The sequence below is a fragment of the Xenopus tropicalis genome, chromosome 5, assembly GCF_000004195.4.
Source record: "Xenopus tropicalis strain Nigerian chromosome 5, UCB_Xtro_10.0, whole genome shotgun sequence".
Classification (NCBI taxonomy): Eukaryota; Metazoa; Chordata; class Amphibia; order Anura; family Pipidae; genus Xenopus; species Xenopus tropicalis.
In genome coordinates, this window is record NC_030681.2 from 153,082,554 (window position 1) to 153,190,536 (window position 107,983).

At 47.0% G+C, this 107,983-nt stretch overlaps 1 protein-coding gene across 2 annotated transcripts; it reads left to right on the forward strand.

Moving 5' to 3' along the window:
• Positions 1-756: 756 nt before the first annotated feature.
• Positions 757-107,400, forward strand: efr3b (EFR3 homolog B). Of its 2 annotated transcripts, XR_004222861.1 has the most exons (24): positions 757-1,076; positions 57,199-57,275; positions 59,857-59,984; positions 69,026-69,176; positions 79,821-79,942; positions 80,382-80,531; positions 81,049-81,183; positions 82,115-82,193; positions 82,347-82,482; positions 83,261-83,422; positions 84,563-84,674; positions 84,866-84,917; positions 85,876-86,048; positions 86,394-86,469; positions 86,674-86,835; positions 86,939-87,070; positions 88,410-88,477; positions 90,136-90,263; positions 90,559-90,650; positions 91,394-91,442; positions 100,545-100,651; positions 100,816-100,865; positions 101,978-106,315; positions 106,746-107,400. XR_004222861.1 is itself a non-coding variant. In XM_031903101.1 (23 exons), exons 1-23 carry the CDS (start codon positions 31,344-31,346, stop codon positions 102,081-102,083), a joined length of 2,454 nt encoding a protein of 817 aa, XP_031758961.1. In that variant the 5' UTR covers positions 31,187-31,343; the 3' UTR covers positions 102,084-103,409. The 2 variants fall into 2 exon arrangements, 1 of the variants encoding a protein (XP_031758961.1); XM_031903101.1 differs by lacking the exons at positions 757-1,076; positions 106,746-107,400 and adding an exon at positions 31,187-31,350 and having other exon boundaries at positions 101,978-103,409.
• The last annotated feature ends 583 nt before the right edge of the window (positions 107,401-107,983 follow it).

Consider the following 107,983-nt stretch of genomic DNA (forward strand, 5'->3'; position numbering starts at 1 on the left):
TGATGTAGACAGTGCTATTCTGAGACAGTTTGCAGTTGGTCTTTATTTTTTTATTATTTGTGTTTTTTGAATTATTTAGCTTTTAGTTCAGCAGCTCCAGTTTAGTATTTTGAAAACTATCTGGTTGCTAGGGTCTAATTTATCCTAGCAACCAGGCAGGGGTTAGAAAGAGAGATTGGAATATGAGTAGAGGAGAGGCCTAAATAGCAGCATAAATAATAAAAAGTAACAATAACAATAAAACTGGAGCCTCACAGAGCAATAGTTATTGGCTGCCGGGGTCAGTGACCCCCATTTGAAAACTGGAAAGAGAAGAGGAAGGCAAATAATTCAAAAACTATAAAAAAAATGATGATTACATTGAGAAAGATAAAATTATGAGTGAAAGAATGGTTTATGCTTTGGATAGAATGACTTGAATAAGTGGGATAGGATAATGAGACATTCCTTGGCTATGTCTGTGAGACATGGGATAGTAATAGTTGTAGTTCAAGGCAGTAGGCGGGCAGACCAGGTTGTAGTGTTATTTTTACGTTGCTTGGGGCAGAACGTTTCCATTTGCCCCATTAGGGCAAATTGCCCCTAGTCAGTTCCTGTGTATTCCTGGTTTTAGCCTTGCACCTGCCCATTTGTGCATGTAAATGCCGCTGCCCGTGGCCCTTTAATAGCAGAAATGTAATGTATTCCGAGAGCATTGACATGGAAAGTTCATCCCACACGTCCCTACTCCGGATTCCTTCTGCCCTTGGGAAAGGACTGGGGGAAGGGAACGGATTGGGAGAAAGGTAGAGCGGAAGGGAATCATTCTGTAGGATCCATCCTAGTGGGTACCAACGGAATTATCCGGATGAGGGAAAGACAATTTCATGGAACAGCAATAAGACTTTCACGAGTCAGAACAAGCACAGGAGGGGATAATGACTGAGCCACCAGTGATACAGGATTACAGTGAGTCCGAGGGGGGACTAGGGATGGGCCGCAGGGCATTCCATTCTCTCTTCTGAAGGGGACAAGATACCGATCGACTGACCTGGAGATGGACTGCAGGGGTCTCCTTGATCACCATGTGTGCAATGGTAACGTATGACTATTCCCATAATAACCTGCTGACTCCAAGGCGGGCTCCCATTGGCTCGTAGAATTTAGCTACTTTGCTGACTCCTTAGAAAATGAGGAGAGAAATGGGGATTGTTTTTCCCTGTGAGCCAACAGATGGAGCAAATGGAGTATTATTAACCCCTGCAGCTAATGAAGCAACAAGATATATATATATATATATACAGTATAAAGAGCCTAATTGCATTTCCTTGTTATAGAGAAAATTTCCCAAATCACATATTTGTTGTCTTTATTTTATAACCAAGCCAGCTAAGGATGCTGGGAGTTGCTGTCTCCTTGATCACCTTGTCATAGGATGATAGGACTCATTTACTAGCATTGCCAGTAGCAACCAATCAGGCTTTTGCTTTTATTTTCTAATTTGTAGTAGGCTTGAATCTATACCAGTCACAGTGGCCAATCAGGCGCCATTTACCCTGAGCTCCTTACTGTACGTGCTATAGGGAGCACTTGTGGTTCTGTTCACTATTAATGGTGGTACCATGGTACCGTGGCGGCAGCCCAGCGAAATACTAGTGTTCTGTCCGAACTGCATGGAATATTCCACCTTTTTTAAGTCTCAGTTCTTGGCAGATAGGGACTGTAAATGGTCATTAAGCCACATACACTCCTACTGTTCCCCAGTATAACCATTTATCCACATCAAAGTCAAGGCCTTCTGGGTGCTGTAAACTACAGCCACTGAGCATTCTGGGAATGAAGGGTAACTGCTTTAGTACATTCAGTTTTGCACCAATTGTTGGTTTCTGTGCCTTAGAATAGAGCCTTCTTGTGGGCCTGGCCCCATTTCAGATTTGGGGGGGGACTGGTTTATGCCAGGAATAACATTCTTCCATTATAGTCCCCTATTCAGGCAGGTATTCAAAGACATTCAAGGACGGACAAAGGTGCAGAGATAGGCAAGCAAATTAATTAAGGGAATCGGTGAAGAGATTTGATGATATTAGACATGTGCGGGGGACAATAGGCAGTTTACAGAAAACGTGCTGTGGTGCATAGGAGCTCACACTCCATATCTATTAGATACACATTGACTCTCTGCTTCAGGCAAAGCCAAGACTGATGGTTCCATGGAGGAGACAGAGGCATTGGGTATAAATAGCAGCGACTGCATTGAGTTCTTTAAGTGGGACTCTCTTAATTGTGAAGGGGAATCTATTAGCAGTTATCTAATTACACTGCACTGACGAGCTGTAACCGAGGCAGTCTCAGGGGGCAACCGTTAGTATGCACTGCCCGGCCTCACTGCCCTTGGGTCACTAATGAGTAAGTGTGAGAGGGCCCTTTATATACCGACTGTGTTCCCTTATGTGAGCGTGAAAGCCCCGCTCCTTCCGCCCGCACCAACCCCACTTCAAGGGAAACTAACACTAAAGAACAAATTGCCCTTGTATAGTCCCACTGCCGTGTTTCCTATGCCCTGGCATTGCTGGTTTATTAGGATACTTGATGCAGACTGCACTGGCGCAGAAACCCTATGTAACCCTTTGTTAGCCAGGAATACAATGCATCCTGGCACTTACCTGCTGGAGATCCAGGGTTGGACTGGGCCAGCAGGGACTTGGGAAAAAACCTGGAAGGTTCCGGCCCTCGTGGGTCCCGGACACCCCAGTCCGACCCAGGCAGATTTGGAAAAATCTAGAACTGAATTTTACGTTTTTGCTGCTTATCTTATCTGTTTGGGCCTTTCCTATTTATGTTTCATTCTGACTGGTTGCTAGAGTAAGGAAGCCCTAGCAACCCAGATAGCAATCTTGACAACTGCATGGAAAACAAAATGTAAATATTAGAAATATAGAAAGCCACAAGATCCAATGCAAACTGTCCCAGCACACAGGTGTCCACAGCATATCATACAGGACATTTAGGGCAAACTTTGCCTTTAAAGTTAACAGTCCCAATAACGACTAGCGATGGGCAAAAATTAAAGGCAAAGTTCATTACACAAGAGTTGTTTTAAAGTCTCAGGTAGTTATACCTTGCCCAATGTTTTGCTCCTGCATTTGCACTAAATATATTGTGATAAATACACACTCCTTACACTCATTGGTTCCATCTTTGTGGTGCTGGAACTCTAAACACCAGTGTTGGCCACCTGTTGGGCACCTTGCATCTCTTGGGGGTCAATGCTTTAGGTCCCCCCTGTAGTTTCTCCACTTTCCTATGGATCAGCTAGAGGTTAGGTGGCTTTTACTTTATACAGAAAGGTTGAACTTGGTGGCTTTGTGTCTTTTTTCAGCCGCAACGACTATACTATGTATAAACTCCTTTCTTCCTGCATCTCTGGACAGACTCTGGGCAAAATGGAGCTGGGGCCATTTATAATTTGGTTTGGTGCTTGCATCTGCGGCACCTACTTGGGTGTCAAATCAAGTCTTCTCCTGGGTCCTCCTCTTCTCCCAGCTCTGTTTCTGGGCTGGAGGATGGCTCCATGGGGAGGGATAAATATGGGTGAGTGCTCTGGGCTGTTGCACTTGGTGGGATCATGCAGAGAAGGGCCATTGTCAGAAGCAGTAGGGCAAGATGGTAGCACGTAGAATGGCAACTGTGGGGCATAGGGCACAGAATAGGGCAAAAAAAATGTAGACGGTGCCTAAGCTCTGGTACAGATAATAAATAGTTAAGTCTTTTACAGTAATGTTTGATAGACGGTACTGTTTGCACTGAACCCCCAGTCTACGCATTTCATGCCTTATGGGGCACTTACTCATAGGCCTATGGCCATTTATATTTATTGTATTTATTTATTATAACACTTGTCCTCCCTGTGTGTAATTTTGTATTTTGTAAGATTGTACAGCGCTGCGTATCCTTTATAAATAAAGTTATAAATACATACATACGGCACGAAACGCGTTAGGCTGTTCTTTCTGTCCAAATAAATTACTTTTTAATGTTATTTCACCACTGCTGCTTTAATTATTGATTTGTTTTGCATTTAGGCTGTTCTATTCAAGAACACAAGTTCCCAGCGTTCCTATAGAGCATTGGGGTCCCACAGAGTATTTCCCCCCAGTCTGGCAATGGCTAACGACAGCCCTGACGATAGAGAGCTGTCAGGATCCCGATAGCAATATTCATTGTGGCAGAGGAATACTATCAGTATCATTTAAGTATAGTGTGCCAGCCTGCCAGTCTGTAGAGTTGATGGGATGCCAATCAGTGTATAATTATCTCTGTGACTGACACCGTGTGATGGGGGCGGGATCCTTGGGAGGGGAGTTATGGGGCTAAATGGTGTAGCATTGTATGGTAGGGACACAAGGGCTTATTGTATTGTGTTCATTTTGTATTCAGGAATTCCACTGCTAGCCTCTGTGGGCCGCAGGACAGGGAGAATCTCAGCCATAAAGCAGGGCAGGACTGCTGCTTACAATGGGGGGATCAGATAGGATCTGTGCCACTGTGACAGAATGCTCTGTTATACAGATAGCTAGAATCTCAGCCATAAAGCAGGGCAGGACTGCTGCTTACAATGGGGGGGGATCAGATAGGATCTGTACCACTGTGACAGAATGCTCTGTTATACAGATAGCTAGAGTCTCAGCCATAAAGCAGGGCAGGACTGCTGCTTACAATGGGGGGGGATCAGATAGGATCTGTGCCACTGTGACAGAATGCTCTGTTATACAGATAGCTAGAATCTCAGCCATAAAGCAGGGCAGGACTGCTGCTTACAATGGGGGGGATCAGATAGGATCTGTGCCACTGTGACAGAATGCTCTGTTATACAGATAGCTAGAATCTCAGCCATAAAGCAGGGCATGACTGCTGCTTACAATGGGGGGGATCAGATAGGATCTGTGCCACTGTGACAGAATGCTCTGTTATACAGATAGCTAGAATCTCAGCCATAAAGCAGGGCAGGACTGCTGCTTACAATGGGGGGGATCAGATAGGATCTGTGCCACTGTGACAGAATGCTCTGTTATACAGATAGCTAGAATCTCAGCCATAAAGCAGGGCAGGGCTGCTGCTTACAATGGGGGGATCAGATAGGATCTGTGCCACTGTGACAGAATGCTCTGTTATACAGATAGCTAGAATCTCAGCCATAAAGCAGGGCAGGACTGCTGCTTACAATGGGGGGGGGGGGGGGGATTAGATAGGATCACATTATGCACAAAGACAGAAAGCCATAGAGGTGCAGTGAGTGGAAATATAAATATGACAGAAGGCCATAGAAGTGACAGATGAGATCTCGGCTTGGGCTGTCACTATTATGGAGCTGTGAGGCATTTCTCTGGGGCAGAACAAAATGTTCTTTAGTCGCTGATAAAAGAGAGAGTGGCAGTTTGGGTTACACAGACTTCAGGTTCCTTTGGGAAGTGACGAGAAACCATCTCAGCAAGTTCCAGGCTGTAACACATTATATATTCAGCACATGATTCCCAATAGGGAAAGTACATCAGCGCAATGTGGTCCCTTTAGCAGACACATCGAACCATCTTATTAAAGGGCATATAAAGACTTACATTTTCCTGCTGAATTGTGCTTAGTACAGGGGAATCCCTATGTGCCATAGTTTTATGGTATCTCTCTGTACAGGCTATGAGCAAACTTAGGGGGCTGTTCCTGCTGAATTGTGCTTAGTACAGGGGAATCCCTATGTGCCATAGTTTTATGGTATCTCTCTGTACAGGCCATGAGCAAACTTAGGGGGCTGTTCCTGCTGAATTGTGCTTAGTACAGGGGAATCCCTATGTACCATAGTTTTATGGTATCTCTCTGTACAGGCTATGAGCAAACTTAGGGGGCTGTTCCTGCTGAATTGTGCTTAGTACAGGGGAATCCCTATGTGCCATAGTTTTATGGTATCTCTCTGTACAGGCTATGAGCAAACTTAGGGGGCTGTTCCTGCTGAATTGTGCTTAGTACAGGGGAATCCCTATGTGCCATAGTTTTATGGTATCTCTCTGTACAGGCTATGAGCAAACTTAGGGGGCTGTTCCTGCTGAATTGTGCTTAGTACAGGGGAATCCCTATGTGCCATAGTTTTATGGTATCTCTCTGTACAGGCTATGAGCAAACTTAGGGGGCTGTTCCTGCTGAATTGTGCTTAGTACAGGGGAATCCCTATGTGCCATAGTTTTATGGTATCATCTCTCTGTACAGGCTATGAGCAAACTTAGGGGGCTGTTCCTGCTGAATTGTGCTTAGTACAGGGGAATCCCTATGTGCCATAGTTTTATGGTATCTCTCTGTACAGGCTATGAGCAAACTTAGGGGGCTGTTCCTGCTGAATTGTGCTTAGTACAGGGGAATCCCTATGTGCCATAGTTTTATGGTATCTCTCTGTACAGGCTATGAGCAAACTTAGGGGGCTGTTCCTGCTGAATTGTGCTTAGTACAGGGGAATCCCTATGTGCCATAGTTTTATGGTATCTCTCTGTACAGGCTATGAGCAAACTTAGGGGGCTGTTCCTGCTGAATTGTGCTTAGTACAGGGGAATCCCTATGTGCCATAGTTTTATGGTATCTCTCTGTACAGGCTATGAGCAAACTTAGGGGGCTGTTCCTGCTGAATTGTGCTTAGTACAGGGGAATCCCTATGTGCCATAGTTTTATGGTATCATCTCTCTGTACAGGCTATGAGCAAACTTAGGGGGCTGTTCCTGCTGAATTGTGCTTAGTACAGGGGAATCCCTATGTGCCATAGTTTTATGGTATCTCTGTACAGGCTATGAGCAAACTTAGGGGGCTGTTCCTGCTGAATTGTGCTTAGTACAGGGGAATCCCTATGTGCCATAGTTTTATGGTATCTCTCTGTACAGGCTATGAACAAACTTAGGGGGCTGTTCCTGCTGAATTGTGCTTAGTACAGGGGAATCCCTATGTGCCATAGTTTTATGGTATCTCTCTGTACAGGCTATGAGCAAACTTAGGGGGCTGTTCCTGCTGAATTGTGCTTAGTACAGGGGAATCCCTATGTGCCATAGTTTTATGGTATCTCTCTGTACAGGCTATGAACAAACTTAGGGGGCTGTTCCTGCTGAATTGTGCTTAGTACAGGGGAATCCTTATGCTGCCCCCGTTGGCCAGTCAAGTGAGGAGGGGGGCTGTTGAGATAGGGATGCGAGAAGGGGATTTAGGGTTAAGGTAGGGAGAATTAGGAATATTTATATATTGTAGATCCCTAACTAAAAAATCCTTTGTACTTCTCATCTACTTACTACCCCTAAGGGGCTCCTGTCATACTTGGGGGCTCCCGGGGCTCATGGGAAATGTGCTCTCTGCTGGGAAAGGGAGGCCGCACAGAGGGAGCCCGGGGGGATCTCTCTGCTTTCATGTTGGGAGGGAAACACTTTGCTTTAATGCATAATTAATTCATATCAATTACACCAGTCACTGGCGTCCCAGAAACATGTCCCTTCCCCCAGTCCCTATTCACGGGAATTCTGCTCCATGTTTGCCTACATCTGCGTGGCCTATCGAGTGTAGCAGATAGACGAATGTAAAGAATATAGAGCCATCTGCTGTTGGAAGCTGGTACTGCAGCAGGGGGGGAGTCATTCATTTCTGAGCCCAGTCAGTCAGTGGGCAATAATATGGGAAATGGGAATTTCAGCCCAGTTGGGATTAGTAATGGCAAAGGCTTCATCCTGTGGGGGGCGGGGATATTTCCTGCTGCTGACAGCAAGATCATTGGCCATTGATTACTGTAAGGGATATTGCTTATTGACCCCCCCCCCCCACTAAGCGCTGATATATTACTAGTCATTTCCGTGTAACCTTATCGCCATGAACATATTGTACAACTAATTATACTCCATTGCTCGCCCCGTTACACACACACTGCCTTATGGCTCCCTGGGAAAAGAAGCTGACACTTTTTCTTTCTTAAACACGCAAAATCTCAACTGACCAGAAGGTGGCGCCGCACAAGTACTTAAAGGGGTAGTTCAGCTTTAAGTTAACCAAAGGCCACAATTTTATTGTTATAGTTACATTTTATTATTTTTGTATTCAAGTTCTCTTCTATTCATATTCCAGTTTCTTATTAAAACCACTCCCTGGTTGCTAAGGTAATTCAGACCCTAGCAACCAGATAGCTGCTGAAATTCCAAACCGGAGAGCTGCGAAACAAAAAGTGAAATCATTAAAAAACTACAAGTAATAAAAAGTGAAGACCCCCCCCCCCACCATGTGATATGATGGTAAATGAAAAGGAAGCCCCCCAACACTGCCAAGGCAATAACCTCCCTGTGAATGTATCACACAGACACAAGGCCCCAAGTCTGGGGCTCCCTACTTATTAATCCCACGCCCACTTTTTGGCCAAACCCACTTTGTGAACACACCCCCTGAATCCCACTCCCATTTTACAAAATTTGTCAGGTTATGTAAAGTTTGAACACATTTCTGTAGGTTTTGTTGCTTGGTGTTATTACAGTTTTGCTAATGAAGGTGAAGTTGCCCTTTAAGCTGCAAGTCTCAGTTCCCCCAAGAGACCTGTTTAGCTTATTAGTTACAATTGTATCTCAGGGTAGGTGTGAGTATTCTGGGCTCTGCCAAAAGCTACTTATTTAATTAAGTTTGAGAAACATTGTATCTTTTTTAGCCTGTTGGCTGAGCTGTCAAAAGAGGGACTGTCGGCAGAGCTGGGGGGTATGTAACCCCATCAGCAAGACCTCTGTAAAGGTCTAGTAACCCATAGCAACCAATCAGCAGTTAGCATTTACTATCCAACTGTTAAAAATACAAACATCCTAGATGAAATATAATTACTATCTTTTTTTTTATAGCAAGAGAACTACAATAATAAATGATAATATCCCTTTAAAACTGCATCTCTGCCGCTGTTGTTGAACTACAAGTTCCAGAATGCCACAGGCAGCGCAGGTAACAACTCCAATAGCTTGAGGGGCGCAGGGGGTATCCATTGTACATATTGTACCTATTCCAGCCACACCGATTCTCCTATTCATATATCAGTCTTTCATTCAAACCACTCCCTGGTTGCTAAGGTAATTTGAACCCTAGCAACCAGATAACAGCTGAAGTTCCAGGCTGCTAAACAAAAATAAAGTAATAAAAAAAACTACAAATAATAAAAAAATAAAGACCAATTGCAATTTGTCTCAGAATATCGCTCTCTACATCATACTAAAAGTTAACTCAAAGGTGAACTTCCCCTTTAATCAGCCATCAAGGTTACCCTTACGCCTCACAGCCTTATGGGTAATTATTAATGTAGGCATATTTCTCAGCTAATGGCATAGTGTTATAGTTCTATGGCATCTGAGGCTTCCGGCAACCACTGGGCGCCCCAAGGGATAATGTTATTGGCTAATGAGATTGGATCGGTGTGTGGGTTGGAGATAGGACTCGGTATCTGCACTGTTTGCGCCGCGAGAGCAATGGCTGCTCAAGGTCATACAGGTCCCTTGCTACCCACAATCCCTAGTTTCAGGTTAAAGAACCACTATACCTTCATTGTGTTATGGGTTTATTTGATAGAGAGTAAGTATAAATAATTTCAGTTGCATTAATCTCTCCATGTTTAGCCATATGTAACAGGAACAGCTACCTAGGCTTTCTTACAAGCTGAGCGAGATTCAGCAGGAACAGCCCCCTAAGTTTGCTCATAGCCTGTACAGAGAGATACCATAAAACTATGGCACATAGGGATTCCCCTGTACTAAGCACAATTCAGCAGGAACAGCCCCCTAAGTTTGCTCATAGCCTGTACAGAGAGATACCATAAAACTATGGCACATAGGGATTCCCCTGTACTAAGCACAATTCAGCAGGAACAGCCCCCTAAGTTTGCTCATAGCCTGTACAGAGAGATACCATAAAACTATGGCACATAGGGATTCCCCTGTACTAAGCACAAGTCAGCAGGAACAGCCCCTAGGTTTGCTAGGATGGATATAAAATGACCCGAAGGCTGCCATTTGGCTAAGACAAGTCGCTTCTTTATCCAGAATAATCCGCCACGCTGCCAAGCTCTCCCTCACTGTAGTTAATAATATGGTACTGACCCACCGACCCAATCTGTTTCTGCTACAATTCACCCCCCATTCCGGCTGCCAGTGCCCCAGGCCCCAGTAACCTTTCCTAGTAGGACAAAGTGCCTGTGAAGTTCTCTGTGTGTTTGCAGGGAATGGGCCGATCCTGCTGGATGCCGAGCCTCACTGCGCTGGATTAATTACCCAGTCCTGCATCAGAGCCCGGGGGGGGGGCAGGACGCCATGTTCCGCTGGGTGATTCCCCTCATTGCTGCCATGTTGCCATTGTCACTGCTGCAGCCCTAATGCCGGCCCAGACCGGGGGCTCCATACCACTCTGAGATGTGTTTATTATTGCCCAGTCATTAGGCAGAGAGAGTGTCATTAGACTAATGTTCCTACATAAAGGAGCTCAGTGCCTGCCATCTTGCTTGTGATCTGAAGCCCACCCACAAACAGTGATGCTACTAATGAAGCAACTCCAGGCAAGGTTCAAATACATCAACCAGGGGCTGAAAATCCTCCCTCTCCTGCCCCCCCCCCAACCAAAAACATCCCCTGCTGCCCCAGACAGACAGACAGATCTATTTTATTTCTTTGTGATTGAAACGCAGAGTTGTAAAGGGCTCATTTGTTTGGGGTATTTGCATGACGTGGGGGAGGTACAGGGTATTTGCCTATTATTCATCCCTGGAAATCTATCTCTCCTCTCAGGGTGAGCTCCCCTGGGCCGTACCATTATTAGTGGGCCGTACCATTATTAGTGGGACCCTTCTACCATAGGTGCTATCCAGGGTGCTGAACATTCCTCCTCTTCACATAACGGCCACAGGGGGCAGTATAAACCCCAGTAACTGGGGAAACTCACGTCTCTAGTTCAGATGAATGGCCTTTTGGCTTGAGAGTCATTTAAAGGACAAGTAAAGAGCACAATCCCCTGTGCAGGCCAAGGGGGCAAGGAACAGGTTAGATATATGAGTCAGGCCTAGGACTAAACTACATAAAGCACAGCAACTCTAGGCTACAAGAGTGATGACCCCCAAATACAGACATAGGGTATTAGTAGAAAATATTGAGGTGAACCCCAAGCCTCTGATTGGGCACCTGATATTCTGATAACTGTTAGGGGATCACTGCTAACCCCCCCTGCTGGGGCACCCCGGCCCGTGCTCCCTGCACCCCCACTAAGTCATTTTTCCGATACACGTCCTGCACCCCAACCCAGGCAGGGCTGGTTGCAATATTACTGTTGTTACTGACTGTTAACTCATTGGTTGTTAATTCACCCTTAGATCTCTTCATTGGGTAGAAGGGCATCGCACACAATACAAAGAGGAGTGTCCCCCACTAGCCCCGCCCATTTGTTCCACTTCCTGCTGCCTCCTATCACAGGCTGTGCAGGGGGGCACTCAGGAACCAATCAGCAGCTAGGCTGACCTGATAGGGAACTGAAGCCTGTCTTTGCTTGTCTGACTACAGGGCTGCAATTGGCTATGCCCCTCCTACTGTGGGCAGGGACTGTTAGGACACGCCCACCCCTCATTTGAAACACAGACAGGGACCTGAGAGGATCTATAGGGAGCCCCAATAAGGGGGCCATTGTTACAGATAGGGTTAATGTTTAGCCCAAAGTGAAACCAGCACCGTATATTATTTACAACTGCCTACAGGATTAGAAAATTAAGCATGAAACCCAAATTCTTTGTAGAGTGTAAGCTCTTTTGGGCAGGGCTCTCTTCCCCTCTTGTATCGGTTACTGATTGCTTTATATGTTACTCCTTGTAGATTGTAAGCTCTTTTGGGCAGGGCTCTCTTCCCCTCTTGTATCGGTTACTGATTGCTTTATATGTTACTCCTTGTAGAGTGTAAGCTCTTTTGGGCAGGGCTCCCTTCCCCTCCTGTATCGGTTATTGGTTGCTTTATATGTTACTCCTTGTAGATTGTAAGCTCTTTTGGGCAGGGCTCTCTTCCCCTCTTGTATCGGTTACTGATTGCTTTATATGTTACTCCTTGTAGAGTGTAAGCTCTTTTGGGCAGGGCTCCCTTCCCTCCTGTATCGGTTATTGGTTGCTTTATATGTTACTCCTTGTAGATTGTAAGCTCTTTTGGGCAGGGCTCTCTTCCCCTCTTGTATCGGTTACTGATTGCTTTATATGTTACTCCTTGTAGAGTGTAAGCTCTTTTGGGCAGGGCTCCCTTCCCCTCCTGTATCGGTTATTGGTTGCTTTATATGTTACTCCTTGTAGATTGTAAGCTCTTTTGGGCAGGGCTCTCTTCCCCTCTTGTATCGGTTACTGATTGCTTTATATGTTACTCCTTGTAGAGTGTAAGCTCTTTTGGGCAGGGCTCTCTTCCCCTCTTGTATCGGTTACTGATTGCTTTATATGTTACTCCTTGTAGAGTGTAAGCTCTTTTGGGCAGGGCCCTCTTCCCCTCTTGTATCGGTTATTGGTTGCTTTATATGTTACTCCTTGTAGAGTGTAAGCTCTTTTGGGCAGGGCTCCCTTCCCCTCCTGTATCGGTTATTGGTTGCTTTATATGTTACTCCTTGTAGAGTGTAAGCTCTTTTGGGCAGGGCTCCCTTCCCCTCCTGTATCGGTTATTGGTTGCTTTATATGTTACTCCTTGTAGATTGTAAGCTCTTTTGGGCAGGGCTCTCTTCCCCTCCTGTATCGGTTACTGATTGCTTTATATGTTACTCCTTGTAGAGTGTAAGCTCTTTTGGGCAGGGCTCTCTTCCCCTCTTGTATCGGTTATTGGTTGCTTTATATGTTACTCTGTATGCCCAATGTATGAAACCCACTTATTGTACAGCGCTGCGGGATATGTTGGCGCTTTATAAATAAATGTTAATAATAATAATTATTTTTTTTAATTAAATCATCTATACCTGTTATAAATGTATTTAAAAATCTGAGCTGTCAATCATATATTGCCTGCCCCGCCTCTATGCCGAAGGCATAGAGGCGGGGCAGGCAATATATGATTGACAGCTCAGATTTTTAATAACAATTACTTTACTTTTTTCCACGTTTTCTGCATCAGCTCGGGAATGAAATGCACGAGCGAAGGGGGGACTTGATGGACATGCTATTCTCTAGCGCCCCTGCCCCTTCCCAGGCCCCGGGGGACGTGGGGGGATAAAACTGCCAGAAGCTGCCATGTCTGATGCTTTAGGTGAACAATGAAGGCAGTCAGTGCACTTATTAACCTCTGGCCTTTCCCAAAGATCAATAAGCAATCTATACGGCGCCCCGGCACATAGGTCTCTGTTGATTACACGCCGCCGTGTTCGCCTTGTCGGAGCGCGTGGGGCTAATGCACTTTGCATGTAGGGATCTGCCATTAGCAATGTGCTATGAAATATATAAAAGGGAGGAGGCGGAATGGGAACACGGCGGCGGCTGCTTGGGAACATGAAATGAGAAAAATGTTCCAAAATAAACTCATCTCTATAATTGTTATTCTTACCCCAAAAAAGGGAACATTGTAATAGGAGTCATTGTGGGATTTTGTTGTGGTTGGGCCATAGTTTCCTATACGTGAGCACATTGTTTCAATACAAAACCCATATTTTCCGAGGTTTTGTGTTAATATAAAGCATTGTTTTGCTTTGACTGCTGCCTTTGCTGAAATGAAGCTGAAATTTGCTGAGTTGAGCCAGCAAACGAGCTCTGTATAAACAACCCCATTCCTTTACCTTCTGTTGTCTGCTTTGGTCTACACAGATATGCAGAAATCAATTATTCTGGAGGTTTATCAGTGCGCTGGTAATCATCACTAGGAAGAACCAGGAAGTAGTTTCCATTTTCCTGTGTGCCCCTCTTACCTTAGCAAAACCCATAGAGTTTTCATGATTAAAACAATAGGCAAAAATATTCAGCCCCATTCTGTGTGCTTATGTAGAATTAGGGGGTATTGTGCCCCTATCAATAACCTTTTATATATATATATATATATATATATATATCCAGGTATGGGATCGCTTATATGGAAACCCGTTATCCAGAAAGCTCCGAATTACGGAAAGCCTGTCTCCCACAGACTCCATTTTAATCAAATAATACAGAATTTTAAAACTGATTTCCTTTTTTTCTGTAGTAATAAAACAGTAACTTGATAAATTAATCCATATTGGATGATAAACAGCCCTATTGGGTTTAATTAATGTTTTATTGATTTTTATACGGTATGGAGATCCAAATTACGGAAAGACCCCTTATCCGGAATACCCTTGGTCCCAAGCATTCTGGATAATGGGTCCTATACCTGTATATATATATATGTGTGTGTGTAAATATATATTTATATTATTATTATATTTATATAAAAGACTATTTCCAAACTGATCTTCATTTTTTTAAGCGGGGGTTAAATTATTTACATGTATTAAACTGCAGCTATTTGGTTGCTAGGGTTTAATTACCCTAGCAACCAGGCAGGTGTAAGAAGACTGGAATGTGAGGTAAATAGCTGAGACCCCCCCATATATGCAGGGCCAGTGACCCTGTATGAACCAGTTCAGACTCTTTGCAGCAGAGCAATTGAATTAACCCCATAAGTGCATGCCTATAGAAGCGATAGATAATGGCATTGTTTCTGCCACATTGGCCCCAGGGGCCCCTCCTATCCAGTAGCAGGTGTGCGCCAGTCATGTTGCTCCCCGGAGCTGTAGTTGTTACGGAGAAGGACAACAAAACATCCTATGTTACCGACGTGACTTGGTACTCGGGGCCCAGTACGGAGCCGGATCCCATACCCTACGTTACTGGGAGACAGGGCTGGGGATATGGGGCAGGAAGGGAAAGAAAGATTATTCTGATACTTAAGGGGGAACTCTACCCATAAGGAAAGAAAATTAAATAAGAAAAGAAAATGGAATCCTAAGCAACTTTCCCTTTACATTTTATTTCCTTATGCAAAGAATAGTGTTTGGGTGAAGTTCCCCTTTAATCACTAATTCTCAGCCTTGGGATGAGTCTGGGGCGACACAGAGAATGAGAAAAGAATGGAGCTGTGAATGGAGAACGCTCTCGGCTCAGATTCCCATTGAGAATCACTGGACGTGTCTTGCAACATCCGGCGGCCTCGCTGTGCTCAAGCCTATTTATTATTCCAGTCACAGGGCGCAGAGCGGTTGGGATAGGGCAGCGCTGAATGCGGAGCTTCTCAGTAACCCGAGCGAGCCAATGGCATCTGCGCCTGGTGTCTCTTCTGATTTCCCTGGCACGTAATCTGCACAGAGCTGTCTGTATGGTGCCCAAACTGGCCTGACGGCTGGGGGAACATTGCATCAGTTTGCATGGGGATAGCTGGGAATGGTGTAGGGTGAGACAGTAGGGCAAGATAAACGTTCCAGGACTCAATAGAGACAGTAGGGCAAGATGGAGACAGTAGGGCAAGATGGAGACAGTAGGGCAAGATGGAGACAGTAGGGCAAGATGGAGACATTAGGGCAAGATGGAGACAGTTGGATAAGATAGAGACAGTAGGGCAAGATGGAGACAGTAGGGCAAGATGGAGACATTAGGGCAAGATGGAGACAGTTGGATAAGATAGAGACAGTAGGGCAAGATGGAGACAGTAAGGCAAGATGGAGACATTAGGGCAAGATGGAGACATTAGGGCAAGATGGAGACAGTAGGACAAGATAGAAACAGTAGGGCAAGATGGAGACAGTAGGACAAGATGGAGACAGTTGGATAAGATAGAGAAAGTAGGGCAAGATGGAGACATTAGGGCAAGATGGAGACAGTAGGACAAGATGGAGACAGTTGGATAAGATAGAGACAGTAGGGCAAGATGGAGACAGTAGGACAAGATGGAGACAGTTGGATAAGATAGAGACAGTAGGGCAAGATGGAGACAGTAGGACAAGATGGAAACAGTTGGATAAGATAGAGACAGTAGGGCAAGATGGAGACAGTAAGGCAAGATGAAGACAGTAGGGCAAGATGGAGACAGTAGGGCAAGATGGAGACAGTAGGGCAAGATGGAGACAGTAGGACAAAATGGGGACAGTAGGGCAAGATGGAGACAGTAGGGCAAGATGAAGACAATGGGGAAAGATGGAGACAGTAGGGCAAGATGGAGACAGTAGAGCAAGATGGAGAGAGTAGGACAAGATGGAGACAGTTGGATAAGATAGAGACAGTAGGGCAAGATGGGGACATTAGGGCAAGATAGAGACAGTAGGGCAAGATGGAGACAGTAGGGACAGTAGGGCAAGATAGAGACAGTAGGGCAAGATGGAGACAGTAAGGCAAGAGGGAGACAGTAGGGCAAGATGAAGACAGTGGGGCAAGATGGAAACAGTAGGGCAAGATGGAGACAGTAGGGCAAGATGGAGACAGTTGGTTAAGATAGAGACAGTAGGGCAAGATGGAGACAGTAGGACAAGATGGAGACATTAGGGCAAGATGGGGACAGTAGGACAAGATGGAGACAGTAGGACAAGATGGAGACAGTAGGGCAAGATGGAGACAGTAGGGCAAGATGGAGACAGTAGGGCAAGATGGAGACAGTATGGAAAGATGGAGACAGTAGGACAAGATGGAGACAGTTGGATAAGATAGAGACAGTAGGACAAGATGGAGACAGTAGGGCAAGATGGAGACAGTAAGGCAAGAGGGAGACAGTAAGGCAAGAGGGAGACAGTAGGGCAAGATGGGGACAGTAGGGCAAGAAGGAGACAGTAGGGCAAGATGGAGACAGTAAGGCAAGAGGGAGACAGTAAGGCAAGAGGGAGACAGTAGGGCAAGATGGAGACAGTAGGGCAAGATGGAGACAGTAGGACAAGATGGGGACAGTAGGGCAAGAAGGAGACAGTAGGGCAAGATGGAGACAGTAAGGCAAGAGGGAGACAGTGGGGCAAGATGGAAACAGTAGGGCAAGATGGGGACAGTAGGGCAAGAAGGAGACAGTAGGGCAAGATGGAGACAGTAGGGCAAGATGGAGACAGTGGGGCAAGATGGAGACAGTAAGGCAAGAGGGAGACAGTAAGGCAAGAGGGAGACAGTAGGGCAAGATGGAGACAGTAGGGCAAGATGGAGACAGTAGGACAAGATGGGGACAGTAGGGCAAGAAGGAGACAGTAGGGCAAGATGGAGACAGTAAGGCAAGAGGGAGACAGTAGGGCAAGATGGAGACAGTGGGGCAAGATGGAAACAGTAGGGCAAGATGGAGACAGTTGGATAAGATAGAGACAGTAGGGCAAGATGGAAAAGTAGGGCAAGATGGAGACAGTAGGGCAAGATGGAGACAGTGGGGCAAGATGGAGACAGTTGGATAAGATAGAGACAGTAGGGCAAGATGGAGACAGTAGGGCAAGATGGAGACATTAGGGCAAGATGGAGACAGTAGGGCAAGATGGAGACATTAGGGCAAGATGGAGACAGTTGGATAAGATGGAGACAGTAGGGCAAGATGGAGACATTAGGGCAAGATGGAGACAGTTGGATAAGATAGAGACAGTGGGGCAAGATGGAAACAGTAGGGCAAGATGGAGACAGTTGGATAAGATAGAGACAGTAGGGCAAGATGGAAAAGTAGGGCAAGATGGAGACAGTAGGGCAAGATGGAGACAGTGGGGCAAGATGGAGACAGTTGGATAAGATAGAGACAGTAGGGCAAGATGGAGACAGTAGGGCAAGATGGAGACATTAGGGCAAGATGGAGACAGTAGGGCAAGATGGAGACATTAGGGCAAGATGGAGACAGTTGGATAAGATAGAGACAGTAGGACAAGATGGAGACAGTAGGACAAGATGGAGACAGTTGGATAAGATAGAGACAGTAGGGCAAGATGGAGACAGTAGGACAAGATGGAGACATTAGGGCAAGATGGAGACAGTGGGGCAAGATGGAGACAGTAGGGAAAGATGGAGACAGTAGGACAAGATGGAGACAGTAGGGCAAGATGGAGACAGTAAGGCAAGAGGGAGACAGTAAGGCAAGAGGGAGACAGTAGGGCAAGATGGGGACAGTAGGGCAAGAAGGAGACAGTAGGGCAAGATGGAGACAGTAAGGCAAGAGGGAGACAGTAAGGCAAGAGGGAGACAGTAGGGCAAGATGGAGACAGTAGGGCAAGATGGAGACAGTAGGACAAGATGGGGACAGTAGGGCAAGAAGGAGACAGTAGGGCAAGATGGAGACAGTAAGGCAAGAGGGAGACAGTAGGGCAAGATGGAGACAGTGGGGCAAGATGGAAACAGTAGGGCAAGATGGAGACAGTTGGATAAGATAGAGACAGTAGGGCAAGATGGAAAAGTAGGGCAAGATGGAGACAGTAGGGCAAGATGGAGACAGTGGGGCAAGATGGAGACAGTTGGATAAGATAGAGACAGTAGGGCAAGATGGAGACAGTAGGGCAAGATGGAGACATTAGGGCAAGATGGAGACAGTAGGGCAAGATGGAGACATTAGGGCAAGATGGAGACAGTTGGATAAGATAGAGACAGTAGGACAAGATGGAGACAGTAGGACAAGATGGAGACAGTTGGATAAGATAGAGACAGTAGGGCAAGATGGAGACAGTAGGACAAGATGGAGACATTAGGGCAAGATGGAGACAGTAGGACAAGATAGAAACAGTAGGGCAAGATGGAGACATTAGGACAAGATGGAGACAGTTGGATAAGATAGAGACAGTAGGGCAAGATGGAGACATTAGGGCAAGATGGAGACAGTAGGACAAGATGGAGACATTAGGGCAAGATGGAGACAGTAGGACAAGATGGAGACAGTTGGATAAGATAGAGACAGTAGGGCAAGATGGAGACAGTAGGGCAAGATGGAGACATTAGGGCAAGATGGAGACAGTAGGACAAGATGGAGACAGTTGGATAAGATAGAGACAGTAGGGCAAGATGGAGACAGTAGGACAAGATGGAGACAGTTGGATAAGATAGAGACAGTAGGGCAAGATGGAGACAGTAGGGCAAGATGGAGACAGTAGGACAAGATGGAAACAGTTGGATAAGATAGAGACAGTAGGGCAAGATGGAGACAGTAAGGCAAGATGAAGACAGTAGGGCAAGATGGAGACAGTAGGGCAAGATGGAGACAGTAGGACAAAATGGGGACAGTAGGGCATGATGGAGACAGTAGGGCAAGATGGAGACATTAGGGCAAGATGGAGAGAGTAGGACAAGATGGAGACAGTTGGATAAGATAGAGACAGTAGGGCAAGATGGAGACATTAGGACAAGATGGAGACAGTAGGGCAAGATGGAGACAGTAGGGACAGTAGGGTAAGATGGAGACAGTAGGGCAAGATGGAGACAGTAAGGCAAGAGGGAGACAGTAGGGCAAGATGAAGACAGTGGGGCAAGATGGAAACAGTAGGGCAAGATGGAGACAGTAGGGCAAGATGGAGACAGTTGGTTAAGATAGAGACAGTAGGGCAAGATGGAGACAGTAGGACAAGATGGAGACAGTAGGACAAGATGGAGACATTAGGGCAATATGGGGACAGTAGGACAAGATGGAGACAATAGGACAAGATAGAGACAGTAGGGCAAGATGGAGACAGTAGGGCAAGATGGAGACAGTGGGGCAAGATGGAGACAGTAGGGCAAGATGGAGACAGTAGGACAAGATGGAGACAGTTGGATAAGATAGAGACAGTAGGACAAGATGGAGACAGTAGGGCAAGATGGAGACAGTAGGACAAGATGGGGACAGTAGGGCAAGAAGGAGACAGTAGGAGAAGATGGGGACAGTAGGGCAAGAAGGAGACAGTAGGGCAAGATGGAGACAGTAAGGCAAGAGGGAGACAGTAGGGCAAGATGGAGACAGTAGGGCAAGATGGAGACAGTAGGACAAGATGGGGACAGTAGGGCAAGAAGGAGACAGTAGGGCAAGATGGAGACAGTAGGACAAGATGGAGACAGTAGGGCAAGAGGGAGACAGTAGGGCAAGATGGAGACAGTGGGGCAAGATGGAAACAGTAGGGCAAGATGGAGACAGTAGGGCAAGATGGAGACAGTTGGATAAGATAGAGACAGTAGGGCAAGATGGAAACAGTAGGGCAAGATGGAGACAGTAGGGAAAGATGGAAAAGTAGGGCAAGATGGAGACAGTAGGGCAAGATGGAGACAGTGGGGCAAGATGGAGACAGTTGGATAAGATAGAGACAGTAGGGCAAGATGGAGACAGTAGGGCAATATGGAGACAGTAAGGCAAGAGGGAGACAGTAGGGCAAGATGGAGACAGTGGGGCAAGATGGAAACAGTAGGGCAAGATGGAGACAGTAGGGCAAGATGGAAAAGTAGGGCAAGATGGAGACAGTAGGGCAAGATGGAGACAGTAGGGCAAGATGGAGACAGTCGGGCAAGATGGAGACAGTAGGGCAAGATGGAGACAGCAGGGCAAGATGGAGACAGTAGGGCAAGATGGAAAAGTAGGGCAAGATGGGGACAGTAGGGCAAGATGGAGACAGTAGGGCAAGATGGAGACAGCAGGGCAAGATGGAGACAGCAGGGCAAGATGGAGACAGTAGGGCAAGATGGAGACAGTTGGATAAGATAGAGACAGTAGGGCAAGATGGAAACAGTTGGATAAGATAGAGACAGTAGGGCAAGATGGAAACAGTAGGGCAAGATGGAGACAGTAGGGCAAGATGGAGACAGTAGGGCAAGATGGAGACAGTAGGGCAAGATGGAGACAGTAGGGCAAGATGGAGACAGTCAGGCATGATGGAAACAGTAGGGCAAGATGGAGACAGCAGGGCAAGATGGAGACAGTAGGGCAAGATGGAAAAGTAGGGCAAGATGGGGACAGTAGGACAAGATGGAGACAGTAGGACAAGTTGGGAACAGTAGGACAAGATGGAGACAGTAGGACAAGATGGAGACAGTAGGGCAAGATGGAGACAGTAGGGCAAGATGGAGACAGTAGGGCAAGATGGAGACAGTAGGGCAAGATGGAGACAGTAAGGCAAGATGGAGACAGTAGGGCAAGATGTAGACAGTAGGGCAAGATGGAGACAGGAGGGTAAGATGGAGACAGTAGGGCAAGATGGAGACAGTAGGGCAATATGGAGACAGTAGGGCAAGATGGAGACAGTACGGCAAGATAGAGACAGTAGGGGAAGATGGAGACAGGAGGGTAAGATGGAGACAGGAGGGTAAGATGGAGACAGTAGGGCAAGATGGAGACAGTAGGGCAATATGGAGACAGTAGGGCAAGATGGAGACAGTAGCACAAGATGGAGACAGTACGGCAAGATAGAGACAGTAGGACAAGATGGAGACAGGAGGGTAAGATGGAGACAGTAGGGCAAGATGGAGACAGTAGGGCAATATGGAGACAGTAGGGCAAGATGGAGACAGTAGGACAAGATGGAGACAGTACGGCAAGATAGAGAGTAGGACAAGATAGAGACAGTAGGACAAGATGGAGACAGTAGGGCAAGATAGAGACAGTAGGACAAGATAGAGACAGTAGGACAAGATGGAGACAGTAGGGCAAAGCCTAAAGAAATAATCATCTCATTGAGGGACCCAGGAGGCAGCAATAAGTATACAACTATTGTAAAATGAAAGTGAAGACCTGATTTGTTGCTATTGGCATGTTAGTGAATAAGCCCTCCTGTGTAGCATTCCTGTATTATATTCCCTGCAGACGGCAGTTTTGGGGTTAGTAATGATACTTTTATACTGTTAACCCGAGACAGCAGCTCAGGGCAAGGAAACACCGTCACTCAGTCACACAGGGAATATGGCTCAGTCACACGGGGAATATGGCTCAGTCACACAGGGAATATGGCTCAGTCACACGGGGAATATGGCTCAGTCACACAGGGAATATGGCTCAGTCACACGGGGAATATGGCTCAGTCACACGGGGAATATGGCTCAGTCACACGGGGAATATGGCTCAGTCACACAGGGAATATGGCTCAGTCACACAGGGAATATGGCTCAGTCACACGGGGAATATGGCTCAGTCACACGGGGAATATGGCTCAGTCACACGGGGAATATGGCTCAGTCACACGGGGAATATGGCTCAGTACATACGTATCTCACAGACAGATACAGGCTGGGGGTATTTACTACAGCAACGTGCCTGTATGACTCAGCCCAGCCTATAAATAACTCCATTGCACCGTGTGCCTGCTCTGTGTACTGGGATCCACGGGTATCTATATACAGTACATACGTGTTTATATACAGTACATACGTGTTTATATACAGTACATACGTGTTTATATACAGTACAGTGCTATAATAACCCTACATACCCCCCTGCCCCAGATACACACAGCTACTCACCCCATTCTCTCCTGTGCTATAATAACCCTACATACCCCCCTGCCCCAGATACACACAGCTACTCACCCCATTCTCTCCTGTGCTATAATAACCCTACATACCCCCCTGCCCCAGATACACACAGCTACTCACCCCATTCTCTCCTGTGCTATAATAACCCTACATACCCCCCTGCCCCAGATACACACAGCTACTCACCCCATTCTCTCCTGTGCTATAATAACCCTACATACCCCCCTGCCCCAGATACACACAGCTACTCACCCCATTCTCTCCTGTGCTATAATAACCCTACATACCCCCCTGCCCCCAGATACACACAGCTACTCACCCCATTCTCTCCTGTGCTATAATAACCCTACATACCCCCCTGCCCCAGATACACACAGCTACTCACCCCATTCTCTCCTGTGCTATAATAACCCTACATACCCCCCTGCCCCAGATACACACAGCTACTCACCCCATTCTCTCCTGTGCTATAATAACCCTACATACCCCCCGCCCCAGATACACACAGCTACTCACCCCATTCTCTCCTGTGCTATAATAACCCTACATACCCCCCCTGCCCCAGATACACACAGCTACTCACCCCATTCTCTCCTGTGCTATAATAACCCTACATACCCCCCTGCCCCAGATACACACAGCTACTCACCCCATTCTCTCCTGTGCTATAATAACCCTACATACCCCCCGCCCCAGATACACACAGCTACTCACCCCATTCTCTCCTGTGCTATAATAACCCTACATACCCCCCTGCCCCAGATACACACAGCTACTCACCCCATTCTCTCCTGTGCTATAATAACCCTACATACCCCCCCTGCCCCAGATACACACAGCTACTCACCCCATTCTCTCCTGTGCTATAATAACCCTACATACCCCCCTGCCCCAGATACACACAGCTACTCACCCCATTCTCTCCTGTGCTATAATAACCCTACATACCCCCCCTGCCCCAGATACACACAGCTACTCACCCCATTCTCTCCTGTGCTATAATAACCCTACATACCCCCCCTGCCCCCAGATACACACAGCTACTCACCCCATTCTCTCCTGTGCTATAATAACCCTACATACCCCCCTGCCCCAGATACACACAGCTACTCACCCCATTCTCTCCTGTGCTATAATAACCCTACATACCCCCCCTGCCCCAGATACACACAGCTACTCACCCCATTCTCCCCTGTGCTATAATAACCCTACATACCCCCCCTGCCCCAGATACACACAGCTACTCACCCCATTCTCTCCTGTGCTATAATAACCCTACATACCCCCCTGCCCCAGATACACACAGCTACTCACCCCATTCTCTCCTGTGCTATAATAACCCTACATACCCCCTGCCCCAGATACACATACGTTAGGGGTAGTTCTGCTACAGGGTTACTATGAAGCCTTTCCTGCCCACTTTAGTGAAGGCTAAAAGAAACCTGCTGAGTTATTGTCAGTTCAGTTATTTTTCACGTTATGACCAAGTGCCACCATCTGCTGTTTGTGCCGTCGGTAGGAGCCAGTTTGATTTCACTGCCAAGCCCCGTGCCAGGCAGCAGTACTACCTCCAGGGCACAGCTTGGGCACCCAGTGCCACTCACTGCTACAGACTATAGCTGGGCATCGGCTCCAATAGGAAAATAAACAAAAACTTAATAAACAAGAAATGACCAAAGTGAAGTGTTTCCTGTAACACACAGGGGCTTTATACATACATATCAATAATAATAATAATATCAATAAATGACCTTCCTTACGGGTGCGTTACATTTCCACAAGCGCCAGTGTTGGTGCCGGGCAGGGAACACTCTGGGACAGTAACACAATCTGTGCATTTTGCAACATAAAATAACATTTCCATCCAATCAGGGAACACGTAGAGCTCACAGAGGGCAAGTGGGTTCATCATCTCCAATGAGAAGTTCATCCACTAACTAACTTGTGGGGAGTTACACAGAAACAGGGCAAGTAACCCGCAGCAGCCAATCAGTTAGGATAACCCGCAGCAGCCAATCAGTTAGGATAACCCGCAGCAGCCAATCAGTTAGGATAACCCGCAGCAGCCAATCAGTTAGGATAACCCGCAGCAGCCAATCAGTTAGGATAACCCGCAGCAGCCAATCAGTTAGGATAACCCGCAGCAGCCAATCAGTTAGGATAACCCGCAGCAGCCAATCAGTTAGGATAACCCGCAGCAGCCAATCAGTTAGGATAACCCGCAGCAGCCAATCAGTTAGGATAACCCCCAGCAGCCAATCAGTTAGGATAACCCCCAGCAGCCAATCAGTTAGGATAACCCGCAGCAGCCAATCGGTAAGGGTAACTCCCAGCAGCAATCAGTTAGGATAACCCCCAGCAGCCAATCAGTTAGGATAACCCCCAGCAGACAATCAGTTAGGATAACCCCCAGCAGCCAATCAGTTAGGATAACCCCCAGCAGCCAATCAGTTAGGATAACCCCCAGCAGCCAATCAGTAAGGGTAACTCCCAGCAGCAATCAGTTAGGATAACCCGCAGCAGCCAATCAGTAAGGGTAACTCCCAGCAGCAATCAGTTAGGATAACCCCCAGCAGCCAATCAGTTAGGATAACCCCCAGCAGCCAATCAGTTAGGATAACCCCCAGCAGCCAATCAGTTAGGATAACCCCCAGCAGCCAATCAGTTAGGATAACCCCCAGCAGCCAATCAGTTAGGATAACCCCCAGCAGCCAATCAGTTAGGATAACCCTCAGCAGCCAATCAGTTAGGATAACCCCCAGCAGCCAATCAGTTAGGATAACCCTCAGCAGCCAATCAGTTAGGATAACCCTCAGCAGCCAATCAGTTAGGATAACCCCCAGCAGCCAATCAGTAAGGGTAACTCCCAGCAGCCAATCAGTTAGTATAACCCCCAGCAGCCAATCAGTTAGGATAACCCGCAGCAGCCAATCAGTTAGAATAACCCCCAGCAGCCAATCAGTTAGGATAACCCCAGCAGCCCAATCAGTTAGGATAACCCCCAGCAGCCATCAGTTAGGATAACCCCCAGCAGCCAATCAGTTAGGATAACCCCTCAGCAGCCAATCAGTTAGGATAACCCTCAGCAGCCAATCAGTTAGGATAACCCCAGCAGCCAATCAGTTAGGATAACCCTCAGCAGCCAATCAGTTAGGATAACCCCCAGCAGCCAATCAGTTAGGATAACCCTCAGCAGCCAATCAGTTAGGATAACCCTCAGCAGCCAATCAGTTAGGATAACCCCCAGCAGCCAATCAGTAAGGGTAACTCCCAGCAGCCAATCAGTTAGTATAACCCCCAGCAGCCAATCAGTTAGGATAACCCGCAGCAGCCAATCAGTTAGGATAACCCCCAGCAGCAATCAGTTAGGATAACCCCCAGCAGCCAATCAGTTAGAATAACCCCCAGCAGCCAATCAGTTAGGATAACCCCCAGCAGCCAATCAGTTAGAATAACCCCCAGCAGCCAATCAGTTAGGATAACCCCCAGCAGCCAATCAGTTAGGATAACCCCCAGCAGCCAATCAGTTAGGATAACCCCCAGCAGCCAATCAGTTAGGATAACCCGCAGCAAGCCAATCAGTAAGGTAACTCCCAGCAGCCAATCAGTTAGGATAACCCCAGCAGCCAATCAGTTAGGATAACCCCCAGCACCCAATCAGTTAGGATAACCCCCAGCAGCCAATCAGTTAGGATAACCCCAGCAGCCAATCAGTTAGGGTAACTCCCAGCAGCCAATCAGTTAGGATAACCCCCAGCAGCCAATCAGTTAGGATAACCCCCAGCAGCCAATCAGTTAGGATAACCCCCAGCAGCCAATCAGTTAGTTATTACTAGCAGCCAATCAGTTAGTTATTACTAGCAGCCAATCAGTTAGGATAACCCCCAGCAGCCAATCAGTTAGTTATTACTAGCAGCCAATCAGTTAGTTATTACTAGCAGCCAATCAGTTAGTTATTACTAGCAGCCAATCAGTTAGTTATTACTAGCAGCACTTATGATAGTGAGGGGGGATAATGGCAAATGAATGGGCTTTAGGTCCCAGGGTACAAGCGCTTTTAGACTGACCCCCCCCCCCCCAGTGATTATTACTAGTGGGTGCAGGTTCCTACCAGTTGTTATGGGTTCCTTTCCCGGTGCGGCCGACACACACCAAATACTTTATACGCTCTGTAAATTCCCATAGAAACCAGAAAAGGGCAAAGAATAATCTCGCTCCTTCCAGCTCTCATATTAACCCTTAACATTTCCTAAAGGCCACACTGAATTCTGTGAGAAAATATTCATTTCCAGAGGGTTTGCAGTGATTCCCTCTGTGAGTTACCCCCCCCCCCCCCGTACTGTATGTACTGCCCTGCTTTATGGCTGAGATTCTAGCTATCTGTATAACAGAGCATTCTGTCACAGTGGCACAGATCCTATCTGATCCCCCCCATTGTAAGCAGCAGTCCTGCCCTGCTTTATGGCTGAGATTCTAGCTATCTGTATAACAGAGCATTCTGTCACAGTGGCACAGATCCCTATCTGATCCCCCCCATTGTAAGCAGCAGTCCTGCCCTGCTTTATGGCTGAGATTCTAGCTATCTGTATAACAGAGCATTCTGTCACAGTGGCACAGATCCTATCTGATCCCCCCATTGTAAGCAGCAGTCCTGCCCTGCTTTATGGCTGAGATTCTAGCTATCTGTATAACAGAGCATTCTGTCACAGTGGCACAGATCCTATCTGATCCCCCCCCCCATTGTAAGCAGCAGTCCTGCCCTGCTTTATGGCTGAGATTCTAGCTATCTGTATAACAGAGCATTCTGTCACAGTGGCACAGATCCTATCTGATCCCCCCATTGTAAGCAGCAGTCCTGCCCTGCTTTATGGCTGAGATTCTAGCTATCTGTATAACAGAGCATTCTGTCACAGTGGCACAGATCCTATCTGATCCCCCCATTGTAAGCAGCAGTCCTGCCCTGCTTTATGGCTGAGATTCTAGCTATCTGTATAACAGAGCATTCTGTCACAGTGGCACAGATCCTATCTGATCCCCCCCCCCATTGTAAGCAGCAGTCCTGCCCTGCTTTATGGCTGAGATTCTAGCTATCTGTATAACAGAGCATTCTGTCACAGTGGCACAGATCCTATCTGATCCCCCATTGTAAGCAGCAGTCCTGCCCTGCTTTATGGCTGAGATTCTAGCTATCTGTATAACAGAGCATTCTGTCACAGTGGCACAGATCCTATCTGATCCCCCCATTGTAAGCAGCAGTCCTGCCCTGCTTATGGCTGAGATTCTAGCTATCTGTATAACAGAGCATTCTGTCACAGTGGCACAGATCCTATCTGATCCCCCCATTGTAAGCAGCAGTCCTGCCCTGCTTTATGGCTGAGATTCTAGCTATCTGTATAACAGAGCATTCTGTCACAGTGGCACAGATCCTATCTGATCCCCCCCATTGTAAGCAGCAGTCCTGCCCTGCTTTATGGCTGAGATTCTAGCTATCTGTATAACAGAGCATTCTGTCACAGTGGCACAGATCCTATCTGATCCCCCCATTGTAAGCAGCAGTCCTGCCCTGCTTTATGGCTGAGATTCTAGCTATCTGTATAACAGAGCATTCTGTCACAGTGGCACAGATCCTATCTGATCCCCCCATTGTAAGCAGCAGTCCTGCCCTGCTTTATGGCTGAGATTCTAGCTATCTGTATAACAGAGCATTCTGTCACAGTGGCACAGATCCTATCTGATCCCCCCATTGTAAGCAGCAGTCCTGCCCTGCTTTATGGCTGAGATTCTAGCTATCTGTATAACAGAGCATTCTGTCACAGTGGCACAGATCCTATCTGACCCCCCCATTGTAAGCAGCAGTCCTGCCCTGCTTTATGGCTGAGATACTAGCTATCTGTATAACAGAGCATTCTGTCACAGTGGCACAGATCCTATCTGATCCCCCCATTGTAAGCAGCAGTCCTGCCCTGCTTTATGGCTGAGATTCTAGCTATCTGTATAACAGAGCATTTGGAGAGCTCAGCGTGCTCAGGAGAGTGCGGGAGAGTGCGGGAGAGCGCGGGAGAGCGCGGGAGAGTGCGGGAGAGTGCAGGAGAGCGCAGGAGAGCGCAGGAGAGTGCAGGAGAGTGCAGGAGAGTGCAGGAGAGTGCAGGAGAGTGCAGGAGAGGAATACATGGGATGAGAGATTCACGCTGCAGCAGTCAATGTCGCTCAGACTGCAGGAAACATCAGCAGTGACGCACTGGGCCCGACTCCTGGCACAAATTTACTGACTGTGGGGCAGGGTGCAAAATGCAAAATAACTGCACAAAGCACCATGGTCTTTTTAGACTTTGCTCCCTGCAGGTTACACTGCCTGTGGTTCTTGCACTTTAGATTAGTAAATGAGCCCTTATGTGTTATGAGTTAACTCTGCCCCCCCCCCAAAGCAATGAGCCGAGGGGCAGGGGACTGTAGTAATACAGATAAGGGGGGGGGGGATATCAGTAGAGGTGAGTTGGGCTGGGGGGGGCAGCTAGTTATGAACAGCAGGTAACAGTCCGAAGGGGGTGTTAGTAGGAGGGATGGGAGGGCAGCAATACAGGGCAGGGGCAGCAATACAGGGCAGGGGCAGCAGTACAGGGCAGGGGCAGCAATACAGGGCAGGGGCAGCAGTACAGGGCAGGGACAGCAGTACAGGGCAGGGGCAGCAGTACAGGGCAGGGGCAGCAGTACAGGGCAGGGGCAGCAATACAGGGCAGGGGCAGCAGTACAGGGCAGGGGCAGCAGTACAGGGCAGGGGCAGCAGTACAGGGCAGGGGCAGCAGTACAGGGCAGGGGCAGCAGTACAGGGCAGGGGCAGCAGTACAGGGCAGGGGGCAGCAGCACAGGGCAGGGGCAGCAGTACAGGGCAGGGGGCAGCAGTACAGGGCAGGGGCAGCAGTACAGGGCAGGGGCAGCAGTACAGGGCAGGGGCAGCAGTACAGGGCAGGGGCAGCAGTACAGGGCAGGGGGCAGCAATACAGGGCAGGGGCAGCAGTTCAGGGGCAGGGGCAGCAGTACAGGGCAGGGGGCAGCAGTACAGGGCAGGGGGCAGCAATACAGGGCAGGGGGCAGCAGTACAGGGCAGGGGGGCAGCAATACAGGGCAGGGGCAGCAGTACAGGGCAGGGGCAGCAGTACAGGGCAGGGGGCAGCAGTACAGGGCAGGGGCAGCAGTACAGGGCAGGGGCAGCAGCACAGGGCAGGGGGCAGCAGCACAGGGCAGGGGCAGCAGCACAGGGCAGGGGGCAGCAGTACAGGGCAGGGGCAGCAGTACAGGGCAGGGGCAGCAGCACAGGGCAGGGGCAGCAGTACAGGGCAGGGGGCAGCAGTACAGGGCAGGGGCAGCAGTACAGGGCAGGGGCAGCAGTACAGGGCAGGGGCAGCAGTACAGGGCAGGGGGCAGCAGTACAGGGCAGGGGCAGCAGTACAGGGCAGGGGGCAGCAGTACAGGGCAGGGGCAGCAGTACAGGGCAGGGGCAGCAGTACAGGGCAGGGGGCAGCAGTACAGGGCAGGGGCAGCAGTACAGGGCAGGGGCAGCAGTACAGGGCAGGGGGCAGCAGTACAGGGCAGGGCAGCAGTACAGGGCAGGGGCAGCAGTACAGGGCAGGGGCAGCAGTACAGGGCAGGGGGCAGCAGTACAGGGCAGGGGCAGCAGTACAGGGCAGGGGCAGCAGTACAGGGCAGGGGGGCAGCAGTACAGGGCAGGGGCAGCAGTACAGGGCAGGGGCAGCAGTACAGGGCAGGGGCAGCAGTACAGGGCAGGGGCAGGAGTACAGGGCAGGGGGCAGCAGTACAGGGCAGGGGGCAGCAGTACAGGGCAGGGGGCAGCAATACAGGGCAGGGGCAGCAGTACAGGGCAGGGGCAGCAGTACAGGGCAGGGGCAGAAGCAAGATGGGTAAGGGCACCAGTACAAGAGACTGGCAGTAGAGGCTTGGGGGCACCAGTGGCACAGTTACACACACAGGCAGAGGACAGGGGGTGTGGATAGTACCACAGGCAGGGGTAGATAGGGGGCTGCTGTAGAGGGAGTGGGCAACAGTGGCAGTGACAGAAAGGGAGCAGAAATACAAATGGTGGAGGGGGCAATAGTGGCATAGATAGAAAAGAGGGGATCAGCAGAGATGGGTAGAGATGGGGCAATAGTGGCAGAGATGGGTAGGGGCAATAGAGGCAGAGATGGGTAGGGGCAATAGTGGCAGAGATGGGTAGGGGCAATAGTGGCAGAGATGGGTTGGGGCAGAGATGGGTATGGACAATAGAGGCAGAGATGGGTAGAGGCAATAGGGCAGAGATGGGTAGGGGCAATAATGGCAGAGATGGGTAGGGGCAATAGGGCAGAGATGGGTAGGGGCAAGAGTGGCAGAGATGGGTAGGGGCAATAGTGGTAGAGATGGGTAGGGGCAATAGGGCAGAGATGGGTAGGGGCAATAGTGGCAGAGATGGGTAGGGGCAATAGGGCAGAGATGGGTAGGGGCAATAGGGCAGAGATGGGTAGGGGCAATAGTGGCAGAGATGGGTAGGGGCAATAGGGCAGAGATGGGTAGGGGCAATAGGGCAGAGATGGGTAGGGGCAATAGGGCAGAGATGGGTAGGGGCAATAGGGCAGAGATGGGTAGGGGCAATAGGGCAGAGATGGGTAGGGGGGTTGGCAGAGAGCGGCCGGTGGGGGCGCAGTGCGGCAGTGCCCGGCTCTATAGCACCGGGGGCCCAGACAGCGGAGCGCATAGAACAGCCAGAAATCGCTGCTGCAGGGGAAGCTACTGCGGGGGGAGCGGAGGGAGGGGAGAGATTTACATAGAGACCTCCCCGTTCCCCGGGGGACACGGCCGCTTCCCACCCTCTCCCCATTCATCCTGCTCCCTCCCTCCCTCCTGCTCCCTCCCTCCCTCCTGCTCTCCGCACCGACCGGGATGTGAGCGGCACCGGCACCGGCTCCTTCCCTCAGAGACAAGAGCAGCCATGTACGGTAAGGGGACCGCTGTGCCGGGGTGTGCCCGGTCTGTGTGCCCGGTCTGTGGGTATCGTGTGTGTTGTACCGGCTGCCGGGGGGCATGGAACCCACACAACTGCCCTCTGCCCCGGAACCCAGGGAGGAGATGAAATCCATTTACTTCCACTACTTGTGACCTGTGGGTCCGGGGCAATTGGCAGCGTAACTGGGAAGTGTGGTAAACTGGAGAGTAATGGGAGTGTGTGTATCTGGGGAGTAATGGGAGTGTGTGTATCTGGGGAGTAATGGGAGTGTGTGTATCTGGGGAGTAATGGGAGTGTGTGTATCTGGGGAGTAATGGGAGTGTGTGTATCTGGGGAGTAATGGGAGTGTGTGTATCTGGGGAGTAATGGGAGTGTGTGTATCTTGGGAGTAATGGGAGTGTGTGTATCTGGGGAGTAATGGGAGTGTGTGTATCTGGGGAGTAATGGGAGTGTGTGTATCTGGGGAGTAATGGGAGTGTGTGTATCTGGGGAGTAATGGGAGTGTGTGTATCTGGGGAGTAATGGGAGTGGTGTGTATCTTGGGGAGTAATGGGAGTGTGTGTATCTGGGGAGTAATGGGAGTGTGTGTATCTGGGGAGTAATGGGAGTGTGTGTATCTGGGGAGTAATGGGAGTGTGTGTATCTGGGGAGTAATGGGAGTGTGTGTATCTGGGGAGTAATGGGAGTGTGTGTATCTGGGGAGTAATGGGAGTGTGTGTATCTGGGGAGTAATGGAGTGTGTGTATCTGGGGAGTAATGGGAGTGTGTGTATCTGGGGAGTAATGGGAGTGTGTGTATCTGGGGAGTAATGGGAGTGTGTGTATCTGGGGAGTAATGGGAGTTGTGTGTATCTGGGGAGTAATGGGAGTGTGGTGTATCTGGGGAGTAATGGGAGTGTGTGTATCTGGGGAGTAATGGGAGTGTGTGTATCTTGGGAGTAATGGGAGTGTGTGTATCTGGGAGTAATGGGAGTGGTGTGTATCTGGGGAGTAATGGGAGTGTGTGTATCTGGGGAGTAATGGGAGTGTGTGTATCTGGGGAGTAATGGGAGTGTGTGTATCTGGGGAGTAATGGGAGTGTGTGTATCTGGGGAGTAATGGGAGTGTGTGTACTGGAGTAATGGGAGTGTGTGTAATCTGGGGAGTAAATGGGAGTGTGGTGTATCTGGGGAGTAATGGGAGTGTGTGTATCTGGGGAGTAATGGGAGTGTGTGTATCTGGGGAGTAATGGAGAGGGGGAGTGTGTGTATCTGGGAGTAATGGGAGAGGGAGTGTGTGTATCTGGGGAGTACAGGGAGAGGGGGAGTGTGTGGTATCTGGGGAGTAATGGGAGAGGGGAGTGTGTGTATCTGGAGAGTACAGGGAGAGGGGAGTGTGTGTATCTGGGGAGTACAGGGAGAGGGGAGTGTGTGTATCTGGAGAGTACAGGGAGAGGGGAGTGTGTGTATCTGGAGAGTACAGGGAGAGGGGAGTGTGTGTATCTGGGGAGTACAGGGAGAGGGGAGTGTGTGTATCTGGGGAGTAATGGGAGAGGGGAGTGTGTGTATCTGGGGAGTACAGGGAGAGGGGAGTGTGTGTATCTGGGGAGTAATGGGAGAGGGGAGTGTGTGTATCTGGGGAGTACAGGGAGAGGGGAGTGTGTGTATCTGGGGAGTAATGGGAGAGGGGAGTGTGTGTATCTGGAGAGTAATGGGAGAGGGGAGTGTGTGTATCTGGAGAGTACAGGGAGAGGGGAGTGTGTGTATCTGGGGAGTAATGGGAGAGGGGAGTGTGTGTATCTGGAGAGTACAGGGAGAGGGGAGTGTGTGTATCTGGGGAGTACAGGGAGAGGGGAGTGTGTGTATCTGGAGAGTAATGGGAGAGGGGAGTGTGTGTATCTGGAGAGTACAGGGAGAGGGGAGTGTGTGTATCTGGGGAGTACAGGGAGAGGGGAGTGTGTGTATCTGGGGAGTAATGGGAGAGGGGAGTGTGTGTATCTGGAGAGTAATGGGAGAGGGGAGTGTGTGTATCTGGAGAGTAATGGGAGAGGGGAGTGTATGTATCTGGAGAGTACAGGGAGAGGGGAGTGTGTGTATCTGGGGAGTAATGGGAGAGGGGAGTGTGTGTATCTGGAGAGTAATGGGAGAGGGGAGTGTGTGTATCTGGAGAGTAATGGGAGAGGGGAGTGTGTGTATCTGGAGAGTAATGGGAGAGGGGAGTGTGTGTATCTGGAGAGTAATGGGAGAGGGGAGTGTGTGTATCTGGAGAGTAATGGGAGAGGGGAGTGTGTGTATCTGGGGAGTTATGGGAGAGGGGAGTGTGTGTATCTGGGGAGTACAGGGAGAGGGGAGTGTGTGTATCTGGAGAGTAATGGGAGAGGGGAGTGTGTGTATCTGGGGAGTACAGGGAGAGGGGAGTGTGTGTATCTGGAGAGTACAGGGAGAGGGGAGTGTGTGTATCTGGAGAGTACAGGGAGAGGGGAGTGTGTGTATCTGGCGAGTACAGGGAGAGGGGAGTGTGTGTATCTGGAGAGTAATGGGAGAGGGGAGTGTGTGTATCTGGAGAGTAATGGGAGAGGGGAGTGTGTGTATCTGGAGAGTACAGGGAGAGGGGAGTGTGTGTATCTGGGGAGTACAGGGAGAGGGGAGTGTGTGTATCTGGGGAGTAATGGGAGAGGGGAGTGTGTGTATCTGGAGAGTAATGGGAGAGGGGAGTGTGTGTATCTGGAGAGTAATGGGAGAGGGGAGTGTGTGTATCTGGGGAGTACAGGGAGAGGGGAGTGTGTGTATCTGGGGAGTACAGGGAGAGGGGAGTGTGTGTATCTGGGGAGTACAGGGAGAGGGGAGTGTGTGTATCTGGGGAGTACAGGGAGAGGGGAGTGTGTGTATCTGGGGAGTACAGGGAGAGGGGAGTGTGTGTATCTGGAGAGTACAGGGAGAGGGGAGTGTGTGTATCTGGAGAGTACAGGGAGAGGGGAGTGTGTGTATCTGGGGAGTACAGGGAGAGGGGAGTGTGTGTATCTGGGGAGTACAGGGAGAGGGGAGTGTGTGTATCTGGAGAGTACAGGGAGAGGGGAGTGTGTGTATCTGGAGAGTACAGGGAGAGGGGAGTGTGTGTATCTGGGGAGTACAGGGAGAGGGGAGTGTGTGTATCTGGGGAGTACAGGGAGAGGGGAGTGTGTGTATCTGGGGAGTACAGGGAGAGGGGAGTGTGTGTATCTGGGGAGTACAGGGAGAGGGGAGTGTGTGTATCTGGGGAGTAATGGGAGAGGGGAGTGTGTGTATCTGGGGAGTACAGGGAGAGGGGAGTGTGTGTATCTGGGGAGTGCAGGTAGAGGGGAGTGTGTGTATCTGGAGGGTATGGGGGGGAGTAGAGGGGGGGGAGTAAAGGTAGAGGGCAGTACTTGCAAGTGGAGAGCACAAGGAGAGGGGCAATGTATTCCTTGAGAGCCCAGTGTGGGAGAGTTCCTAGACATTACATGACTGGTGTGTGTATAGGGGACTGTGGGGGCACAGTAATGGGCTAGAAAGAGACAACTGGCCCAGGGGCTGGAGAGTCTATTGAGAGACAGCTCTGAGAGGTAGGGATTGATGTGCCACAGGAGCAGTCAGTAGCTGGAAGCTGACAGTGCACAACCCAGTATATCTCTGCTAATGGAGCCATTAATATTGCTGGGGCCCTGCCAGTAATGCAGTGTGTGGGCACGTGCCAGTATCTGTACCCTCTGTGCCCAGCGTGGAGCCAACACTCACTGAGCAGCTCATCAATAGGAATATTCTGAGAGACAGTCTTTGTGCAGAGCTGTACTTATACTGACCTGCAGGGGGAGCTGTACTTATACTGACCTGCAGGGGGAGCTGTACTTATACTGACCTGCAGGGGGAGCTGTACTTATACTGACCTGCAGGGGCTGCTGTACTTATACTGACCTGCAGGGGGAGCTGTACTTATACTGACCTGCAGGGGGTGCTGTACTTATACTGACCTGCAGGGGGAGCTGTACTTATACTGACCTGCAGGGGGCGCTGTACTTATACCGACCTGCATGGGGAGCTGTACTTATACTGACCTGCAGGGGGAGCTGTACTTATACTGACCTGCAGGGGGAGCTGTACTTATACCGACCTGCAGGGGGAGCTGTACTTATACTGACCTGCAGGGGGAGCTGTACTTATACCGACCTGCAGGGGGAGCTGTACTTATACTGACCTGCAGGGGGCGCTGTACTTATACCGACCTGCATGGGGAGCTGTACTTATACTGACCTGCAGGGGTTGCTGTACTTATACCGTCCTGCAGGGGGTGCTGTACTTATACCGACCTGCAGGGGGAGCCGTACTTATACTGACCTGCAGGGGGAGCCGTACTTATACTGACCTGCAGGGGGTGCTGTACTTATACAGACCTGCAGGGGGCGCTGTACTTATACAGACCTGCAGGGGGAGCTGTAATTATACCGACCTGCAGGGGGAGCCGTACTTATACTGACCTGCATGGGGAGCTGTACTTATACCGACCTGCGGGGGGTGCTGTACTTATACCGACCTGCGTGGGGTGCTGTACTTATACCGACATGCGGGGGGTGCTGTGCTTATACTGACCTGCAGGGGGTGCTGTACTTATACTGACCTGCAGGGGGTGCTGTACTTATACCGACCTGCGGGGGGTGCTGTACTTATACCGACATGCGGGGGGTGCTGTACTTATACTGACCTGCGGGGGGTGCTGTACTTATACCGACCTGCGGGGGGTGCTGTACTTATACTGACCTGCGGGGGGTGCTGTGCTTATACCGACCTGCAGGGGGTGCTGTACTTATACTGACCTGCGGGGGGTGCTGTACTTATACCGACCTGCGGGGGGTGCTGTACTTATACTGACCTGCGGGGGGAGCTGTACTTATACTGACCTGCGGGGGGTGCTGTACTTATACCGACCTGCGGGGGGTGCTGTACTTATACCGACCTGCAGGGGGTGCTGTGCTTATACCGACCTGCAGGGGGTGCTGTACTTATACTGACCTGCAGGGGGAGCCGTACTTATACTGACCTGCAGGGGGTGCTGTACTTATACTGACCTGCAGGGGGTGCTGTACTTATACTGACCTGCAGGGGGTGCTGTACTTATACTGACCTGCAGGGGGTGCTGTACTTATACTGACCTGCAGGGGGTGCTGTACTTATACTGACCTGCAGGGGGAGCCGTACTTATACTGACCTGCAGGGGGTGCTGTACTTATACTGACCTGCAGGGGGTGCTGTACTTATACTGACCTGCAGGGGGTGCTGTACTTATACTGACCTGCAGGGGGTGCTGTACTTATACTGACCTGCAGGGGGTGCTGTACTTATACTGACCTGCAGGGGGTGCTGTACTGTGTAGATTAGTTGGCTGCTAATGATACTGATCATAGTTTGGTAAGTAACAGTTGCCATAGATTGTAAGCTCCAGTGGGTCAGGGGATGATGTTTGTAAAGTGCTGCAGAATATGTCGGAGCTAAATATCAGTATATTTTATCAACCCTGTCTGTAAGCACAGCAGTTGGGTCTCACTTTGCTTCATTCTCCTGCCATAGATTCCTTTAGGTCTGATTCTGACCCATGGTGGTGAAATATACAACTGATTGTAAGTAACGGCAGCAATTTTAGCAATGACTGAGCAGCCGCTGTCCCCTGCCTGGTACCCACCTATAGTCATTCCTTCCTATCAGCCTCATACTGTGTTCTGTTCAACTACAAAACTAAGCACAATTCAGCAGGAACAGCCCCCTAAGTTTGCCCATAGCCTGTACAGAGAGATACCATAAAACTATGGCACATAGGGATTCCCCTGTACTAAGCACAATTCAGCAGGAACAGCCCCCTAAGTTTGCCCATAGCCTGTACAGAGAGATACCATAAAACTATGGCACATAGGGATTCCCCTGTACTAAGCACAATTCAGCAGGAACAGCCCCCTAAGTTTGCCCATAGCCTGTACAGAGAGATACCATAAAACTATGGCACATAGGGATTCCCCTGTACTAAGCACAGTTCAGCAGGAACAGCCCCGTAAGTTTGCTCATAGCCTGTACAGAGAGAAGTAGATAGTAGAAGTAGAATAGGGACAGCGCCGGGGCTGATGGGAAGGGACAGAGCAGCTATAATTCCCGTATTGATTCCCACACAGACAGGGGAGACGCTTTGGAGCAGGTTCCACAGATTCAGCAGAATATTAAATGGAATATTATTTTGTACAATGAAAGTCAATGCAGGTCGGGAAGTTTTTATTTAATTCAAAATTTCCTATCCCATCATTCTCTGTGTGTGTGTGTCACATGGTATAACGAAGGCACCTCCCACCTGGGTATAAGGAACGCCCCATAATCCCCGCTGGCTCCCCCCGCTGAGAGCCTTGGTACATCCTTCAGGCACATTTACTGGAACAGAGATCAGTGGCTTCGGTCGAAGAGCTGACGATTGGCCTCGTTACTCCAAATGGGGGGCAGTGGGTTTAATTATTAATGCAGAGAGTTGCAGTCACGCTGGGCCTCGTTAGCGCATTTCCCTGTACTGATTGCACCATGTGATTTCTAATGAAGGCACCCTACTGGGACTCAGGACTGACGTGCATATAGATATATATATCAGCATGTACTAATGAGCCTGGCAGCCCCGGGGGGGGGTCTCTGCTAAATACCCGCCGGCCCCCCACCCTGGCAGTGACCTTTCCTGCACCGACACAGAAACACATCCACATGTCACTTTTAGCATTCTAAAATTTAAAGGGGAAGTTAAACTAAATATTGAGTTATTTAGTTTAACTTCCCCTTTAAATTTCAGAATGCTAAACGTGACTTGCGGTTGGTCAGTTTCTGCCACAAATGTCCCTTCGCCGCAGCACAAAGATGACCTTGTTTTCACCCAGTAACTAATAATTATTAACCTGCTCAGTGCGGGGGTGGGGGGGGGGCTTCGTTATATATTTTCCTTCTGGGAATCGTTCTGTAAATTCCACATTTTGGAAGTGGGAGTTGGCGGCAGGGTTTGGAGTGTTCTACCCCTGTGAAAAGGGGGCAACGGGGCAGTACCATTGCGCATTACGGGGGGTTATGCAATAAACAGCACTGGGGGTCATTTATAAAATTAGCGCATGAACATATTTGCCCCGCCCCTGTTTGTATTTATAAAGCTGGACCAGGCTGGGGCATTTAGGGAAAAAAATGCGCAAACAACCATTTACTGCGTGAACTTAAGTAGTAAATGGCCCCCACTAAATTTTCCCAGGAGCAGTAACCCATAGCAACCAATCAGCAGGTAGAATTTACTGGGAACCTGTTTAAAATCAGACACCTTATTGGTTGCTATGGGTTACTGCAAACTTAGTGCCTTTTATTACATATGGGGGTTAGTGATGTGCGGGCAAACCTGCAATGGGCAGCACCGGCGGGTTCGGACCAGCAACCTAACATCAAAAGCGGGTCATGGGCGCAATGAGCCCTTCTGCCTCCTCCCTCCCGCCTGTCACCTAACTGAGCCCCCCTGAGACCCCCGAGTGATGTCACAGGAAGGGCAGGTTTGGATCTATAAATAGACACAAAGCCGAGGGCTGGGTCAGGTGCGGGTGGAAAAGGGGCAGGTTAGGGTAGGGTGGAAAAGGGGCGGGTTAGGGTCGGGTGGAAAAGGGGCGGGTTAGGGTCGGGTGGAAAAGGGGCGGGTTAGGGTCGGGTGGAAAAGGGGCGGGTTAGGGTCGGGTGGAAAAGGGGCGGGTTAGGGTCGGGTGGAAAAGGGGCGGGTTAGGGTCGGGTGGAAAAGGGGCGGGTTAGGGTCGGGTGGAAAAGGGGCGGGTTAGGGTCGGGTGGAGAAGGGGCTGATTCGGGTCGGGTGCGGGTGGAGAAGGGGCTGGTTCGGGTCGGGTGCGGGTGGAGAAGGGGCTGGTTAGGGTCGGGTGCGGTTGGAGAAGGGGCTGGTTCGGGTGCGGTTGGAGAAGGGGCTGGTTCGGGTCGGGTGCGGTTGGAGAAGGGGCTGGTACGGGTCGGGTGCGGTTGGACAATGGGCTGGTTCGGGTCGGGTGTGGTTGGAAAAGGGGCTGGTTTGGGTCGGGTGCAGGGGGAGAAGGGGCTGGTTTGGGTCGGGTGCAGGTGGAGAAGGGGCTGGTTTGGGTCGGGTGCAGGTGGAGAAGGGCTTGTTTGGGGTGAGGTTGGAGAAGGGGCTGGTTCGGGTCGGGTGCGGTTGGAGAAGGGGCTGGTTTGGGTCGGGTGCAGGTGGAGAAGGGGCTGGTTTGGGTCGGGTGGCAGGTGGAGAAGGGGCTGGTTTGCGTCGGGTGCAGGTGGAGAAGGGGCTGGTTTGGGTCGGGTGTGGTTGGAGAAGGGGCTGGTTTGGGTCGGGTGTGGTTGGAGAAGGGGCTGGTTCGGGTCGGGTGCGGTTGGAGAAGGGGCTGGTTTGGGTCGGGTGCAGGTGGAGAAGGGGCTGGTTTGGGTCGGGTGCAGGTGGAGAAGGGGCTGGTTTGGGTCGGGTGCAGGTAGAGAAGGGGCTGGTTTGGGTCGGGTGCAGGTGGAGAAGGGGCTGGTTTGGGTTGGGTGCAGGTGGAGAAGGGGCTTGTTCGGGGTGAGGTTGGAGAAGGGGCTGGTTCGGGTCGGGTGCAGGTTGGAGAAGGGGCTGGTTCGGGTGCGGGTGGAGAAGGGGCTGGTTCGGGTCGGGTGCGGTTGGAGAAGGGGCTGGTTCGGGTCGGGTGCGGTTGGAGAAGGGGCTGGTTTGGGTCGGGTGCAGGTGGAGAAGGGGCTGGTTTTGGTCGGGTGCAGGTGGAGAAGGGGCTGGTTCGGGTCGGTTGCAGGTGGAGAAGGGGCTTGTTCGGGGTGAGGTTGGAGAAGGGGCTGGTTCGGGTCGGGTGCAGGTTGACAAATAGTTGACCCACACATCACTAATGGGGGGTCTGTGATCCTGCATTAGTAATGTCTGTGATCAAGAGAGTGTAAGCTCTGTGGGGTAGGGGCTGATGGTAATGATTGGACAATCTATATTAATAAATCAGAATAATAATACATAGCTCTTGCTCCACCCCCCACATAAATCCGTATTCCCCATCTCGTGCCAAGGAACTGGCAGCGCAGGACCGGCTTTCTGCCCGACTAAACTTGGCACCATGTCATTTATCGTCCCCTTTCCCTTACTGACTGGTATATCAGCATCTGGCAGCGCCACCCACACTCTGGTGCCAACCCCCCCGGGGCGTCGCCCCCACTGAGTCCAGAGACAAATCTCTGCTGCCACGGACTTTGTATCACGATGGATTCGGTCATCCTGTCCTTTTAAAGGGGAAGTTGACCTTGTTGCATTTTTTAATTTTTTTACATTTTTGCTGGGTGGCTATTCACGTTTGGCATGTAAAGGGCAAGTAGATCCTATAGAAATAATGTTTATTTAGTATAGGGGGACAAACCCCAGTATCCAAACTGCACGTTCTACTTGGCCGCTGCCCCATCCTACCCAGCTGGGCATTCCACATTGGCACAATGCGGGCAAATCACTGGCACCCAACCATGCAGAGATGGGAGCTATATTATCATTGGTGGTTCAGTTGGACTCCTGGAAAACACTAAGGAATAGGGGGGAATAGGGCAGTAGGGCACATGGTTACATAGCTCCGTACAGTACAATGATATTAGTTCTTACTCGGGGAAAGTGTTTAATAGCATTAAATGCCATTCATGTCTCTTTACAGAACTATAATATAAACACAGCACATTTGCCAGTATAGTGTATTTGTAGGGGCCGGTTGAACTTGAAATATAAAACATTTTCACTTTATGGTGTTACTGGCCCTTTAAAATGATTTAAAAAAAAAAAAAAAAAAGAATGACAGTGGAAATGCTGGGTTGATAAATGGCCACACCCACCCAAACAAACAATGCTGTTTTCTTTTGAACAGTTTCCATGGTAACTGGCTCAATTTAGGATCATGCAGCTCATTGGGCGGTAATCACGGATAATTCACCTTTAGGGACAGGTTTATCAAAGTGGGAGGAAGTTATAAAGCCTGTCTGGAAGGTTTCCGCCATTTATCATTCTTCCCTAGGAGTTTTGCCCCAGTTAGACTGAGACCCCCGGGTAGGAACAGATTGAGTGAGGGACATTGGAGTCACATTTCCTGTTCCCAGGAGAGTTCTAGGTGAGTTACACTGGGGCTCATTTATCAACTCTGGGCAAATTTGCCCATGGGCAGCAACCCATAGCAACCAATCAGCGATTTACTTTTTTCAGCCGGCTGCAGGTAGAACAACGAATGCAACAATTTCATTGGTTGCCACGGGTTACTGCCCATGGGCAAATTTGCCCGGTGTTGATAAATTACCCCCACTGTCTCTTCTAGCTCCCCTGGAGGGTCAGTCACGGGGCCATGGCACTGTCAGTATTCCAGCATACTTTGCCTTTACTGACACATTTACGGAGAATGAGGGGTAAGTGGGAGGGGCCTGGAACAAGTAGTTTATTTAAGACATTCCCTATATATAGGTGGGATTCACCTTCACTGATTTGGTTATACCATGTGACACATATATATAGCATGATGGGTAAGTGGGAGGGGCCTGGAACAAGTAATTTAAGACATTCCCTATATATAGGTGGGATTCACCTTCACTGATTTGGTTATACCATGTGACACATATATATAGCATGATGGGTAAGTGGGAGGGGCCTGTAACAAGTAGTTTATTTAAGACGTTCCCTATATATAGGTGGGTTTCACCTTCACTGATTTGGTTATACCATGTGACACATATATATAGCATGATGGGTAAGTGGGAGGGGCCTGTAACAAGTAGTTTATTTAAGACATTCCCTATATATAGGTGGGTTTCACCTTCACTGATTTGGTTATACCATGTGACACATATATATATAGAATGATGGGTAAGTGGGAGGGGCCCCTACCGTGGGGTTAATCCAGGGAATGTGTAGCTTCGGGGTGAGCAAAGGGGGGTGGGGGGCCCACACAGACAAATAACTATTTAGTTAGATTGCAATGCTCTGAGTTACTAAGCTGAATCCATTAGTTGGGAGATTTACCTTGGATAAAAGCCGCTGCTGAACTAAATCCCTCACACAATGGACTAATTAATTCAGCCTGGAATCCAAAGGCCATTACAGTAAGGCTCACGGGGTGCGCGGCGAGATCTCCGCCTGCATCAAAATGCCCGAAAATATCCCAGTGCAATGCATTGTGGGTTATGTAGTTCCTGCATGCTGTCTGTAAGCTGTAGAGAAGTTGTTACAATCTGTAACATCAGTGTTTTAGTCCCTCCTCCCCTGCCAGGATTTCAAATGATGCAGAAAGAGAAGAACTGCTTTGCAGCTGGATTTCAGCCTATAAACATGGGATTTATTCCTACTGTATGAAGGAACAGATTACAGGGATAGGGATATTAGGGGTTTCTGGGTTTTGGTTCCCCTTTAATTTCCAATCACAAATACCCAACCTTCTATGGGAGGGGGCGCCGTTGCCTTCAAACACCGTAGGATAACCGTTCCCCCTGCTTGGAGCAAAAAACCGAGGCCCCCTTTTTTCATTATATTTAAACTGGACAGTATGGAGGCATTCGGGTCCCTTGGTAGCCCTGTTAATAAACATCTCATCCCTCCCCAACATGTACCAGGGGTTTCTGGGTATTAGGGGCAGCGGTGCCAAGAAAGTACGGGCAGCTTTGATTGGTTCCTTGTGCTACAAATGATTTATATATCTGTAAATTCGCCTTTTCCAGTTGCTTTTTCCCATTTACATTGACGTTGGGAGGTGATGGAAACTGTCAGTTCTGTCTGCCATTTGGTTTAATGGAAGCGGCGGTCAGGTGATTTGTAAAACCAATGGCAACCCGGCTGCTTCTCATATACCCATAAGCCTTGGCTAGGAGCAATCTGATTTAGGGCGAGTATTCCATTAAGTGGATCAGCTGCAAAGGGCCATAGATTTGGGAATCCATGTAGCAGCGTTGCTTTATGGCAAGAGATTACTGCTGTGATTACAAGGCAGCGGCTCCTCTTAGATGCGTCAGTAAGAAGCTTAATTTGGAGTGATTTACTGTGATTTAGGAGATCAGGGCCCGACGCCACCGGTTTAATCTCCTCGCTCTGTTACAGACATGTCTCAGGCCTTGGTTTCCTGACCGGCCCATAATCTGGTTCATTGTCGATATCGCTGACCTTAGCAGGGGATAAGGCTGCCGGCCTGAGCTGCTCGGGGGATAATACCCAGCCTGGCAAGGCCATTGGTCATACGTATGTCATGTGATCCCAGTTGGCCTAAACAATGTACAGGTATGGGACCTGTTATCCAGAATTCTCAGGACCTGGGGTTTTCCAGATAAGGGATCTTTCTGTAATTTGGATCTACATAACTTAAATCTGCTAAAAATCATTTAAATATTGAATAAACCCAATAGGGCTGTTCTGCCCCAATAAGGGGTAATTATATCTTAGTTGGGATCAAGTACAGGTACTGTTTTATTATTACAGAGAAAAGGGAATCATTTAACCATGAAATAAACCCAATAGGGCTGTTCTGCCCCAATAAGGGGTAATTATATCTTAGTTGGGATCAAGTACAGGTACTGTTTTATTATTACAGAGAAAAGGGAATCATTTAACCATGAAATAAACCCAATAGGGCTGTTCTGCCCCAATAAGGGGTAATTATATCTTAGTTGGGATCAAGTACAGGTACTGTTTTATTATTACAGAGAAAAGGGAATCATTTAACCATTAAATAAACCCAAAAGGGCTGTTCGGCCCCAATAAGGGGTAATTATATCTTAGTTGGGATCAAGTACAGGTACTGTTTTATTATTACAGAGAAAAGGGAATCATTTAACCATTAAATAAACCCAATAGGGCTGTTCTGCCCCAATAAGGGGTAATTATATCTTAGTTGGGATCAAGTACAGGTACTGTTTTATTATTACAGAGAAAAGGGAATCATTTAACCATTAAATAAACCCAATAGGGCTGTTCTGCCCCAATAAGGGGTAATTATATCTTAGTTGGGATCAAGTACAGGTACTGTTTTATTATTACAGAGAAAAGGGAATAATTTAACCATGAAATAAACCCAATAGGGCTGTTCTGCCCCCAATAAGGGGTAATTATATCTTAGTTGGGATCAAGTACAGGTACTGTTTTATTATTACAGAGAAAAGGGAATCATTTACCCATGAAATAAACCCAATAGGGCTGTTCTGCCCCAATAAGGGGTAATTATATCTTAGTTGGGATCAAGTACAGGTACTGTTTTATTATTACAGAGAAAAGGGAATCATTTACCCATGAAATAAACCCAATAGGGCTGTTCTGCCCCAATAAGGGGTAATTATATCTTAGTTGGGATCAAGTACAGGTACTGTTTTATTATTACAGAGAAAAGGGAATCATTTAACCATTAAATAAACCCAATAGGGCTGTTCTGCCCCAATAAGGGGTAATTGTATCTTAGTTGGGATCAAGTACAGGTACTGTTTTATTATTACAGAGAAAAGGAAATCATTTTTAAAAATTAGAATTATTTGCTTATAATGAAGTCTATGGGAGATGGCCTTTCCGTAATTCGGAACTTTCTGGATAACGGGTTTCCGGATAAGGGATCCCATACCTGTACCAATAGGTGCCTGATAAGTGGGCTTTTGCTATAAATGTGGCCCTCTCCTGGTAGGCCTTTAAAGTGGTCACATGACCAGGACCCAAAGGATCAGATTTTGCCCGTGATTTTTTAAATTTAGAATTGCTGTTCGGTGCGATGGTGCCTGGGCACTAATGGGTTAATGCTATGGAGCTGCAGGGATATAATAGGAAAACCTTGTTGCTTCCAGCCAATTTTGAAAGGTCCAAACGCATTAGTCACAATTGATCTGAAAGGCGCCCCACTGCCCTCAGGAACAGCGCTAATAACTCGCTCATCTCTATGCGCCTGCTGGAACAATTTGTAAATCTTAATCTGGCTGGCACTGTGCCCCGGGGAGGGGTAACGACGCGCCGTATTACACATTATTTATGATTTATAGCTTGTTCAGATAAAACTCCCAGCACCCCCCCCCCCAACCCCAACAATACCATAGTTTTATGGCTATGAGCAAACTTAGGGGGCTGTTCCTGCTGAATTGTGCTTAGTACAGGGGAATCCCTATGCTGCCATAGTTTTATGGTATCTCTCTGTACAGGCTATGAGCAAACTTAGGGGGCTGTTCCTGCTGAATTGTGCTTAGTACAGGGGAATCCCTATGTGCCATAGTTTTATGGTATCTCTCTGTACAGGCTATGAGCAAACTTAGGGGGCTGTTCCTGCTGAATTGTGCTTAGTACAGGGGAATCCCTATGTGCCATAGTTTTATGGTATCTCTCTGTACAGGCTATGAGCAAACTTAGGGGGCTGTTCCTGCTGAATTGTGCTTAGTACAGGGGAATCCCTATGTGCCATAGTTTTATGGTATCTCTCTGTACAGGCTATGGGCAAACTTAGGGGGCTGTTCCTGCTGAATTGTGCTTAGTACAGGGGAATTCCTATGTGCCATAGTTTTATGGGATCTCTCTGTACAGGCTATGAGCAAACTTAGGGGGCTGTTCCTGCTGAATTGTGCTTAGTACAGAGGAATCGGAGGGAAAGATGATAAAGGTCCCTGCCCTGTAGAGCTAACAATCTAAAATGGCTGGTAACCTCCCCCGGACAGAGAGTTATTTCTTTTGACCAGTAATTCTCAGGAGCTCAGTTCAGCAATGGACATTTCAGTTTTGCCCCATTACAATTAATTTTCTCATACTTTCCCAATAAATCCCTTTGTGGGTAATGGTGATGCCGCAGATCCTGGCCTGTAGGCTGGGCGCCGAGTGTGACAGCAATGCCGTGGGGCTCATTGTCTCGCCTCTCAAGCTGCTCTGTGGCGAAACTATTAGATTAGAGCTTAGAAAATTACAGTGTGAAGATCTCTGCTCATCAGTAGGATGAATTATCCGCTCCGATTGGTAAAAGCAATGACACGAAAGCTCCAGATGGAGCAAGAGAGATGCTAATGGGAAATCTTTTATCCACCTCTGGCAAAGACGTTTTCTTACTGCTCTGGTTTACTTTCCCTTTATTTCTCTCTGTGTTTGGTATATATATAATGTACTGAAACAAAGTCCAAATGCTCACTGGGCCCTTTAAAGGTGCCAGCTCCCTGTATAATGGATAAAATACTGATATTTTATACTTTATACAAATCGTATTCCTTGTTGTGTATGAATAATGTGTAGTAACATAGTAACATAGTAACATAGTAAAAAAGACGCACGTCCATCATGTTCAACCATAATGCCTATATATAACCTGCCTAACTACTAGTTGATCCAGAGGAAGGCAAAAACCCCATCTGAAGCCTCTCTAATTTGCCCCAGAGGGGAAAAAATTCCTTCCTGACTCCAAGATGGCAATCGGACCAGTCCCTGGGGCAACTTGTACTATTTATATATAGTTATCATATCACTCCTTAAGCGCCTCTTCTCCAGTGTAAACAACCCTACTTTTCCATACACTTTACCAGCTTAGTTGCCCTTTTCTGGACTCTACATGTCAGTAAATGAAATAAGAAGCACAGAGGAATATAAGTAATGAGAATAGCCTGGTTAGTACCTGTGAGTATATGGAATGAGTAGCACAGAGGAGTATAAGTAATGAGAATAGCCTGGTTAGTACCTGTGAGTATATGGAATGAGTAGCACAGAGGAGTATATGTAATGAGAAGAGCCTGGTTAGTACCTGTGAGTATATGGAATGAGTAGCACAGAGGAGTATATGTAATGAGAATAGCCTGGTTAGTACCTGTGAGTATATGGAATGAGTAGCACAGAGGAGTATATGTAATGAGAATAGCCTGGTTAGTACCTGTGAGTATATGGAATGAGTAGCACAGAGGAGTATAAGTAATGAGAATAGCCTGGTTAGTACCTGTGAGTATATGGAATGAGTAGCACAGAGGAGTATATGTAATGAGAATAGCCTGGTTAGTACCTGTGAGTATATGGAATGAGTAGCACAGAGGAGTATAAGTAATGAGAATAGCCTGGTTAGTACCTGTGAGTATATGGAATGAGTAGCACAGAGGAGTATAAGTAATGAGAATAGCCTGGTTAGTACCTGTGAGTATATGGAATGAGTAGCACAGAGGAGTATATGTAATGAGAAGAGCCTGGTTAGTACCTGTGAGTATATGGAATGAGTAGCACAGAGGAGTATAAGTAATGAGAAGAGCCTGGTTAGTACCTGTGAGTATATGGAATGAGTAGCACAGAGGAGTATAAGTAATGCAAAGAACCTGGTTAGTACCTGTGAGTATATGGAATGAGTAGCACAGAGGAGTATAAGTAATGAGAAGAGCCTGGTTAGTACCTGTGAGTATATGGAATGAGTAGCACAGAGGAGTATAAGTAATGCAAAGAACCTGGTTAGTACCTGTGAGTATATGGAATGAGTAGCACAGAGGAGTATAAGTAATGAGAATAGCCTGGTTAGTACCTGTGAGTATATGGAATGCTTATACTCCTCTGTGCTACTCATTCCATATACTCACAGGTACTAACCAGGCTCTTCTCATTACTTATACTCCTCTGTGCTACTCATTCCATATACTCACAGGTACTAACCAGGTTCTTTGCATTACTTATACTCCTCTGTGCTACTCATTCCATAGACTCCCAGGTACTAACCAGGCTCTTCTCATTACTTATACTCCTCTGTGCTACTCATTCCATAGACTCCCAGGTACTAACCAGGCTCTTCTCATTACTTATACTCCTCTGTGCTACTCATTCCATAGACTCCCAGGTACTAACCAGGCTCTTCTCATTACTTATACTCCTCTGTGCTACTCATTCCATATACTCACAGGTACTAACCAGGCTCTTCCCATTACTTATACTCCTCTGTGCTACTCATTTAATATACTCACAGGTACTAACCATGGTTTTCGCATTACTTATACTCCTCTGTGCTACTCATTCCATATACTCACAGGTACTAACCAGGCTCTTCCCATTACTTATACTCCTCTGTGCTACTCATTTAATATACTCACAGGTACTAAGCATGGTTTTCGCATTACTTATACTCCTCTGTGCTACTCATTCCATATACTCACAGGTACTAACCAGGGTCTTCCCATTACTTATACTCCTCTGTGCTACTCATTCCATATACTCACAGGTACTAACCAGGGTCTTCCCATTACTTATACTCCTCTGTGCTACTCATTCCATATACTCACAGGTACTAACCAGGGTCTTCCCATTACTTATACTCCTCTGTGCTACTCATTCCATATACTCACAGGTACTAACCAGGGTCTTCCCATTACTTATACTCCTCTGTGCTACTCATTCCATATACTGATAGGTACTAACCAGGCTCTTTTCATTACATATACTCCTCTGTGCTACTTTAGGGTTGAACGTGATGGACGTATGTCTTTTTTCAACCCAACTTACTATGTTACTCATTCCATATACTCACAGGTACTAACCAGGCTCTCCCCACTTTAATGTACAGAGGGGGGAGTGGCTATAACATTATTTATAATCAGAGGCCTTACCCATGATTCCTTACACCCCATTATTATCATTGGGATAAGGAAGTACCTGATAGGTCCATCTGTCTCGTTTCCTTGTGAGTTTAATGAGGCCTGCTGGCAGTTGTAGTTCTGCAGAATATGAAAGTTGCTTAAGCCCCTCACAGCTCAGCACCCCAACAATGAGTTAGTTGTGTGAGTTCCTGCCCGGCACATAATCTCACAGACAATAAGATCCGGCCCCATGTGATGGCACAGAAACAAATCCCCTTATTCCCCCGGTGCCCTATTTCCAACAAACAGAGCCCTTATTAAACTCCTACTGGTCAGAGCTCTGCCGCTGCCCCCCATAAATCCCCCATAATGAGGATTTCCCTGGATTTTATATGAAAATACACAGCAATACCATTTCTCTATTCATTATCCTAAGGCCATGCTGCCTGCCCATTAGGTACACCTACTCGTATGTATAAATACAAATATACAGAGAAGGAATGTTCTGGGCACACAATAAGCTGTACCCCCATACTGTACTGTCTAAGGGAAACACTATGGCACCCCCTACCCATATGTATAAATACAAATATACAGAGAAGGAATGTTCTGGGCACACAATAAGCTGTACCCCCATACTGTACTGTCTAAGGGAAACACTATGGCACCCCCTACCCATATGTATAAATACAAATATACAGAGAAGGAATGTTCTGGGCACACAATAAGCTGTACCCCCATACTGTACTGTCTAAGGGAAACACTATGGCACCCCCTACCCATATGTATAAATACAAATATACAGAGAGGGAATGTTCTGGGCACACAATAAGCTGTACCCCCATACTGTACTGTCTAAGGGAAACACTATGGCACCCCTACCCATATGTATAAATACAAATATACAGAGAAGGAATGTTCTGGGCACACAATAAGCTGTACCCCCATACTGTACTGTCTAAGGGAAACACTATGGCACCCCCTACCCATATGTATAAATACAAATATACAGAGAAGGAATGTTCTGGGCACACAATAAGCTGTACCCCCATACTGTACTGTCTAAGGGAAACACTATGGCACCCCCTAACCCATATGTATAAATACAAATATACAGAGAGGGAATGTTCTGGGCACACAATAAGCTGTACCCCCATACTGTACTGTCTAAGGGAAACACTATGGCACCCCCTACCCATATGTATAAATACAAATATACAGAGAAGGAATGTTCTGGGCACACAATAAGCTGTACCCCCATACTGTACTGTCTAAGGGAAACACTATGGCACCTCCTAGCCATATGTATAAATACAAATATACAGAGAAGGAATGTTCTGGGCACACAATAAGCTGTACCCCCATACTGTACTGTCTAAGGGAAACACTATGGCACCCCCTACCCATATGTATAAATACAAATATACAGAGAAGGAATGTTCTGGGCACACAATAAGCTGTACCCCCATACCGTACTGTCTAAGGGAAACACTATGGCACCCCCTACCCATATGTATAAATACAAATATACAGAGAAGGAATGTTCTGGGCACACAATAAGCTGTACCCCCATACTGTACTGTCTAAGGGAAACACTATGGCACCCCCTACCCATATGTATAAATACAAATATACAGAGAAGGAATGTTCTGGGCACACAATAAGCTGTACCCCCATACTGTACCGTCTAAGGGAAACACTATGGCACCTCCCAAGGATATGTCCTACCCCTGCCAGTCCCGGTTTGCACCAATAACAAACTGAGTTTATATCTGTGCGTCAGAGGAAATAATATATTCAGGTTACGTGTTTCTCCGGGACGCCGCGTCCTTCGCCTTTTGTCCCTTATTAAAATGATAGTAATACATTACAGGCCGATGGGCGCTCTGACCTGCCCGCGGTTCAGCTGTCACAACATAAACAAGCAAACAATATTCCCTGTAACGAGCGCATAAATAATTGCTGGTGTAATTATTCTTTCACTGTAATCTACTCCCCTGGAGTTAGGGACTCCCTCGGCGCTGCTCGGCCCCCCGGACCCCCGGTACCGCAGCCAATGAATCACTCCTATAGGGGACAGATCCCAAAATAGAATTACAGCCTTTGGGCCAAATGTCAGGGACGGAGGGGGCCGAGCGCAGTCCCATTTCCCTGGGGGCTTTAGATACATGGAAATCCAATAGATAAAGTAGCCAAGTACATCAGTGTGTTGCAATGAATGATATAGTAATTAGAGTTAATTAGTAGGGTTTAGCCTATAATCACTGCAATATTTGTCTCTGTGATTCATAACGATCTCGTCTTGGTAAAATTATATCGCTGACCTTTTTATGATGTTCAGGGTCCGGGGGGGGACCTTTGAGAGATGGGGACAAACACCATTAAGGAAACTTAATATCCACATACACCCCTATGTTTCTGGCACTGTGCCCTATAGGAGTAATGGGATAGTGGCAGGGCGCGGTACTGCAGGTAATAATCTATAAACTATTCTTCAGCAGTAGTACAGATTAAACAGCAGTCGTGAGAGTGATGCACTATATATACAGGTCCTTTTCAAAAAATTCGCATATTGTGATAAAGTTCATTATTTTCTGTAATGTACTGATAAACATTAGACTTTCATATATTTTAGATTCATTACACACAACTGAAGTAGTTCAAGCCTTTTCTTGTTTTAATATTGATGATTGTGGCATACAGCTCATGAAAACCCAAAATTCCTATCTCAAAAAATTAGCATATTTCATCCGCCCAATAAAAGAAAAGTGTTTTTAATACAAAAAAAGTCAACCTTCAAATAATTATGTTCAGTTATGCACTCAATACTTGGTCGGGAATCCTTTTGCAGAAATGACTGCTTCAATGCGGCGTGGCATGGAGGCAATCAGCCTGTGGCACTGCTCAGGTGTTATGGAGGCCCAGGATGCTTCAATAGCGGCCTTAAGCTCATCCAGAGTGTTGGCTCTTGTGTCTCTCAACTTTCTCTTCACAATATCCCACAGATTCTCTATGGGGTTCAGGTCAGGAGAGTTGGCAGGCCAATTGAGCACAGTAATACCATGGTCAGTAAACCATTTACCAGTGGTTTTGGCACTGTGAGCAGGTGCCAGGTCGTGCTGAAAAATGAAATCTTCATCTCCATAAAGCTTTTCAGCAGATGGAAGCATGAAGTGCTCCAAAATCTCCTGATAGCTAGCTGCATTGACCCTGCCCTTGATAAAACACAGTGGACCAACACCAGCAGCTGACATGGCACCCCAGACCATCACTGACTGTGGGTACTTGACACTGGACTTCAGGCATTTTGGCATTTCCCTCTCCCCAGTCTTCCTCCAGACTCTGGCACCTTGATTTCTGAATGACATACTTTGGACCACTGAGCAACAGTCCAGTGCTGCTTCTCTGTAGCCCAGGTCAGGCGCTTCTGCCGCTGTTTCTGGTTCAAAAGTGGCTTGACCTGGGGAATGCGGCACCTGTAGCCCATTTCCTGCACACGCCTGTACACGGTGGCTCTGGATGTTTCTACTCCAGACTCAGTCCACTGCTTCCGCAGGTCCCCCAAGGTCAGGAATCGGTCCTTCTCCACAATCTTCCTCAGGGCCCAGTCACCTCTTCTCGTTGTGCAGCGTTTTCTGCCACACTTTTTCCTTCCCACAGACTTCCCACTGAGGTGCCTTGATACAGCACTCTGGGAACAGCCTATTCGTTCAGAAATTTCTTTCTGTGTCTTACCCTCTTGCTTGAGGGTGTCAATGATGGCCTTCTGGACAGCAGTCAGGTCGGCAGTCTTACCCATGATTGCGGTTTTGAGTAATGAACCAGGCTGGGAGTTTTTAAAAGCCTCAGGAATCTTTTGCAGGTTTTTAGAGTTAATTTGTTGATTCAGATGATTAGGTTAATAGCTCGTTTAGAGAACCTTTTCATGATATGCTAATTTTTTGAGATAGGAATTTTGGGTTTTCATGAGCTGTATGCCACAATCATCAATATTAAAACAAGAAAAGGCTTGAACTACTTCAGTTGTGTGTAATGAATCTAAAATATATGAAAGTCTAATGTTTATCAGTACATTACAGAAAATAATGAACTTTATCACAATATGCTAATTTTTTGAAAAGGACCTGTATATATATATATATATATATATATATATACACATTATAAGAAAATTATCTTTAAAGTAACACTGTCATGGGAAAAAATGTTTGTTACAAAACCCATCAGTTAATAGAGCTTCCCCAGCACTCAATAGTAAGAAATCCAAGTCCGACTTGGGACTCCTCCAGTTACATGGGAGCAGGAGAAACAATAGGTTAGCTGAAAGCAGTTCTAATGTGTAGCGCTGGCTGAAAGCTCAGACTCAGGCACACTTTACTGCTGCGCTGCAAGTTGGAGTGATATCCCCCCCTCACCCCCAGCAGCCGATCAGCAGAACAATGGGAAGGGAGCAAGATAGCAGCTCCCAGTAGGTATCAGAATAGCACTCAATAGTAAGAAATCCAAGTCCGGCTTGGGACTCCTCCAGTTACATGGGAGTAGGAAAAACAATAGGTTAGCTGAAAGCAGTTATAATGTGTAGCGCTGGCTCCTTCTGAAAGTTCAGACTCAGGCACACTTTACTGCTGCGCTGCAAGTTGGAGTGATATCCCCCCCCCCTCACCCCCAGCAGCCAATCAGCAGAACAATGGGAAGGGAGCAAGATAGCAGCTCCCAGTAGGTATCAGAATAGCACTCAATAGTAAGAAATCCAAGTCCGGCTTGGGACTCCTCCAGTTACATGGGAGTAGGAGAAACAATAGGTTAGCTGAAAGCAGTTCTAATGTGTAGCGCTGGCTGAAAGCTCAGACTCAGGCACAAGGCACTGAGATGGCGCCTACACACCAATATTACAGCTACAAATACATTTGTTGGTACAAGAATAAAAGGTTAAATGGCAGAGGGAATTATTTGCTGTGTAACAGTGTCATTTAGAGATACAAAGTGCCCCATAAATATCATGGCAGTGTCCCTTTAAATAAATCCCTGGGCAATGTTGGTGTTTAAATTCATTCTATTCAATGTATTCTATGTGGAAGGAGGCAGAGGAATAACTGACTAGAGGGGAAGTCATTTCAGCAGATGTAACTGAATCCCCAGCTCTCGTGCCTTTATAACCAAGAGGAACATCTGCCGAGAAATTGGCTCAGCGCCTCTCTGTGTCCCTATGTAATTACTGGTACAATTGTGTGTAATCAGGCAAGGGGAAGGGGAGGCGTCATCCCAACACTATCAGCCAATCACCTGGGTCTGCCTGTCAGTGTAGGAATATTTCACTAGGTCCATCAGTACTGATTATACCAAATGTATCTCAGCCATAAAGCAGGGCAGGACTGCTGCTTACAATGGGGGGATCAGATAGGATCTGTGCCACTGTGACAGAATGCTCTGTTATACAGATAGCTAGAATCTCAGCCATAAAGCAGGACAGGACTGCTGCTTACAATGGGGGGGGATCAGATAGGATCTGTGCCACTGTGACAGAATGCTCTGTTATACAGATAGCTAGAATCTCAGCCATAAAGCAGGGCAGGACTGCTGCTTACAATGGGGGGGATCAGATAGGATCTGTGCCACTGTGACAGAATGCTCTGTTATACAGATAGCTAGAATCTCAGCCATAAAGCAGGGCAGGACTGCTGCTTACAATGGGGGGGATCAGATAGGATCTGTGCCACTGTGACAGAATGCTCTGTTATACAGATAGCTAGAATCTCAGCCATAAAGCAGGGCAGGACTGCTGCTTACAATGGGGGGGGGGGGGGGGGGGGATCAGATAGGATCTGTGCCACTGTGACAGAATGCTCTGTTATACAGATAGCTAGAATCTCAGCCATAAAGCAGGGCAGGACTGCTGCTTACAATGGGGGGATCAGATAGGATCTGTGCCACTGTGACAGAATGCTCTGTTATACAGATAGCTAGAATCTCAGCCATAAAGCAGGGCAGGACTGCTGCTTACAATGGGGGGATCAGATAGGATCTGTGCCACTGTGACAGAATGCTCTGTTATACAGATAGCTAGAATCTCAGCCATAAAGCAGGGCAGGACTGCTGCTTACAATGGGGGGGATCAGATAGGATCTGTGCCACTGTGACAGAATGCTCTGTTATACAGATAGCTAGAATCTCAGCCATAAAGCAGGGCAGGACTGCTGCTTACAATGGGGGGATCAGATAGGATCTGTGCCACTGTGACAGAATGCTCTGTTATACAGATAGCTAGAATCTCAGCCATAAAGCAGGGCAGGACTGCTGCTTACAATGGGGGTGGGGGATCAGATAGGATCTGTGCCACTGTGACAGAATGCTCTGTTATACAGATAGCTAGAATCTCAGCCATAAAGCAGGGCAGGACTGCTGCTTACAATGGGGGGGGGGGGGGGGGGGGGATCAGATAGGATCTGTGCCACTGTGACAGAATGCTCTGTTATACAGATAGCTAGAATCTCAGCCATAAAGCAGGGCAGGACTGCTGCTTACAATGGGGGGATCAGATAGGATCTGTGCCACTGTGACAGAATGCTCTGTTATACAGATAGCTAGAATCTCAGCCATAAAGCAGGGCAGGACTGCTGCTTACAATGGGGGGGATCAGATAGGATCTGTGCCACTGTGACAGAATGCTCTGTTATACAGATAGCTAGAATCTCAGCCATAAAGCAGGGTGTATTTTCCTTAAACGAAACAGGCTCTGGTCTCTTTTATTGAGAATAATTGCTTGACAGGAATATCACGCTGTTGTAATTTCATGCAATTAATTAGGTTTAGAACGAAATAGTGATGAGGCACTTTACTTGACTCTGCATTACAGCCGGCTGCTTGCTGGCCAATAGTACGGATGTGTATTTAATTTCACCAAGCAGCGAAGCATGATTCCTGCCTCTGGTGCATTTGTTATCAGCTCACACAGGCAACCGTTCCGCTTTATATAGTCTGTCTGTTATTATGAAGAGACAGTGCCAGCTTCTTGACTGTCGGGGGTGATAGGAGTTGCCCTACTGACTTCATCTAGTCCGACTGTCTTCATTTATTTTTACTGTCGCCATTCTCCCCTACTGTTTCCATATTGCACATCCCCATCTAGTCACACTGTCTCTTTCTTCCTCTACTGTCTTAATTTAGTCCAACTGTCTCCATTCTACCCTACTGTCTCCATCTAGTACTACTTGTTATATCTTACCCTACCGATTCAATCGTGCCCTACTGTCTCCATCTTGCCCTACTGTCTCCATCCTGTCCTACTGTCTCCATCTTGCCCTACTGTCTCCATCTTGCCCTACTGTCTCCATCTTGCCCTACTGTCTCCATCCTGTCCTACTGTCTCCATCTCATCTTACTGTCTCCATCTTGTCCTACTGTCTCCATCTTGCCCTACTGTCTCCATCTTGCCCTACTGTCTCCATCTTGCCCTACTGTCTCCATCTTGCTGTACTGTCTCCATCTTGCCCTACTGTCTCCATCTTGCCCTACTGTCTCCATCTTGCTGTACTGTCTCCATCTTGCCCTACTGTCGCCATCTTGCCCTACTGTCGCCATCTTGGCCTTCTATGTCCATCTTGCCCTACTGTCTCCATCTTGCCGTACTGTCTCCATCTTGTCCTACTGTCTCCATCTTGCCCTACTGTCGCCATCTTGCCCTACTGTCGCCATCTTGCCCTACTGTCTCCATCTTGCCCTACTGTCTCCATCTTGCCCTACTGTCGCCATCTTGCCCTACTGTCTCCATCTTGCCGTACTGTCTCCATCTTGCCCTACTGTCTCCATCTTGCCCTACTGTCTCCATCTTGCTCTACTGTCACCATCTTGCCTTACTATCTCCATCTTGCCCTACTGTCTCCATCTCATCTTACTGTCTCCATCTTGCCCTACTGTCTCCATCTTGCCCTACTGTCTCCATCTTGCCTTACTGTCCCCATCTTGCCCTACTGTCTCCATCTTGCCCTACTGTCCCCATCTTGCCCTACTGTCTCCATCTTGCCCTACTGTCTCCATCTTGCCCTACTGTCTCCATCTTGCCCTACTGTTTCCATCTTGCCCTACTGTCTCCATCTTGCCCTACTGTCTCCATCTTGCCCTACTGTCTCCATCTTGCCCTACTGTCCCCATCTTGCTCTACTGTCCCCATTTTGGCCAACTGTCTCCATCTTGTCCTGTTTTTCTGCTGATCCCCACTATGTTCATAACCCTTTGCAGTCACCCCTATTTGCACCCAGTATTATGGCTGTAGGTTGCCCATCCCTTATGTAATAGTATTTCTATGTATTTCAGGGATCTGTTGCTGCTGTGGGGCGCTACGGCCTCGTTACAAGAGATTGGTTGATAATATTTTTCCGGAAGATTCCGAGGTAAGACTTCCCTATACATATTGCTAGATGGGCACTGCCACCCTGAGAAAAAGCCTTTTATTTACACAGAATAAACTATAATATTTAATTACAGAACTTTAGTCTCATCCACAATACGGCACCAAGTGCTGGGTGGCACATTGCTCCATTTTTACCCCCAGGGCATTCTTTACCCATCTTCATACCCATATTATTGCCATATTGCTTACACAGGGTAATCGAAAATTCCCTATAGGGAGTGTTTCCACCACTCAAAAGAGTCAGATCAAGACTTTAAAGCATCTAAGGGGGCTGGGAGTTGTCGCTTAACAGTTCAGCAGTAGAAGCTCCATGCAAAACGCCCCCAATTAAAGCCTCACGTGTATCCGACACATGATAGGAATTAATAGTTCCTGCCTGTAATCACATTACATCTCGGGCAATAGGGGGAGAGAGATACCAACACCTCTGGGGTCTCAGTAATGCCCCCTGTCAGCTGCCTGGCACCGGGTACTTATCCAGCATTTTTCTTTATAAATGCCATCACTCCGGAGACGATTTGTCTTTAAATACATTGGGCCAGGGCTGTCCGACTGGAGTCCAACCTGAATGGGGCCCTCTAGTGGATTTGTGAGCCCTCAGCCTGTACACCATGTCCTCAAAATGGTGCTTGTTGGATACTTGCCCCATTCCACATTTATTCCACTTGCCTGGTATTTAAAGGGGAAATTCACCTTATAATTAATGTTAAATGCCATCTAGTTGCTGGATACACATCTGCAGGCAATCAGCCTGCCATTCTAACCACTAATGGTTGCTAGGCTAAGTGGTACCCTGACAACCAGATAACATTATACACCTATTATCCAGAATGCTCGTGACCTGGGGCTTTCCAGATAAGGGATCTTTCTGTAATTTGGATCTCCATACCTTAAGTCTACTAAAAAATTATTTAAACCTTATTTAAAAGGCTAAAAGGAAAACAAAATGTCAGTGAATATAAAAAGCATAAACCATAAACCATTGAGGGCTGATCATACAATAAATATTCCTTTACTCTCTAAACTCTACAACCTTCTGACATAGGCAGCAAGTGTTGCTAATTAAACCCAATAGGGCTGTTCTGCCCCCAATAAGGGGTAATTATATCTTAGTTGGGATCAAGTACAGGTACTGTTTTATTATTACAGAGAAAAGGGAATCATTTAACTATTAAATAAACCCAATAGGGCTGTTCTGCCCCAATAAGGGGTAATTATATCTTAGTTGGGATCAAGTACAGGTACTGTTTTATTATTACAGAGAAAAGGGAATCATTTAACCATTAAATAAACCCAATAGGGCTGTTCTGCCCCCAATAAGGGGTAATTATATCTTAGTTGGGATCAAGTACAGGTACTGTTTTATTATTACAGAGAAAAGGGAATCATTTAACCATTAAATAAACCCAATAGGGCTGTTCTGCCCCAATAAGGGGTAATTATATCTTAGTTGGGATCAAGTACAGGTACTGTTTTATTATTACAGAGAAAAGGGAATCATTTAACCATTAAATAAACCCAATAGGGCTGTTCTGCCCCAATAAGGGGTAATTATATCTTAGTTGGGATCAAGTACAGGTACTGTTTTATTATTACAGAGAAAAGGGAATCATTTAACCATTAAATAAACCCAATAGGGCTGTTCTGCCCCCAATAAGGGGTAATTATATCTTAGTTGGGATCAAGTACAGGTACTGTTTTATTATTACAGAGAAAAGGGAATCATTTAACCATGAAATAAACCCAATAGGACTGTTCTGCCCCAATAAGGGGTAATTATATCTTAGTTGGGATCAAGTACAGGTACTGTTTTATTATTACAGAGAAAAGGGAATCATTTAACCATTAAATAAACCCAATAGGGCTGTTCTGCCCCCAATAAGGGGTAATTATATCTTAGTTGGGATCAAGTACAGGTACTGTTTTATTATTACAGAGAAAAGGGAATCATTTAACCATGAAATAAACCCAATAGGACTGTTCTGCCCCAATAAGGGGCAATTATATCTTAGTTGGGATCAAGTACAGGTACTGTTTTATTATTACAGAGAAAAGGGAATCATTTAACCATTAAATAAACCCAATAGGGCTGTTCTGCCCCCAATAAGGGGTAATTATATCTTAGTTGGGATCAAGTACAGGTACTGTTTTATTATTACAGAGAAAAGGGAATCATTTAACCATGAAATAAACCCAATAGGGCTGTTCTGCCCCCAATAAGGGGTAATTATATCTTAGTTGGGATCAAGTACAGGTACTGTTTTATTATTACAGAGAAAAGGGAATCATTTAACCATTAAATAAACCCAATAGGGCTGTTCTGCCCCCAATAAGGGGTATTTATATCTTAGTTGGGATCAAGTACAGGTACTGTTTTATTATTACAGAGAAAAAGGAATCATTTTTAAAAATTAGAATTATTTGCTTATGATGGAGTCTATGGGAGATGGCCTTTCCGTAATTCGGAACTTTCTGGATAATGGGTTTCCAAATAACGGATCCTATACCTGTACTTAAAGTGAACGTCCCCATGAAGAGTTCCACTAATCTCTCCCTCACAGGATGGTCTGGTGAAAGCAAACATGGAGAAGCTGACCTTCTACGCGCTCTCGGCCCCAGAGAAACTGGACCGGATTGGGTCCTACCTCTCCGAGAGGCTGAGCAGGGACGTAGCCCGACATCGTTATGGGTAAGTATATAATTAGTAGAAATCCTTTGCCCTCATTTACCTTAGGAACATGCGGAGCTGCCAGGCCCCAGCATTGGGAGTTGAATGAATAAACGTGGCCTTTAAAATCTGATCTTTTGGCAAAATGTCAGGGCGGAGAAAAGTGAAGCGACTCAGCAGTGGGACTAATAATAAGTAATTACACTTAAAAGCTTTTACCTTGTCCCATCAATTACATGAGATATTGCAGGGGCCCCTGACACAAAGGCCAGATGTCTCAATGGAATTGTCTAATCTACTGGCAGAGATTTAGCTCACAGGCTGCAGTCATTCTGCTAGGAGCCCCGTCACTTACTGTTCCAGTATTCGGCCCCTTCGGCCTTTGTTGTACCACAAATACATTCACTGAAAGATTTAGGGTTGTTTCTGGTGCCATCTTTCCATATTTTTGCTATCTCATCCTACTGTCTCCATCTTGCCCTACTGTCTCCATCTTGCCCTACTGTCTCCATCTTGCCCTACTGTCTCCATCTTGCCCTACTGTCTCCATCTTGCCCTACTGTCTCCATCTTGCCCTACTGTCTCCATCTTGCCCTACTGTCTCCATCTTGCCCTACTGTCTCCATCTTGTCCTACTGTCTCCATCTTACCCTACTGTCTCCATCTTGCCCTACTGTCTCCATCTTGCTGTACGGTCTCCATCTTGCCCTACTGTCTCCATCTTGCCCTACTGTCTCCATCTTGCTGTACGGTCTCCATCTTGCCCTACTGTCTCCATCTTGCTGTACGGTCTCCATCTTGCCCTACTGTCTCCATCTTGCCCTACTGTCTCCATCTTGCTGTACTGTCTCCATCTTGCCCTACTGTCCCCATCTTGCCCTGCTGTCTCCATCTTGTCCTACTGTCTCCATAGTACCCTACATCCATCTTGCCCTACTGTCTCTATCTCGCCCTACAGTCCCCATTTTGTCCTACTGTCTCCATCTTGCCCTACTGTCTCCATCTTGCCCTACTGTCTCCATCTTGTCCTACTGTCTCCATCTTACCCTACTGTCTCCATCTTGCCCTACTGTCTCCATCTTGCTGTACGGTCTCCATCTTGCCCTACTGTCTCCATCTTGCCCTACTGTCTCCATCTTGCTGTACGGTCTCCATCTTGCCCTACTGTCTCCATCTTGCTGTACGGTCTCCATCTTGCCCTACTGTCTCCATCTTGCCCTACTGTCTCCATCTTGCTGTACTGTCTCCATCTTGCCCTACTGTCCCCATCTTGCCCTGCTGTCTCCATCTTGTCCTACTGTCTCCATAGTACCCTACATCCATCTTGCCCTACTGTCTCTATCTCGCCCTACAGTCCCCATTTTGTCCTACAGTCTCCATCTTGCCCTACTGTCTCCATCTTGCCCTACTGTCTCCATCTTGCCCTACTGTCTCCATCTTGCTGTACTGTCTCCATCTTGCCCTACTGTCTCCATCTTGTCCTACTGTCTCCATCCTGCCCTACTGTCTCCATCTTGCCCTACTGTCTCCATCCTGCCCTACTGTCTCCATCTTGCCCTACTGTCTCCATGTTGCTCTACTGTCTCCATTTTGTCCTACTGTCACCATCCCATGATACTGTGCACATCTTGCTCTACTGTCCCCATGTTTTTCTACTGGTTCGATCTTGTTCTACGGTCTCTTGCCTTAAAGCTCTAATGTCCCCATGTAGTTCTACTAACTGCATCTTACCATACTTTCCCAATTTTGCTCTACTGTTTTCATGTTCCCCTGCTGTCTCTTATCTTCCCATACTGCCTCTCTGTCTTACCCTACTGTCTCCATCTTCCTCTACATTCTCCATCTTGTGCTACAGTCCCCACCTTGTCCAATCAGTATCTATCTCTGAATTGTGCTTAGTACAGGGGAATCCCTATGTGCCATAGTTTTATGGTATCTCTCTGTACAGGCTATGAGCAAACTTAGGGGGCTGTTCCTGCTGAATTGTGCTTAGTACAGGGGAATCCCTATGCTGCCATAGTTTTATGGTATCTCTCTGTACAGGCTATGAGCAAACTTAGGGGGCTGTTCCTGCTGAATTGTGCTTAGTACAGGGGAATCCCTATGCTGCCATAGTTTTATGGTATCTCTCTGTACAGGCTATGAGCAAACTTAGGGGGCTGTTCCTGCTGAATTGTGCTTAGTACAGGGGAATTCCTATGCTGCCATAGTTTTATGGTATCTCTCTGTACAGGCTATGAGCAAACTTAGGGGGCTGTTCCTGCTTAATTGTGCTTAGTACAGGCAAATCCCTATGTGCCATAGTTTTATGGTATCTCTCTGTACAGGCTATGAGCAAACTTAGGGGGCTGTTCCTGCTTAATTGTGCTTAGTACAGGCAAATCCCTATGTGCCATAGTTTTATGGTATCTCTCTGTACAGGCCATGAGCAAACTTAGGGGGCTGTTCCTGCTGAATTGTGCTTAGTACAGGGGAATCCCTATGCTGCCATAGTTTTATGGTCTCTCTGTACAGGCTATGGGCAAACTTAGGGGGCTGTTCCTGCTGAATTGTGCTTAGTGCAGGGGAATCCCTATGTGCCATAGTTTTATGGTATCTCTCTGTACAGGCTATGAGCAAACTAAGGGGGCTGTTCCTGCTGAATTGTGCTTAGTACAGGGGAATCCCTATGTGCCATAGTTTTATGGTATCTCTCTGTACAGGCTATGAGCAAACTTAGGGGGCTGTTCCTGCTGAATTGTGCTTAGTACAGGGGAATCCCTATGTGCCATAGTTTTATGGTATCTCTCTGTACAGGCTATGAGCAAACTTAGGGGGCTGTTCCTGCTGAATTGTGCTTAGTACAGGGAAATACCTATGCTAGGATAATTTTATGATCTCCATATGATGGCATAATTATATGGTATCTTTCTGTGCAAAACCTGGAGCTCTGTTGCCTTTTGCTCCCACACTACTTCCTGTTACAGTTAGAGCTGCATCACTTCCTGTCAGCGTATCTCTGAGGGAGCACACAGCCCATCACTAAATGGCGGCTCAAGGGAAAGGATATAAAAGGGCAATATTTACTGATATATATATTCCAAGGTCACTTAACATAATATAAACTGTCTGTTGGTTACGTATTCATTCTGGGGGTGTAGTATAGAATTAGATTGTAGGTATAGTGGCCCTTTAAATACATCGCTAGGACCCCCTCCCAAACACACACAAATATGCTCTAAAGGGCAACTTTATCCAAATCTAATTTCTGGGGGGTTAGTGCTTTCAGCCCCCGGTAAAGCCGGAATATCCCGTCGGTGTCAGATGTGCAGCCCATTTGCAGGGCTAATGCTCTCAGGATTGCGGATTAGGTGGCTGCTTTGTGCTCGCTGGGCACATCTGTTCCTCGCCGGAGCCCAGTGAGAGGGAATAGCTGATCCCCTTGCTCAGCCATTTGCATCCATTGCTCGGGGGAGAAGCCAATGCCCATCGCTCGCTGCCGCTGCCGACAGAGCTGACCCTCTTCTCGCTCGGGGCCCACGCAGAGGACGGGGGAAGATGACTTGCGGGTGCAGGTAACTGTTACACAGGGTGCCGGTGTCCCACCCGCAGGCGGATAAGGATGCAGAGGAAGGTTACGCTGTGCTACATTCCCACCGGCTGCGACTTGGCAGCTTTCCTGCATTGCAGCTCCTTCTGCCGTTCCCGCAGGATCTGATGAATTAGTTGGAGCCATTCTCTCGTTCACTTTCTCTCTTAAAAAAGGCTTCATTTTCTTTGGAAATTAGATGATATCTGGCTAAGAGCACGGGCCCTACTTCTGGCTAAGAGCACGGGCCCTACTTCTGGCTAAGAGCACGGGCCCTACTTCTGGCTAACAGCACGGGCCCAACTTCTGGCTAAGAGCACGGGCCCTACTTCTGGCTAACAGCACGGGCCCTACTTCTGGCTAAGAGCACGGGCCCTACTTCTGGCTAAGAGCACGGGCCCTACTTCTGGCTAAGAGCACGGGCCCTACTTCTGGCTAAGAGCACGGGCCCTACTTCTGGCTAAGAGCACGGGCCCTACTTCTGGCTAAGAGCACGGGCCCTACTTCTGGCTAAGAGCACGGGCCCTACTTCTGGCTAACAGCACGGGCCCTACTTCTGGCTAACAGCACGGGCCCTACTTCTGGCTAAGAGCACGGGCCCTACTTCTGGCTAAGAGCACGGGCCCTACTTCTGGCTAAGAGCACGGGCCCTACTTCTGGCTAACAGCACGGGCCCTACTTCTGGCTAACAGCACGGGCCCTACTTCTGGCTAACAGCACGGGCCCTACTTCTGGCTAACAGCACGGGCCCTACTTCTGGCTAAGAGCACGGGCCCTACTTCTGGCTAAGAGCACGGGCCCTACTTCTGGCTAAGAGCACGGGCCCTACTTCTGGCTAACAGCACGGGCCCTACTTCTGGCTAACAGCACGGGCCCTACTTCTGGCTAACAGCACGGGCCCTACTTCTGGCTAAGAGCACGGGCCCTACTTCTGGCTAAGATCACGGGCCCTACTTCTGGCTAAGAGCACGGGCCCTACTTCTGGCTAAGAGCACGGGCCCTACTTCTGGCTAAGAGCACGGGCCCTACTTCTGGCTAACAGCACGGGCCCTACTTCTGGCTAAGAGCACGGGCCCTACTTCTGGCTAAGATCACGGGCCCTACTTCTGGCTAAGAGCACGGGTCCTACTTCTGGCTAAGAGCACGGGCCCTACTTCTGGCTAAGAGCACGGGCCCTACTTCTGGCTAAGAGCACGGGCCCTACTTCTGGCTAAGAGCAGGGGCCCTACTTCTGGCTAAGAGCACGGGCCCTACTTCTGGCTAAGAGCACGGGCCCTACTTCTGGCTAAGAGCACGGGTCCTACTTCTGGCTAAGAGCACGGGCCCTACTTCTGGCTAAGAGCACGGGCCCTACTTCTGGCTAAGAGCACGGGCCCTACTTCTGGCTAAGAGCACGGGCCCTACTTCTGGCTAAGAGCACGGGCCCTACTTCTGGCTAAGAGCACGGGCCCTACTTCTGGCTAAGAGCACGGGCCCTACTTCTGGCTAAGAGCACGGGCCCTACTTCTGGCTAACAGCACGGGCCCTACTTCTGGCTAACAGCACGGGCCCTACTTCTGGCTAACAGCACGGGCCCTACTTCTGGCTAAGAGCACGGGCCCTACTTCTGGCAAACAGCACGGGCCCTACTTCTGGCTAAGAGCACGGGCCCTACTTCTGGCAAACAGCACGGGCCCTACTTCTGGCAAACAGCACGGGCCCTACTTCTGGCTAACAGCACGGGCCCTACTTCTGGCAAACAGCACGGGCCCTACTTCTGGCAAACAGCACGGGCCCTACTTCTGGCAAACAGCACGGGCCCTACTTCTGGCTAAGAGCACGGGCCCTACTTCTGGCTAACAGCACGGGCCCTACTTCTGGCTAAGAGCACGGGCCCTACTTCTGGCTAACAGCACGGGCCCTACTTCTGGCTAAGTGCACGGGCCCTACTTCTGGCTAACAGCACGGGCCCTACTTCTGGCTAACAGCACGGGCCCTACTTCTGGCTAAGAGCACGGGCCCTACTTCTGGCTAACAGCACGGGCCCTACTTCTGGCTAAGAGCACGGGCCCTACTTCTGGCTAACAGCACGGGCCCTACTTCTGGCTAACAGCACGGGCCCTACTTCTGGCTAAGAGCACGGGCCCTACTTCTGGCTAACAGCACGGGCCCTACTTCTGGCTAACAGCACGGGCCCTACTTCTGGCTAACAGCACGGGCCCTACTTCTGGCTAACAGCACGGGCCCTACTTCTGGCTAACAGCACGGGCCCTACTTCTGGCTAACAGCACGGGCCCTACTTCTGGCAAACAGCACGGGCCCTACTTCTGGCTAAGAGCACGGGCCCTACTTCTGGCTAACAGCACGGGCCCTACTTCTGGCTAAGAGCACGGGCCCTACTTCTGGCTAACAGCACGGGCCCTACTTCTGGCTAAGTGCACGGGCCCTACTTCTGGCTAACAGCACGGGCCCTACTTCTGGCTAACAGCACGGGCCCTACTTCTGGCTAAGAGCACGGGCCCTACTTCTGGCTAACAGCACGGGCCCTACTTCTGGCTAAGAGCACGGGCCCTACTTCTGGCTAACAGCACGGGCCCTACTTCTGGCTAACAGCACGGGCCCTACTTCTGGCTAACAGCACGGGCCCTACTTCTGGCTAACAGCACGGGCCCTACTTCTGGCTAACAGCACGGGCCCTACTTCTGGCTAACAGCACGGGCCCTACTTCTGGCTAACAGCACGGGCCCTACTTCTGGCTAAGAGCACGGGCCCTACTTCTGGCTAAGAGCACGGGCCCTACTTCTGGCTAAGAGCACGGGCCCTACTTCTGGCTAACAGCACGGGCCCTACTTCTGGCTAAGAGCACGGGCCCTACTTCTGGCTAACAGCACGGGCCCTACTTCTGGCTAAGAGCACGGGCCCTACTTCTGGCTAAGAGCACGGGCCCTACTTCTGGCTAAGAGCACGGGCCCTACTTCTGGCTAACAGCACGGGCCCTACTTCTGGCTAAGAGCACGGGCCCTACTTCTGGCTAACAGCACGGGCCCTACTTCTGGCTAACAGCAAGGGCCCTACTTCTGGCTAACAGGCCCTGGAGCACGGGCCCTACTTCTGGCTAAGAGCACGGGCCCTACTTCTGGCTAAGAGCACGGGCCCTACTTCTGGCTAAGAGCACGGGCCCTACTTCTGGCTAAGAGCACGGGCCCTACTTCTGGCTAAGAGCACGGGCCCTACTTCTGGCTAAGAGCACGGGCCCTACTTCTGGCTAACAGCAAGGGCCCTACTTCTGGCTAAGAGCATGGGCCCTACTTCTGGCTAATTTAATGAGAGATGTGGGTGTGTAGGTAGGTGTGTGTCTTCTTAGTACCCTAGGATGATTGGGGGAGGTAGGAGTGTGGGTAGAAGGTATCTTTTTGCACAGTAACAATGTTTGAGAGAAGAAGGAATGTCCTACTGAACATATTAACTGAGGATCATTATGGGAGAACTCATCTGACAAATGGGAAGTGGAGGTAGGTAGGTAGGTAGGTGCAGGGAGTCACTATGTAGATTATAAGAGGGAATCAGTAACACGTGCAGCAGATTCCAGGGCCGGGTTTAATATGCCGGAGAGGCAAGGGGACAGATGGGCTGAGCTGAGAGGTTACATATTACTGGGGCAGGCACAGATGTGAGTGGGGTATGTACATACCACAACCAGTGCAAGGAGTCTATTAGTGCAGTATATTGATATATTAGTGCAGTATATTAGTATATTGGTGCAGTATATTAGTATATTGGTGCAGTATATTAGTATATTGGTGCAGTATATTAGTATATTGGTGCGGTATATTAGTATATTGGTGCGGTATATTAGTATATTGGTGCGGTATATTAGTATATTGGTGCGGTATATTAGTATATTGGTGCGGTATATTAGTATATTGGTGCGGTATATTAGTATATTAGTGCGGTATATTAGTATATTGGTGCGGTATATTAGTATATTGGTGCAGTATATTAGTATATTGGTGCAGTATATTAGTATATTGGTGCAGTATATTAGTATATTGGTGCAGTATATTAGTGCAGTATAATAGTATATTAGTGCGGTATATTAGTATATTGGTGCAGGATATTAGTATATTGGTGCAGTATATTAGTATATTTTAGGTTCTACAGATAAGGGAAAGTAAAACACATGTGTAAAACTAATGATACAGTGTGTAATGTTCAAAATATATGCACAATGGGATTTCCCATAGCTTACTCTGCTCCAGCATATCATTGGGTTGTGTTGCTGGGCATCAATACTGTCTTAAAAGGGCGATATAGTTGCAATACTGAACAGTGATGGGGTCCTTGTATATCATTTATCTTACAATATCATCTTGCAGATGATATCTATCTCTCTATGGCCATTCTATAACTCATTGTGGCCCCAAAATCAGCCCCAGTAACACAGCTCTATTGCTGGCTCTCAGCCACACCCCATGCACCTTGTTCCCCAAGCCCCTAATTCACAACAACAACCCCCCAACTCTGTCCTTGGCAGCATCACAATAATACACCCATTTATTCAGCTCCTTATTATGTCTCTCATTCTCCCCTGTCTTAATTACTGTGACAACTACCCTCTCTCATCATCATTCCATTAATAGAGAAATTCGGCCTAAAATGAACTTTTATTATGATGTAGTGAGTTTTTTTTAATCTATTTGTACTTTTTGCCGTTTGTATTATTCTGCAGCTTACCTATTTGGGATTTATAATGCTATTTAGTTGCCCTAGCAAACAGAGAAAATTAGGAAAGCAAGTAACTGATAACAATGGGAAAAAATGAAAAACCTATGATAAAACATGTCCAACTGTAACTAAGTTATTTAACAGGTAAACTTCCCCTTGAAAATATTTTTGTTTATCTGTAGCCCACAGTGGATATAAAAGGCTCCTTATGTATAGAAGGATATGCAGCACTTTCCTTTGTGGCGTTGCTTTTTATTGCTGGAAGTTTGTTGGAGAGCAATGATATCCCTGCAGAATCAGCGGGAATGGATAATGGCCACAGGGCTGAGTTAGATAAATAGAGATTGCAGTTAATTCCCCCCAAACCCAAGCATTTAGGGCTCACTAGTTCTTTGCCCATCCCATAATCATTCCATGTTGTATGGATCATTATCATGGGTTTCCCCAAGCTGAGGAAAGAAAAGGAAAATGCTTTATTCCTAAACGCCAACTACACATACTTAATATATCATAGGGATATTAGTATTATTATTAAGATTTATTTATAAAGCGCCAACATATCCCGCAGCGCTGTACAATAAGTGGGTTTCATACATTGGATAGGTAATCTTTGTTTCTCCAGAGGATGCTAAAGGAATTAAATGACCCAGAATTCCCCCATGACTTGCACCATGTTGAGATCAGCAGATACCATCCTGCCCAGCCAATCAAAATGGTGGCAGTTGCACCATGTGGCAGTTTGCTTTCCCTATTACAAAGCCTAATGTGTCTCCATCTGTCTGTCTTGCAGTTATGTCTGCATTGCTATGGAAGCGCTGGACCAGCTTCTCATGGCCTGTCACTGCCAGAGCATCAACCTGTTTGTGGAGAGCTTTCTGAAGATGGTGGCCAAACTGTTGGAATCAGAAAAGCCAAATCTACAGATCTTGGGGACCAACTCAGTAAGTGGATGGGGGTGGCAGAGCCAGATTTGCACGGCCAAAGCCAAACATTTTGGCCAGACAAAGGCTGTTGCTGCTTTCTGGGAGGGTTAATAATGTCATTTATGTATAGGTACAGGTTCTGTTATCCAGAAAGCTCTGAAATATGAAATAGCCATTTCCCTATGAAAACACACAATTCATTTAGGACCAAATGAACCATGGCTGGGGCCTATGAGCTGTCTCCTATTTGGACGAAAACTTTTTTTTAAACTGTCTACTGTCCTATGTCCTGTTCTACTTAAAGCAACAGTAACACCAAAAAATGAAAGTGTTTTAAAGTAATTAAAATATAATGTACAGTTGCCCTGTGCTGGTAAAACTGGTACATTTGCAACAGAAACGCTACTATAGTTTATATAAATGAGCTGACACAGGTTACATAGCAGATAACAGATAAGCTCTGTAGAATATAATGGGGTTTTATCTGTTATATGCTGTGTAACCTGTGCCTTTTCGGCTGTAAATGGCTGCCCCCGGGGCTACACAGAAACTTTGTTTATATAAACTATAGTAGTCTTTCTGAGGAAAACACCCCAGTTGTACCAGTGCAGGGCAGCATTACATTATATAGTAATTACCTTTATACACTTTCATTTTTTGGTGTTACTGTCCCTTTAAGGTGGCCATACACGTTAAGATCCGCTTGCTTGGCGAGGTCGCCAAGTGAGTGGATCTTCTCCCGATATCCCCCACCTATGGGTGGGCGATATCGGGTGAATTTAGGCTAATTCGGTCGTTAATTAAAATGCCAGTGATAGGCGCAGCCGGTTCGGGGACCGATTCAACAAGCCGATGCGGTCCCTGACCCGACTAAATTTTTTAACCTGCCCGATCGATATCTGGCCGATTTCAGGCCACATGTCGGTTGGGCAGGCCCCTGTTCCTGCCCCTACACGGGCCAATAAGCTGCCGAATTGGTCTAAGGCAGTGTTTTTCAACCTTTTTTTGGGCAAAGGCACACTTGTTTCATGAAAAAAATCACGAGGCACACCACCATTAGAAAATGTTAAAAAATTTAACTCTGTGCCCAGCAGCAGTGCCCCCCTAGTACATTGGTGCCCAGCAGCAGTGCCCCCCTAGTACATTGGTGCCAAGAGCAGTGCCCCCCTAGTACATTGGTGCCCAGCAGCAGTGCCCCCCTAGTACATTGGTGCCAAGAGCAGTGCCCCCCTAGTACATTGGTGCCCAGCAGCAGTGCCCCCCTAGTACATTGGTGCCAAGAGCAGTGCCCCCCTAGTACACTGGTGCCCAGCAGCAGTGCCCCCCTAGTACATTGGTGCCAAGAGCAGTGCCCCTCTAGTACATTGGTGCCCAGCAGCAGTGCCCCCCTAGTACATTGGTGCCAAGAGCAGTGCCCCCCTAGTACACTGGTGCCCAGCAGCAGTGCCCCCCTAGTACATTGGTGCCAAGAGCAGTGCCCCCTAGTACATTGGTGCCCAGCAGCAGTGCCCCCCTAGTACACTGGTGCCCAGCAGCAGTGCCCCCCTAGTACATTGGTGCCAAGAGCAGTGCCCCCCTAGTACACTGGTGCCCAGCAGCAGTGCCCCCCTAGTACATTGGTGCCAAGAGCAGTGCCCCCCAGTACATTGGTGCCCAGCAGCAGTGCCCCCCTAGTACATTGGTGCCAAGAGCAGTGCCCCCCTAGTACATTGGTGCCCTGCCTACGGCACACCAGGCAACATCTCGTGCCGCGGAACAGTGGTTGAAAAACGCTGGTCTAAGGGACCGATATCGACAGCTACAATCGCCCCTTGTATGGGGACCTTTTGACTTTTTTAAGCTAGCTGATCCCTAAGGCCAAACAATCGACTTACAATGACGGGTATAGGAGGACCAGGGACCCCATCAGTTCAATCAAACCTGCCGACCCACACCTGGTCAAGATTTGGCCACATATCAATCAGAGGGCAGGTAAGATGCCAAATTGGCTAAATCGACAGCTGAACTCTGCCTGCGTATTTAGTTGACATGGCCCATTCCTCTGTTGGCTATTAACCTCTAGGAGGAAGGGTCCTGTGAACTAAGTATTATGGGACCACATTATTTCCGATGGCAGCCCTGGTGTCTAGTAAGTTCAATGCAAAGGTACCCCCGAGCCCCACCCTGACTGGCAGAGGATTGTGGGATTAGTAGTTTGCTGCTAGTTAGGCCAGGCAGCTTCTAATCTAAATCTGCCATTATGGTGGCTGCGGCTTAGTATCATTTGGCTGCCAAACCTGTTCCATTGTTCCTTATCTGTTCTAACAAGCAGGGGATCAATGCTGTGCTCTGTTCTGTGACTCACAGTCGTCCCTTTCCTGTTGCCCTTTCTCTCTGCCCCCGGGGGGGGGATATTTCCCGTAGGCTTGTTCCCAGCGCAGCTCCTTTGATTGAGGCCCCGTTATTGTAAGATCTCAGCACCATTCAGCGGGTCAGTGGGATCCCCAAGTGGCGAGATGTTGCTCTGATCATGGATAATAGCTCTGCAGCCTGTGCATTATACATATATATATATATAGTACTGAGGCGCATTCTCAACTTGCCCTTTCTTCTCTCTGAATACAATAAAAATAATTCATGTATAATGGTCAGGGATGTGGGGCTTAAAATGTCACCTTTTCCCTGCTTAGTACAGGTATAGGACCCATTATCCAGAATGCTCGGGACCTGGGGTTTTCCGGATAAGGGGTCTTTCCGTAATTCGGATCTCCTGCCTAAAGTTTGCTGAAAACATAATTTAAACAGTAATCGAACCCAATAGGATTGTTTTGACTCCAATAAGTATTAATTATATCTTAGTTGGGATCAAGTACAGGTACTGTTTTATTATTACAGAGAAAAGGGAATCATTTAACCATTAAATAAACCCAATAGGGCTGTTCTGCCCCAATAAGGGGTAATTATATCTTAGTTGGGATCAAGTACAGGTACTGTTTTATTATTACAGAGAAAAGGGAATCATTTAACCATGAAATAAACCCAATAGGGCTGTTCTGCCCCCAATAAGGGGTAATTATATCTTAGTTGGGATCAAGTACAGGTACTGTTTTATTATTACAGAGAAAAGGGAATCATTTAACCATGAAATAAACCCAATAGGGCTGTTCTGCCCCAATAAGGGGTAATTATATCTTAGTTGGGATCAAGTACAGGTACTGTTTTATTATTACAGAGAAAAGGGAATCATTTAACCATTAAATAAACCCAATAGGGCTGTTCTGCCCCAATAAGGGGTAATTATATCTTAGTTGGGATCAAGTACAGGTACTGTTTTATTATTACAGAGAAAAGGGAATCATTTAACCATTAAATAAACCCAATAGGGCTGTTCTGCCCCCAATAAGGGGTAATTATATCTTAGTTGGGATCAAGTACAGGTACTGTTTTATTATTACAGAGAAAAGGGAATCATTTTTAAAAATGTGAATTATTTGATTAAAATGGAGTCTATGGGAGATGGCCTTTCCGTAATTCGGAACTTTCTGGATAATGGGTTTCTGGATAAGGGGTCCGATACCTGTATAATATTAAACAAATGATTATAAGCAAAACCCCTGTCCTTTCACTGGGGCTTATTTGCTTACACTGGGTAGGATTGCCTCAGTGCCCATAGCAACCAAACATTTGATTGCTGCCTGCATCAAACTTATTAAAGATCACTGCTAATTAGTTGCTACAGTACAAAGACACTGTATATTATGCTCTTTATTATTAATATTAAAGGAGTACTAAAGCCTAAATAAGAGCTAGAAATGCTGTGTTTTATATAAAAGAAACATACTGTCCCAGCCCGAGGTTCAGCAGCCCTATAACAGTAATGTTCCAGACCTTCACAGTTGCCCCCAGCAGCTCCCCATCTTGGATCTTGTAAGACCGCCTTTTGTGTGTCAGTGGCACTGCACATGCTCAGTGCGCTCTGGGTTGCTGCTGGGAAGCAAAGCTTAGGGACAGTTGGAAACTACTGAAAACCCAGTGAGGTCACATCTGTCATAGAAGCAGATGCTACAGGGCTGGCTATGAATCAATTTGGATGCAGACTGCACCGATTTCTATGCTGCCATGTAATGTGCTCCGAAAATAGACGAGGTGCTACTGGGGGCATCTTGGGAGGCTGCGTATTCCCCCAGAAAGGTGAGAGAGACTCATAAGCAGCAGAGGGGCGAATGACAGCGTTTGGGGACGTTGCTACCAGCACTTTACTTACTTGGGCTCTGCAATAATTAAAGCTGCTAATTATCTGCTTTCTTGAAAGTAAAAAAAACCCAGAGATATAATTAAAGCAGATCAGAGCCAAAGTGGAGGTTTTTCCTATTAATTTCTCATTGCGCGGCTTGTCTCCTGTTAGCACATTAATCTGAGTCAGTGTTGGGCAGATTGAAATCCGTTACAGCGTGACTCACCCACCCGTGAATCATACGTCGTGCCGAACGCGGATAAATGAGAAATTGCACCATTTTACTCCCAAATCTCCCCTTTGTTCTGCCTGCGAGTCCCTTGTGTGGCTCTGGGGAAACAGAGAAGGGAACCTGACAGCAAACAGATAATTATTCTCCTTATACAACGTAGTTCACCTTTAAATCATCTTTTAGTATGACATAGAGAGTGCTATTCTCAGACAATTTGCAATTGGTCTTATTTTTTTTATTATTTGCAGTTTATTTATTAGGGTTTTTGTTTAGCAGCTCTCCAGTTTGGAATTTCAGATGCAGTCTGGTTGCTAGGGTCCAATGAAACAGAGCAACCAGGCAATGGTTTGAATAAGAGACAGGGATATGAATAGTGGAGGGCCTAAATAGATGGGTAAAAAAGTAACAATAGCAATAAAACTGGAGCCTCACAGAGCAATAGTTTTTGGCTGCCGGGGTCAGTGACCCCCATTTGAAAGCTGGAAAGAGGCAGAAGAGGATGGCAAATAATTTAAAACTTAAGAATATATTATTCTATTACATACCAAAAGTTAACTTCCCCTTTAAAGTCATGTACAGGTATCAGACCCCTTATCCGGAAACCTATTGTCCAGAAAGTTCCGAATTACGGAAAGGCCATCTCCTATAGACTCCATTGTAATCAAATAATTGATAAAGTAAGGAATACTGGGATGTGTGTTTGGTTTTGTGAAGCAACCAGAGTCCTCCCCTTTTACCCTGGGCCGGCTGCCTCTTCCATAGAGCATGGCAGTGTTTGCCCCAGTACTGCGCTACACGTACCCCCAGTCATAGCCGCCACAAGGGACAAAAGAAAAAAACATTTTTTTGTCCTTACTTGTCCTTTAATGGCAACAGTGGACTCTTTACAGAGAATTGCCCCATGCTGGGCAGTAGTTTATAATTTCTGTGTCAGACAGGTTTCTGTAGCTTTAGGAAGGGGACGTGCAAATGCATTTAGGGGAATTTCATTTCCCAGAGTTACCGGCCCTTCGGCTAGTGCCTAAAATAGCATTTCCAGGGCATTTTGCCTACTGTGTATTTTTCTACATTTCCTACACCCCCTCCCTGCTCTGTATGTGAATCAGCTGCTGGTAGGTACTGAGAGATTCTTGCCACCAATAAGGGCAACCCAGGCTACAGATTCAACCAGCAAAGATAAGGTAAAGTCCATTTATATTTAATTATTAAGAGCATTAATTCCCCTCGCTGCCCAACACTGCAGCCGTGGCGCCAATCTGATTTACTGGCATTGCAGGCGATAACTCTGCTCATTTATAATACAGGTATGGAACCCATAATCCAGAATGCTCGGGACCTGGGGTTTTCCAGATAAGGGGTCTTTCTGTAATTTGGATCTCCTACCTCAAGTCTATTAAAAAAGCAATTTAACCATTAAATAAACCCAATAGGGCTGTTCTGCCCCAATAAGGGGTAATTATATCTTAGTTGGGATCAAGTACAGGTACTGTTTTATTATTACAGAGAAAAGGGAATCATTTAACCATTAAATAAACCCAATAGGCTGTTCTGCCCCCAATAAGGGGTAATTATATCTTAGTTGGGATCAAGTACAGGTACTGTTTTATTATTACAGAGAAAAGGGAATCATTTAACCATTAAATAAACCCAATAGGGCTGTTCTGCCCCAATAAGGGGTAATTATATCTTAGTTGGGATCAAGTACAGGTACTGTTTTATTATTACAGAGAAAAGGGAATCATTTAACCATTAAATAAACCCAATATGACTGTTCTGCCCCCAATAAGGGGTAATTATATCTTAGTTGGGATCAAGTACAGGTACTGTTTTATTATTACAGAGAAAAGGGAATCATTTAACCATTAAATAAACCCAATAGGACTGTTCTGCCCCCAATAAGGGGTAATTATATCTTAGTTGGGATCAAGTACAGGTACTGTTTTATTATTACAAAGAAAAGGGAATCATTTAACCATGAAATAAACCCAATAGGGCTGTTCTGCCCCAATAAGGGGTAATTATATCTTAGTTGGGATCAAGTACAGGTACTGTTTTATTATTACAAAGAAAAGGGAATCATTTAACCATGAAATAAACCCAATAGGGCTGTTCTGCCCCAATAAGGGGTAATTATATCTTAGTTGGGATCAAGTACAGGTACTGTTTTATTATTACAGAGAAAATGGAATCATTTAACCATGAAATAAACCCAATAGGGCTGTTCTGCCCCAATAAGGGGTAATTATATCTTAGTTGGGATCAAGTACAGGTACTGTTTTATTATTACAGAGAAAAGGGAATCATTTAACCATGAAATAAACCCAATAGGGCTGTTCTGCCCCCAATAAGGGGTAATTATATCTTAGTTGGGATCAAGTACAGGTACTGTTTTATTATTACAGAGAAAAGGGAATCATTTAACCATGAAATAAACCCAATAGTGCTGTTCTGCCCCCAATAAGGGGTAATTATATCTTAGTTGGGATCAAGTACAGTTACTATTTTATTATTACAGAGGTAAAGGAAATCCTTTTAAAAAATGTGAATTATTTGATTAAAATGGAGTCTATGGGAGATGGCCTTTCCGTAATTTGAAACTATCTGGATAAGTGGTTTCCGGATAAGGGGTCCGATACCTGTATCTCCTTTTTTTCCTGCCCCCCGGGAAGAATAGTAAATCCCCTGGCCTTCTTGGAGTAATTCATTATTACCCATCGTTATTCAGTGTAAGCCCAGCCTGTGGGATGTCAGTTACATCCCTGGGTACATTAGCCCGTGGCTTCACCTGGCAACTCAGGTAACAGAGATATGGGTGCCAGGGAACACTTCCTGTCTGGGATCCCAGGGGCGGGCTGGGGGGGGCACCTGCTGTGATATTTATATACCTGCAGCTCATTTGGGCGTCACTGGAGTAAATGACGGATAGATATTTGCTGGTTGAATCAGCCGCTGCTTCCTGGATCATTTCTGGCTACGTTGGTTACGGCCGGTGCTCCATGTCAGGCACAAATTAATAAGTAATTAGAAAATCATTATAAATGATGAAGTCATGGATTTATTGCGCAACTGTAACTCACATTTAGGAAAGGTTCTTGAACCAGGAACTTATTTATTGAACTGATCCACATAGAAGTATTAACAGACTATAATGCAGCAATGGGTTACTCCCAGCTTTCAGGTTATACTTCTCCCAGTGGAACCCAGGCAATTCCCTAACCCCGAGTCTGTACACTGGGAACCCTACTCATGGGATAATAATCCCTCTATGATCCTTGTGGGAGCCAGAGCTGCTCACTAGCCTCACACCTATAACAGAACTTGACTGACCTGTCTGTGCCTACTTACACCCAGGTTCCACTCTCTCTCTACACTTGCCTGCTCAGGTGGAGATTTCTAACAAAATGGACCCCATCAGGGTTGCCAGGTCTAATTTTCAAAACCAGCCAAAGTCAGCCCCAAAACCAGTCTAAAACTAGCCAAACTTCAAATGTAGCCCAAAAATAGCCCAATTGCCACAGTGAAAAAGAAAATCTAAAAAATAAAAGAAGGCATATGTTGGGAGGTATGCCACAGTGGCAGGGTCGGACTGGGCCGCTGGGACACCGGGAAAAAACCCCGATGGGCCCCGGCGGCCCAGACCCAACCCTTGCTGGCGCTCCCCCGGCCGACCATTCCTCCCCTGGCTCGTTAAACTTATACGCCCTTAGGGGAGGACGTTGGGTGGGGGACCCTGCGGGGGGTTAGGGAGGCTCAGTGGGGGGGGGGGGGTAAGGAAGGCTCGGCGGGGGCTCCTGTGTGGGGGGGGGTTGTTAGGGGGTACTGGGACTCGGCCAACGGGGACGCCTGAAGGGCCCCTGGGGTGGGAACCCCGCTGGGCCCTGCATGCCCCAGTCCGACCCTGCACAGCAGCAATGGATTTAGAGGATTGCATTAACTCCAGACCGGTGTGTTTAACTACAACTCTCAGACACTCTAAGAGATCATGTCCTGAGGGTTATAGTTATAGTTATAGTAGGACCAACTGCAGAAGGTAACAAATGGCAGCCCCGCCACATGCCTGTACAAAGTAGTAGTACAATCTCCTACCTGACAGAGCAGGAAACAGGTTGTAATGCAGACAAATTGCAACTGTGTTTAGAAACAGCAGCAAAGCAGAGTAGAAAAGGGAGCTTCTATCTACACCAGTCCCAGTGCATGCTGGGTAATGTAGTTTTACAGTAACCTTGGCCCTAGGCTGATTGTGAAGCATTACCCATCATGCATGGGGAGATGCTCTCACACTTCTTCCTGTTGCAATTACAGAGTTTCCTGTCAGGTGATGAGTTAGTGAAAAACAAAGCATTTCAAAATGGCCCCCTGAGGTAAAAAAGGCAATTTGTTCAAAAGCCACAAGTAAAAAAATAAATAGAAGGAGACCAATAGCCAGGGCCCTCTCTGATCAGCTGAACATTGTTATGTCTGGCCTTTTTAAGTTTCATTTTGAATAAAAGGGGCAGTATACATGTTTGTTAGCAGGAGTATATTGTGCATAGGGATTATCTGAGCACTGGGAGTCAAATGATCTGCTCTGCAAGAACCAAACAAGGAGTAGATCCATTTTCTCTATTTGCCCCTTTTTAATGAAAAAAAGAAAATATTGATTTCTCCTAAATAAAGCAACAGGCAAAAAGTAAGTTAAGCCCATGCCCTATTCATTGGATTCACGCTGGGCAACAGTGTACTGCCCCTTTATATTTAGGGTACCTACTTTGAAGGGGTAGGAAGGTAGGTATATTTTATATATATAAAAAAAACAAAGCTGCTGTGTAGCCATGGGGGCAGCCATTTAAAATTGAAAAAGGAGATAAGGCACAGCTTACACCAGCAGATAATAGATAAGCTCTGCTATATACAATGGGATTCTACACAGCTTACATGTTATATATTATGTATCCTGTGCCTGAATGGCTGCCCCCATGGTTATTTATATGGACTATAATTGAAGCAACCCCATCAGTTTTACCAATGCAGAGTAATAGTACATTATATTGCCATTTTTAGATGTTAATGTTTGAATCACAGTGTTGGTGCTGTTACTTCAGTAGCTGTAGGGCTCCCTCTTGTGGTGAAACAACAACATAGTAAATTCCTATCTATGCACTAATACAGGTATAGGATCCCTTATCCGGAAACCAGTTATCCAGAAAGCTCCGAATTACGGAAAGCCCACCTCCCATAGACTCCATTTTACTAGAATAATTCAGAATTTTAAAACTGATTTCCTTTTTCTCTGTATAAATAGAACAGTACCTTGTAATTGATCCCAACTAAGATATAAATAATCCTTATTGGATGCAAAACAATCCTATTGGGTTTAATTAATGTTTTATTGATTTTTTAGTAGACTTAAGGTACAAAGTTCCAAGTTACGGAAAGACCCCTTATCCGGAATACCATTGGTCCCGAGCATTCTGGATAATGGGTCCTATACCTGTACTACATTTACTATACTCAGACTGTTGCACTACACTGACTATACTAACCCTATACTGAATATACACACAACATAAAGTACTTACACCACACCTTACTCACTCACTATACTTACTGTACTCAAATTATACTGACTTTGCTCGGCATATATAGTAGCATAATATAGGCTGAGTATAGTAATTATGAGAAGGTCTAGGACTGTGGGAAGTGGACTTAGACTATAGTAGTATAGTGTGCCCACAAAGGGTGCCTACTGGGTTTTTTCCTGCACCTAGTAGTATGGGGCCCCATGATTATTAATGGTGACCCTGCTTACTATACTAGTGATGCTACTCAGTCTGTGCTTCCATCAAGATAATATACGACAATAAATCTAATGTGACATAAGGGAAATAATGTAAAAAGTAATAATTATTGGCTAAGAGTTTTCTAGTAACCAATAGCAACCAGTCAGTGGCGAATGGTCTGAAGGCGATAGTCACCCCGATATATAGAGTTGTATTTTTAAAAGTTTTGAAAGCAAGTTTTGAAGCAAGCTAGGAATTGGTCTGATCAGCAAAAGGCTCAATCTTCCATTACCTTTATAGCAGGGAGGGAAGCTCAGCAATAGGAACATCAGTGTACATTCATCCATGATTGATATTTAAATGGGAAATTCATATAAAAGTTTAAAGTACTGCTCTTTCCCTGCCCCGACCCGCCTCCCGTGGCCAAGTTACTTATTTGCGCTCTTTCTCTCCCGCAGTTTGTGAAGTTTGCCAATATAGAAGAGGACACACCATCGTATCACCGCAGCTACGACTTCTTCGTCTCCCGCTTCAGTGAGATGTGCCACTCCAGCCACGACGACGGGGAGATCAGGACAAAGTAAGCAATGAGTAGGGTTTTAAACTGAAGAAGCAGCAGCATTTCACTTCGGTTAGCTCTTTACTCTGATAAATATGCCTCCCAGATGAAAGGTCCGGCTTGGGACTCCTCCAGTTACATGGGAGTAGAAGAAACAATAGGTTAGCTGAAAGCAGTTCTAATGTGTAGTGCTGGCTGAAAGCTCAGACTCAGGCACACTTTACTGCTGCGCTGCAAGTTGGAGTGATATCCCCCCCCCCTCACCCCCAGCAGACGATCAGCAGAACAATGGGAAGGGAGCAAGATAGCAGCTCCCAGTAGGTATCAGAATAGCACTCAATAGTAAGAAATCCAAGTCCGGCTTGGGACTCCTCCAGTTACATGGGAGTAGAAGAACATCCATTATGAACCCAACACAATGTTTATGGACTCAAAAACTCTGTAATGTTTTGATTTCAAGGATTCGCATGGCAGGGATCAAAGGGTTGCAGGGAGTTGTCAGGAAAACCGTGAATGATGAGCTTCAGGCTAATATCTGGGAGACCCAGCACATGGACAAGATTGTACCGTCGCTTCTGTACAACCTCCAGCAAGTGGAAGAGACAGAAAGGTGTGTTCTATGGTAGAGCAAGATGGTTACTATTGTGTGTCTGTGCCGGCAGCCATTGTGGTGCCTCCGTATTCCTATTGCAGGGAATTCAGGGTAGTATCTGCATCTGTGCTTATATGGTTAATACCAGGAAATCTGTACTCATCCAAATACCATATATGTGGCCATACACTGTGCGATCTGCTCGTTTGGCGAGGTCACAAAACGAGTGGATCATCTCCTGATGCCTACAATGGGCGATATCGGGCTAATTGGACTTGGGGCCAAACGATCGAATTAAAACAGTGGGTATATGGGCCGTTAGACTGAGGACACCCATCGGGGGGTGCCCATACACAGGCAGATAAGCTGCTGAAACGGTCTGAAGGACCCAAATCAGCAGATGAAATCTCCCCATGTATGGCCACCTTTACTCACCCCTTGGCTCCCCAATCCACTGCTTTGGAACCCAGAGTTTGGGAACCTCTATATATAACATTATAGGAATGAATATATAATTCTTTTGTGGTTATTTCAGCCGATCGCCGTCTCCACTACAGACTAGTGAGAAGGAAAAGGAGATCCCAGCAGAACTAGCAGAGAGGTGCCTCCGGGAGTTGCTGGGGAGAGCGGCCTATGGGAATATCAAGAATGCTATCAAGCCTGTCCTAATGTAAGTAAATAGCATTCATATTTAATTGACATCAAATCTAACTCCTCTATGCCTTCTAATATCCTTATCATTTACAGTAGGGGGTACATTATCCCTTATAATACATGAGTGATACTCAGAGTTCCCTGTATAACTCAGCCTGCAGCCTTGTGCCTTTATATGGGGGGCACAGAACCCCTCAGTGACTGCTAATATCCTTATCATTTACAGTAGGGGGTACATTATCCCTTATAATACATGAGTGATACTCAGAGTTCCCTGTATAACTCAGCCTGCAGCCTTGTGCCTTTATATGGGCACAGAACCCCTCAGTGACTGCTAATATCCTTATCATTTACAGTAGGGGGTACATTATCCCTTATAATACATGAGTGATACTCAGAGTTCCCTGTATAACTCAGCCTGCAGCCTTGTGCCTTTATATGGGCACAGAACCCCTCAGTGACTGCTAATATCCTTATCATTTACAGTAGGGGGTACATTATCCCTTATAATACATGAGTGATACTCAGAGTTCCCTGTATAACTCAGCCTGCAGCCTTGTGCCTTTATATGGGCACAGAACCCCTCAGTGACTGCTAATATCCTTATCATTTACAGTAGGGGGTACATTATCCCTTATAATACATGAGTGATACTCAGAGTTCCCTGTATAACTCAGCCTGCAGCCTTGTGCCTTTATATGGGCACAGAACCCCTCAGTGACTGCTAATATCCTTATCATTTACAGTAGGGGGTACATTATCCCGTATAATACATGAGTGAATTCCCTGTATAACTCTGAAATCATGTGCTTTTGTTTGATCACACATATGGGTGTCCATACTCCAAATAGTAGATGTGTTTATCTTTCCCATTGATATGCAAGTATGGAATTACCCAGCATGCACCTCACTCACTCTCTTTCTTGTGCTTCCTTTCTGGTCGGCAGGCACTTGGATAACCATTCCCTGTGGGAGCCCAAACTCTTTGCTATCCGATGCTTTAAGATCATCATGTATTCCATACAGGTGGGAACCACTGATTTGATGGCTTTGATGAGAAGTAGCCAATCAGCTTTTTTGCATTCTAGTGCCAGTAGATGTTCTGATTGGTTGCTAAGGGCTACAGGATGGGGTAAATACGCACCCCCTAACACTAACCCTCACTTGGGTGTATTTTAGCCCCAGCACTCCCACCTGGTAATCCAGCAGCTCCTGGGCCACCTGGATGCAAACAGTAAGAGCGCGGCCACGGTGAGAGCGGGGATCGTGGAAGTGCTGTCCGAGGCGGCAGTTATAGCTGCCAGCGGATCTGTAGGTGGGTGTCTCAAGGGGACTGCACCCTGTGCTTTATCCCAACTTTTCATATGTTATAGAATGGCCTATTCTAAGCAACTTTTCAATTGGTCTTTATTTTTTCATCTTTTATAATTTTTGAATTATTTGCCTTCTTCTTCTGTCTCTTTCCAGCTTTCTAAAGGGGGTCACTGACCCCGGCAGCCACAGACCTATCGCTCTGTGAGGCTACAATTTCAATGTTATTGTTAATTTTTATTACTTCTCTTTCTATTTAGCCCCTCTCCTATTCACTCTCTCAAATCATTCCCTGGTTACTAAGGCAAACTTGACCCTAGCAACCAGATAACTGCTGAAATTCCAAACTGGAGAGCTGCAGAACAAAAAGTAAAATAATTAAAAAAAACTACCAATAATATAAAATATGAAGACCAACTGCATATTGTCGTAGAATAGCAATCGCTATATCATACTAAATGTTTATTTAAAGGTGAACTATCCTTTTAATTGCCCCTGAGAGTTAGAAATTGTTGCACTGTATTCACCCAGCAGAAAGGGCCGCATTGACTACACTCCATAGGCCAGGTCTGTGTATACTTGTAGATTGTAAGCTCTTCCTTGTAGATTGTAAGCTCTTTTTGGCAGGGCTCTCTTCACATCGGTTATTGGTTGCTTTATATGTTACTCTGTATGTCCAATGTATGAAACCCACTTATTGTACAGCGCTGCGGGATATGTTGGCGCTTTATAAATAAATGTTAATAATAATCATTGACAACAGGGGCTCTCTCCTTCCTCAGGTCCCACCGTGCTAGAAGTGTTCAACACCCTGCTCCGCCAGCTGCGGCTCAGCATCGACTATGAGCTCACCGGCACCTACGACTCTACCGTCAACATCGGCACCAAAATCATCAAGGAGCATGAGGAGAGGATGTTCCAAGAAGCCGTAATCAAGACAATAGGTGCAAAGGATTCTGGGAATGTTAGGAATAAGGATGGGGGGGGCGGGGTTAATACATGACTTCAACACATTTGCTGGTGGGCAAAAGGCTGATGAACAATCAGTGTTACATTGTATGAGCGGAATAAGTATACTGTACATCCAGCAGGGGGCAGCCTTATCTCATCCTCAGTTGCTAATAGGACCGTGGCTTATCCAGATGTATATACACCATGGGCCTGCATTTCTATAGCCATGTATATAGAACAGTCCTATTGGGTTTATTTCATGGTTAAATGATTCCCTTTTCTCTGTAATAATAAAACAGTACCTGTACTTGATCCCAACTAAGATATAATTACCCCTTATTGGGGCAGAACAGCCCTATTGGGTTTATTTAATGGTTAAATGATTCCCTTTTCTCTGTAATAATAAAACAGTACCTGTACTTGATCCCAACTAAGATATAATTACCCCTTATTGGGGGCAGAACAGCCCTATTGGGTTTATTTAATGGTTAAATGATTCCCTTTTCTCTGTAATAATAAAACAGTACCTGTACTTGATCCCAACTAAGATATAATTACCCCTTATTGGGGGCAGAACAGCCCTATTGGGTTTATTTAATGGTTAAATGATTCCCTTTTCTCTGTAATAATAAAACAGTACCTGTACTTGATCCCAACTAATATATAATTACCCCTTATTGGGGGCAGAACAGCCCTATTGGGTTTATTTAATGGTTAAATGATTCCCTTTTCTCTGTAATAATAAAACAGTACCTGTACTTGATCCCAACTAAGATATAATTACCCCTTATTGGGGGCAGAACAGCCCTATTGGGTTTATTTAATGGTTAAATGATTCCCTTTTCTCTGTAATAATAAAACAGTACCTGTACTTGATCCCAACTAAGATATAATTACCCCTTATTGGGGCAGAACAGCCCTATTGGGTTTATTTAATGGTTAAATGATTCCCTTTTCTCTGTAATAATAAAACAGTACCTGTACTTGATCCCAACTAAGATATAATTACCCCTTATTGGGGGCAGAACAATCCTATTGTGGTTAATTAATGTTTCATTGATTTTTTAGTAGACTTAAGGTATGAGGATCCAGTATAAATAGTGATGATGACTTACTGCCTGCATTTGTTCTAGGCTCCTTTGCCAGCACCCTGCCAATCTACCAGCGGTCGGAAGTCATGCTGTTTATAATGGGGAAGGTGCCGCTGCCCTCTATGCACCATGCCATGGACTTTGGCAAAGCAGGGTGAGTCCATTCTGGCACTGCCCAAACATTCATTACATTTTAAAAACAGATTTATTTTAGAAAAATTGGAATTAAACAGCAACTGAAGTATGAAGTAACTGATGCATGAGAAATGTTTCTGTTTTTTCCACCGCCTGGTGGATCATGGTGATCATCTCAGTAGCCAATCAACTCCTTTCTCTGAATTTCAGGGAGAACAGGAATCGGTTAACCCAGATCATGCTGCTGAAATCCCTCCTCCAGGTACTGTCAGCCCCGCCTACTTCCTGTCTGTGCTCATAGGTTATTCAAGGGGAAATAAGTCTGTAGTTTTCATTTTGTCCATTTTCTTAAAGAGGTGGTTCAACTTTAACTTTTAGTATGTTATAAAATGTTTAATTCTAAGCAACTTTTCAGTTGGTCTTCATTATTTATTTGTTTTAGTTTTTTTAATTATTTGCCTTCTTCTTCCAACTCTTTGCAGTTTTTAAATGGGGGGGTCACTGACCCCGGCAGCCAAAAAACCTATTGCTCTGTGAGGCTCCAGTTTTATTGTTATTGTTACTTTTTATGACTTATCTTTCTATTCAGCCCCTCCCCTATTCATATACCAGTCTCTCATCCAAACCACTCCCTGGTTACTAAGGTAACTTGGACCCTAGCAACCACATAGCTGCCGAACTCCAAACTGCAGAGCTCCTGAATGGAAAATGGAATAACTAAAAAACTACAAATAGTAAAAAATGAAGACCAGTTGCAAATTATCTCATAATATTACTATCTTCATCAAACTAAAAGTTAACTCAAAGGTGAACCCCTTTAAAGGGTAAGTTAAGATAAAATCTACTCTCCGTAGTGTTGTGAGTAAAAGTCAGGCCAATTGCAGGTTATTTAGGGTGCAAAGTGGTAGCTTTCCGTTCAGGGTCGGACTGTGGGGTGCAGGGCCCAGCACCCCCCAAGGTACCTCCTCTGGCCGCGTCCCCCGCCGCGCAACACTAACACCCCACCCGCAGGGGCCCCTATCTGACGTCCTCCCCTGAATGCACATATGTGAAACGTGTTAGGGGAGGACATTGGAGGCCAGAGGAAGCGGCAGTAGGGTCGGTTCTGGGCCGCTGGGGCCCACCAAGGCCAGGTATTTTCCCGCTGTCCCGGCGGCCCAGTCCGACCCTGTTTCCCTTTTTAAATGTAGTGTTGCTGACAGCAGCCTAAACCTCCGCAGGTATCCATGGGCTTCCAGTGCAACAACATGCTGACCGCCCTGCCCAGCTCCTTCCTGGACCCCCTGCTCTCCTCCGCCCTAATGGAAGATGCTGAGATCCGACTCTTTGTCCTAGAAATTCTCATCTGCCTCATCGACCGACACGGGAACAGGCACAAGATCTCGAGCATCAGGTACCCAGCCAGGAGCTGCCATTTAATAACATTATGTACAGTGTGGGGGATAAGCATTTATATAGACTTTATAGGGACGTAATTCTTTTGTTTGTCCCATTCTGCACTGTTAGTTCTGACTCATGAACAGTTGTAGCAGAAGGCATCTCTCTTCCAGCCATTACTCAGTACCCCACAGTGCCTTGAATGCTTCAAGGCACTGTGCTGGTTCCCTATAACTTGTTATCTATGTGATAATTTTGCCATCTGGCCCCTAAATGCCTCTGTGATGAGAAAGAAGTGGGAGCTGCCATGTACAACAAGTCTCATTGTGACATTATGGCTTCTATTGATTTCCGTTTACAGCACAGAACCAGACATCTCGGTGCTGAAGCTGAAGGTGGACAAGTGTTCCCGGCAGGACACGCTCTTCATGAAGAAGGTAAGTACATGCCCGGTGGAAGGGTTGTACCCAATGTGGCATACGGGAGTCAATACCAGCCCAGGGGAAAGGGGAATGATGGGAGATTAATATCAGCTCATACAATATAACCCAAACAATAGCGATCCAGCTGCTGCTAAACTACAACTGCCAGCATTCCCCCATTCCACCCCACAATGCTCTTCTCTCCGCTTCTGTTCCCAGCATGCTCAGCATCTGTACCGGCACATCTACCTGAGCTGCAACGAGCCGACCAACGTGCAGACTCACTACGAAGCCCTTTATTTCCTGCTGGTGATTATAAGCATTGAGTTGGCCACCGAGGATGTGGTGGTAGATCTCATCCGCCTGGTGTTAGCGGTGCAGGTAGGGATAAAGGGTTCCCAGTTGGGCTTTTTATACCGGTGCGCCTGGATATATCCCTGTAGCTGCTATTTAAATGGATGAAATCTTCTTTTCTCTGTACCAGGAGATGGCTCTGAACAATGAGGACAATCTCCCTGCATATTGTCGCTGTGCCATCCAGGCCCTCTGTGCCGCCTACCTCAGCCTGATCAGCAACCTGACCACTGTGCCTGCCTTCTGCCAGCACGTTCATGAGGTCTGTACCCCCCCCCCAAGCAGTTATGATAACATGGCCACATGCTGTGTATCCACAAGGGCAGCATTTCAAGCGGAAAAAAGGAGAAAAGGCACAGGTTACATAGCAGATAACAGATAAGCTCTTTTATCTGTTATCTGCTGTGTAACCTGTGCCTTTTCTCCTTTTTTTTCAGCTTGAGTTGCTGCCCCCGGGGCTACACAGCAGGGTATTTATATAAACTATAGTAGGGTTTCTGTAGAAAACACCCCAGCTGTACCAGTGCAGGAACGGCTGCCCCCGGGGCTACACAGCGGGGTATTTATATAAACTATAGTAGGGTTTCTGTAGCAAACACCCCAGCTGTACCAGTGCAGGAACGGCTGCCCCCGGGGCTACACAGCGGGGTATTTATATAAACTATAGTAGGGTTTCTGTAGCAAACACCCCAGCTGTACCAGTGCAGGAACGGCTGCCCCCGGGGCTACACAGCGGGGTATTTATATAAACTATAGTAGGGTTTCTGTAGCAAACACCCCAGCTGTACCAGTGCAGGAATGGCTGCCCCCGGGGCTACACAGCGGGGTATTTATATAAACTATAGTAGGGTTTCTGTAGCAAACACCCCAGCTGTACCAGTGCAGGAATGACTGCCCCCGGGGCTACACAGCGGGGTATTTATATAAACTATAGTAGGGTTTCTGTAGCAAACACCCCAGCTGTACCAGTGCAGGAATGGCTGCCCCCGGGGCTACACAGCGGGGTATTTATATAAACTATAGTAGGGTTTCTGTAGCAAACACCCCAGCTGTACCAGTGCAGGAACGGCTGCCCCCGGGGCTACACAGCGGGGTATTTATATAAACTATAGTAGGGTTTCTGTAGCAAACACCCCAGCTGTACCAGTGCAGGAATGGCTGCCCCCGGGGCTACACAGCGGGGTATTTATATAAACTATAGTAGGGTTTCTGTAGCAAACACCCCAGCTGTACCAGTGCGGGAATGGCTGCCCCCGGGGCTACACAGCGGGGTATTTATATAAACTATAGTAGGGTTTCTGTAGCAAACACCCCAGCTGTACCGGTGCAGGAATGGCTGCCCCCGGGGCTACACAGCGGGGTATTTATATAAACTATAGTAGGGTTTCTGTAGCAAACACCCCAGCTGTACCGGTGCAGGAATGGCTGCCCCCGGGGCTACACAGCGGGGTATTTATATAAACTATAGTAGGGTTTCTGTAGCAAACACCCCAGCTGTACCATTCATTCATTCCCATAGGAAAATCAGCTCAATTCATAATCACCAAACTGCTCTTTGGATTTTAGTAGAAAAATATTTTTGCCTATTTTCTTTAACTTAGGTAATAGAAATGCGTCAGAAGGAGGCGCCGTATTTACTCCCAGAAGATATATTCACAGAAAAACCACAGTAAGAGACTCCAATCTTGCTCACATCCTGCATTACATTGGCCTATTTAATCCCTACTAGAATTGAGCATTGAATCTATTTAAGGGACTCAGAAAATGAAATGACTTTAATTGGATAAAATAAATGTTCATGTTTTATAAATATATATTCTGCATAGGCACCCTTATGTATTGTATTGCTACTGTGGGCTTCTCTCTTTATAATTATAATTTGTTATACAGATAGCTAGAATCTCAGCCATAAAGCAGGGCAGGACTGCTGCTTACAATGGGGGGATCAGATAGGATCTGTGCCACTGTGACAGAATGCTCTGTTATACAGATAGCTAGAATCTCAGCCATAAAGCAGGGCAGGACTGCTGCTTACAATGGGGGGGATCAGATAGGATCTGTGCCACTGTGACAGAATGCTCTGTTATACAGATAGCTAGAATCTCAGCCATAAAGCAGGGCAGGACTGCTGCTTACAATGGGGGGGATCAGATAGGATCTGTGTCACTGTGACAGAATGCTCTGTTATACAGATAGCTAGAATCTCTGCCATAAAGCAGGGCAGGACTGCTGCTTACAATGGGGGGATCAGATAGGATCTGTGCCACTGTGACAGAATGCTCTGTTATACAGATAGCTAGAATCTCAGCCATAAAGCAGGGCAGGACTGCTGCTTACAATGGGGGGATCAGATAGGATCTGTGCCACTGTGACAGAATGCTCTGTTATACAGATAGCTAGAATCTCTGCCATAAAGCAGGGCAGGACTGCTGCTTACAATGGGGGGATCAGATAGGATCTGTGCCACTGTGACAGAATGCTCTGTTATACAGATAGCTAGAATCTCAGCCATAAAGCAGGGCAGGACTGCTGCTTACAATGGGGGGATCAGATAGGATCTGTGCCACTGTGACAGAATGCTCTGTTATACAGATAGCTAGAATCTCAGCCATAAAGCAGGGCAGGACTGCTGCTTACAATGGGGGGATCAGATAGGATCTGTGCCACTGTGACAGAATGCTCTGTTATACAGATAGCTAGAATCTCAGCCATAAAGCAGAGCAGGACTGCTGCTTACAATGGGGATAAGATACTTTAGAATGTTATTTTTTTTAATAATGGTCCTTAGAATTCTATTTATTCTTCAGCATTTTGCTATACAGATAACACAGATGAATTGTAGCTGTGTGGGGAATATAATAGTTAACAGAAGGCAGAATACTGAGTGCAGTGGGACAACAAACAGCCTGACAAACACTGATTCATCATGTTCCTATTGAGCGCAGAGACAGCAATAGACAGTAATGATTCAGATGCTTTTACAGATCCATCCGCCCACTCCTCCATTTGCTCCGCAGCTCAGAGATTTTATCCCCCTGCTCCTTGTATAATCGCTTTATTGAGCAATATGGCAGCATTCCTCCACATCCCATATCACTTGTCATTTCTACTAGCTGCCATATTGCCAAAGTGACTATATGACTATACGGCGATATGGCAGCTTCCATCCATAAATACAAACGCAGAAAGGAGGAATGCTCTGTGCATACAATAATACCTAACAACAGAAGCTATATGGCAGCTCCTATCTATATATACATACAAATATGCAGAGAATGAACGTGCATAGATTTGTCTCACCCCGGATTGTATCCAATCCCATTGTAGGTGGTCTAGTTCTATGGATCGCGTAGAGACCCAATTGCTGTTCCTGCAGAGCAAGATCAGTGAAGTGCTGGGAGGAAGCGGGTACAATACAGACAGGCTGAGCACCCCGTATGTACCCCAGCTAACAGGTAAGAGGACCCCCTGCCGTGGGTTTGTGCGTGGTCACGACTAGTTGGGTGCTCGAGCCCCGGACCCATGGTACATAGAGACAGAATGAGCGATTTTCATTGGACAGGACGGTTTATAGGAACATTTGGGCAGGGTATTACAGGATAGGGGCAATGCCCCCCCAAATGCAGTGGCCCAAGCCTTAGTGGAAGGAGGGCATTGTGTATACAAACCTAACAGAACCAAAGGGTGGGTCAGCGCTTGTTCTGGGATCACTAGAATCTGACCTTGTTCCCTCTCTCTGTTTGACCCAAGATGAAGATCGCTTGTCGAAGAGGAAGAGTATTGGCGAAACCATCTCTCTGCAGGTTGAGGTGGAGTCGAGAAACAGCCCTGAGAAAGAGGAGGTACTGCCCCTACCACACATGACCCCCAGACTGGGGGGCAGTTTGGTGGAAATTTGCCCCAACTGCCCAACCAAACCTGAGCATGAAGGGCCCCCAGGGGCTATTTATGCTTGAGAAATCTGCTCCTTAAGGCCCCCATACACGGGCCGATAATAGCTGCCAATATCGGTCCCTTGGATCGATTCAGGAGCTTATCGGCCCGTGTAGGGGCAGACACGAGCGGACTGGCCGACCGATATCTGGCCTGAAATTGGCCAGATATCGATCGGCCAGGTTAAAAGATTCAGTCGGATCGGGGACTGCATCGGCTCGTTGATGCGGTCCCCGAACCAACTGCCCCATTGCCGCCTACATAATTATTTTTTTTTTAACTTCAAGCTCCCCGATATCGCCCACCCGTAGGTGGGGATATCGGGGGAAGATCCATTCGCTTGGCGATTTTGCCAAGCGAGTGGATCTTACCGTGTATGGGGACCTTTAGCCATTGGGGCAATGGCCCACAGGGCATAATGCTTTTAGATTTCCCATTGTCTTATTGTCATTGAAGCCCCCCATAACAGCTTCCAGTTTGCCACCCCTACAGTAAATGATGCATTGTAATGAATACAAAAGACAAGTAATTAAATGACGTACCAAGGACGTAGAACCATTAGCAGCTGAAGGTTATTGGATAAGGCCCCCGTGTTATATATCATGGCCGTATTCATTGTCTATCAATAACTCCCATTTCCATTGGCCTACAGAAAGCCCCCGCAGAAGAGATTACGTTTGAGACTCTGAAGAAAGCCATAGGTAAGTGTCACTGCTTATGGATGCAATAAGGGGAGGGCACATTCTCGGGCAATTCATCACTTATAGCAAGTTCTGTCTGATCCCCATTGTAAGCAGCAGTCCTGCCCTGCTTTATGGCTGAGATTCTAGCTATCTGTATAACAGAGCATTCTGTCACAGTGGCACAGATCCTATCTGACCCCCCCCCCCCATTGTAAGCAATAGTCCTGCCCTGCTTTATGGCTGAGATTCTAGCTATCTGTATAACAGAGCATTCTGTCACAGTGGCACAGATCCTATCTGATCCCCCCATTGTAAGCAGCAGTCCTGCCCTGCTTTATGGCTGAGATTCTAGCTATCTGTATAACAGAGCATTCTGTCACAGTGGCACAGATCCTATCTGATCCCCCCATTGTAAGCAGCAGTCCTGCCCTGCTTTATGGCTGAGATTCTAGCTATCTGTATAACAGAGCATTCTGTCACAGTGGCACAGATCCTATCTGATCCCCCCATTGTAAGCAGCAGTCCTGCCCTGCTTTATGGCTGAGATTCTAGCTATCTGTATAACAGAGCATTCTGTCACAGTGGCACAGATCCTATCTGATCCCCCCATTGTAAGCAGCAGTCCTGCCCTGCTTTATGGCTGAGATTCTAGCTATCTGTATAACAGAGCATTCTGTCACAGTGGCACAGATCCTATCTGATCCCCCCCCATTGTAAGCAGCAGTCCTGCCCTGCTTTATGGCTGAGATTCTAGCTATCTGTATAACAGAGCATTCTGTCACAGTGGCACAGATCCTATCTGATCCCCCCATTGTAAGCAGCAGTCCTGCCCTGCTTTATGGCTGAGATTCTAGCTATCTGTATAACAGAGCATTCTGTCACAGTGGCACAGATCCTATCTGATCCCCCCATTGTAAGCAGCAGTCCTGCCCTGCTTTATGGCTGAGATTCTAGCTATCTGTATAACAGAGCATTCTGTCACAGTGGCACAGATCCTATCTGATCCCCCCATTGTAAGCAGCAGTCCTGCCCTGCTTTATGGCTGAGATTCTAGCTATCTGTATAACAGAGCATTCTGTCACAGTGGCACAGATCCTATCTGATCCCCCCATTGTAAGCAGCAGTCCTGCCCTGCTTTATGGCTGAGATTCTAGCTATCTGTATAACAGAGCATTCTGTCACAGTGGCACAGATCCTATCTGATCCCCCCCCATTGTAAGCAGCAGTCCTGCCCTGCTTTATGGCTGAGATTCTAGCTATCTGTATAACAGAGCATTCTGTCACAGTGGCACAGATCCTATCTGATCCCCCATTGTAAGCAGCAGTCCTGCCCTGCTTTATGGCTGAGATTCTAGCTATCTGTATAACAGAGCATTCTGTCACAGTGGCACAGATCCTATCTGATCCCCATTGTAAGCAGACGTGTTTCAGTGAGGTCTGTGGATGTCTGGAGCAAGCCCAGGCCCTGCTAGGGCTGGTCGGGCTGCCCGCAAAACTGAGGCCCAGGCTTTGGGGCCTAGCCATGTGGCTGTAAGTGCAAGGCCAAGACTCAGATCATCGTCTGTTGGGACCCCAAGAACACCTAGGGGGAAAACCAGCAGCGAGAGTGAGATGGAAGTGGAGAAGTCTGTGGAAGAGACCAGGAGGCAAAGGCAGAGAAATGCAGCAGCAGCCCGTGCTCAGGAGGTGGAAGCCCGCAGAGGGGCCCCCCAGGGAAAGATCACCCCACCTAGAGCGGCTAATGCTGATCCTTTGGTAAAGGGAAAAGTGGATGGAAAGCAAGTGAAGCAACAGTTGGCATCTGATGAAGAAATAAAGCAGCACAAACACAAAGGTATGGAAATACAAACTGTGCCTTTAATTCATTCAGAGTTTGTTACTGAGCTGCCGGCAGTGAGTGAGACTGAGCCTGTAAATAAACCTGTGTCTGTAACACAAACTGATAATAATGAAACTGCGCAAAGTGATTCCAACCTTTGTCAGAATCCCCCCCCAGCAGCGTGTGAGTGAGAGCTGTGAGCAGCAGGGACCCCCGGCCTGTAACCCAGCAGCTTCTCCAGCAGCTCAGCTGGAATCAGTTGGCCATGTGGGGGCGGGGGAGGAATCAGCAATCCACTCTTCTGTGTGTGTATCCCAGCCGGCTTGCCAGGAGAGTGGGGCCCCGGGTGCAGCCGCCAGTCCTGGCACTGGTACACCCACATCTCCGGCCCATGGGGCAGCCAGCGCCTGTAGCAGCGGAGAGGAGAGAGGGGAGGAAGTTCCCACCATTGCCCCAGTTCCCCTGAGCTCAGAAGGCAGCAGCCCTGGTGCGAGCCCTGGAACCAGCATTGTGCATAAGCCAATTAAAGGAGCTGCATGTAAAGGTGCTGTCCAGAAGCAGGGAAGATTTAAAGGGGAAGTTAAAGAAACAATAACTGCAGAAAGAGTGGCTGATGCTTTGAAAGAACTGGCTACTTTACAAAACAGAAAGAAATCTGTGCAGCTGTCATTGAAATATTTTACAAACAGGATGGCAGTTTCTGAAGGCAAAGTGAATGCTACTAATAAAAACAAATGGGATGAACTGGGCAAGGAGCTCGCTGGGATAGAACAGCAGATTGCCGAGCTGTATAAGGAGGTCGGGCCCTGGAAGGAAGTTTACCAGAACAGGCAGAGATTTGCAGACATGGCAGCCAATGTCCGCAGCCCGGCAGCAAAATCAGCAGCAAAACCGGCAGCAAAACCGGCTTTGAGAAAGCCTTATCAGGCGAGCACCTCTAATAGCCCCGCGTCATCTGAGAGCGAAGCGGATTTTGTAAAGCCATTACCCCCCAGAGTGCAGAAACGGCAGGGGAGGGTCAACTGGCAAAATATGGCCTTTAATCAGCAGGATGTGGATGATCAGGAGAAGAAGAGATCGGAGGAAAAAACCTTTAAAGTTAATGTTGGGAAGCAGGACCAGACTTTTGAACTGTTATCGGATCAGGATTTCCCAGAGTTGCCTAAAGCACAAGGCAAAGTAATGGCAAATCCCATACACCAGAGTGGCAGTGGGAAAGCGCAACGAGGAGGAACTTGTGATCCAGTTGGAACTGTGTCGGAAGCGAGAGAAGAAGATCTGCAAACTGAGAAAATGGACATTGCTCCAACTAACGCTTCTTCCTGTGTGAAAGCAAGTGAGAGGGTGGAGAGTGGGGTGAATGAGGTGAATGAAGTGCAAGCTTCTGTGTCAGGTGGGCATGAGCGGGTGAATGAAGTGCAAGCCCCTGTGTCCGTTGGGCATGTGCGGGTGAGTGAGGCTGTGCCAGGTGCTGGAGGAACGGAGAGGGAATGTGGAGGGGTTCAAGGTGGGGAGGTGGGAGGGGCTATGGGTGTCGGTGCTGCTCATGTATTGGCGGAAGTTAGACAGGGTCAGGTAGATCAAGGTCCTTCAGAAGCAGTAGAGGTGGAGTCAGTGCAGGTGGGTGGCCAGGCAAATCCAACAAATTTTTGGGAGAAAAGGCGGCTTTTCCCAGTTCCTGATTTCTCTGATAATGATCCCTTTAAGAGAAAGAATTGGGTTAAGGTAAAGTGGGAGGGCAATAAAGAGGGAGCCCCTCCAAGGCGGTTCTTTGTACGCAAAGTGCTATTGGATGGGATGGGATTTTCCTCAGATGACTTGTCAGCCGTAATTGGCCAGACAGAATCAGAGTACGACATCACCTTTAAGTTGCCTGAGGTTTTAGACCATTTCTGGCGGATTTATAATTTGCAGAAAAGAGCAGGACACCCGGACTGGGAGAATTTAATTGTCATCCCAATGACCAAGCCAGAGACCAAGAACATCACTATAATGATGAAAAATGATGCAATTCCCCAGGAGGATATTTTGGTCTGGTTGCAGCGCCAATGTACAGTTGTGTCTCCCTTGGTAAAAATATTTGATGAGGATAATGTCTGGGGCGGTGGTTGGCGCACCCAGGTTAAACTTAACGTGACAGGCAATGTACCCACCCATCTGCCCAATTCTTTTTTTATAGGGAAGGAAAAGGGCACTTGTTTCTATGTAGGCCAGCCCAGGAGGTGCTTTAAGTGTGGGGCCAGAGATCATCTGGCAAAAGCCTGTACTGTACTAAGGTGTGCGCTCTGTAATGCTGTGGGGCACGAGGCAAACAGCTGTAACCGTGTGAGGTGCAACCTGTGCAACAGAATGGGGCATTCCCACAGGAGGTGTCCCGAGGCATACCATAACATAGTCAGACTCTTCCCTGAGATAGACAGAGAGATGAGGAAGGTAATGGAGCCAGTGGATGGAGAGCAGGAGCCAGTGGATGGAGAGCAGGAGCCAGTGGATGGAGAGCAGGGGCAAGGGGAAGGGGAGCAGGGGCAAGGGGAAGGGGGCAGGAACAAAGGGAAGGGGGCAGGGACAAGGGAAGGGGGGGCAGGAACAAAGGGAAGGGGGGCAGGGACAAGGGAAGGGGGGGCAGGAACAAAGGGAAGGGGGGCAGGGACAAGGGAAAAGGGGGCAGGGACAAGGGAAAGGGGAGCTGCAGCCAAAGAAAGTGCAAGTACAGCAAGAGGTCGCACCCAGGAGACAGAGAGTTAGGCAGCCAACAAATGTTCAGAGAAGTGTAAAGAAACCGGAGAAGGAAGTCAGAACAAGGGAAAGGAAGGTGGCAGTTGATGTTGAGGCAGAGGATGGTTGGAAAAAAACAAAAAATAAAAAATCTAAAAAGTATGCCCATCAATTAGATCCTGGAGAAGGTCCCTCAGCAGTAAATCCCTTCTCTATTAGTACTGGGAATAAATTCTCAGTACTAGATGGTAATTCTGAGACCTGGGGTGACAGGGCAGAGAGGGAAGAGCAAGAGGAGTTGGAGAGGATGGAGAGAGAAGAAGCCAGTGTGAATCAAAGGGAATCTGAGCAGGAGGATATGGACATTCAACTGGCTTCAAAGAAAAGATCTAGGGAAGGAGGTGAACAACCAGTCAAAAAAAAAGGTACTGGGGGAACTGCAAGAAATTCCCAAACTCTGGTTAAAAACCCTGCTAGTGATGGTGATGAGGAGCAACTGCACTTAGGTCCCCAGGTGAAGCGTTATGGTGATGCAGTTGGTTCTTCAGCTAAAGGAAGGAAGGGACAATCCATGACAAACGTTCATGATGGCAGTGTCTCCAATTAGGTTTTAACATCTAATGTGTGCAGTGTTAGAACCCAGCGAGCCAGATTTTTGGCATTTGAAAGTCTGGCTAACTCAGACGCTGAGGTGTTTTTCCTTCAGGAAACCCGTCTCACTACTCAGGCGGATCTGAGAAAGGCAAGGGCTGACTGGCGACATGGGCCTTCTTTTTGGTCCATTGCGGAGGAGCCATGTGGCGGAGTAGCGATATTATTTCGAGGTGGCCTCAATATTAGAGTACATCGTCTCCTAGAGGTTCAGGTGGGGCGTTGTTTGTTGTTGGATGTAACCTTAAATGGCAGGCGATTTCGCCTTATTAATATCTATGGGCCACAGTCCATGTCAGGCAGGAGGGCTCTGCTGGCTGAAATTAGACCCTATTTGCACACGTCGCTCTCTGTCATCTTTGGTGGTGATTTCAACCAAGTCCTTAGACCAGAAGATCGGTCAGGAAGGTTAGGGAAATCCGAAAGCTTTTTCTTTAAGCAACTAGTTCAGCAAGCTGGATTGGTTGATGTTGCCACCTGGGAGGGCCGGAGAGCGACGCACACTTACAGGTGCGGGGGTAGGAGTAGCCGCTTGGATATGGCTTTTGTCAGGATGGGTGAGGAATTTACTGATGTTAGAGAGGTTGGGGTTGAATACTCAGACCACCTGACACTTTCCTTTACGGTGGGGACCTTGTCAGTTCCAGCAAAGGGCAAGGGCCTGTGGCGATTAAGCTCAGATTCCCTGGAGGGCGAGTCAGTAGGGAAGTCTTTTGAGGCTCTTCTTCAGCACCAGTTCGGGAGGGTTGATTTCTATGACTCTGTGTCATCGTGGTGGGAGGATGTCAAGCGCTCATTCCGGACTTTCTTCCGTAAGCTATCTGTACGCAGGGAGGGTAATCGGTATAAGAAGTACCTGACTCTCTTAAAGAAGCTGGAGTCCTCTATTTCGGATGGGGTGGAGGGGTCAAAGATCACCCAGCTGAAAGCCCAGATCAGAGAATGTCAGTACAGCCGCTACAAATCTCTTGTGCAGGAAAGGGATTATGGGAGTTTTCGCTCTCCGGACCCCTTTTTAAACTGCCGGGAGAATGTTGGGCGGAAGCTTATCACCGGTCTGATCGACCCCAAGGGTGAGTTACAGACATCCAGGGAGGGCATCCTTGGGGTTGTGAAAGGCTTCTACGCTTCTCTGTTCCGGGCCAAGGCTTTGGATAAGGGGAGGACTTCATCCTTCCTGGAGGCAACCCCAGGGCCTGATGTGACCAATTTGGACTTTGAGCCTTTGACAGCTGAGATCACGGAGGACGAGGTCAAAGCTGCCATTGATTGCCTTGCTAAAAAGAAGGCTCCAGGACCGGACGGCCTTACAGCCGAATTTTATAAGAAATTTAAAGACCAGCTGGCTCCGGTTCTTGTAGAGGTCTTTAGAGACTGCCTGGAAGGGGGTATCTTGCCCCCCTCTATGAGAGAATCCTCCTTGATCTTGCTGTCTAAAGGTAAGGATCCGCAGCGGGTTGAGAACTGGAGGCCGATTGCCCTTCTCAACACTGATAGGAAGCTTCTCGCACGGATACTTTTTACTAGACTGATTTTGTTTTCAGGCACTTTATTATCTCCTGTCCAGTCCTGCACGGTGAAAGGGCGGAGCATATTCGAGGCGATCCTTACTATAAGGGAAGCCTTGGAACTATGCAAAGTCCAAAACATCGGGTGCTACTTCCTGTCTCTGGACCAGGCTAAGGCCTTTGATCGAGTGGATCATGAGTATCTGTGGGCCGTTTTGGCAAAGTATGGCATCCCGGGAACATTCATTAGGTGGCTATCAGCTTTGTACAAAGGGGCCGTAAGCTTTCCACTTATCAATGGGTGGCGAGGTGAGAACTTTGAGGTCGGGGCCGGGGTGAGACAGGGGTGCCCTTTAAGCCCTTTGCTGTATGTTTTTGCGATCGATCCTTTTTTAAGGCGTTTGCAGGCGGGTGGAATAAAGGGTCTCTCTGTTCCCTGTAGCCAGCCCCTCAGGTCAGTAGCCTATGCGAATGATGTCACGGTAGCAGTCTCTTGTCCGGAGGATGTGGGAGTGCTGTCCGAGACGATCAGAAGTTACTCAGAGGCCTCCGGGTCTCTGGTCAACATGGATAAGTCTCAAGCTTTTTGGTCATTAGACGAGGAGCCGGCTTTTCCGCTCCGGGAATTCTCAGTTGCCCCAACTCAGATTAGAATCTTGGGAATCAAATTTGGGAAGGGAGATGACTGTAGGCAAAACTGGGAAGAGAAGTTGGATGCCGGGAATGCTAAAGTACAGCGATGGAAGCAGTGGAGGCTGTCCTACAGTGAAAGGGTGAAGCTCGTGAAGACTTACCTGGTCCCTATCTTTCTGTTTGTTTCCTATGTGTATCCGCTGCCTGAAGCTCTCTATGCTCGGATCCACAGTCTGTTCTTCCAGTTAATCTGGGGGAGCAGGCTGAATCCAGTAAAAAGGGGTGTCACTTACCTGCAGAAGAAAGAGGGAGGGTTGGGCATGTTATGTCCAGTGGCTTTCTTTGGCTCCATCTTCCTGAAGTCCAACTTTGGGTGCCTGGGCCAAAGAACTGATTCCCTGTGGGAATGTTGCGTCAGGCGTTGGGTATTGCCTCTGGTGGGAGATTGGGTGCTTGGCGGTAGCGTGAAGACAGTCCGGGTGCGCGGGAGACAACTCCCTCCGCATCTTGAGTTGGGGCTGAAGCTTTTGAGAAAGTGGGACATTGGAATTGGGGAGCTGGGTTCTGTTGCGAGAAGGCAGATCTATCAGAGAATCCTGGGAACCTATTTCATTGTCCCCTTGGCCTTAAAAGACTGTGTGGGGGACATTCTTTCCCAATGACAGAAGGGTGCCCCCCAAATACTTTGATCTGAACTGGCTCGCCCTTCAGGGAAGGCTTTTTGTCCGGGGCAATCTGAGCTATTTAAACATTGCAGACAGAGAGTGCCCGTGGGGCTGCGCCACCAATGAGACCCAGGAACATTTTCTGGTTGATTGCCCTGTGACAAAGACTGTGCGGTTTCAGTTGGCAGAGACTCTCAAAGTACCACACATTAGGCAGCTCTCTTATGCCAATGCGGCCTATGGGATCCTGTCTGTCCCACACCCCCTGGATGCAGGATCCATGTACATGATAATATCAGTAATGAGGTACCACCTATGGCAATCCCGCTGTAGGAGATCACTCGGCCAGGAGGATGTTGTTATTGACCTTATAGTGAAGTCTGTGGTGGCCGATTTGGGTTTCCTGAAGGAAAGGGAGATCAGACGCTGCACCTCAAATACCTCAAAATGGAGAAATATCAATCTGTGAGTGTCCTTGTCCTTCTCCTTGCCATTAGGACAGTTTGTACCAGCTTTTCTGGGGGAAATCTTGTAGGTACATTTGAATGTTATGAATGGGCGCCATCACCTCAGCGCTACTGCCGGCAAGTTGTTTTTGTTTTTTTGAAATTGCAGTTTGTCCTCTTTTGGTTTGTGTGGGGAATGGGATATGTATTGAATGCAAGTGCTTTATTTCATGGGCAATGGAAAGGCAATTTCAAGTCAAAATGGCTAATTTCTTTGCTTACAGTTTGTAAATAGTTGTACATTGTTTTGTTTGTTTTGAAAGATTTATTATTTGTTAAGTTTATACCAATAAAAAAATCCCTATCTGATCCCCCCCATTGTAAGCAGCAGTCCTGCCCTGCTTTATGGCTGAGATTCTAGCTATCTGTATAACAGAGCATTCTGTCACAGTGGCACAGACCCTATCTGATCCCCCCCCATTGTAAGCAGCAGCCCTGCCCTGCTTTATGGCTGAGATTCTAGCTATCTGTATAACAGAGCATTCTGTCACAGTGGCACAGATCCTATCTGATCCCCCCCATTGTAAGCAGCAGTCCTGCCCTGCTTTATGGCTGAGATTCTAGCTATCTGTAGTTTATGCTGATATGAGTTACCCATTTACCCCTGTGTTTATTGCCCTTAGTTGATAGTGTGGCTGTAGAAGAGCAGGAACGAGAGCGGAGGCGTCAGGTGGTGGAAAAGTTCCAGAAGGCTCCGTTTGAAGAAATTGCAGCACATTGTGGTGCAAGGGTAAGTAAAACTCTATAGGTGTCATTTACAATCACAAATTCATTGAGAATTTGTCAATAGAAGCACATTTTGACACAAGTAGCTTTAATGAATGGGTTCTACATGTGCCCAATTATCCCCAGGACTTACCTTACTCATAAATGTCCCTTTTGTTTCTTTTAAAGGCAACGTTGCTCCAAAGTAAACTCAACCAAATCTTTGAGCTGACGATTCGGTAAGTGACTATTGTTAGTCGGTATGGGCTCCTTTAGCACCAAACATAGAGCAATTACAAAAATAAGTGCCATTCCCAGGATCATGGGTCCATGAGACCCTGCAACACTGGGTAAATTCGTCCATGGGCAGTAACCTATGGCAGCCAATCATATTGTTGCATTCATCGTTCTACCTGCAGCTGGCTGAAAAAAAGCCTATCACTGATTGGTTGCTATGGGTTACTGATAAATGAGCCCCACTTTCAGACTGTCAAGGGACCAGGGGCCTGTACAGACCCCCAGGGACCCCTGGCTCCTTTTAAGGGTTTAAAGTGAGGCCCAATGGGGAAGTGCTCTGTCTCCATATTCAGGTATGGGACCATTATCCAGAATGAATAAGGGATCTTTCCGTAATGTGGATCTCCTACCTTAACTCTACTAAAAAATTATTAAAACGGAAATTAAACCCAATAGGATGGTTTTGACTCCAATAAGGATTAATTTTATCTTTGTTGGGATGGAGTACAAGACACTGTTTTATTATTACAGAGAAAAAGAAAACCATTTTTAAAAATGTCAATTATTTGATTAAAATGGAGTCTATGGGAGATGGCCTTTCCGTAATTCGGAACTTTCTGGCTAATGGGTTTCCGGATAAGGGGTCCAATACCTGTGTGTGTGTGTATATATATATATATATACACATCTTTATCTTCATTGCTATGTGTGCCTGTAACTGGGGATGGCAGCAAGTGGCTAACAGTGTTTGGGAGAAAAAGACAGAACTGCCCATTCATTGGCTGATGGGGCCTAGCATGTATGTGTGCCTTGGCTTGTTTGTGTGCACTGTGAATCCTATGATCCCAGGGGGCGGCCCTTAGTACATAAAATGGCAGTTTCCTATTTAGGATTACCCAATGGCACATACTGCTAAACAAGTATATTTATATGAAAACGGTTTATTTAGATGAAGCCGGGTTTTACATATGAGCTGTTTATGCAATATATTTGTATAGAGACCGACATTGTTTGGGGTATAGTTTTTATGTGACAATAATGCACTTTATGGAGTAAAATCTGTATGTATTTCATGTACCCGGCAGACCCAAATCACCACCCTAATATTTTGCAGGCCGCCACCCAGCCCCTCGGGCACCATTACGGCGGCGTATGGACAGTCCCAGAATCACTCCATCCCGGTGTATGAAATGAAGTTCCCGGATCTGTGCGTCTACTGACAGGCGGCGCCAACTGCCGACTAAGGACTTTTCTGGCAGCATGGCAGCAGCAGCGGTGGTACCGGGGTACAGACCAAGGCCCTGTACCTCTCCCTTTACCTCTTCCACCCAAATGGAACATAACTCCAGCAGCTGAAGGAGACACGGCTGTTCTCTCTGTAGGGCGCCCCTATATTTCTCCCTGCGAGCCGTAATGTACAGTTGGAAACATATCCAGAATATGGACTCCTGGGCCATATGGTTCTGTAGCTAGCGAGCACCCCCACCTTATTTCTCTGGTATGGCTTCTTACCTTCGTGCTAATGTGGGCGGCAGTAATGCTACTGGGAACCCACCTACACCACTTACCTGCCTTCCACTCTTCATAGGTCCAGTTAATAAACCGTATTTTCCCACAGAACCTTTCTCTGTAGCAACTATCGCTGTTCATTTAGTAAACAGATTGTGAGGTGTCCAAGGCCCTTCTTCTCATTTCAGGTCTGCACCCCAAGAACAAGCAATAGGCCTTATCTTCAGTTTACTTACCTGTAATATCCCTATGGATATCATTCACCGGTGCATTACCATTTCCTGCCATGGGGGGAGCTATGTTACATTGTCATGTTCTCTTACAGTGTAGCTGAATGATTAGACTTATTTCTTGCTTCACCTTATGGCCACCAGGGGAGCTCTTGCTACTGCTGCTCATAGAGAATGCCTCATCCCAGGCAAGGCATATGGCAGCTCCCAAATCATCCTAAAAATATATGCAGTGGGTGAAACTTGGGCCATGTTTGGTGGCAGCTGGGGCTGTATTTCTTTGGCAACAACAAATTGCTGCTCTAGTAGCCAAAACTCCATAAACACAAGTATAATATAGCTACTCCTTTCTTAATTCTTTACCTTTAAAGGGGAAGTTCAGAGTACCTTTTTATCTGTTATAGATGGACCCGGTCTACACAACTTTTCAGTTGTTTTTAGTCTATACTAATCATTTTATATGATTTTTGAATTTTTAGAATTCAATTTCAGTCTCTTTTCAACCCGCAACTGAAAAGTGTATCAATTAGAATTGGGGTCAGTGACCCTGGCAACCAAAACACATTGATTGTGGTTTTACTGTCATTCTTATTATTTCATTGCAATTCTTTTATTTCTTTTCAGGTCCTTTACTATTCATTATTCATTCATTTTATGCATTTAGATGTCAGAACTGCTTCCTGGTTGCTAAGGTAGATATCCCCTAGCAACTAGCAAGTTAACAGTTGAAATTTGACGACTGAGAGCTACAGACATTCACAAACCAGGTAAATGATTAAAAAAATAAATAAGACCAATTGCAAACTGCTTTCTATAATACTAAAAGTTCTTTCTAAGGTGACCCGCACCTAGATCTAATTTAAGACCTTTTTGTCTAAGCATATTTCCCCTTTAATTGAGTTTTTTGTGAGTTTTGTGACTTTCCTGTAGCCATAGGAGAGTGTTTATGGCGAGTGAAGCCATCGTTGGCCTTGGGAAGCAGATAATGTTCCGGGGGGGAATGGTCACTATGGGTGTAAGTGCATATTGTGCGGATAGAGTGCCGGACACAATCCGTCTGTATAGAAAGTGCAGCCTTTGTTCCCCGCATACAAATGGGCATCTGACGCATTTTCTGCGCGCACACGGACGGGGCCACAGCTGCCTCGTGTAGTGCAGGATCCTCTACATAAAGGAACTGGGGGGCAAATGGATTCCAGCAACACAATAACAATGTTATGGAAGCATCAATAACGGAATAATCCCCCCCGGAATGATCAATTGGAATTCTAGTAATGGCACAAACCCGCCGAATCCCATTGGCTCCCAGTTATTCTCTCACTATTTTATTATTACTTTCCCTTTATTTCAGTCTGTGTAGCCCTCAGTCTGGCAGCGCTGAGCCATAGTGCCGCTAGTAAGGACTGGGTTCCTTGGCACCCTAATAAATTAGGGGGGAATGGGGGATGCCTACATGCCTCCCCCCAGCTTTAAGTAATACAGCTCTGCCGATTGTTTACTAAATGTAATGATTCTATCCCACACATTCTAATCATTGTATCTGAGATATTCTGACCATTATATTCCATTCATTTTAGCCATTCTATCTCACACATTCCAATGATTCTATCCCATACATTCTAATCATTGTATCTGAGATATTCTGACCATTATATTCCATTCATTGTAGCCATTCTATCTGACACATTCCAATGATTCTATCCCATACATTCTAATCATTGTATCTGAGATATTCTAATCATTATATTCCATTCATTTTAGCCATTCTATCTGACACTTTCCAATGATTCTATCCCATACATTCTAATCATTGTATCTGAGATATTCTAACCATTATATTCCATTCATTTTAGCCATTCTATCTGACACATTCCAATGATTCTATTCCATACATTCTAAATTTTCTCTCCCGGATATTCTAACCGTTCTATCCCATGAATTGTAATAATTCTATCCAAGATATTCTAACCATTCCATCCCATACATTCTAGTCATTCTATCACATTCTTACACATTATAATGATTATATCCCATACACCCTAATCATTGTATCCTAGATATTCTATTTTAATTATTCTATCTTCTATTTCAAACATTCTATCCTGGACATTCTCACCATTCTATCCCATTCATTCTTATAAATCTATCTCAGATATTCTAACCATACATTCTAGTCATTCTATCTCACATATTCTAATTTCTAGTTTATGCTCCTTTCTATTTATGCAGACCTGTGCCACACCCATTATTATTGTTTACAGCTCTGCTAATTGGCGGCACTGCTGTAGGTCCATAATGAAAGAATGAATCTATTCTGCACCTGCAATTTGGGTCTTACCTGCTGGGAACAGGGTGCAAAGTGTGAAAGACACGGTTCCACCTTTCCCACCATTTGTGAATAACCCCTTACATTAGTATTAAAGAAAAGAGCAACCCAGACCAGTATTTAGTTATGTCAGCTGTAGCTCCTGGGCCCACACATTCTTCTACTTGTGGGCTGAGCCCCAACCCAAGCCAAGTCAGATTGGTATTGGCTGCACCTCCGAGTAGGAACCTCAGAATTATTCTTTGTAACGAGGTGTGTGATCTAAGCTTCCACTTGTAACTCATGTATATACTGTATATAGGTACAAAGAAGGGGGGTTGGCTAAGTAAAGTTATGATCATGAAGCTGACAAGCCCCCATACCCCATATGATGGTCCTAACTATTTACCTCTGGTAAAGTGTTTCATAGGCTAGTATCTCCCTGTGTAGCATATGTTGGGATACGTACTGTATCTCCTGACCAAGGCACTGGTCTCACTGCATATAAGTATCCCAACTCTTTTCCTTTAAAGGGGAAGTTCACCTTCAGTCAATAGTCTGAATTTGAAGAGCCCCTGTCCGAAAAAACATTTTTGTAATTCTTCTTTATTATTTATGTTTAGTTTTGAAACTACAGACCAGGATCAGCAGTGATAAGACTCTCTCTCCTCTGCTCTTCCTTTGGAAGGGATTGCCGACACCAACTTGCATTTTACCCAAACAGGAAGTTGGCACTGAACTAGTGCACTATTGCACATGCCCTTCCTCTCCTCCTGTATTTGCATTTCATTGATTCTATTGGCTGAATCTTGCAAGGCAGTGGTATCAAATATATGTGCAGTAACCAGTTCAGTGCCAACTTCCTGTTTGGGGAGAATGCAAGTTGGTGTCGGCAATCCCTTTCAAAGAGAGAGAGCGAAAATGTTTTTTCTGATAGGGGTTCTTCAAATTCAGACTGTTGTCTGAAGGTAAACTTCCCCTTTAGGTGCATGTCATGTGGGGCAAATGGGCAGATAATACACTTTACACTGGTTCTGCTTTTCAATGCCAACATCACTAATCTGAGAAATGTAAATTGGTGGGAAATAGTGTTTGATAAATAAAACAACTGGTTAATTTAGTTAGTATCCCATCAAGGTGCATAGATAAGTTATATATAAAGTAATATGTATATATATTCTGAACCTGGTGCACCAACCTTGGGCACTGATGTTGGGGATCAGGCCTGGCTCACAGTTGGGGTTCCAGTTCATCCTACTGGGGTTCAGTTGGGTCAGGCTTATGTGCAGTCAGGTTCTTCTCATCTCAGCAACCTTGGGCACTGATGTTGGGGATCAGGCCTGGCTTACAGTTGGGGTTCCAGTTTATCCTACAGGGGTTCAGTTGGGTCAGGGTTCTGTACAGTCAGGTTCTTCCCATCTCAGCAACCTTGGGCAGTGATGTTGGGGATCAGGCCTGGCTCACAGATGGGGTTCCAGTTCAGTTGGGTCAGGGTTCTGTGCAGTCAGGTTCTTCCCATCTCAGCAACCTTGGGCACTGATGTTGGGGATCAGGCCTGGCTCACAGTTGGGGTTCCAGTTTATCCCACAGGGGTTCAGTTGGGTCAGGGTTCTGTACAGTCAGGTTCTTCCCATCTCAGCAACCTTGGGCAGTGATGTTGGGGATCAGGCCTGGCTCACTGATGGGGTTCCAGTTCAGTTGGGTCAGGGTTCTGTGCAGTCAGGTTCTTCCCATCTCAGCAACCTTGGGCACTGATGTTGGGGATCAGGCCTGGCTCACAGTTGGGGTTCCAGTTTATCCTACAGGGGTTCAGTTGGGTCAGGGTTCTGTGCAGTCAGATTCTTCCCATCTCAGCAAACCCATTTTGTAGGACCTGGCTCTATGCATGGGGGGCATTATTGTGCCGAAACAGGGATGAGCCCCCCCAAACTGTTGGGAATGTTATGGCAATCATGGGTGTGGCTTAATTATCCAATTATTAGTTGGTGTGTTAACATACTTTTGGCCATATAGTGCATCCAGCGGAGTGATCCATGGGCTTACAGGGGGTTAATAGTTCTGATACCCTCTCCCGGAACCCTTTGTCTCCATTTCTGTGTCATAACCTGCCTGTCCTTACACTAATGGAACCCTTTCTGCTCTGATGGCAAAGCCTCCTTCCCCCCCCCAGTCGCAGTCTCAATACCCCTGTATAATTCCACCCACGCCAGAAAAAAATCATTTACTTCTCAAAAATGAAACAAATATATTTTTCTTTTATCAAACATGGTCGTTTGTAATATTTTTATATAAAAAAAAAGATGTTGTTGATCCCATTCCTGTGCCCCGAAAGCAGTAGAATAAATTGTGCAGACTTGTCCCTGGGCAAACGGGTCCCCTCCCTGATGTAAATACCGCTGTACATTGCCAATAAAGTGTAATCATTGTCAGTGTGTCAAATGATTCCTGTGCTGTCGTTAATAAAATTGTACCTTCGGTACAGAATCACTTGTATTATAACCTCCATTTTCTTTATGGTTTACGCCATTAAACCCTTATGAATGCTTTATAGCAGCAGTTTTCAAGGCTTTTTTGGTTCAACCCACCTCCTTTGTTGCCCAAAATCTGTCCATATCCAAAAATATGCATTAGAACTGCTTTCAGCTAACCTATTGTTTCTCCTACTCCCATGTAACTGGAGGAGTCCCAAGCCGGACTTGGATTTCTTACTATTGAGTGCTATTCTGATACCTACTGGGAGCTGCTATCTTGCTCCCTTCCCATTGTTCTGCTGATCGGCTGCTGGGGGTGAGGGGGGGTATCACTCCAACTTGCAGCGCAGCAGTAAGGTGTTCCTGAGTCTGAGCTTTCAGAAGGAGCCAGCGCTACACATTAGAACTGCTTTCAGCTAACCTATTGTTTCTCCTACTCCCATGTAACTGGAGGAGTCCCAAGCCGGACTTGGATTTCTTACTATTGAGTGCTATTCTGATACCTACTGGGAGCTGCTATCTTGCTCCTTCCCATTGTTCTGCTGATCGGCTGCTGGGGGTGAGGGGGGGGGGGGATATTAGTCCAACTTGCAGCGCAGCAGTAA

Bases quoted from the DNA above. Each gene is read 5' to 3' on its own strand.
- efr3b (XM_031903101.1), top strand. The intron at 57,276-59,856 runs GTAAGACTTCCC...TCTCCCTCACAG, and splicing joins TTTTTCCGGAAGATTCCGAG to GATGGTCTGGTGAAAGCAAA. The intron at 82,194-82,346 runs GTGGGAACCACT...GGTGTATTTTAG, and splicing joins TCATCATGTATTCCATACAG to CCCCAGCACTCCCACCTGGT.